At 39.2% G+C, this 144,179-nt stretch overlaps 2 protein-coding genes across 2 annotated transcripts; one reads left to right on the top strand and one right to left on the bottom strand.

The window, feature by feature from the left end:
* The first annotated feature begins 43,715 nt into the window (after positions 1 to 43,715).
* LOC100711140 (polypeptide N-acetylgalactosaminyltransferase 10) lies at positions 43,716 to 135,871 on the top strand. The gene is made up of 14 exons (XM_003453950.5): positions 43,716 to 43,965; positions 68,864 to 68,966; positions 73,788 to 73,926; positions 78,678 to 78,844; positions 108,473 to 108,658; positions 112,340 to 112,523; positions 120,234 to 120,351; positions 128,141 to 128,248; positions 130,083 to 130,304; positions 131,931 to 132,047; positions 133,081 to 133,230; positions 133,679 to 133,913; positions 134,786 to 134,991; positions 135,073 to 135,871. Exons 1-12 carry the CDS (start codon positions 43,822 to 43,824, stop codon positions 133,841 to 133,843), a joined length of 1,803 nt encoding a protein of 600 aa, XP_003453998.1. The 5' UTR covers positions 43,716 to 43,821; the 3' UTR covers positions 133,844 to 133,913; positions 134,786 to 134,991; positions 135,073 to 135,871.
* On the bottom strand, positions 103,368 to 104,415 carry LOC112847994 (uncharacterized). Its single transcript, XM_025910678.1, has 3 exons — positions 104,304 to 104,415; positions 104,154 to 104,243; positions 103,368 to 104,120 (listed from the first exon to the last, which is right to left on the bottom strand). Exons 1-3 carry the CDS (start codon positions 104,307 to 104,309, stop codon positions 103,512 to 103,514), a joined length of 705 nt encoding a protein of 234 aa, XP_025766463.1. The 5' UTR covers positions 104,310 to 104,415; the 3' UTR covers positions 103,368 to 103,511.
* Positions 135,872 to 144,179: the final 8,308 nt, after the last annotated feature.

Here is a 144,179-nt window from a genome sequence, read left to right as displayed (position 1 = left end):
TAGTATTGATTTTAAGATTTTACTGATCACTTTTAAAGCTTTCCTGGATCTAGCCCCAAGCTACATAGCACAAAGACTGAATCCATTGAGCCGGCTTCATCCTTAGAACCTCAGCTGAGGCCCTTGTGACTGTTTCAAAGTTGAGACTTAAATCTGAAGGTGGCCGCACTTTTGCCATCAGGGCCCTCAACTTTAGAACAAGTTGCCTGAGGTCATCAAGCTCACAGAATCAGTGACTTGCTTTAAATTTCTTCTCACAGCACAGTTTCATAGGCTCGTGGAAGATTTTTCCCTTCTGGTTTTTGTCTGCCAGTAGTAATTATTATCGCCTGCTTCTTTCTTTCACTGATATATTAAAACTTTAGTTTCATTTTTTTCCCCTTTGGGTAAATGCACAAAAACACTGAGAAACCTTGGCGTCTAGCTGCTAGCTGATTTCTAGGATATATACATTTTTGTATTGCATTTACTTAGTAATGCAAAGAAAATGTAAATAGCTGTATTTGTACATTTCTTTGTTTTTGAATGCCAGTGCAGTAGTCCTGCAGTAGTTGATGAATGTGCCTGGCAGAATGTTGGTACAGCTGACTGTTAAGTTTGAAGATACATTGCCGAATCCTGAATACAACCAATCAGAACAGCATAATGCCGATACAGTGTGAGTCATCTTTGAAGGCGTGTTGCTGTTGTAATAGGAGCAACACATAATGAAATCTTAATGTTAGGTACAGTTATAATGAATTTCAGTGTAGCGTTTCAGTATGTCATCATCTTGAATCATATCGTGGTTTTTCTAATAATTTCAATAATTTAAAACTAAACTGAAAACATGTACGTACACCGACTATCTACTATCTACAGGACTTTAGCAGTATTAAAGTTTAGTTTGACTGCAGACAGTTGAAGGCAGCGTCAACCCTGCAGTGAGAAAAATAACAACAACCATATACAGTTGCATCCAACCTGTTGAAGGCTCTGCTGCTTAACTGCACACAAATAAGAGCATCTGACAGATTGCATCTGTAACATCCATCAGGAAAATAACACCACAGTGCCAGTAAACACAGCCTGAAAGCATGCCATTATCCTCTGATATTTTGTTTTTTTAGCTGTGAAAAGACAAGAGTTCAAGACAAGTGATTTAATTCAAAACAGCGCAGGAGCTAAAAACAGAACGTGATTGACACACATGGCCATACAGTAAGACAAGACTCACAAGATACACAAGCATCCATATGATCAAAATGAAATGTTCTCTGCTGCGGCTGAGCAGATGTTTGTCTCACAACCTATCTCCTGAATTAGTTACCACCCATTTCCTTCTTCTGTCATCTTCATCTTTTTTCTCCATCTTTTCCTGGCTCACTACATTTGCTTTTGCCATCATTTTGCACTTTTAGTCTCCTTCGTTTTTATTGCATTTTTTATGTGTACATACAGGGAGTGCAGAATTATTAGGCAAATGAGTATTTTGTCCACATCATCCTCTTCATGCATGTTGTCTTACTCCAAGCTGTATAGGCTCGAAAGCCTTCTACCAATTAAGCATATTAGGTGATGTGCATCTCTGTAATGAGAAGGGGTGTGGTCTAATGACATCAACACCCTATATCAGGTGTGCATAATTATTAGGCAACTTCCTTTCCTTTGGCAAAATGGGTCAAAAGAAGGACTTGACAGGCTCAGAAAAGTCAAAAATAGTGAGATATCTTGCAGAGGGATGCAGCAGTCTTAAAATTGCAAAGCTTCTGAAGTGTGATCATCGAACAATCAAGCGTTTCATTCAAAATAGTCAACAGGGTCGCAAGAAGCGTGTGGAAAAACCAAGGCGCAAAATAACTGCCCATGAACTGAGAAAAGTCAAGCGTGCAGCTGCCAAGATGCCACTTGCCACCAGTTTGGCCATATTTCAGAGCTGCAACATCACTGGAGTGCCCAAAAGCACAAGGTGTGCAATACTCAGAGACATGGCCAAGGTAAGAAAGGCTGAAAGACGACCACCACTGAACAAGACACACAAGCTGAAACGTCAAGACTGGGCCAAGAAATATCTCAAGACTGATTTTTCTAAGGTTTTATGGACTGATGAAATGAGAGTGAGTCTTGATGGGCCAGATGGATGGGCCCGTGGCTGGATTGGTAAAGGGCAGAGAGCTCCAGTCCGACTCAGACGCCAGCAAGGTGGAGGTGGAGTACTGGTTTGGGCTGGTATCATCAAAGATGAGCTTGTGGGGCCTTTTCGGGTTGAGGATGGAGTCAAGCTCAACTCCCAGTCCTACTGCCAGTTTCTGGAAGACACCTTCTTCAAGCAGTGGTACAGGAAGAAGTCTGCATCCTTCAAGAAAAACATGATTTTCATGCAGGACAGTGCTCCATCACACGCGTCCAAGTACTCCACAGCGTGGCTGGCAAGAAAGGGTATAAAAGAAGAAAAACTAATGACATGGCCTCCTTGTTCACCTGATCTGAACCCCATTGAGAACCTGTGGTCCATCATCAAATGTGAGATTTACAAGGAGGGAAAACAGTACACCTCTCTGAACAGTGTCTGGGAGGCTGTGGTTGCTGCTGCACGCAATGTTGATGGTGAACAGATCAAAACACTGACAGGATCCATGGATACACAAATGTTGTCCAGTTATGAAATGTCCTGCTGTGGAACATAGTCTTGTGACTGACTGGACAGAAGCTGCAAAGCCCATAAGAATAAGGTCAGACTCTTCAGTTTAGTAAGAAAACACTGACAGGTTGTAGAGTGCAGCAAATATTTTAAATTAAAAATAGAATAATTCTTCAAATTTTTATGCAAATGTAAACAATTCAACAAATTTGAAGCTTTAAAAACAATCAGTTGCTTTTTCCAGTGGGAAAAAATCAGGAAGTGGTTGCAAATGAGTTTTCATGTGATGTCATGCACGTGTTGCTCAAGAGCTGTCCACCATTCAGCACATGATACCGCTACCAGTTATTAGGTAAAAATGTGGATTCTTCCTCTGGTTGGCTGTGGGTGGTGGAGGTTTCTGGCTCCTGCTGGGTGAAATTGGATGCAAAGAAGGCGCTTGCTTCGGTTGCTTGCAGATTTACAGATCGTCAGTACTCCAAAGTACTAGCTGAGCAGTAGTAGTAAAAGTAGTAAGCTTTTACTTTGAAGGAAGATGGTAAATTGGTTTCCACAATTTTTAAAGACAAGTCAGTCATTCAAACTACAACCATAGCAATATGCTAGCTACCAAAATAACCACAAGGAAATTTTTCTTAACTGTAGACCTGGGTGACAGACTTTCGGAGTCATTTTTCCAGTGCCTGCAATCATCCTCCAGCAAATACTCACAAATGGTTGGTGAATACTCATTTTTCCCTTGTGACTGGTGGCTGCCAGATGGTCACACACACCATGGCCGATGTGACTGGGGCAGTATTCACTCGACCCTATATTGTCACCATGACTGCCACATGCCCATAATAGTGGACAAGCTAACATCACATGGTTACTGGTCACGTGTCTGCAAAACCTTAATCGCCCAGGCCTAAGGCTTGGCTGACATTGGTAGCAACATGTTGCTAAGGCACATATGGGGGCCAAAATGGTGATGTTGGAGAACATAATGGCACTGGGTGTTGTCGGTGCATTTCTCCCCCACTTTCTGAGGATGATCACATAGTTTTAGCTATGAAGACTACCATTAGCAATATAGACATTTTGGCCTTTTTACGAAGTGAAAGACAAATGTGATGAAACATGTTATTTTTCTGTGTATACAAGAGATGGGCATAGCTACCATAAAAATAGTCATTGGTTTGTAGACTAGAATGTGGATCCTTTCACAGACTTATCTACAAACATGTTATATGTTATTTTCTATGTTATTCTGGCTTTACAGTTCTGTATTTTATATCTACAGATATGATAACACCGTGAAGTATTGCTGTGAAGTAAACACCTGCTGACTCACCGTTGTCGTTTGTTCTAAATTAAAAGGTCTGAGTAGCATTACCTAAATCCTCTGGTGCATTTGACTGATAGCAAATGATCTGACTTTAAATAACTTCTTCATTCAACTCAGACTGTGTTTCTTTATCAGTATCCAGACAAAGCAAGTGTAGAGTGAAAAAGAGTCATGAATGAACTCAACCAAGTGTAGAACATGCACTAGAAAACATGGGAACAATTTGTTTCTTAAATCAAATGTAACAAGAGCATTGGTTATATCTTATGCACATACTAGCATATCGAGCTCTCGGTATAATATATCACAGCACTGAAATATTTATGACTCGGAGGGAGCCATCCATTTTGCACTTTTAAACTATTTTTGTGGCTGTGTCTCCTGTGGAGATTTTTTTTTTTTTTTTTCCATTTTTCAGATTGCAAAAGAAGCTAAAAAGTCATGCATCACATCAGTGATTCTTTAAAGATTGAAAAAGAAAAAAAATCTGTGTGATTCTCAAAACTTTGAATATACTTTCATGCATGAAGATGATGACTTTTAAGAATGATTTTTCTGGGACTCTGAAAAATCCCCCAACTCCATTATTTCAATATGCATGCAGACTCAAAGGTGACTGTGAAGGCCACTCTGCATTTCCACAGTAGATGAGGGATTTGCTCACATCTCCTCGCCACCTCATTCTGTCTTTTAAAAAGCCATATATGCACAGCTGGAAAGGGGAGAGGACACATTGAGGATTCTATGAACTGATTCTTTCTCCTGTCAGCTCTGTATTTTCACCTCAACAAACGTACATCCACACAGTGCTGAGCTGAGAAGAAACGCCCATAGCAGTGATCCTAAAACCCTCTTCCCTCCCACTCTGTAACCAACCCTTTGCTGCTGAGTATGATACATACTGGATATGCTCCAGTGCCCTCTATTTCTTATTTCCACTCCCAGCCCTCCTGTTTCACTCCCTCTCTCTCTGCCCCCATGTCTCCCCTCTCCATCTGTTAGTCAGATGAAAAATTGGAGAAACATTGTTCTCACCATTTCCATAATCCAAAATAGACCTGGCCTACAAAAAGCCCCCATCTTCACCTTCTCAATGGAACTGAGCCAAGAATATCTCCTCTGGAAGGAAGGGAAAAAAACTGATTTCTCTCTAATGACATTTACTCACTGAAAGGGTGTTTAACAGTATGTGTTTGACTCATCAAGTAACAGCAGCAAACTTGACAATACAACCCAAAAAAATGTGCACAGGTTTTCAGCAACTCTATTCCAACTTATAAAACTGTATGACTGTAAGAAACAATGCCGCCCTATTTAATTAGCTGGCTGTATGATTATCCACCAAGGACCTCTTAATCACAAGGACAAGGCAGTGTCACAGCCCTCCAGTTTAATTCTTATAGTACTGAATTGGATTCCATTTCACAAAAAAATTCCTATTAGGCTGCACCAGAATTAGGGTAGTCTGTGTCAGCTGGTGACAATGTTTTCAATTAACCATAACAATGATATCCCCCCAACTAGATATGTATAACAGGCAGTTGGATTGTTTTCAGAAGCTCATTAAATCCATTCCTAATTGTGTCAGCAAAGGCAAACAGAAGAAAATGTAATCAATAATAATGATAATAAATGCTGGTACCAAACATTATGTTCGAGCTGAAAATATAAATGTAATCATCTTTAAAAGGAGTAAATAAATCCCTCTATTGTATATGTCTGAATTATATATATATATATATATATATATATATATATATATATATATATATATAGATAGATAGATAGATAGATAGATAGATAGATAGATAGATAGATAGATAGATATAGAGAGATATAGAAAAAAAAAAAAAACACCCAGCGCGCCCCTGCGGGCGGTTTATCCTTCAAGCTCGGGTCCTCTACCAGAGGCCTGGGAGCTTGAGGGTCCTGCGCAGTATCTTAGCTGTTCCCAGGACTGCGCTCTTCTGGACAGAGATCTCCGATGTTGTTCCCGGGATCTGCTGGAGCCACTCGCCTAGCTTGGGAGTCACCGCACCTAGTGCTCCGATTACCACGGGGACCACCGTCACCTTCACCCTCCACATCCTCTCGAGCTCTTCTCTGAGCCCTTGGTATTTCTCCAGCTTCTCGTGTTCCTTCTTCCTGATATTGCTGTCATTCGGAACTGCTACATCGATCACTACAGCCGTCTTCTTCTGTTTGTCTACCACCACTATGTCCGGTTGGTTAGCCACCACCATTTTGTCCGTCTGCATCTGGAAGTCCCACAGGATCTTAGCTCGGTCATTCTCCACCACCCTTGGGGGCATCTCCCATTTTGACCTCGGGACTTCCAGGTTATACTCGGCACAGATGTTCCTGTACACTATGCCGGCCACTTGGTTATGGCGCTCCATGTATGCCTTGCCTGCTAGCATTTTGCACCCTGCTGTTATGTGCTGGATTGTCTCTGGGGCATCTTTACACAGCCTGCACCTGGGGTCTTGCCTGGTGTGATAGACCCCAGCCTCTATGGATCTTGTACTCAGAGCTTGTTCTTGTGCTGCCATGATTAGTGCCTCTGTGCTGTCTTTCAGTCCAGCTTTGTCCAGCCACTGGTAGGATTTCTGTATATCAGCCACCTCCTCTATCTGCCGGTGGTACATACCGTGCAGGGGCCTGTCCTTCCATGATGGTTCCTCGCCTTCCTCCTCTTTCTTGGGTTTCTGCTGCCTGAGGTATTCACTGAGCACGCTGTCAGTTGGGGCCATCTTCGTGATGTATTCGTGGATGTTTCTTGTCTCATCCTGGACTGTGGTGCTGACACTCACCAGTCCCCGGCCCCCTTCCTTCCGCTTAGCGTACAACCTCAGGGTGCTAGACTTGGGGTGAAACCCTCCATGCATGGTAAGGAGCTTTCTTGTCTTGATGTCAGTGGCTTCTATCTCCTCCTTTGGCCAGCCTATTACCCCAGCAGGGTACCTGATCACGGGCAGGGCGTAGGTGTTGATGGCCCGGATCTTGTTCTTACCGTTCAGCTGACTCCTCAGGACTTGCCTGACCCTCTGCAGGTACTTGGTGGTTGCAGCTTTCCTAGCGGCCTCTTCATCGTTCCCATTCGCCTGTGGGATCCCCAGGTACTTGTAACTGTCCTCTATGTCTGCAATGTTGCCTTCTGGTAGTTCAATCCCCTCAGTTCTGACTACCTTCCCTCTCTTTGTTACCATCCGACTACACTTCTCCAGCCCGAGTGACATTCCAATGTCATTGCTGTATAGCCTGGTAGTGTGTATCAGTGAATCGATGTCTCGTTCACTCTTGGCATACAGCTTGATGTCATCCATGTACAGGAGGTGGCTGACAACCGCTCCGTTCCGTAGTCGGTATCCGTAGCCAGTCTTGTTAATGATCTCACTGAGGGGGTTCAGTAGAGATATAGATAGATATAGATATAGAGAGATATAGAGATATATATATATATAGAGATATATATATATATAGATATAGATATATATATATATCGATATAGATATATAGATGATATATATATAGATATATAGATGATATATATATAGATATATCTATCTATAACTCTATGTATCTATCTATCTGGTTGTTCTTTCTTTCTCTTCTCTGTCTGTGTGAGTGTTGTGGGTGGTGCTCATGGAAGCTGACCAATAGCTTTGAGCGATGGGTGTGGTCTCAGGAAACCCTAAGCAGGCACTGTTTAGTGATTATCATCTACAATCAACAGCATTTAAAACTGGCTTCCAACTCCAATCGTTGCCAGATTGTTATGTTAGTTTTAAGGCAGTGTAGTGACAGTCCTCTTACTGTGCCTCTACTTTGTCTCATTGTTGACCTTGTAATTATTTGCCTGTTGGAAAGCCTGCTGTGTACTTACCCACCTGGGCCTCACCCACTCTCACCCACCTGATTAGCTGAATATATACATTCTCTCAAGACTAATTAAAACTGCTAATCTTTTTGATCTTTTACTGCATTTTGGTCCTTCAAGTAAGCCTCAATACCACAGACTAAAAGAAGGACAACTTGTACATAAAAGAAGGACAACTTGACATCATCCAATATTTTTCGGATTCCAGACTTTGAGGCCTCTGTGTATTCGTTGCTACCATTTTGGGGGTTTTGTTTGGAGCTAGAAGTGTGAAAGTGGCATGAAGCACTAGGTTAACAGACTGCTTATTTGTAAGCTAACATACAAAATAGAATTTAATTCCACAAAACTGAGTAGGGACTAATCCACTTTTGAGGCATAGACTAAATAAAAGATGGACACAGTCGCTCAGATAACACACACTGTTCAATGATGTCAGCTGATGGATCCTCACTTCTTGCTCTCATTATCTTGGTGTTTTGCAACTGGATGGGTTGGATCTGAGGGTGAACTGGCTAATATAACTCTAAATAATTCCCTTGTGTGACAAAACAAAATTCTTAATTTATTATAAAAATCCCCTACAAGCAATTGTGCCCATAAACTCAAAGTGTTTCCTAAGGTCACAGACAAAAGTAACTGATGAAAGATTTTTTTTTTCCATATTCTATATAATTGGAAGTTATCTTGCAGCCACAAGAGGGTCCCCTGGTAGCCATTAAAAAACATCCACTTTCACAAAAGCCTAAATTTTCAGACTCCACAGCTACTTCAGTCTTTTAAATTGTATATCATTCAGAGCCTGCCACTAGTGACTATCTGAGAAGCTCCACTCGTCTGCACTTTTTGTCTTAATTTTCAGGCTGTTTGAAACTGTAACAAAAGTCAAATAAGAGGATGAAAGAGGGAAGTGACAGGGCTCTAAGGCAGGAGCTTGGTTAGATGAAAGCACTACAAAGGTTAGGATAGGCTAGGCTAGTTAGCAAAGGTTGTTTGGTTTAAAACATCCCTCTTTTATTAACCCTTTAAGTTAAAGAATTATGCTTAAGGGTGCTCAGAACATTTAAATGTGAAACCAGAGAGTCATAAACTCTAAAGGACACCTTTTGTGTATCTTTTAGATGTTGCTGGTTTTGATAAACACAGCATTTTTTTATTTTACACTCTGAGAACCGGCTGTTAGACCAAAGACTGAAACGACTTTCCGTCTTTTTTTTTTTTTTCTTCAGATGCGTTAGTTATGTACCAGATTTCTGTCTGCAGGGCCGCAGAGTTTTAATGTGAAGTGAAGGTCGTTCTGTCGGTCCAGAGCTGAGCCTTGTGCTGTTTTAAAAGAATTAAGATCTATCAGTACAACTCGGATGGGTTTTGCTGTAGAATAGAGGTTATTTTGTGGTTTCTAAATAGGTTTGCTGAGTAATGAAGGTCATTCTGTATCTTCTCTGTGAAAGGCATGGAATTTTATCTCTGAATTGCAAATGGGAATGACTGTGGAATTAAGGTCACCCTGGGGGTCCATAATAACGTGCTGTAATGTTAAAATGAATTGAACACTTTTCTCAAGGACCCAGATTATTTATTTATTTTAAATAGAAATGTTCTAAAATGTGCCATTCACTTTTTTATTGTGTGTGCATATTACTCTGCTAATGTCAGCATTGATTTACAATGAAATCTTGAGAAATGGGTATCGGCATGTAAAAAATGTATCACTGAAATCCTACATGTTAATTAGTCAAGTGGACAAGTTCGTGACGAAGCTTTGGTTTGATTCAGTGGCTGATTTCTTCTGTGGCACAAAGCAGGCTGTGAATGTAATTTCTAATCTCATTATAAAGCAGCTCAGCTTTTTCAACAGGATTCAAAGGAGATTTTAAAACTCCCATAATTGTGATATTTTTTTTTTTTTTTTTTTCTGTCTGCCTGGCAAATTGCTGTAGAGTATTGATTTTTTTTGATGACAGTCACTCACTGTCATCATTAGCTTAGGCAGGCATGTAGAGTTACATAATGGGGGCTCAAAACGAATACTTTGTTTGTGTAGCCCAATCCTTAGAAATGTATGAAAAATTAAAATCTGAATTAGCTTCTACATGATTTGGTTAAAATAATACCATTTAAGGCAGTATTAACAAATAGCACACAAGCACGACTTTCCCCACTGCCTTGCTGAATTCACACTGCAATTAATGATCTGGGCCAGCTACACTTCAGTTTCACTCCTCTGTCAAGTGCGAACTTGGTCTTTATTTTGTGCATTTTGTGGCTTAATTGGAGAATCGGTGACACATTGTGGAAAGCATGTTGTTAAGACATTAACAAATATATTAAAGGACAGAGGCAGCTGTGTTTGAGGAAGCAGAGAGCCGTGCTCACATCGTGCTGATGCCACATATGCAGTGTGCCCAAGGACAAGTCATCTATACCTGTAATGTAGAAGTGGCAAAAACTGCAGTTCCTCTGGATGCCACTTGAGGCTTTCTACAAATTTAAGTCTATCCCAAAAGTCTCCACATAGACGCTCATGTTAAAATGGCTAACTTGACAGCATTAAAATCATATTTTTAACTTAGTTTAAACACTGGATTGAGTCTCTATTGATGGTCGCCACCTAAACAACTCTGTGATTTTAAAACTCATCCAAATGGATATTTTAGCTGAGTGTTTTGTTCAATTAAATGACCAACGTTATGGCTGTGAGGTGCAGACTATCCAAGGGGTTTGTCCTTCAGTTTTACTGAGACAGCTTCTGCAATTAAAATAAAAACAGCATGAAGATGGCCAAAAGGCTAACACTAAATCTTTAAAATGAGGACTCAAGAAATGATGTCATACTGGCTACATCCACATAGTGGATGAACTGGGAACCAGTTAAAATAAGGTCCTTTATAAATAAGGAGAGTTTTGGACAGAGAATCATGCAAAGCTACTCTAATAGTCCCACAAACATTCTAAAAAGGATAATCGAATAGATGGATGAAAACTGAGCCTTGAACCGAGGTCACCTCTCCATTACAGAGCAGATTTTAAAAATTGCATTTCAATGCTGGAAGCAAAACTGGGGGTTTCATTTCTTTAAAAAATAAAAAGACACAGTAAACTACAACAAGCTGATGCTGGCAGCTTACTATGGATCTACCAATCACAGGCGAAGCACAGGATTAAATGAGGAAACTGAATACTCAGCAGTACATTGCTTTTGTGTCCATCAGTTAAATGAAGCTTTTTACATGGCAGCAAACATCAGCCTGAAAATAGCAGCCACTTAAACACTGCAATCTGATGGCTCTAAAAAGATATCTCCATTCCATTATAGCAATGACCAGCTGACATACACACCCACTCATACATCTCTCTATGATGGTCCAATTAAAGTAATGCTTTCTGGCGTAAAGTGCTGCCATTGCTAGATTGGAAAATGAAACAATAAAAGAAAAATAACGTTTTTCTGTGTCCTACAAACAAATCTTTGCTTGGCTCTAAATAGTCAGTGCTCAGCCAAGTACTTGTTGACTGGATGTGAATGTGAAGCTTGAAGGCCAGTGTAAAATATAAAGAACTTGAAAAAACAAATCCACTGGCTTGTAACATTTACAGGCTAGCTTTTCAGCTCCAAAAAAACTTAATGGACAATAAATTATTGGACAAATGTTGACTTCGCCTGTCGCAGCCCGCAGACAGGCTGCTGAACCTTGGTTGAAGCATCAGAGGGACCTTAATCAGATGTCTTAGCAAAAAGAATCTCACGTTTAACATTTCGGGGATATTTAGAAACAGTAGCAATGTTTAGACACTTTTTAAAGTTTACCTGAAATGTAGTTTTTAAAGTTTGAACTGTTTCTGTTCCTCAACATTAAATTCTGATGTTTGGAACCAGTATACTGGTCATACTGGTTTTATATGGCATTTAAATGTGTTTTCCAACTCTGACAAATGCTGGGAAAAAAACAAGCAAAATTAAGAATTTTATCCCACTCCTATGTAATTCAGTGGCCTGTAACCCAGAAAATAGTCAACAACAATCAAACGACCACGTTTAAGCAAGCAGTTGACGGCAGTGGGAATGAAAAACTCCCTTTTAATAAAACTAATAATTGATTTAAATTTTGTTTAGTTTTTTGATGCCTCATTATGTCCTGGATTTCTTCTTCTGCAATTACAGCGATTAAAAATCAACAAGAGCTGATCTACATGTTGTCGGTCAGAAGAAACAGGCTAACAAAGTCCCTTAACTAATACAAGATAAATCTGAGGAAATTAAAAACAAATAGAATAGAAATTGCAGTTTGCCAGCTCTCTCTCCTTCTATAGCACAGAAGCAGAGAGAAGTGGCAAGTGTGAATGGAGCAGGGACTGTTATATTGCTGTCTGCGTGGAATGCATGCCCTTGTACTTCCTGACTCAGTGTAGAAACTATGCTGTTGACTAAATACAAAGCTAAGACATGCAATAATATTACTACCTCACAGGCTCGTGGTTTTATTTGAACTAAAAAGTTTCTCACAGCTCACTCTTTTCTTTATTGTCATCAGTAGCAACCACTGAAGCTGAACAATAAACCAAGCACCAACTATGACAAATAAAAATAAATGTTAAGATAAATTTAAAAATGAATTTCAGTCCCGATAAATACCACAGTTAACAAATGTCCAAATGTTTTTTGTTGTTGGTTTTTTTTGCGCACTTTTTTGCACACTTTCAGCATAAATGTAACAAAAAAATTGCAATAATTGTTTAGGAATTGGAGACATTTGTATACATAGCCATAGTCCTGTCAATTAAAATGACCATAAAGCTAGAAAGCTAGTTTGTCAAGCAATAAACAAAAGCTTTGGTCATGGCTGACAGAGTCTGCAGGCTACATGTGAGAATCCTTTTACATTTTTCTTATGGTGACCACCTTGCATAACAACTGTTGTGCTGGTTCCAGCGTGAGGCCCAGTAATTTTTTAGGTGCTGTTCTTGTGCCTGCTGGTCTTTATTGGTAAAAATATGTGGAACATGTGAGGTAAGAGTGAGGCATTTGAGACCTTTCAGCAGTCTTGATTGTTCTCCCTTCATCATCTGCAGCTAGCAACCAGTGAAGATATACACAGAACTAATTTTCTTGCTGATGTAGTGTTCTGTATACTATGTTATCACAATTAATTAGACAATACAGCAGTGACTGCTCAGCATGTTGCAGACTTAAATGTATCAAATAAACATTTGCATCAATCCAGGTCTATGGAGACAACCTTGTTGTTTACAGCCTCCATATCAATGCATAATTACAAATTCACAATGCAGTTTTTGCTGATGCAACACCAACCCCATCACTATCTGTCAATTACCTCCACACTTTTACTTATTTCTTCCCCTAGTGGTTGTCGGCTGCGATTCACATCTTTTCTTTCAGAGCTCCTCTGGCCCTTGTCATTTATTCTCTAATCTCTCCATCCAGGAGCACCTTGGTCTGCCTCCATATGGCAGAGAGCTGAGGTGGCAGCTGGCCCTTCATCACAGCACAGGACCGTGCTAGTATCAGACAGGCTATACACTACCACACAACAGGACACACTCAAATATACATGAAACTACAGTACAAACAGCAGCAGCACCTAAATTTCTGCAAGCAGTTTACACGTTGTGTGACAAACACAATCTAATATGTGCATGGAAGCTGAACTAAAATGGATTGTCAGAAATTTGGCAGAAGGTAGATGTGTGCATAATGCACACAAAAGGAATAAGCTATAAACACCGTCTAGTTACAGTCTGGGCTGCCTTCACAGATTGGTCAATAAGTTAAGTAAATGTTGCTGCAATTAAGATCTGAGTCAACAGGAGAGACTCTAAAGAGACACCTGGGTACATTCTGACCACAAAAGCCTGAATTTATCCACAATTTGAAATCTGCCATCATAGTTTTTTTTCCACAACTCCGTCACTCTCTTCCATCAAAGGTTTATTTTTGCATTTTATTGAAGAGGGTACAGCTGTGGAAGTAAAGTGTCTTCTATGGTTCCTCCATCTGTCATGCTGAACGGCTCCACATTGTTCATTCAAAGTGATGCAGTGCTCTTCATGTTGGGTTTGAAGTTGTTTTTCTCTTGTTCCTTCAAAATGTGTTGGAAATTCTGCAAGGGGACACAAATTTAAAAACACAGCTGGCACTGTGAATAATGACAGTGCGCTCTCATCGTCAGTCACAAGGTAATAAAACCTGTCTAAGCACTTCTAAAGGTCACCAAAGATTGGCTGGCAACCGTCAGATGCAGACTTTAGACAGGTAAAGACTGGTTGGCTCCCAATTTTCTAGTGTTTGTGCTGAGTCAAGATGTAGCCTTTTATTTAATGGACAAATTATTGACTATATATAAAAGATAGAACCTCTACAGGTCTGAAAAGTTCAGCCAATACCAAGTGCCTTGGAAATTCATTCCTTTTAATGGCTGGCAGGATGTGACTCTGCCTGTGAGTCCTGGGTTTAGAAAAGAAGACCATTTATATTGTCTGTAATAGACTAGCAACCTATCAGAGTGTATCTGCATGTTTCTCAGTTGTGATGTTTCTGAAGTGGATGGACGGATGAATGGACTGACTCTACGACACAGAGACCTGCTTCTGTCATGTTTTATGACCTCAAACACTTTCCTGAGAGACATGGTTTGATGTCTCATTTATTACAACATAATGTTTATTTTGTGAATGATGTAGTGTAAAATAGATCATAAAACATATCCTTTAGCAAAATTCTTTGCCTATCGTGTCTAATTTTTAAAAAGTGGCAAGAACCAAAATGCTTATTTTGAGTCCAAAAGCCAATGGGTGGCATGTTGGGAGCTACATCCATCTTTTATCTAGACTATATGGGACAAATATGACTCCATTCATCATAATTAAATATGATGAATGGAGTCAATATAGTTATCTAGGACTTTGACGGAGAGCCAACCAGCTTATTTCCCAGAATATCAAAATGTTTAACTGGGGATGCAATGCTTCTTTTAGTCACTATATGTGCTTGACCCAATACATCAACAGAAAAGAAACTAAAAGCTCCACATTTTCAAGAAAGGGGAGAAATAATTATAGTTTATGAAACAATTACAATGGGTTTATAAACCATATATACACCATATATATTTATTTTTTGCAAACAAGCCGAACTTTATTAGTTTGAACACGACTATTAAATGTCTTCAATAAATGTCGTCAAAGCTGTTAACTGTTTTCATGTCCACAGCTTTTTGTAAAATATTTACTTCAAAGCATTAACCCACATTTGCCATGAATCCAACCTGGTCTGGGCTTGTCACATTGTGTTGCTTTGTATAACCTATAAGGGCCAGAATTGAATCATCCTGCAGTCTAATTTGTTATCAATTACTTGAATCTGTCTGGTCCTGTTCAGATTCATTGGTAATGTTACATCTGACAGTGAAAGCAAATCTGTTCAAGGAGTCAATACAGCTTAAAGGCTAAAATGGAACAAGATGGGACTGAAGACACACACTATAAGGGTAGCCCATCAATTAGGTCCAATAATCTACTGTATTATCAATAAGTTGACTGGTGATTGGCATGAGACATTTTTTTTCTGTACTGTGCAATGAATAAATTCAGAGTAAAGGGGAAGGGCAAAAAATGACTGTGATTTCCACCTTAACACAAGGTGGTTTTCCCGTATAAGCTGATTTCAGTGTTTTTGGCCGTTTTGGCACAAGATGTCAACACAACCCTGACATAATTTATTATTTCTAATCCTAACAAGTCATTTTTTTTCCTGCTGGTCAGTTTGGTGGAGGTTTCATAGCTTTGCAATAAAAAATAAATGCCTGCCACTGCTCTAAATGAAGATGATGAAAGGTTCAAGCAGTTGATTCTCAAACAACCAAAAGAGTTGGCTGGGAGGCGCTAAAACAGTAGAGCTGAGGCAGGCTTGAAAGTGAAGGGACATTTTTTAAATTGGGTATCCCTTACTCTGAAGCCTGCGTCATGTAATACTGCTATTCTGGCATTTAATGCTGGTGTTGCAGAAAACAAAAAGATGAGCCCTTGCCAGTGGTGGCTTGAAGCAGAAGTATTGTAAACAGAGCGATAACAGTGCTGTTTTGAAGTGTGACAAAGTCCATATTAGGAGGCAGGCAGAAGTCCAGAGTTTGTCAGGCAGGAGACCATCATCGATGTGAGGGGTGCACATCCTAGCACAAGGGGTTTTGTTTTGTGCCACAGGAGATAATTGGAGGGTAACTGGCTGCATGAGCTGCACATGGCCCCGGTGAGCTGGGCTATAAACACTCCCTTCCTCTTGAAGAACAGCTCTCAGACTGGCTTAGGTACAGTAAGCTCTTTGGTTGTGTTTTATCACATGCAGACACTGCCAGTCATCCACATACTTCACAGTGTTGACTCTTGTTCAGCATTTGTTTGTTTGTTTGTTTTTTAATCTAAAAGGTAAATAGTAAATACATTCATCTATCAAGTTACCACCTTGTCACGTCTCCCACTCCTTGTAGCAATCTTTAAGCCTGCTGTGATGAATGGGGGCCTGTCTGGGATTTGATACCTGGACCTCTTTCCTCTCAGTGTTTTTCACTTTGTTTCACCTGATGATTGGTTTTCACTTGAATTTAAATTTTGCTTTCATTCACCAAAACTATTAAATTTACATTTGTCTCTGGGACAAATGATCATAATTGGGTTAAAATATGCTACTTCATGAAATGAATGCTGCACCCGCCTACAATTACCAACTGAGATGCCAAGCAGCATTTAAGAAACATTGATATGTGAGGAAACAATAACACTGATGCCAAAATGCCAACTTGTGATATTTCTTATAGCTTTTCATTTCTCCGAGATAATAGCAAGCAATATTTGACAACCTGGAAATAACAACATGCTGAGTTGCCATAATGAACGACTAATTTCCTATTTCACAGTCAAGTGCATATCCTTTTTTCTACCATTCTGTTGTTGTATGGTATTAGACACTATTAGCTATTGTGTCTGATAAGTTATAGCTTATATTACCAAGGGCAGAACACATGAGGTGGGTCTAAACAAAATAAAAAAGCTAACTTTAATCAGTGCTACTGAAAACCTACAAGAAAACCAAGGTAATGCAATGGTCATAAAGAGGAATCCCAAACAGAAAATCAGACATGAGTTACGTAAGACCAAGACAATCTGACAAATACAAAGGGAGAAGAAAACTATATACACACAGGCTTGGGTAAATGGAAAATAAGACAAGTGAAAACCTTCAGGGAAGAACAGAAAACAAAATTTTAGCCTGCGTAACCCAAAGTTTTGACGAATAGTTGTATACTGTAGGATTTTAATTAGACTCACATCTTATTGAATTTAAATCAACCTTGAAAAAGGTTTGTTTGTTTTTTAACTCAGGAAAATAAAGGCAGCATTTTAAAAATGATCAACATTGGTCAATGCAGTTGTTCTTTGAAATGTCATTCCACTGACTGCAGCACTGAAGCAAGAAACTCACTTTACTATGTATGCAAAAATGTAAATGCATAGACGGAGGCACACATGCATATATGTTTTACTTTACAAACACATCTAGTCATGTTTGAAATCACATCACTGAAAAATACAGAGGAACACACATGGAAAAGACATTGTGAAAATACTTCTGATAGAGCAGCAGGGATTCTTGTGTCTGTGGCACGAATTCCAGAAAGTAATTTTCAGCCCCTTCTCCACATGCACATGAAAGCCACTGGAATAAGAAGCTAAATCGTTCCTTGCTAATCAATATGGAAACGATCACTTTGCTCATTTTTCATGAGAAAAAGTCACAAAGGAAATAGAGGCAGAGAGAAGAAGGCGGAATGGGAGAATTCCCTTATTCATGAACTCATTCTGACCATATCTTCCCTCGCTTGAGCACTTCATATCTCTGCCCTAATGTGGTTTCATGCAGATGGGGATCTAAAGCTGTTAAATGCAAAAGAAGCTCCACGAGAGAAAAAAGATAGTATGAGTTTCATTCTCATGCTCAATCAAAAGAAGAGGAGGAATTAGGAGCGCCTGTAAAGACGTCAATTCAAGTAAAAAAGAAGATATGATGAGAATTTTGCCAGATGGAATGGAATATATGTTTGCCTATGTATATCACTATTTAGTGCCCCGAAAACACAGAGACAGTAAGTGGGTAAATGCACTGTTAGTAGAAATTTTACAAACAAGCAGTCAATAAATACAAATGTAAATAATACAAAAATAAATATATTAGCTAAATATGATTTACATTTAAAAGATAGCACAGATGTTATGAGCTGAATGGCTGTTATTGGTTGTTATCAGTGACATACATAGTATCGCCGGGTCGCTCTTCTATACCTTCTTGCTCACTCAGTAAGCCATTATTGCTATCCCGTCTCACCCCAACCAGTCACAGAAAATGGCCGCCCCTCCCTGAGCCTGGTTCTGCCGGAGGTTTCTTCCTGTTAAAAGGGAGTTTTTCATTCCCACTGTTGCCAAAGTGCTTGCTCATAGGGGGTCATATAATTGTTGTTGTTGTTTTTCTCTGTGTGCATTATTGCAGAGTCTACCTTAAAATATAAAGCACCATGAGGCGACTGATGTTGTGATTTGGCGCTGTATAAATAAAATTGAACTGAATTGAATTATCGTCCACTGTTATCGTCATCATCACCATCATCTTTATTTATAAAGCACTTTAAAACAACCACACCTGATGCAAACTAGTGTATATTAGAACTAAATGATAAAATTACATAAGATATAAATAAAAACCAAATAAAATAAAGTAAAATAATTAATTCATTCATAAAAAGGTGAAATACCTCGGTCACTTTATTACTGAGGAAATGAATGATGATGATGACATTTACAGACAACGATGTAAGCTCTATGTGCAGGCAAATACTATTGCACGCAAATTCAGCTTTTGTTCACTTCCAGTTAAAGTGGCTTTGTTTAAAGCGTATTGCACACCGCTATATACTGCCCCCTTGTGGTCATCCTACAAACAATGTAGCATGCAGAAGCTGCATGTTGCATATAATGATGCGATGAGAATCCTTTGCAGGCTACCTAGAAGTGGTAGTGCCAGTCAGATGTTTGTAGCTGTGGGTGTTTGGACTTTTAAAGCACTTTTAAGAAAGTTAATGTACAATTTTAGAGAACGACTGGATGGTTCGAGTAACAGTATAATTTTAGAGCTCACAGATCCGACAGTGAGTGGTTCCCGTTACTCATCCAGTCTGAGAAAGCACTGGTTAAAGTGTTTGTGTATTTATTGATTTATTTTAAGTAATTGTGTTTTATGTATATTATGGTTTTATATTTTTACAAATTTTTACAAATGCTTTATTTTTTACTAATGTTTTATATACTTATTTATCTACATATAGATATATATGTGTGTGTGTGTTTCTGTCTTGTTTTTATGGACATGAAGTCTGCCAATAAAGATTGAATTGAATTGAATTGAATTAATAATTAAGTTAATTACAAGAAAAGCGAAGTCTCACTGAGGCTAAAAGCCTAAGAATAAAAATGGGTTTTACGGCATGTTTTAAAAGTGGACAATGAAGGGGCCTCTCTAACGTGCAAGGGCAAGTTATTCCACTATTTAGGAGCCACAGCAGAAAATGCCGTGTCCCCTCTGAGCTTCCTCCTGGATCTCAGTACTTCCAGGAGCAGCTGGTCAGCTGACCTAACAGACCGACAGAGTGTTTAGGGATGAAGAAGCTCAGAGAAGTAAGGCAGGGCAAGATTGTGAAAGCATTTAAAAACAAGAGGTAACAGGTGTATTTTGTTTTCATTTATTTTCCTAAACTCAACAAAGTACTTCACCTAACCAGTAATGCTTTAAACACCAGAATACATTGTACAGTACTATTTCCACTCAGCAGGGTGACACAGAGTCCATTTAATCATTATATAATGTACTTCTAGTAGGTGGAGGCGGCCACCAACTGTTGATATGTATGGGATTGAAAATGGCTAGTAACAGCCAGGCGGTGGTTAAAAGCATGTGAAATCGATGAGAAACAGTCACGATGCCATTGCTGAATCTCGCATGAGTTATAGCTTTTAAACATGTCATTTAATTGGCTTGTCTCTCTCCCTGAGCGTGCGAGCCTGTCAGTGCTTGTGTCACATGCCCAGTGAGGGTTCGCATTATGTGTACCTCCACCTGTCAATGAATCAATGAAAGATCTGTTGCCCTATACCGCAGCTGTTTTTTAAAATATGTTGACAGCCGGAGAGCGAACACAGCCACATGCCAGAGAGCTGCACTGCAAATCACAGTCACTCTGGGCTTTAAAATGAAGCTGGTAACTTGTCGAGCTTATGAAAGTATAACAATACAAGAAGCAGCACCATCTCTTACACACTGAATAATCAATTATGTGTTGTAGAATTTACTGTGGGATAAAAAAGAAATCTATTGAGTCTATTATTTTTTAAACCCAGATTTTCTCACCTGCAAGTGGTGATGAATAAAGGTTTGATAATGCTCTTTTATTCATTCGCAAAGAGCTCTTCATGATCTGTTAGTGAAGCGCATGAGGTGTGCACACTGTCTAAAGTGAGTAATACGGTGTTATTCATGACTGAAAAGTCAATTTTTGGTTTGATAATTAATTATCTTGATTCTTAAATGTCCAACACTTCATTTACCTCATTTCGCTGTAGGCAGGTACACTGGCTCCTCCATCTATTTAAAGGGCATTTGGCTGATTTTACACATCAGTTTACACATAACCTGTGAAGTCTTATCTTTAAACCTATTTCATAGATATTTTAGTTCTATGTTATTTGTTTGCTGTGCAGCACAGGGCGATGTCTGGGATGTTTAAATGTGCTGTATGCAGTTTCAGCAAGAGAAAGTTAAACCCTTAGAATGGAAGGAGAAAGGACTATCAGGATGTAATAAATATATTTCACAAAAACAGATCAGATCACTAACTGGTGTTAAAACTAGCCAAATACAGCCTCAGATGAACAACAACACATGCAGTATCACACCATCAGGACAGAGAACAGAAGAAAAGTCTGCTAACATCCGAAGATTGGGATGGGAGAACTATCCCCGAAGGCTAAAACTTAAAAAAAAAAAAAATGTACTAAGCCTTTCCTGAGAAAATTCAGGCTATGTTGAAGAATAAAGATGGTCATATCAAATATTGATTTTCATCCTCATTAGAAATGTGAAATCTCCTTTTGTGCCTTATTTACTGATTTCAGTGTATGCTTGCACATGTTTCAATAAATCACTTCAACTGTTTCCAATTTTCATAGCACAAAAGATGAATGATATAAAAAAATGATGGGTACTTTGAACAGTACTGTATGTGGATGTCAGTTTATTGATTATCACCACCTTACTTGGCGTGGAAAATGTCTTAATTAAGTTGACATGGCATTAATAGTTGCTGTCAGGAGGACGTATCACAGAGAACAGGGAGTCAGTGGATTGTCACAATGTGTTCATTTATTTCGAAAACCAAAGCAGGGTTTTATCAAGGTGCACCATTTTTAATTTGGCAGAACTCAAAGATGACCTGGAACCTCCACCTAGAAGGTTCCAGGTCATCTTTGAGTCAAGCAATACCACCTCCACCAAAACTTCTTGCACTTTTTAGCCTCGGTATCTTTTCAGTCAGAGTTTCAATTAAGTATTAATTTCATCTAAATGCCATACGGCTCATCTCATCATTCACTCACTCTCTCTCACACACACACACACACACACACACACTATAACTTAAATTAACATGACATCTTCAGCTCGGTAAAATTCAAATTTCCTCCTGCCCCAGGGGCAGTGCACAATGTTTCCCCCCAGACTGCTGATGTCAGGCCTGTTCAAAATTTGGTGCCCACAAATATAAATATTCTTTTATGTATATGGTGAGGTAATATCATAAACAGCCAATCAATCATCGTTCAACAGCAATAAATGTGCAAATAAAGAACCATGCAATGGTTAATATCTGTGCATCCATTGTGTTTGAAGGTCGACTTAATCTAAAGCGTTAGAACTGTGTGCATCTTTCCATCTTAGCGAATTTCCATCTTATAGAAATTCACAGTTCTGGCACTATATGCCAGTCCCAGGCACGGGTTTCTTCAGATGATTAAAGTATTAAGGTAGCACTGGGAAGAAAAAAACTTAGGAAATGAAAGACAAAGCGAATGATCGACAGAAGAATGGGAGGCTTTTCAAGGGTGTTTGGAGTGCAGCAAAGTAGACATATTTGTTTGGCTGTATGATCAACACTCAATGTGGTTCATGAAGAATTAGAAGGAGACAAACAAAGGAGACAGAGATGAACAAACAGAGGGAGAGAGACAGCCTTCCAAACACAGTGAGATCAAAGTATTAGAGCTGCACGGTTGAAATTGCACTTTTTTTTCCTGTGGTTATAATTTTGAAAATGGGGATGCGTGGCTGAAGTGCATTGTGAGAATTTACAGCACAGAGAAAAAGAGCTGCAAAAAGTCAGTGAAGAACCACGTTGCTGAATGTAGGCACTCTCACTTTTGTTCCTAATGGAGGAAGATGAAATCGTTCACATCAAACTCTAGGTCCTCTATTGTCAAAGGTGAAACTCAAGCCCCCATAATGGGAGCATCACTTTCAGTGGTGCCTGTATTATGGAGTAAAAAGCAGGAAAAGCTCTCAGTGTAATTGTGAGGCTGTTTCACTGAAAAGCTCCAAGAGACAATAGTAAAAGAAGCATCTGTTTGATGGTTGCACTGATACTCTTATTTCACAGCCCATGCATTACTATGAGCCATAAAGCAGATAGTTCAATTCAAGCACTACAATCAATGATGCTTTCTACAACATTCAACATTCAAACGCTAAACCAAAAGTAACAATGCTCACTTCGAGAGAAACAACTTCTTGTAGATGTTTTGCACAATTATTCACCAATCGCTGGGATCACCACAACGTTCTTTCATTTGGAGCATCTTTGAAGGCTACTTTGCAAGTACTGCCCTTTTTTTAAACCCCTTCAGAACTTTTCAATAGGATTCCATTTTTTTTTCTCCTTCTTGTTGAGGCCAAGGGTGCAGCTGTGGCTTGGGAGAGCGAGAGGGTTCACTATGATTCCTGCCCACGTGTTGAAGTGTCCTTGGTAAAGATACAGAGCCCAAAAAAGTACCAGTGTTGTGTAATCAGCGTGTGTGTGTGCGTATGTGTGTGTGTGTGTGTGTGTGACTGTGTTTACATTACTTTGTGGGGACCAAACACTGGAAGTTTATTATGCTTGTGGGGCCAACAGCCCTTATGGGGACAAAATCCCGGTCCCCACGAGTTTGAAAACATTTTTCAGACTCAAAATGTGGTTTTAGTTTCAGGGTTACAATTAGGTTAAGGTTAGGTTTAGGCTAAGGGTTAGGGTTAGGCCTTCAATTTTGATGTTTAGGGTTAGGGTAAGTGGCTAGAGAAAGCATTATGTCAATTAGATGTCCCCACAAAGATATGAAAACACGCGCGCGCGTGTGTGTGTGTGTGTGTGTGTGTGTGTGTGTGTGTGTGTGTGTGTGTGTGTGTGTGTGTGTGTGTGTGTGTGTGTGAGAGAGAGAGAGAGCAATGCTGTGAAGTGTGAATGGATGAATGTGGCATCTAGCATTCTGAGACCTCCGCAAAAATATTGAAATAAAATTTGGGATTTTTAAAAAAATAAAATAATAGTTCAGTTAGTATGTGCAAGCTGCCCAGTGCCTGAGGCAGAGACGCTCCTGAAGTTCTTCACTTTGGTCTTCGCCAAATGTTCCTCCTGTAACCGTGGCAACTCTTTGATTAGCATAACCACAGAATAAGGTATTATTCTAGAAGGTCTAATGTTTGCAGATATAGTCAATGAGAAATGAGTTTTTCCCTTTTTGATAACAACATTTGCAACAATAATAATAACAACAATAATAATTATTTGGACATCTTTTTTAAATCACTTCCCCACCGCATCTGTTTTTTGTTTGTTTCTTTTCTTAAGGTTCAGGAATGAAGACAACAGGCACTCTGGTAGCAAAGAGAATACCAGACAAGGGAGGTTTTAGGAGAACACAGTTATTTCAGCCCACCCAAACAGGGTGTCGTGTCCACCCAATTGAGAAAACTAAACATAAAAAAATCTCCCGGCTGGGCAGCCAGCCTACTCCCTCCTCTGGAGTATCCCGCCGCCCACCCTCTTACGTGATCAGAGGTACAAACACAAAGAGGTCCAAAACAGACTGTTGTGTGTCTGAGCGTGTGGAGGTGTTCTGCTATCAGCTCAGAGCAAGACCAGAAAAGCACAGACATATGGCTTGTAAAAAAATAAATAAATGCATTAAAAAAAAAAAATCACACACTTAAACGTCTAACCTCATTACATTCTCCTGTACTTTTATGTAAGCAATGTTTTTTCTGTAACAATATGAAAATGAGCTTTTCTAACGAGAGCCTTGATTTTCCCTCATGGAGAGATGCTTATGTTTCTATGTGAACTGGAGGGTGAATATAAAATTTAAACATTGACTATCACCTTGCTTTTGCTGCAGCTGTAGTAGCATTGATGAAAGCAGTATTTGCAAGAATTTTGACAGAAAAGGCTGAAAAGGCTTTGTTCTGAGGGTTTAAAGAGACTGCCTCTCAGTGTGTATATTAACCATGTTATTCTTTTAAAGAATCAGTGTGAGCCCTGCCCACCTATTTTTTTTTCTGGTTGACTATAGTAGACAGGAACCAGCCCTGATCCTCAATGTCAGAGGTTCCACCTGTCACTGCCTAAGGGGGCTAGCTTTAGTGTCTTTAGCTGAGAATTCAGCTTCTGATTTTGAGCTTCTGAAGCTGTGATTAATATATGTACACTGAGCCAAAAACAATGCACACTATCATTTCAGTGATCAGCCATGACACCAGAAAGCAGATTTAGTTAAATCAAATACCCACTAGCACAAAAAATATCATCATCCCCTCAGTGGGCCTGCACCTAGACCAGAAAACATAGCGCCAGAGCGAAGGACTAAATCACTGGATTCCTGGGACTTATCGAAGATTCTTCGTGCTTCACACATTTCTGTTTTTCTCCCATCACCTATCCTACCATTTACATTCGCTTTTAGGATAGGGTCTAAAGACACATCGGGCTCTCACCTATCTACAAGAACAAAGTGTACTTTGCTGTAGATGACAAAGGTGGAAGTGTGAAAACAAGAAAAGATTATTTCTAAGACAAACAAATGACAGGTACATGAATGCATGCTGAGAGGGAAATAAGAGCTGGGCAGGCCAAGTGACAGGAGATTGTCTCCTTTTACGCAGGTTTATAAATGTGGGAATAACTGGCAGCAGGAGGCAGGAGCGTCTTTGCAAAAGTACTCGCCGTACTCAGTCCTTAGAAATAATGATTTGGAATAAAAAGGTCACACGTTCTGATAATAAGTGATTGCAATTTTTTTTTAATGAATCGGTGAAACAACATAAAAAAGCTGGAAAAGAGAAGATTCAAACACACAATGATGTAAAACAGCAAACAGACAAACCAAAAAGAAAAAAAAAACTATTTGGCAAAAAAGAAGCTGCAAATACTGGAATACATTAATATAGAAATACATAAACATTGGACAATACTGCATGGTGAGAGAACCACTTTATGACTGGGTTGGAGTCCAGATGTGACACACAGGAGAGCCCCAAAAAACAACTACAGGCGACAGAAGTGTGAGAATGGGAACAAGAGAAGCTACAGTTGATGATCTCTCCTCTGATCCCACAGCTGGCATTGAACAGAAGCTACTGGGAGAGACAGATATATGACTGCCTGGCAGAATCTGTGATATTTCCAAAGAAGGTAGGAGAACTACAGCCAGAGCTATAAATAAGGGTATATAAACAAACACAGAGAGTTAATGTGATGTAAGGGATGTAAGTGATGAGAGACCAGAGAATATAGAGGGCACCGGTTCAGGAGCAGCTCTAGGAAGGAAACAACCTCATCTTTTTGTTGTCTGCTAGTTACACCATGAGCCTGAGGAAACACACATAGCAGATAATTATTTTAACACAAAGAGAGCAGACTCCATTATTGTCAACACAGAAGGATCCCTGCATGGAAAATGTTTAATTTGGCTGCCACACGCCGCTGAACAAAAGTGATAATGTTTTAATAAAACAAAAAGTCCAGCTGGAAGATTTTTAGTGCCTAAATGAATCAGTTAAAGCAACAAATTTGTTTTTTATAGAATTCAATGCAATCAAAGAGTTGTGGCATAATTTAATGGTGTAGGACATTTTATTGCACTTCCCATCAATCTGCTTCTGTACAGTGGTCATATTCATTCATGAACGCATGTCAGTGAAATTGATTTTACGCACGTCATCAGTGACATACCCTATGGGTTATCAGGTGTTTTGGGTCTTTTCAACATCACACACCTGGTCAGGTAAGCCAGCTTGGGGTGATTAGTCACTAGATTGTTTCTAGATAGCTTGTTTGTGTGGTCCACCAGTTGCGCTTTTTAGTCCTAGTCATGTTCATCTTGATGCCTCCCCAGCTATATCAGTGATGTACCTGATGGATCTCTTGCAATATATTCCTCTAATCCTCCGTAACCTGAGGGCCTGGTAGAGTGACAGGTTGGAAAAACCTCAGCAACCAAAATCAGTGGGGTAACAATTGGTCTTCCATCTCGTTAATGGCCAGTATCTCCTCAAGTGCTTCTCCCATCCAGTTTTCCCAGGATGCACTCACTTCCACCAGGACCACCTGCCTGGAAGTTTGACACTAGAACCATGTCAGGCCTGAGGGTAGCCTTGCTATGGTGTCCTCAGATCGACCTTCAGCTGTCAGTCCTGTGCTGTTCCCAGAAGCCTCTGTAGGGTTTGTGTCTCATTGCATCTTCTCCCCAGCCTTGATTAAAGCAGCATTGCTGCATTTGCAATAACTCTCAGCACCTGGTAGTGGCACCACCAATAACAAAACTCTTCTACTGCTTTTTGAGCAATAGCTTAAGATCCTCTTCCCTGGCACAGCAGGCCTGTGGGGTTTCATTAAGATTAAGAAAATCTGGGGAAATCTCTATACACAGAACATGAGGCTGAAACCTGATATCAAACAGCTGCAATCTTTGGGACCCCACAACCTCCACGAAATCACAGCATGGTTTTCAAAACTGCTTTTGAAAATAACTGGCAGAAGTTGCTTTTAAAAACCAGTGGCAGAGGATCCACAAATATAAGTTAAAACTTGGCGATGCATTTAAGGAAAAACAAAGTGCAAACACCTTGAAGATGAACTAAAACGAAGTAGAAAACTGATCTGTTGTCTGCCCAATCCTCTGACTTGGTACCAACTCACAGTTCAGAAACTAGCATCTATGAGGGTATTAGAGGTCTATGTCACATTACATAACATGGAGAACTTGATCCATCTGCTCTGACTCCAAAGAGGCACAGATATGAGTGAGAAAAAAAAGCACATTACACGCCATTACATTACATGCACATCCACGCCAAATAATGGGGCAGGTACTGGGCCAGAAAATTAACAGCTCACACACTGAGAACTGCAATTTTACCTTTTTATTGCATTTTGGTAGTTCCACGTTCCTGCATTTTTCAAACTAAGTGTTGATACTGTACTTAGCGACTCATATGGGAAGCTTAAACAGATGATGGAGTTTTAAATATCATGAACCTGAAATTAGAAATCACTTTTTAAAGATAGCAATGCAAAATAGAATTAAAAAGCAAAACATGTAGAAAAATGCAATATTGACTGGCGTGGACAACAACACTAGAACTCTGTAGAAGGTTTTTACAGAAATACCTTTTGCTTGTTACAGCATGACAACAGTACTTCATTACATTCTGCATGTATACCAGCAGCATGGTACCAAGTGATAAACTGGCCTGCCTTATATCAGGCCAGAATAGGAAAACATTTGGCCTTCAACTCTTACAGAGTGAAAAAAGTGGTGATGCAATCCCGTTGAAATCATACACCTGCCCCAACTTTTTTGAAAGCTTTGGATCAAGTTCAAAATCACAGTTGTAAAATAATATAAATACAATTCATGCTTCAAAATCTGACATGTTGTCTTTTTACAATTTTCTATTAAATCTGTTTAAATAATTTGCCAATTATTCTGGCAGTATTTCATTGTTGCACAGCATCAAGGCAGTTTGGGAAATCTGATTTGCAAATGGTTATAGACTTTGTTACACACTATATACACAGTATATTTCTTTGCACTTGTTTCAGTTTAAGATCTTGTGGATGACTTTGTCCCTTCCCTCCTAGTTCTGGTGTAAAGGACAGATAGTTTCAAACTAAATAGTATATTTTAAAGTATGTATAGGTTTTATGGCTTCCTCTGTGGAGAGATTCTTCTTCCTAATGTCTTCTGAGCTTCCCCACATGACAGATTGCTGCACTGTGCAGATTTCGCTGGGGAAGCTGTGCAATTATATAGAAAGCATCAGATGAGAATAGTAAAGTGGAACCATAAAACAATTCTGCTTCAGTTCTACTCTTCCGCTCAGCATACCAGTAGTGCCTGATATTATTTCACCAGTCTTGCCATGTGCAACGGTAATTTCTCTAGTGAATTACCACTTCTTGACCTTTCACGGCATTAAGAAAGGGCACTTTCATAAATTGTGTATGGAGTATTCCATCCAGCCTCTTTATCACTGATAGAAAAAAAGCAAAGGCAGCAAGACAGTTTTAGTCTGAGAATTTTGCTCTGGTCATGTAGGCAATATTAATGATTAAATCCAATCTTTCTTTTTTTCCCCTTTAATGTGCTTACAACAAATGGCAATACAATATTTACAATAGCACCACTGACATTCATTAGTTGTGTTTACATGGATGAAATACATTTTGTTTAAAGGAAATGTTATCAGTTCTTCAAATCCTGCTGACTCAGGTGCTATATATTATTAATTATTTTAAATAATCAAAACTCCTATGCTGCTCAAATTTTAGCCAACTTATAATGTTTCTTTGGGTTTGACTTGTGTAGAAATGACATTGTGTTAACGGTTAACCAACAGTCTGACTGACCGAGTTGGAGCCACAAGACTCGGAAACACAAGGGGTAAACTAAAAGTGGTTTAATTTAACTTAAACTGGTAAACTAATGTGAACCAGAAAACTTGGAAAACCCAAATCTATGACTCTTCAGTTAAACCATACTGCAAGGGCGAACACAACCATGAGGGGCAATGTGACAGAGGATAAAGGGAAACTCAGACAAAATATACACACCAGGTAATTAGGGCGAGAGGACACACCAGGGAACACAGCTGAACAGAATCAGACTAACAACAAGAGGGGAGGCAAGAGTAAACATGGTACATATGAGATGAGGGACTATCAAAATGAAACAGGAAGTGACAAACATGAAGACCGGAACTAAAAAAAAATGTGAACTTGACACATGTCAGGAAATAAACAAATATTGAGACATGACTGACTGGGCAGACAGATGGGAACACATAAGATGACAAATAAAGATTACATGACCTAATGAGTAACACGGACAGGAAATAAAAGAATCAAACACAATCAAACAAGAAAAGATGAAGCACAAATATAAATAATACACTCTCTCAGGTCTCCCTTGTAAATAGTCCCTCTTGTAAATGAGACATAGACTCTCAATGGGACTGCTTGTGTATATATAAAGGTAAAAAAAACAAAAACAAAACAGAAATATGAGAAAAACCCCAAACATTCCCATAACTGATAACCCTGGTTCAAGGAGCCAGGCACCTTACTTGATAATTATTGCTTTGCACCTTTGCTTGAAAATAAGCTAACAGTCAATGGAGCATTCTAGCAGCTGCTGATTAATGGACAGTCTCACTATTTGTGTCTCTTATTTTTTATTGCCTTTTGTATATTTATATGTGCTGTTCTATGTTTTTTAAGGAGCAAAGCTCAGGGGATACCTTTTTTTTCTGATGATTCAGGAAATTGGGCCGAAGGATGAGACAAAATCAAACTCCAGGATTTGGAGATGGTTTAAAAGCCCAAAGGTGATCATACTGGGGGGAAAGCAGAGAGGTGGGAGTGGCAGGTCTAAAATGGCAACAGAGTTAGTACAAACTAAAAACCAGCAATAAACAACTTAAACATAAAAAATCACAAAGAAAGAACAATACAGTATCCACATCTGAACCAAAGAGTAAAACAGTGAAATGTGGATTATTAAATATTAGGTCTCTCTCCTCCAAGTCTCTGTTAGTACATGACTTAATAATTGATCAACAAATCGATTTACTCTGCCTTACAGAAACCTGGTTGCAGCAGGATGAGTATGTTAGTTTAAATGAATCAACACCCCCGAGTCATTCTAACTACCAGAAATCCCGAAGCACAGGCCGAGGGGGCGGTGTGGCAGCAATTTTTCACACCAGCCTATTAATTAACGAAAGACCAAGACAGACTTTTAATTCATTTGAAAGCCTGATGCTTAGCCTCGTCCACCCCAGCTGTAAAACTCAGAAACCAGTCTTACTTGTTATCATCTATCGTCCACCTGGGCCTTACACAGAGTTTCTCTCTGATTTCTCAGACTTTTTATCTGATTTAGTGCTCAGCTCAGATAAAATAATTATTGTGGGTGATTTTAACATCCATGTAGATGCTAAAAATGACAGCCTCAACATCGCATTTAATCTGTTACTAGACTCAATTGGCTTCTCTCAAAATGTAAAAGAACCCACCCACCACTTTAATCACACTCTAGATCTTGTTTTAACATATGGCATAGAAACTGAATATTTAACAGTGTTTCCTGAAAACCCTCTGCTGTCTGATCATTTCCTGATAACATTTACATTTACAATAATTGATTACACAGCAGTGGAGAGTAGACTTTATCAAAGTAGATGTCTTTCTGAAAGTGCTGTAACTAAGTTTAAGAATATAATCCACCCACTGTTATCATCTTCAATGCCCTGTACCAACATAGAGCAGAGCAGCTATCTGAACGCTACTCCAACAGAGGTCGATTATCTTGTTAATAATTTTACCTCCTCACTACGTACGACTCTGGATACTGTAGCTCCTGTGAAAACTAAGGCCTCAAATCCAAAGTCCCTGACTCCGTGGTATAATTCTCAAACACGTAGCCTAAAGCAGATAACTCGTAAGCTGGAGAGGAAATGGCGTGTCACAAATTTAGAGGATCATCATTTAGCCTGGAGAAATAGTTTGCTGCTTTATAAGAAAGCCCTCCGCAAAGCCAGAACATCTTACTATTCGTCACTGATTGAAGAAAATAAGAACAACCCCAGGTTTCTCTTCAGCACTGTAGCCAGGCTGACAAAAAGTCAGAGCTCTACTGAGCCAACCATCCCTTTAACGTTAACTAGTAATGACTTCATGAACTTCTTCACAAATAAAATTTTTATCATTAGAGAAAAAATTACCAATAATCATCCCACAGATGTAATATTATCTACATCTACTCTTAGTACCATCGATGTTAAGTTAGACTCTTTTTCTCCAATTGATCTTTCTGAGTTAACTTCAATAATTAATTCCTCCAAACCATCAACGTGTCTTTTAGACCCCATTCCTACAAAACTGCTCAAAGAAGTCCTGCCATTAATTAATTCTTCGATCTTAAATATGATCAACCTATCTCTAATAATCGGCTATGTACCACAGGCCTTCAAGCTGGCTGTAGTTAAACCTTTACTTAAAAAGCCATCTCTAGACCCAGCTGTCTTAGCTAATTATAGGCCAATCTCCAACCTTCCTTTCATATCAAAAATCCTTGAAAGAGTAGTTGTCAAACAGCTAACAGATCATCTGCAGAGGAATGGCTTATTTGAAGAGTTTCAGTCAGGTTTCAGAGCTCATCACAGCACAGAAACAGCTTTAGTGAAGGTTACAAATGATCTTCTTATGGCCTCTGACAGTGGACTCATCTCTGTGCTTGTCCTGCTAGACCTCAGTGCTGCGTTCGATACTGTTGACCATAATATCCTATTAGAGCGATTAGAACATGCTGTAGGTATTACAGGTACTGCACTGCAGTGGTTTGTATCATATCTATCTAATAGACTCCAGTTTGTACATGTAAATGGAGAGTCCTCTTCAGACACTAAGGTCAATTATGGTGTTCCACAGGGTTCAGTGCTAGGACCAATTCTATTTACATTATACATGCTTCCCCTAGGCAACATCATTAGAAGACATAGCATAAATTTTCACTGCTATGCAGATGACACGCAGCTCTATCTATCCATGAAGCCAGGTAACACACACCAATTAGTTAAACTGCAGGAATGTCTTAAAGACATAAAGACCTGGATGGCCGCTAACTTTCTGCTTCTTAATTCAGATAAAACTGAGGTTATTGTACTCGGCCCTGAAAATCTTAGAAATATGGTATCTAAGCAGATTCTTACTCTGGATGGCATTACCTTGGCCTCCAGTAACACTGTGAGAAACCTTGGAGTCATTTTTGACCAGGACATGTCCTTCAATGCACATATTAAACAAATATGTAAGACTGCTTTCTTCCATTTGCGCAACATCTCTAAAATTAGAAATATCCTGTCTCAGAGTGATGCTGAAAAACTAGTTCATGCATTTATTACTTCCAGGCTGGACTACTGTAATTCACTATTATCAGGAAGTCCTAAAAACTCGCTGAGAAGCCTTCAGCTAATCCAAAATGCTGCAGCAAGAGTACTGACAGGGACTAGAAAGAGAGAGCATATTTCTCCTGTTTTGGCTTCCCTTCATTGGCTTCCTGTTAAATCCAGAATTGATTTCAAAATCCTGCTCCTCACATACAAGGTCTTAAATAATCAGGCCCCATCTTATCTTAATGACCTTGTAGTACCATATCACCCTATTAGAGCACTTCGCTCTTGCACTGCAGGCCTACTTGTTGTTCCTAGAGTATTTAAAAGTAGAATGGGAGGCAGAGCCTTCAGTTTTCAGGCCCCTCTTCTGTGGAACCAACTTCCAGTTTGGATTCGGGAGACAGACACTATCTCTACTTTCAAGATTAGGCTTAAAACTTTCCTTTTTGCTAAAGCATATAGTTAGGGCTGGACCAGGTGACCCTGAATCCTCCCTTAGTTATGCTGCAATAGACGTAGGCTGCCGGGGATTCCCATGATGCATTGAGTTTTTCCCTTCCAGTCACCTTTCTCACTCACTATGTGCTAATAGACCTCTCTGCATCGAATCATATCTGTTATTAATCTCTGTCTCTCTTCCACAGCATGTCTTTCATCCTGTTTTCCTTCTTTCACCCCAACCGGTCGCAGCAGATGGCCGCCCCTCCCTGAGCCTGGTTCTGCCGGAGGTTTCTTCCTGTTAAAAGGGAGTTTTTCCTTCCCACTGTCGCCAAAGTGCTTGCTCATAGGGGGTCATATGATTGTTGGGTTTTTCTCTGTATTTATTATTGTGCTATCTACTGTACAATATAAAGCGCCTTGAGGCGACTTTTGTTGTGATTTGGCGCTATATAAATAAAATTGAATTGAATTGAATTGAATTGAATGGTTAATAGACCAATAGAGTTTGATTGAATGGACGGAATGGAATGGAATAGTGGCAGTTTTCATGGCACTCATGGGTGCTTGATGTCCTCCTACATCTATATCCTACATCAGTCCTGCCTCTAACCACTTTGGTGCCCTAGGCAAGATTTTAGGTGCCCCCCATTGCAAGAGAAATAAATTCCTCTGCCCATTTACATACACTCACACAAGAAACTGAATAGCTTTGCCTTTGACATTTTCTACACTGTACATGTATAAAATACAATGGATTTTGCTTCTGATATGAAAGCTAGATTTGATTCAAATCCATGTCATTGCAGTGAAATGCTGATTAGCAGAATGCAAAATGCAGTGAAATGCAGTATTGACATTCATGATGTGCACTTTAACAGTGATTTAAAGTTTGACGCTATAAACACACAACTAGGCTAACAACTATGATGCATAAAGGGGTAGAAAAGGAATGGCACTGTGACTGACTGTTACAGGAAGGCAAACATTAGCTAACCAGATGGCAATAAAAATATAGATAAATATAACAAATGTAATACCTGCTGCCGATACGTGCTACTGTGTCTTTGTGCATTTGTCTGTTTTTAAGGAGGTTTGCTGAAAGTTTTGATTCCATCGATTTCAAGCTGAGCTGGCAGATGAGCTGCAGTCGCACCTAAATTTGTAATAGCTTAATTTTCAATAGCTTTTATTTACTATTATTATTATGTAAGCTATCTTACTTTTTGGTGCTTAAATCTAACAAAAGAGCAGGTTTTAAAATGAACAGTGAAAATAAATAAATAAATAATAGTTCTATATTAGAACCGTTACATTATAAATGAGAGCTATTTTCTTGACTGCTTGTCCAATTCAGGGTTGGATAAATGATGCGATCACAGTGGGGAACGCTGGAGCCTCTCTAACCAGTCTACCACAGTGTCCTTTAACATCTAGGCATTAAAATTTAAATTCAAACATTAAATTTCCTGAGCACTTCAGGGTTTTAAGACTTGGTGGTGGTACAGTATGTGGTCCCACGGTTCTGATTTGACCGATGGCTCATCATCAACTCTTAAACTGAAGGTTGTGACGCTTTCCATCTATAAAGCAAAATAATCTTGGCAGTCACTAAAAAGTTGATGTAGTCAAGTAACAATGACAATTAAAAACTGCAGGGATGCAACAATTATAGAACTAATATGTTTTACCCTGTGGACTAATGTAGCTATTACACATCTTAATGTGAGACTGGCTTGCCTGCAGACATTGTAAACAGCTGACAATAGGATGCACTTTGCAGACTGGAGACAGTGAGGTAGTAAAGCTGATGACTCATTACCTAAAAAAAGCAGTTTTTGAATCACTTGTATCACTCAACAACCTTATCGAATCCCTGCAGATAGTGTGCATTGCAGTTGTTATATTTTACAAGTCGGGGAGGGAAAGAGAGGGAGCGAGTGAATGGATCATCTTTAATTTTCCCCAGGTAGGATTTCAGTTTCTCGCTTACAGAAAGGTGAGATGGTACTTTAGCTAAAGCTGCTGAAGCAGAAATAATTGCCTACATTTATCTGTTTTTGTCTCCCGGAGAACAGCGCCAGCAGTAATGCTCGGCTAATCACTGTTGGGCTCGAGTAAAAACAGCACTGTCAATTCCAAAGGCAGACACAAAAACAGTACGCACATGGCACAAGAAGCAGCATTCATCATTTGAAACAATGTGGTTCGATAGCTGTATTAATGACCTAACACACATGCATACACACAGCTACTATAGAAAAGATGTCCGGGGGAGTTTGTTTTGTCAACAGTGTGTGCCCTTATGTTTTATATTTGTGCTACGACTTTGTCAAAAGTAACCACCTATTCATTTGTTTTGCAGGTCATGAAACAAGGTTCTTTACACTCTAACTGAATAGAATGAAACAAAGCAATAGTATAGGTATGAAATCTATGTAAAAAGCTATAATGTGTGTGTGAAATGTTTGTAGCTCTGAAGGTCAAACACTCTGCATCATTGGAATCCCACAATTTCACAAAGATACACTAATCTAATAGGACGTATAAACTATAAAAATATAACCTGATGGATGCAATGTGCATGAAATAGAATTAAAAACACACGCTGCCAAGCCGCATTATAATGTAATGTTTTTTTTAACGTCTTGCATTCTGTTTTTTGTAATCATTAAATATGAAAAGACAAACTGTCCTTGATTCATGTGTATGGATCGTGATAATGGAGTTCAAACCAGATGCTGTTGATGGATCTTACTGTCCATGACTACTACATGACTACTACTACAAGTACTTTAAATCTCATAAGAGGAAGGTGTATTTTAACAAACACAGCCTCTGTGGTTTTTTTGGTTTTTGTTTTTTTTTTTACTGGTAAAAATGTTTTCTGTCCTCCTTCATTTTACCAACTGTGGGTCAGATATGGCTTGTGAAAACAAAAGTATCCATCCATCCATCCATCCATCCATCCATCCTACCTTCCTTCCTTCCTTCCTTCCTTCCTTCCTTCCTTCATTTGCCTATCCTTGTCAGATACAACCTCAGGAGGTAGAACAGGTCATCTACTAATTGGAAGGTTGGTGGTTCAATATCTTCTTCCGCTTACTTCTCACCCTATCTCTAAAGCTGGACATAAACTGTGCCATTTTTGGCTCATTTTGAGACCATTTTTCACTTGTGCGACCATTTTGGGGATCGGCCCGAGTTTCGCCTTAATTGTGTGTCGTGCATAGGGATGGGTATCGTTTAGGTTTTATCCGATACCAGTACCAAACCGGTACTTTTGAAACGGTGCTGGTGCTTAAACGGTGCTCGAACCAGTGCTTAAAGAATGAAGAACACACACTTTGTCCAAAAACCTCTCATGTTTAGCTGCTTTTTTGTAAAAAGATAACAATGTTAGCCTTTTCTGCAGCTATAGGGGATTTATGGTATCACTCTTGGCTGGAAGCAGTGCTTAATCAATGGAAAAAAAACACCAACTTTGTCCAAAAACCTCTCATGTTTAACTGTTTTCCACTTTTTCTTTGGTCATTTTAGCCTTTTTGGCCAGGGTGAAGGGAGTATCTGCCATCAAACAAGAAGACAGCCGCATGTAACTACGACGGTGTTTGCTAGTTCACCTTACATGCATTAATTTAATAACGTGGTTGGCGTACTCAATGTAAATTACACACGGACAACATGAAGCTACTCACGCAGAGGAGAACGGCTGCTGCTGCCATCATCATCCGTCATCATTTCTGCTACGCTGACAGGGCTAGGGGCCAGGACTCTCCTCTTCGGGTTCTTGGGGGATGTTGCTAACTCCGGGTCCGATAACAGGCACCACACCCGCAGTAGATGTGCTCGATGTGAGGTCTCGGAGCAAGCTATCAAATACGGTACATTTCTCGGCTTTTAAAAAAACGCTATGTGTCGCCAGGTGTTTCAGATTTGAGGAGTTACCTCCTTTGCACAGTATCACCTTAAAGCACTTGTTGCAGGCTGCTGAGTTTGTATCTTTTGCTGTGAAGTACAGCCAGACTTTTGACCATTTCGCCTTGGGCATTTTTAATCTGTAGCTCTGCTCTAAAAGAACGTACGTACCTGGCCCCGCCTACTACGCTTGCAAAGGTAAAATGATTGGCTAGAACCCAAAGTGTATGACATCTCAGTAAAAAAAAGCACCGAAATAAAGCACCGAAATGTGCGCTACTTTTCGGTCTGGTTACTACCGTTTATGTCAGAATACCAGTACCCATCCCTAGTTGTGCATCGTGTAGTATACATGGGGCAATGAGAGAGGGAGAGAGGGGGAGAGCGGGAGACAGATTTTGTGCTACAAGCTTCATGTTATCACTTCATGTCATGGACATGGTGAGCACTCAGGTCACATCAGAGCATTGGGACGTATAGTGTGAGAACATGCATCGTGACCTACGAACGTCTAACCCCTGAAATTCAGTCGTACAGTTTGAGCAGGAGCTGAATAATGCAACTGAAAAAAATCACACAGTGTATGCCCGCTTTTCATTAGGCCAGCCCCCCATCAGAGGAAGCTCATTTCCGCCACTTGTTTCTGCAATCTCATTCTTTTGGTTACTACTCACAGCTCGTGACGATAGGTGAAAAAAAGTATATAGAACAGATTTTTCTTTTGAGAAAAAAAAAGAGAGAAACGTGGGGTTAAACAGAGGAAACAGCGTAGAGACATTCACTTTCATCTTCCCTCCAGTGTCTTTATAGTCTTCTCCTTCATGCTGGATGAGACTCACTACTCAATCAAATTAGAAATGACAACCGTGAAAGGTTACACAACTTTCCTGTGGAAATTCTGTCACAGACCAAATCCTGTAATTTTGGCAAGACCAAGATCACATACAGATCAATGAGTTAAATCATCAGCTACCACAAAATCCCACTAAAGGTTAACTGGATTCAAATGGAGCTTAAGACTCAAATGTCACCCAAAACTGAGCAGCTGAGGAAGACTTCACTTTATGTGCTGTAAATGTAGTCTTTCATGAAACATAGTTGCTATTTTAATGAACTACAGTGACTGAAAAAAAAAACTACAGTATACAAAGACTGTATACAAAAGATCCCAATGGGATGCAACTCATTTGTTTTCGAAACTTTGTTTGGAAACCTCAACTTTAGCATTTAGGTCCTTGACATCTTTATTACTATCATTATTGTTATTTATTTATTTTTTTTAGTTTAATTGGCTGTCAGTTAATGCAATCCAGCTTAGGCACAAAAATAGGCCTTCAGATCAGTCAGGCACCCTTTCCGTTGGGTTTCTAGAGGGAAATGTGTATTCCCCAACACCTGACAAGGGTGAGGTTCCTGTTTGTTGCCACTTAAAATCAGTCACAAACAGGATGCTGCACCAAAAACCTCCCTGCGATTGCTTTGGTCAATAGCAGATTTTGCTTGCCTGTATATTGCATGGAAGACACTCATTTGTCTGCAAACAGTCGCAAACTAGTGGCTCTAGTGGAAAACGTGTAATGCAAACTGGAATTGGAGAATATTTACCTTCCAAAGTAAAAACTGTGTCATAACACAGCAACCAATCATAAATAATTTGCACTTTTCACACTTTCACCACTAATCAGTCAGTAGTTATAAATTTACAGTCTTCCATGCAAACTACTGGTGACCCTGACAACCTGAAAGCAATTAAAGCATTTGCAATGTAGGTTGTTGCGACAACATTAAATACATGTTTGTCACCAACTTCACCTACTCCAGAAAACACTCATCAGCTGGTCAGGAAATGCACACTGGAGTGAGTGGGGCTGTGGTTACCAAGATTAGTTAATCTTTAAAGCTGCATTGCACAGACCAGATACTTCTAATTAGCTTAGAATATGATGATGATTAAAATACCAGAAGTATGTGACTATCCAACAAGATTGTCCAAGAGATGTGTGCTTTGAAATGTACTTCTTGGGCAGTCTGTAGTAAAATTCAGCAGAGACTGAGCCACATTATTATTTGTCAGGCAATTGAAAAGCAAACTGCCAAAAAACGCCAACGCCACAAGCGATGACGATGCACCTGATAACGCGCCCCTTTAATCATGTGTAAAATTTCAAAGAAATAGTTTTATAAAATATATTTGTCATAGAGACTTTTTTTAAATCCCAGGCAATAAATATTTGTTTTTCTTCTAAAGGTTTATCATGGGAGTCAACAGCAAACAATGCACCTTTAAAGTCAGCCTTAAGTGGCCATTTGACGAACTGCACTTTTGTTTTTTAGCAATTTCGGTTTGGCTTTATTTGGTTACAGTAAATGACTGCCAGCTCTATTTGTCAATAAAAACATATAATCTTATGTGTAGCTTCTGAAAACTACACCAACAGTTTCTTTTATCTTGTTTACTACACTGCTGTGATAATATTTTAACTCACTTTAACAATACTATTAGTGAGGAATTGTGGGGAGAATTTCCTATACTTTGACAGCAAGGTGGAAGAGTGTAGTGGCATTTTGTAATTGAGACTTTTGTTTGTTGTTGCAATGGGGAAAAAAAAAATCTAGCTGAAAATGTTCTGTTTATTTGACCCATGGGTTCGGATTTCATGGCTCAGTTCCTTGGAAAAGAATGATGCATCGGTAATTGCTTATCAAGGAAGTCATGGCCCAGCCCTTTCTGAATGGGCCTTGTTAATGGCTTTCAGCAAGGAAGAGTCAATCAGTGGTGTGCCATTAGAGGATAATAATACCCCCATTTCCTCTGCTTTGATGCTCTCCAAATTACCTTGATTTTTTCCCCCAACCTCTTTCAAATCCACACTGAGAGAGTGACATGAGCAGGAGGGGTTATTAAGCCTAAATCCCCACCACATTGAGAGGTTGCAAGGTTCATCCATAATTCATGCAGGAAGACGGAGAACAGATTGAATTGTCACAACTCCGGCCAGTACAGATGGAGAGAACAAGAGAGGAATGAGCTGTTCTCCTTTTTTTCAGCGTCCAGATCAGGAATACAAAGGACGGGATTAGCGGGCGGAGAGGGTTGAACTCCTGGGTTCAAGTCCACTCTGTTAAACAATGTAGCTAATCTTCATTTAACTTAAATTCGCTCTTTCCAGTCTGTGTATGCTCTGCCTATGCCTGTCAAATTTGGGGGTTATAGGAGATTACAGTGGCTTAGAAATGAGGATTTGTTCATCGTGTGTGTCAGAGGTTAAAAAAGGGAGCATCAGCTGATGTTTGAAATAAGAAGAGATCAGTTTAAGGTCAAGAAGAGGTGATCAAAATTTCAGTCACAAACTTGAGTGTTTATCAACTGAAAAACAAACCACTCTCACTTCTGTACTGACCAATTTTTTTCACTGTTCAGCTGAGTTGGGTCGAGAGGCTTTAGTTCACTAACTATTGTACAATTGTACGTGGTTAGAAAACAAACCAGGACAAACATGGGGGGGGGCACATATGCAGAAGTCTTTTTTTCATTCCTTGCTCTGATCGGTCACCATCGTATGCATTTGAAATAAATAATGCATAAATAAATAAACATGACAGTAAGGGACTGTCAACAAAGTGCATTCTTTCTAATGGCTAGCAGCTGGCGACTCATCTGACTGCTTAAGGACATCAAATTCTATTTTATCAGTCCAAATCTCACATGAAGCATTTGCCATCTCAAGTCAAGGTGTGAGAAATCAATCTGTGATGGCTACTGTATGCATCTTTTACATACAGTCTATGGTCACGTGAACTAAAATGTATAAAACAGACTGGTTCTTATATAGTGCCCTTCTAATCTAGCTGAGCACTCAAAGGACTCTATAGCCTACACCATGCCTCATTCACACACAAGCACATTTTTCAATGCTCAATTCACACTCCGATGGATGGGATTAGTATCTTGCCCAAGGATATTTAGCATGCACACTGGAGCAGCCAGGGATCAAAACACCAGCTTTCCAATTAGTAGAGGACCTCCTGAGCTACAGCCACCCAAAAATGATGCTTGAGTGTTTTTAAAAATTACTTAAAAATCAGTACATTTAATTACTTATGCATTTATTGTATACTATATGCAGTGGAAGCTGTTGATTGAATAGGATCTGACTTAAGTGGAAACAGAAAAAAATCAGCTTAACAATAAAATGCTGACCAACAGAAATGTTGTGAAGAGGGAGAAAAAAAAGTCAAAGCAGATACCATGAAACATATAAAAAGAGCAGACATGTAGCTTCTAATTGCAAGCACAATGTGGAGCTACACTGGCCAAATAGTTACATTAAGACCCCCTAATTTGCTATCTACACAGTGAAGTTTATGGTCATAGATGGTTACTGAAGTAATATGTCCACAGTGTATGAACATGAAAAGGTAACCCTCTATTACTTTTGTAATACTCTAATGGCTAAAAGTGTCTAGCCCTTTAAAGCCCAGCGTATCGTATTTGATACATGTGTTTTTTGTGAGTTTTTGTGACTTCTGCATTGCTTTTTACCCTTTAAAAAATTATGTAGATTGCATGACACCTTTTTAATAACTAAATTGCAAAAATATGGCTTATGTAGCAATTGTGATACAAATTAAAACTCATATATGCAGATTAAAATTTGATGTATTATTATATATTTTGTCTAAAGGTTCAACAAAAACTCCATTATCAAGAAATTAAGGATTTCTGGCAGTTATTTTATGGTTCAGGTTTCAAAGGGCTAAAGAAGATTGTAAAATACAGGCAATGTGCTCTCATTTTAGTTTGATTAGACCAAAACAGTTAAATATGGGATCATACAGGATATTTGATAAATACAGAGTGTCAAGATCTCATCACATCTCATCTAATTTCATCTCATGCGGCTTCATAAAGTGATCTGGGATCATGTTTCTTGATTGTGGTTGCTGTAATTGGTAAAAAAAAAAAAAAAAAAAAAGTCCTGCTGCACCTTCTGCATGACTTCAACTAGAATAGCCTGGTGGAATGTCTCATTACCATGCCAGGCTTGATGATCATTTGTGTTAATTAATGAAAATTGATGAGGGAGTGACATGTTCATAGTGCATTAATTATGTACATTGACTTCCTCTGTCTGCAAATGCAGCACTAAGAAAAAAGGATAAATGGAAGAAAGAATAAGAGAAGAGATGCAAAGGAAATTACTGAAATAGCAGCAGCCCTGTGTTTCTATTGTTTGATTGATAGAATTAACATGACTTTAAAATGACAAAAACACAGTACATGTTGGAAAGCAGAAGCAAGTAAAAATGATACCATGAAATAGTGTAACAGTGTAACATGAAGTCACCCTACGTGTTAACACTATGCATTTCTTTTTCCTTTTCATCTGCCATTTCACACTTTTACGAAACCATGAACATGACCTGAACCCTGCCCCAGGCTTTAGTCATTTTCTATGTAATACATGACATGTGAACATGAAATATGCCTGAAGTGACTTTCTATTTATAGCCACTCCAGTGATATAGAATAAAAAAAAAAATCCTTCACTACTGTCAGTACTGGTCTTTAGTTTCCATTTTCTTTGAAGAACATCCTAACATGAGTCTTAAAGGCTGTGCTCCCCTTTTAGTGTGACTTTCCAGTGTATTTGCTGGGTGAATTCAGCAGGCTGGACATAAGAGGGTCACTGTGAGAAAAAGAAGCTGCTGCGTTTATCAAAAAGAAGAATTGAAATGGCTGTTAATGTTTTATTTTTTGTTTTATGTTTTATTGCATACCTAATTATTAAAACACAGTCAAACATGAGCAACTGGGGTTTCCCACCAAGCAGTGGTTAATAAAGTGTAGCATGTTTTAGAGATGAGCAGGAAACCACTGGAAAATCGCTAATTAGACTTTCAAAACAAAAGCATCAATCCAGTCAATAAGAATTAAGCTAATTGTTTACTGCTCTGCTACATTCAGATCTACTGTATGGAAAATACCTACTGACTCCGATTGCTGTACTTCTGTTAACCTTGATGACCAATTAAATATAATACTCATAAACTTAAAAATGAAATACAAAGAAAATATTTCTACATATCTCATTAAAAATGCAGCGATTCATAAAGATTGCAGAGTCTGGACGAAATGTCAGAAGAAAGCTTAGTCGATTGGGGCATTCAGAAATGCAAGGTGGAACATTTTCTGTGTGACTTCCTGCTGTGTAATTCTACACCGCACACAGAGAGTGTTCACACTGTGCAATTTGGTGGATTTTTTTTTCAACACCAGTCAAGCCCCTATTTTTCAGCTTGCAGGAACAATTGTCCAAAAGAAGAAAAAAAAAAAGTCCAAAAAATAAATAAAAAGATGAAACTTTTGAGGCAGTAAACGTTTCCTCAAGCTGCTCTAGCATCTATGTTTTTCCACTAAAAAGTATGACTTTTGTAGAGAAAAATAACATTTGTGCTCAAGCTTGAATGACTCCTGACATAAATATTCATTAAATGTCAGGTCATATTCACATCTACTGCTTACAAACTAAAGATGTGATTTGGCTTCAATGTCAGATATAAAATGCCTGTGTCCACGTTTCACACAGGAAACTACAAAAGCACAAGAACCCGTCTACATGACCGTTTTCAGATCCCAGAATGTGACCTTTAATGTAGTGCTGTGAGTGCATCTTTGAGAGATGGAATGAACTGGAAAGAGAAATATAGCATTCTGACGCTGAACTCTTGAAAGTGGTTTGACTTTCAAGACAGAGTATAATAAAAGAGAAGGGATTCATTTAACACAGGCTTCAAATACCACCATTCGTCGCTCTTTGAAAGTTAGCTTTTGTCGTTCGACCAAAGTGAAAGCGTTTCGTAAGTCGTGGGCTTTTATTTTGAAACTCTTACCCGGATGTCCCGGCTGGTGGGGTATTAGAGTTAGCTTAAAAGCAGCTCGCTCCTCGAGTCAGAGCGAAAGTTGTCTCCGCTTGGAAAAGTGGTTAGACGGGACCCTGCTGTTCGCACTGCCGTTACCTCGCGCGCTTTCTCCCGCAGAGATGAGGCGGAAGGAGAAGAGGCTGCTGCAGTTCGCCGGGCTGCTCATAGCGGCTTTGTTATTCCTCCCTAACGTCGGGTTGTGGTCTTTGTACAGGGACCGAGTGTTTGACAACTCTCTTAACACAGTGGATGCACCGATACAGGTAAGAGAAGCTCGGCTTTAACGCTCCCCGTGTCACGCAAGGGTGCTGGGACTTCAAAAGCAGTCTTAAAAAACATACATGCATCGTGTTTCCTCACACTGTGTCCGCTAGTTCTCGGTTTAAAAGACAAGCAGAGAGACGGTATAGCTTCGGTTCATTCTCGTTGAGACTTGGACATCTGAAACAAAGACCACACTCTCATACAGGAGACTTTTAAACTACAGAAAACACATACGAATTCACTTCAAGTAAGGAAAATCTGTAATGCAATCTTCCATATATGTTGAAAAATCAGGATCAGATTCAGGATAATGAAGTGAGACGTGAAATTGCCCAACACAGTGTAGCACAGTGTTGCTTAAGGTAGCCGTCATTTACTCAAAAGAGTAAGACGTGCGGTAGAATTTGAAGAGGAGTGAGATTACAAAGCAACCCTATCCTTACTTTAAAGCCTTGTAAAGTGTGGACAGAGTGTAATTTCAGTGGGCTGGTTGAGAACGGGAAATCTGGAACAGAGAAAATGTTCATATAGGCGACTTTAAAAGTGGGCAATATGAAAAACAAACTCCTAGAAAACTATTGAGAATATCCATAAGACACATTCTTTTGCCACTATCTAAAAAAAAAAAACAGAGTAAAGAATCCCAGGTGTTCCCAGGTTCAGCACCATGGAGAGCGTACAAGCGTTGCTCAGGTTCAGCACCATGGACAGAGCCAAGGCACCTAAAAGATCGCAAGACAAAGTTTGTTGGGTGACAGGACGATTTCAGCACTATTGCTTTATTTCAACACGTAAAACAATGAGATGTGCAACAGCCTGGCATTCAAAGTTAATCATCTTCACTGTGTGGTTATTGATTTCTTCTGTGCTTAGCTTGGTTTAGTGTAGTGGAACAGAGTTTTCTTTATGATGAACAAATGTAGATGCTTTCATTGTGGGATTATACGTGCTTCAGCATGAGCTTCCTGGCAGTCAGATTTGAATCCCTCATCACTGATTAATATTAAGAGGAACTGATTTGTTGGATTGTCATATGAAGAACAATAAGGAGCATCTACCAGATCGTAAAATTATATTTATGACTATTCTTTTTGAGTGGCAGTATGAAAGTGCTTTGTCTTTTAAAACCATGATGATCCTGGTTGGTGTAGTGTCTGTACTGTACTCTATTTAAAAGAAAACAACATGGCATGCATTATTATTATTTTAAGGCTTCGACACCTGAGAGGCTGTGTACAAAAAATAAAATAATAGGGGTGTGTGGCTGGCGTGAGGCATCTGCTTGCCCTTTCAGGCACTTCCATTACAATTCAGCATTGTTGTAAAGTTATAAACATGGAGGATGTTGTAAATTTAAAAACTGTTTTTCACTCCTACTTGGCATTGAGGTGCCTTTATTTGACAATCGTATGTAGAAGGCATGTATTGAGTGAAGAGCACAGCAACACTGGCTTCCTGCCCGTCAGTCATTGGCAAACGCTTCGATGCGCCTCACCTCTAATAAGAGACAAGACGAATGTTTATGCAGCAAGCTTCCAGTAGTGTCAAGGAGGTTCTCTTTTTCTTTCCTGTGAATTATAAAATGACAACAGAGGAAGGCTGCTAATGCTCATACTGCTGACAGGCTTTTGGAATTTAAAATCAGTCCATTGACATTTTGGCTTTTCTCTTGGTTGGTAGTCCTTTAAGTGAGAAGAAGTGACTGTCATTAAAAAAAAAGCTTCAATGTTGCAAATTCGTTTAAAACTTTTTCATTGTATTTGGACTCAACATATCCAGCATCTCTCTACATAATACGTTCACAAAACCATTCATTCCTTCTGCATGTGTGAGAAGAAAAGCCACATGTTCAGCATCAAATTCATACTGATTTCAAAATCCCCTGAGTGATGAAGATATGGCAGCTCAGTTTCTCTAAGGGATTAAACGGCACTCAAAACCATGAAGTAAACATTACCACATAAGCATGCTTTATGTGTAGATTTGTGGATTGCCAGCCTGCGTTAATGTTTTTTATGTTTTTGCATTCAGTCATCAGTGTAAGGTTCCCAATCTCGGCTCTCCTGTTATTGATGCTTGCATTGATTTCTCTGTTCCATTCCCACTGTTGCAGCGGAGTAGATGAGAGCCAGTGATTAGAATTGATCATCAACTGCCTGACGTATTCAGTTCCCTTTTACTGAACAGAGAAATCTACCTCTTTGGCTGTAGCCGGTGCCAATTATAAAAATTTGAAGTTCATATAGTGGCTTTAAAACTGAGCAAGTTCCCTTTCACATTAAAACCACTTGTTTACTGTCTGGCTCTAAGAATGATTTGGCCTGTCTGAATATTTTCCCCTTCATAACAACTCTGACTGGTGCAAATTTTTAACTCATCCACCTGGATGCTGCAGTGCGGGCTGTGGCTCATTTTACCAACAGCCGTCCCGGTACAATAGAATGGTAAATGGCCTGTATTTGTATAGCGCTTTCTAGTCCCTAAGGACCCCAAAGCGCTTTACACAACCTGTCATCCACCCATTCACACACTGGTGATGGCAAGCTACATTGTAGCCACAGCCACCCTGGGGCGCACTGACAGAGGCGAGGCTGCCGGACACTGGCGCCACCGGGCCCTCTGACCACCACCAGTAGGCAACGGGTGAAGTGTCTTGCCCAAGGACACAACGACCGAGACTGTCCAAGCCGGGGCTCGAACCGGCAACCTTCCGATTACAAGGCAAACTCCCAACTCTTGAGCCATGATCGCCCCTTGGTGTGTATGTGTGAGTTTGGTGATGGAGTTCTTATTATGTATGAATTATTAACTTTTTTTATGAATTATTTGTCCATTTTTAATATGTTTTTTGGACAACAGATGGAAATTAGCCTTCGGCTATAATCTGGTATGTTTACATTCATGCAATTTCTTTTTTTACATGTATGCACTGTCCCAAATAAATTAAATAAATTAAACACATTAGTGAATAAACTGGATATTACTGCCACGTCTGTGCTGTTGGTACCTGTTGAAGCCTTTTAATGGACTTATCTGTCTAATATTATAGTCAAAGAAATCTGAGCTTAAGTCTTACTCAGTGAAAATTTAGTCTTAGTAGATGCAGCATGACTTTTGTCTTCACAAAGCTAACATTTCAGGGGCAAAAATGCTGATTCAAAACTAGGGGGTGATGTCACAGTGGCTCAGTCCATTTTATATACAGTAGTGTCTATGACAAAAAGGCTTCCCATCTATTTTTCAATTTAACAGCTAAACAGTAGGGAAATATTAGTGACAGTGAAGATTAAAATAATAATAATGATACAATTTATAACTCTGAATTTTAGACATTAAAGTTGTACATTTATGAAAAGAGTTACTTAAGAAAGAAAAACTGAGTTTTTATATTTTTCATCCAAGGATCCACACACTGAACTCATTAAGCGGTCACTGGGAGGTTACTGAGTAAAAGCTGTTTTTACCAAGTGCCAGACCTCTAATTCAATAAGGAGAGATCACTTGGAAGAATTGAACATTATTTATCGAGATAGAGGAATTAATGTATTTGGCGATTAGACTCCAATGACCCATGTTGGAAGAGTGAAAGCAGCCCTGAATGCAGGATACCATGGAGGTGGATAATAATAATTCACTGAAATTATCAAAGACAACAAAAAGCACTACAGGACAATGGCAGGATATCCAGAATGAAGGTAATCAGGATACTAACAAACCCTAAAAAACAGAATGGGAACACAAGGAAAATAGCAGAGAGCACAGGAAAGCAAACAGGTGATAGCAAACAGGTGATAGCTACAAGGGGAGAGGAAAGAACCTTTCGTGCTTCTACACATAATGGCAATACAAAATGAAACCTATTAAGATCACACTTTCGGTACACAAATATCAATACTGTACTTTCTTAATCATGTTTTGCATAAAAAAAGGAGAAAAAATGGTTAAAAAAATGTGTTAAGTAGAAATCAAACAAATGCTCGAGGTAAAACTTAGGACATCTAATGAAAACATATGCAACTAAGTAAGCAACAAGTTAATGGGGAATATTTGTGCATTAATATAGTGTGTTTCCAATTTTTATGTAATTTAGATATATGAATCTCTTTGTGGTGGTGTTTGGCAAAATGTATTTCCTTTGTAAAAAAGCTGAAGTAAGTTTTCTTGATGCAAAACAAATTTCATTTCATATCATGCTGAGAGAACATCTAACATCAGAACACTAATGCTTTCTGATTTACTCACTTGTGCTGTGTTCATGTCATGTGGGATTGAAGTTAGAGATGGAAAAGCTTGTCATTTGCCACTAAGATGAGTTTACAACATCAGGAAACTTAAGAGGCTTGTGCAGTTGTGGATTTGGTAGTGTGAATGTTAAACAACACTCTGAGTACGCAGAGAGCCACATAAAGTTTTAATTTTGCATTTAATTCCCTTGATCAGGGATTTTAGTTAATGTGAGGTGTCTAATTGTTTTTCTTTTTATGCATTTGATATATTGGAGCTAGCAGAAAAATCTGAGTCATCGAACACGCTCGCTGTTGTGAATTAGGAAGCCAGTTTACTCCCACTTGACATAAAGTGCCATTATTTCAGTATCATGTGTACTGAAAGGCATGCACTGAGTGAAAAGGAGGGAGACAAACAGGTTAGGCTGCCAGCACATCATTAGCCAATGCTAACATTTATCTTATTTTAACCTCTAATGGCACAGAAACTCCTTTACACTGTTGGAAACCGGCTGCAGACATTCATCTTGTCTTCTGTTTGTTTCTTGTAAACTTTTAATAGCTAAAGACAAATGGAACAAAAAACAAATAAGGGCAAAAGGAAGGAACAATATGTGTGTCCGTGCTCGGCGTCTGAGTGCTCCCTGTGGGCTGTTATGGCTTCACTGAAGTAGATAAAAATCAATACTCTAATCCCATTCAGGCTTTTCCCACATAAGTCTTGTTAGAGACGTTTGTAGCTGATATTTTCTTCCCCTTGTTGGTTTCTGTCTGCTTCACTTGTAGACAACACATCGCTTAAACCATCAGAATGAGATCAGAGTGTATTCAATACAAACAGGGTGAGCCACAGTCTCATTCATAACCAATCTGTCCTACTGATGTATTAGATATAACAGAATATAAATGAACAACATTCACATTTATTGTTTTTTTTAGATGGATTTACCCAGGGAGCAGGACAAGAAGGCTTTTCTGCTGCTATGTCCTCATTTGCATTCATTTGCACTTTTTCATATCCACATCACTGCGATTAGCCCTTGGGCACTTTAGCGTGTGCAATTTAAACTTTGCATTTCTGCTTGACCCTCAGTCATGAAACCATAAAGAGTAACAAAATATCATTTGGGAATTCTCAAACCACTCCCAGGACCTCAGACTCATCTCCACAATTTATGTGTAGATTCAGTCACATTTGATTTACACTGAACAGAAAATTACTGACATGCTTACTCTGTGTGATAAAATTGGGTCCTGTTGTGGCTTCCTTCTTCCCATATTTTTATCTCTTAGTCAGTTTTTAACCTCTCAAACACTAGCTTATTATTCGAAATTTCCACTTGAAAATATCCCAGAATTTTGTCAATAACAACTGAAAGTAAAAATGTAAGGTCAAAAATGGACAACCTTGGGCTCTGTTGCTGAAAGACACTTGGGCAAGCCGAGGCACACTGATGTGATTTAACCTAAAAATTCTCAACACTGTGAAAACACTGTGAAAACTCTGAAAACATTTTTTTGCGATAAGTTGTTTTTTATTCCCTCTAGATTTGGTTCTCATTGCAGTAATATGTAGCCTGTTTGGGCAATTTGCCATGCTTTGTACTTGACATGCTTTGCCGCTTGTCACAGAGGTGTATTCATACCAATCACGGTCTGTACCCAGAACAAGGGTCTTTTTTTATTATCTTTATTTGCTAGTTCAGTAGTGAAAAGTGGGCAGGAAAGAGGGGAAGAGAGAGCGGGAGAGGGCATGTAGCAAAGGCCTGCTACAGTTCAGCCATGTAACATGTGGTCACCTGCTTGACCAGTGACCTAAACTGACACCTGAGAACCTGAGTGGTTTTCAAAGAGAATGAGGCAAACTCTCCAAACTGGGATGTAAGCAATATGTTTAAATGCAATATGAATGCTGTGTGAATGAATGCTCTGAACCGTCAGCCCTACTTTCACCGAGCGCTGAATGAGACTAATCACTTAACACGACTGAAAGCTTTGGCTGCACCTGTTGTTCCGCACTTCAGTACTTTGTCTATGGTTTGTTGCTTAGTGTTGAATTTCCATTTTATTACTATACTGAAAAAGTTTTATTCTGAAAAGAAACAAAAAATCCACTGTTTGATTTAAAAACAAAATGGCCTTGACATAACTGTACTCACCAGTGTGGCTAAATGCCTTTCAGCAGCACAGTGACAGCTCTTTCTATTAAACCAATTGATTTGCTCCTCTTAACCATACCGAGCATTGATCGCTGTAGTAAAGGAAGGAACAACCTGTCTCTGTGTTCTCTGCTCAAAAAAGAGAACCCAGCATGACTGTGGCCCTGCAAATCAGGCTAAGTCGATGCTTTCGATGGGGCAGATAGAGAGCATGTGGGATTAGGGAAGCCAGTGCAAGTCACATCTGTTTCTTTAGTTAGAGGCAGCAAAGCTGAAAGGCAACAAGCAAAGCAAAGTTACTCATCTGTAGTCCGAGTTCTGCTGACAGAGGGATATATGGGGTGGAACGGAGGACTGCAGGGCTGCCACTGCAGCTGATGGTTATCTAACATTGAACTTCATTACCAAAGACAAAGAAGTTGAGTTTGTTGTGGCCTTTATAACTGAACCTGAGCTCAGTCATTACTGCAGATGTGCTGTGCATCCATGAAAACATTTCTTTTCTTTATCAGTTCAACACTTTACATATTTCAGGAAAGTTGATGCATGTGTCATTCCTTATTTATTGCTGAATTATTGCTTGTTTCCTCTGTTACGTGAAACATCACAGTTTCCAGTTTGTAGTGAGAACAGGGAGTTACGGTCTCACCTCAGTGATTATTTAAGCTTTAGTGTAGTGAAAATCCTTCAGTTGTAGTTGAACATTCATTTGTTTTCTCACCTGGAGGTAAACCTGCTCTCCATTTTAGTGGACTTCTAAAGCTTAGCACTGGTCTGTGCTCGGGGGCTGATATTGGGCCTTTCTGCCAGCTTTGCCTCTGGCTATAGACGCGACAGGAAGCTGCTCTTTGAGCTTGCAGCACCAGAAATCCTGTGCGGTGACCATTAAGTACTGCTTCTCTGCTGCTTTCCTCTCCCTCAGGCATTTTAATAAGGAGCTTATATGAACAGCTGATGTGAATTTACACAACAACCAGTGAAGGCTGCCATCCCAGCATTGCCATATCCCAGCATATTATGCAGGGTGTGTTGTGGTATTTTTCTTGTATATTTTGAAAAACTAAAGAGTTTTAAAATAACCCAAGCCAATGGAAATAAATACAGTTTAGTTCATCCTGTTAAAAATAACAAACAACATTAAATTATCTTTTATTCTCTTTACCTTATATCATCCTGAGATGATGTTTGTTGTGATTTGGATTTCTATAAATAAAACTGAATTGATTACTCATTGAATTACTTTCAACCACTGTTTTTTAAAGTAGGCGTTAGCATTGCCATCCCACAACAACAAGGTCGAGGGTTTGAATCCAGAGCGGGCTAGTGGATTCCTTTTTGTGTATAGTTTATACATTCTTTCTGTGCCTGTATGGGTTCTCTATAGCAGGGCTCGCAAAATCGCTAGCCCGACATCCCGGGGCTAGCGATATCTCCGGTCGGGCGACCAAAATCTATCTCAGCCCCGCCCGTCGGGCTATATGATATAGAGAGCCCTGTATAATTATGTCTCATGTTAGGCCTCAGTTACACAGCCCTAGATGGCCTGCAGGTAATCTCTGATTGCTAGGGAAAAATGTGTCTAATCCTTGGTGAGTGATTGGTGGCTGTCCCTGAGTGGAACTGGTTACAAAAAGGGTGCTAGATCAAAAATGTTGTTGTGACGTTGTCGCTAGCAGATTGTCAAAGTCACCTGTGGTTTGCATTGAATTTGGTGAAACTTGAAAAAGTGTGATGCAAACTGAGAAGAGAACATTTACCTTCAGAGTAATAGTGGTACCTTTTTGGTTCTAGTAGTAAGCCACCACTTTTACTTTGAAGGTGAACAGACTCCATTTGAGTTGCACTCTTCAGTTTCACTAGCATTTAGCAAGTAGTTGGTGATTGGTTGCAATGTTAGGCCTCAGTTACACAGGCGTAGATGGCCTGCTGGTAATCTCTGGTTGCTAGGGAAAAATGTGTCTAATCCTTGGTGAGTGATTGGTGGCTGTCCCTGGTAGATATGGACCGATCCGATATTACGTATTGGTATTGGTCCGATACTGACCTAAATTACTGGATCGGATATCGGCGAGAAATAAAAAATGTAATCCGATCCATTAAATATTAAAAAAAACACCTCACAAAACTTGCGACATGGCGTAACTCGGCTCATAACCGTAGCACGTCGGAGCAGTATGCATCACGTGATTGAGCGGCTGTGTGTATTTGTAGCCTCGCTACAAAACCAGCATTTCATCTCCGAGGAAGTTATCCCAGAGAGAAGTAAAGCAAGTGTGTAAGTTCATCTCTGAATGTTTATAAAGCATTCCCACGTTAAGCTTAACAACCGATATATGGAGCGAGTGCCTCTTCTCCCTCACCTTCCTGCTCCTACTTCAATCGTAAAACTGCTTAATGATCAGCTGATCGGCTTTTCTGTCGCGAGTCCGTCTCTCTTCTTTGTTTTTGGTCCACTTTGCACCAGAAAGAGGAAACCAGCGGCTGAACAACAGCAGCACGTTTAAGCTTGATAAGCTGTTGTTAGAATTTAATTAATATTACTTTCTAGACCAGGATCCTTTTCTACGCAGCTGACGGCTGGTAACTGTGCAGGGGCGGATCTAGCAAAGTTTAGCCAGGGGGGCCGATAGGGCATTAACAGGGAAAAGGGGGCACAAAGACATACTTTTCTTTCTTATTCTCATTTAAAATGTCTAGCTTTTAATAAATAATTGTCTGAATCTTACACTCAAAGTTTTAATCTGATGTAAAATGTATAGAAGTCCATTACTGTATATAGTAACTGTTAAGTCTAATATACCCTAGTAAGCTATAGTACTTTTTCCTTTGGGAAAGTACCATCTGTGCAGTCTGCAATTCTGTTGAAGAAAGATGTTGAATCTATTTAATTATTCTTGAAAAATAATTTATTTCTGTGCATTTTTTTTCACACTGCATCAAATTAAAGTTGATTACATCGATTAAGCATCATGAGGTGGAGGGTGGGGGGGTGGTTCTCTATTTTTTTTTTGCTGGGAGTTTGCAACCCTATTAATTAGGTTGCTTAATATTTCTGCTAAGTACTCTTTAAAATACCAGAATAGGGAGGATGAAGTAGGTTTAAGTTTATTAGATTGATCAGTATTGCTGAACTATGAAATATTTTGGGTGCAGTGTATTTTTTACATACAGGTATAACAGCTTTAGTGTTGTTGTTTATTTAAACTTGAGTATGAACTTATACAAAATGCAGCAAGATATTAAAAAAAAACAGTTTTATTGATTAAAAAACACACTATATCGGATTCATATCGGTATCGGCAGATATCCAAATTTATGATATCGGTATCGGACATAAAAAAGTGGTATCGTGCCATCTCTAGTCCCTTGGTGGAACTGGTTACAAAAAGGGTGCTAGATCAAAAATGTTGTTGTGACGTTGTCGCTAGCAGATTGTCAAAGTCACCTGTGGTTTGCATTGAATTTGGTGAAAATTGAAAAAGTGTGATGCAAACTGGGAAGAGAACATTTACCTTCAGAGTAATAGTGGTACCTTTTTGGTTCTAGTAGTAAGCCACCACTTTTACTTTGAAGGTGAACAGACTCCATTTGAGTTGCACTCTTCAGTTTCACTAGCATTTAGCAAGTAGTTGGTGATTGGTAGCAGTGAAGTTATTGTCCATACAAACTTGTATCAACTGACGCAATCTGATAGTAACCAAATCAATAACAAGCGACATTTTGGTGCATTACCATATTACCTCTTTGCAGTCAGTTTCATCTAGTGACAGCAAGGAACCTCCCACGACAACTCGCCAGCCAGTTAGGCAATGAGAACATTTTTTTTCACCAACAGTTGGTTACCAGTGAGTAACTGACTTGTGTGACTGGATCTTTAGCAATTGATTTCACAGCCACTGTTCATAAACTCTAGCACCCCGTCATAACCAGTTGTGGAATATTAATTTTTCCCTGGCGTCTGGTGTTTACCAGGTTCATAGGTTAACTAGTGGTTTTAAATTGGTTGTAGGTATAAATGTGAGTGTGAATGACTGTATGTTTCTATGTGTTAGCGTTGGTTTCAGCTCTGCTACCCTGCAGCCCTGAAAGGGCCAAACGGCTAAGAAAAAATGACAAGAATGCAAACCACCAGACTGAAGTCCCTTTAATACAATAGAAGCTCAGTTAGAGTGACTTGTCTAGCTCAGTTCAGTGGATGGCAGCTGCTGTAATGCATCTTGGTTTGTTTAGATTTTTACTGATTCTGAAGTCAAAGAGCCAAAAAAAACCTGCAGCGTTGATTTGGCCCAGAGTTCCATGTGCTTACAGCAGAGTGGAAGCAAGCACTGGAACAAGCAAATGCCTTTTAGCAGTAGTGTATGCATAAAATATATTACCTTGTTCAGTAGTATTAAGAGCAGTTTAAAATCAGATATCCCAAATGTTTACCAGCTGGATCTGCCAGCAGCTTACATTAACATCCTTTAAGCTGTGTGGGGAAAACACTGCATTCAGCTCTTTGGTGTTATCAGAACTGTTTTAAACTGTTTCTTAATGATGACTATGGAAGTTCTTTTTCTGTGTACAAATATCCATCTGACTTTGTATCTTAGTTTGAATCTCCTAGTGTGTCCTTTTTTCTCTTCTTTGTTGCATTGTAATATGAAACATGAGCCGATACAAACTCTACACACTGAAATAAGACAAGTAGTAGACAATACAGGAAGACCCCTGTGGTGGTTGAAAATTTAATTCTACAAGGAGTCTGTTGGTTTAAGGCATTCTAACAGCCTACAGTATGTCCATTTAGCCACGATAATATTTGTGAGATCAGGCTAACTGTTCTTTGCAAACAAAACCACTGACTGAAGCACTTTTTGAAAGAGTAAAGTAAGTCCCTGCCAATTTTTCCATGTTACTTTTGGGAAAAACAAACCTTTGTCTACATTCCACATATCTTCATCTTTGATTTCTCTCTGATTTGACCAAAGAAGGGAGCAAGAGCCTTTATCTGGTCTTCATGTTGCTTTGTGGGAGCAGCAGGCGGTCCAAAAAAATTCTGTAAGACCAGTGTTTGTGCCGTAATCCATCAATATCTGAGCAGAAAGTCTGAAACCACAGGAAGCAGAGAACTCCATGAGTCCTGGCCTCTCTGTGGTCCTCTGCCTGCTCTCTCCATCTCAGCAGGACTTTGGATAATGACTCCTTTTGGGAGATAATGGACTGTGCCGTGGCCTTGCTGAGCTCCTCTGCAAGGGGAGTTTGGAGTGCCTCGCTGCAGGGACCACTGTTGGGAGGTCCTCTGCCTCAAGCTCATGTCTAGCTCAGATGAGACAGAGAGCAGAAGCCTAGAGGGATTTGTATGTGAGTCACAATGAGGTTAATCAGCCAGAAGCATAGTCTAGATCTTTTGCAACTTACCTGAAATAGCAGAGTACGATTTTGTAACTGTGGCTCTCATGACTCAAGTAACATAACAGTATTACTCAGTGGATACCTGAAGTGTTGCTAAAAGTGTTGTTTAAAGGCTGTGAGTTTTGTAGAGTGTGTTAGCTGGCAAAGAAAAAAAAAAAAGCACAAAAATACTTTATACACAGAATCATGACCCATTAACTACTTCTGATTGTACAATTGTATGATTGTTAGGTGGAAATGGATTTTGAAGTGAACAGAGAAGTTGCGCTTTCTTAGAAGATGGAAAAAGGGATTTTGACCCTCTAGCTCAGATCAACTTGTCTGTCAAGTGGCTAAATATGGTGGAGGAGAAGAAGAGGGTAAAGCAAAACAGGAAAAGCAGGTAATTGTATCACATGAGGGGAGTATTGACCTCGCAGAATGAATTGCCAGCACTGTTCTTATCAGATGCACTGCTCAGCTGGTAATACTTTCTTTTTCTTCATGCCAGACAAAAGCAGTCCAATAGCATTTATCTGTCTTTCATTGTTCCCACTGACTCTTTGTTTAGAACAGATCAGAAAGTGGTAGAAAATCAGCAAACCATCTGTTTTCAAGTTGGGGAAGAGAAAATTTTTTGAGCAAGTCCAACAGCCTCTGGTACTGATGGTGATCTTGAGCCATCATCTTGTGAAAAAGGAAGCATAAAGCTTATAATAAAACTAGGAACCACTTTTGATATTTATAATCTTTATTACTAGAGGGACATGAAAATATCTGAAAGTCTGAATATAGCCTGAAGTTTGTGTCACTGGAGGAGGCCATTTTTCCCCGAACTCAAAGGTTTAACCCCAGTTAAACATAGAAGTGTTCACACGATTGTACTAAAGTCTTTCTGACTCGTATTTTTCTTTCTTTCTTTTTTTAACTTTTCCACAAAAACTGAAAATGGTAACAATATGAACAATATGAATTGCCCTTTGGGAGGAAGTCGGTTATATTTTTTGGATAAATAGCAACTATAGCATCAAAACACTCATCTCGCACCTAATATTTGCTGCTTACAAAGTATTTTGTTTGTGGCTAGACATTATTCAAGTTTATAATTTCTTAATATTCCACAAAACTGTATGCATTTGTGACAGAGAACAAAGATGGAGGAAGCTGGTTCTGAGTCATTCAAACACACAGCCACAGAGTTAAATGTCTCTGATGGTGAAGTCAGACAAAAACTCACTTCCCTTCCATTTCTATGTTTAGCGGGGCTGGACATATCCGCTTGGAGTTGTATATTGATTTGCCTCCTTCCTGTGCTTTTTGTGCAGCTGGGTTTGATCACAGAGCTCTCCAGTGTCTAGCCAGAGGTAGGAAGGTGAGACTGAGGTCTCGCTCAGGAACTGCTTGGTTATGTTCTTGTTTTATGTAATAACAAAATAACCAGCTGCAGTAAGACCCTAAAGCTATACTTTTTGATACTGGTTTCTCCTAAACATAGAAGTCATTATGTTGTCTTTTACAACTTAGATGTATTATATGTATGTTTGCCTTGCTAACCAATTTAAACAATAAAGCACAACACATATCTCCAAAACTAAGGAACGCTATCATGAAGTATGAAATATATTTCAGAATGCTTGTTCAGGACTAATACATCCACTATGGGAACCAGACTGTGAATATTTAAGGGTAAATAATTTAAAATAGGTGGCTGTTAGGCTTTGGAAGACTTACCTCCAGTAAACTAGACTATGTTTCTCTTGACTGAATGCCTATCATCTGTTAACTTCTGGTACTGTCACCATATATCTGGGCTAAGTCTTCATGTTCTGTGTGCTGATCATTGTTGACTAATATATAACTTAAATTAAAAAAAGTAAAATCATTATCAGATTATATGGATTAGTTTTGAGTTTGCATCTCAACACTTTTATTCATTTATTCCCGCTCAGGCTGACCTTCCAATATTTAACCAAGCTCACAGCTTTCAATACCAAAAATCTTACCCTTTCCTGCAGATTCGGTTTCAGTAGACAGGTTCTTTATGTTCTTACACAGATCTCTGTAGTGATGTAGTGTGTCTGTCTGACTAACACAATGATTAGTTATCATCCTACAACACTGGCCAGCAGTAGTGATTCCAAGGATAGCAGTGGTGATGATGGTGAGCTTCTGCCCTGGACATCCAACTTTAGGTCCATTTATTTTCACCACAAATTAATATTTAAAGCAAACTTGGAAAGATGAGAGAAACAGTTAACAGCCAGAGAAGCAGTTTTCAATCAAATTAGGGAATGAAATTAACTTAAATGGGTAATAAAATCTGCCAGCTGCAGCTACGATTTCAAAATGTGTTGTTTGTTCTGAAAAGCTGTCCGATATAATCTGTTGGAAATTATTTATCTGGAGTTCAGGGAGATATTGCCAATTCTTAACAAGGTCTAACTGCTAAGCTCTTAAAAAGACAACAGAAACAGTGGTTTTAAGATAGTGGTGTTGATACTGGATTTTTTTTTTTTTTTTATTACTCTTAAGGGTAGGAGTATAACCCAGTTGTGGGGGGGGTGTTATACTTCCTGGACAGTTCACCAGTCTTTTGGCTAACACATAGACACAGACAGCAAACCTGTGTTTGTGTTCAAACCTATGGTGAGTTTAGAATCACTAGTAATTCCGGCCCCTATGTATGTCTTTGGACTGTGTCAGGAAGCCAGAGAACCCACGCAGACACAGGGAGAACATGGAAACTCCACAAAGAGAGACTCTAGTAACGCATCTGGACTGTCACTGTCAAGATGTCACATGTTCTGCAAAGACTCACCTTAAGCATGCTTTCTGAAGGTGCTTTATATTCTTCTGATGAAGTTGTGCTGCACAGGGCTGGAACATTTCTCCAGAGAAATACGTGACAGAACAAAATGCCACTGATGCTCTGAAGTGAGGTCGCAAGTACTTACTAAACTTTCTATTAAAACACAGTGAAAAACTTTGCGAATCAAAAGGTCTGGCACAAGAGATTTGAATGTCAAGGTTCATTTTATTATTTTTTTTATCAGCTATAATGGTTGTTGCTCTGAATGCTGTCTTCCTCGAGAGCACCCGGGTAGGTCTCATCTGAATAAATTTCACTGGTGTTGTTTGTATTACTGTCAGTATGCCAGTTTCTATATCAGTACGTATTCTGGGCTGTTATGTTGTATGACTGCAGAGGAGAGAGTAAAACTAATGTCAGCACTGTTTCTTGGCAAAAATGGACATGAAATCAAAACATTGTACCAATTTTGCATTTTCATTTTTTAAAGGGCAAATACAAAGCACCCTGTTGTTTACGTTATAATGTGATATTGGCTCTCTCACCAGAACGCTGTCAAGAAAACCAGAACGGCTTGACTGTACGGAGTCTTGTGTTGTACGCGTGATGGTTAGTTTAAATAAATCCTGATTTAAAAACATATAAAAAGTATGTATACTATGACTGTTTCAATTTAGTTTCTCTCTCCTTGAGTGGAAATTTGCTTCTGTTGGGTGTCATGTTGGTCATTTGGGAGAAAAAAAAAGAAAAATCCATATACATTTATGTATATTTATGTCATAGGGCACATCAGCCCATTAGTAATGGTGAACTCAAACATGAGACCCAAAGAGACTGGATTATCAGTTTAAAAAGAGGATTCTGAGGTCACTCTGGGTAGCTGGTCTGACTCTGGAAGAAAGGAGAGAGCTATTAGTCCAAGAAGTCCAAACAGGGAGATTCTACAAGGAAAGTCCAGTTGGTGAGTGAGAGTTTGTACCAAAGGAGATTACCTGAGCGAGAAGCCACTGGCTTGTTTTTCCACACGTTAGCATAGAATAGAATACAATAACCCTTTAATTGTCCCACAAGGGGAAATTTGCTTATAACGGCAGCAAAAAGACATATACAAACAGAACAGAACACAGGATATAGAACAGAAGCACACAAAATGTTTACATATTTACATCATGGACAATAGTTACCAAAACAGTACTGTACAGTTATTAAAATTAAAGTAGAGATAAGTGGCAAACCCAGGTTGTAGTGTCCAAACAGAGGAGGATACTGAAAGATGGTAAATGGTAAATGGCCTGTATTTATATAGCGCTTTTCTAGTCCCTAAGGACCCCAAAGCGCTTTACATATCCAGTCATTCACCCATTCACACACACATTCACACACTGGTGATGGCAAGCTACGTTGTAGCCACAGCCACCCTGGGGCGCACTGACAGAGGCGAGATGTTTAAATAGTAAGAATATTTAGAATAGCTTGAAAAGTACAGATTGTGCATTAGTATATATAAACTAAGAAAAGTAATGCGCAGGTTATAACAGCAGTAGTTGTTCAGAGTGCATTAGAGGGTCAGCATAATCCATGTTTCAGCCACAGGAGCTCACACGAGAAATAGAGGAAGTACGGTGTACATTTTAGGACATCGTCAGGTCTCAGGAAAAAAGTTGTCAGGTATCAGACTCACATGGAAAAATGTCAAAGACACAGGCGTTAACGCAGGCAGTTAGAACGTTCACAGAGAAATATAAAGCTCAGCTCCTCCTGGACTCAGGCAGAAACTGCACAATGATAACAAACCAGTGCAGGACTATGAGAGTTTTTTTTTTTTTTTTTTACATAAAGCAACCAGTGATGAGAAAAGGTTGGGACATGTCTAAAGTTGTTCTGCTGCATCCATCAAATGGACTTTGTTCTAAGGAGCTGGCAGGTTAAAGGCAGTTTCCTTTCTGGTTTGAGTTGAACTGTTGTGTTCTGACATGCACCCCCACTGGGTAATGTCTAAATAAGTGCAAGGCTGCACTGCATGTGTGGAAATGACTTAACTGTGTTTAGGAAGCATACAGCATAGTGCTGTATGTAAGCGATAAATGATGAACCGAGCATTGCAGTAGGTGAAATGGTTTTCTTTCTTCCCCTCGCTTGACTAAAATGCGAATTTTAGTCTAAAAAGAACAGTTCTTTTTACTTAGCTATGTGTTAGTGCTATGGTTAATCCAATGGTCAATCCTGCACCTTGAATAATTATGTGGTAGAAAGTGCAGAAAAGTATTTGTGCCAGTGTGAGACCTCATCTTTGTGATAATAGCCATCAGAAACAGTAGCAGCAGCACACACAGCAGGGAGGCAGCGAAAACTCAGAGAAGAATAAAGACAGCTGTGTTTACTGTTTTTCTTTTTGAACAGAGCTACTTATAGTTGCTTGTATGAGATGGCTACAGTCGATGCGTTTGATACTACAAAATACAGGTGCCCAGCAGTGTTGAATCACTCTGTTATTTCAAATTCAACCCCACCCGCCTTGTCAGTTGAACTGAATCTTTTTCAACTGTTGGCGTGGGCAAGCAAAGGTCAGAAATCCCTGTGGGTTGTGTTTAGTTACTTAGCAGCAGGTGAGGCGCTGTGAGACACAAGAGGGTTGTTGGTTGGGTTTACTTGAATCTTTAGAAAACGGCTACATGTCTGATTTCGGTGGATTGTGACTGGATGTTGTGTTGTAATAAATATAAGGATAAAAAAAATGTAATTTAGGGTTGAGTAGAGCTCAGAAACTGGTTGGTTTTGGTGAAGAAGGGTTTAATTGTGTAATTGTCAATAAAAATATTCATGATACAACAAGTATTTTTACCCTATTCTATCAGAATATTATATATAATTATAAATTGTGACTTAATTGTTTTTAATTGAATTTTAATTGTAAAGATTAATGTACTTTGCTATTGTAGAATGATACAACATATATATAATTGTAGCATGTTGCATTTGTTGTACAACCTTCAGCTGTAATTGTTTGGCAAAGAGGATCCAAATGTGAGTCTCGCTGGTAGCATTAACAAATCACTTTTATTAAGGCTGATTTCAGAAAAAAGGCAATAAAATCCAAAAACCAACGGAGAAAATCGGGGCTTACACACATACTGAAGGCTAATCATAGGAATCAGGGAAATGCTGGGAAAACAAGATACACGTGACACTAATTAAGGATGAAGAAAAAGTAAAACTAAATGCACAACACTGGAGATGGAAAGCTAGAAAATAAATCAGCAAGTAACTCAACAGGGACACATCTAACACAGAGATGGACACTTGACAACAAGAAACAAGAAGACTCTAAGGAGGCTAACGTAATAAACAGTGTTGGTCAAGTTACTTGAAAAAAGTAATCAGTTACTAATTACTTCCCCCCAAAAGTAATCCCGTTACTTTACTGATTACTTGTTTTCAAAAGTAATTAATTACTTAGTTACTTTTTAAAAACACGATTTGCAACCTGAATAGGTGATAAAGCGATAGATCTTTCAGCCCAATTCTACTTTTTCTGCATAATTCATCATACAAAATGTAATCAAATGGAAATGTCTCTTTTTAAAACTTGTTTTATTAGTTTTAATCTTTTAACTTTATGCATCAAGCAAAAATTTTATTATATGCAACATTCTCTGACTGGAAGAAATTTGTTTAACATTTAAACCTATTTTCTGCACATTCCAGCACATAAAATAAAATATTTTTTTGTGTTTACACTCACTCTTTCAAATAGATGCAAGTAAAACACAGCAGAAAATAAATAAAATCAAAGACTAGCGGTCCTGTTGCTCTATTTTCACCTGTAAAGCAGGACTGGGGTAGGCGGAGGTTTACCCTGGTGCAGGTGTGCTGCAGCGGTCAGTGGAAGAATCCGCAAGTTTCTCTGTGAATTTCACATTACAGTCGTAGCGCATTCGGTGCTTGCTTGGAAGTTTAGGGGTTTTTTCACTGTAAAAAGAAGTTTTCTTCCCACGCACAACGGACACTAATGTTTTTGTCACTTTTTATGGATTCAAACTCAAAATAAGGTCAGTACTTCCACGCTTTAAACGCTGCATGCTACACTCTGTCCGCACTCGATATATTATGATCTGCAGACAGCTGTTGTCACGAACGTCGCACTCGCTTACGTCACTGTCATGAGACATTCTTGCAAAAAATCACGGTTTTAGTAACGCAGTAACGCAGCTTTCCTACGGGAAAGTAACGGTAATCTAATTACCGTTTTTGCAATGGTAATCCCTTACATTACTCGTTACTTGAAAAAAGTAATCAGATTACAGTAACGCGTTACAAGTAACGCGTTACTGCCCATCTCTGGTAATAAATACCAGAACATCAGTGAACTGAAAAAAACCCCTAAACAACAGAACTCAGAATGTAAAAATAACTACAATGAATCTCCAACAGTAGTCAAAACCAAAACAGGAAGGAGGAAAGTTGAAGTAGCAGATTCAGAGAGTTGACTCAGCCACGGGACAGTGCAGACGAGCAGTTCAAGGTGTCAACCAGGGGGACAGGAAGAGGAGGGGATCGACCTATATGAAGGGCAGAGTAGAGGGACAGTTCAAGGGCGTCGACCTGGGGGCAAAGTAGGGCGACAGAATTTCTCAGGATGCTGCACTGGCATAGGTCAGTGGCAGTGGCAGGGACCCTCCGGATGTTTAACAGCCAAAGTGACAAAGCAGATAGGCCGATGATGATAAAGTTGGAGATCTTAAGGCAGCTTGGTCGGAGGCTCTCGGCACTCAGGCTTGGATGACATTGGATGCCCCAGACTGAATGGGATAGCAGCAGTCCAGTGTTACCGACAAAGGATAGAAGAGTCCATGAAAGCAACACGGTACCCTCTGGCTCAAGCAAATGGGGACCCTTGAATGACTTACTTTTTGAAACACCAACTCAGAAAATTCAGATTTAATAGGTGGCTTTATACTCTACTGCTGCCTGCCTTTTCTTATTTTGGTTCCTGCATTTGGGTCCTTTTCTCTGAAGTGTTAGAATTTATCCATCATGAATATGTTTTGTATAGTAGCTTTAAACCTTACTAAAAGAGGTTTCATGAAAGCACATGATTTCTTTCTACCAGTATACACCCACCAACTGTATCACTACATATATCGCCTCTTGATGGCATGATAGAATCTAAACAGTAATGGTTCCCCTTTTCTCTGACCTGTAATGTTCAGTAGCTGCACGGTCCCTTTGCCAGATATACAGCAGACAGTAGGAAGAAAAAGAGTGGACTAAGCTGTCACGATGCGTGGTGCCGAGAGAACCCAAAAGCAAGATGCAGAAACAACAGGACTTTATTTAGGTTAATACAGAAAGTTAAAATGAGGATATATTAACAGATTGTGACAAAGCAAAGACTGCAAACACTATGAGAACTGATGGCTAACAGGCGAGGAATAAGATGCAGGTGGAAGTAATTAAACAGGTGAAAACAATCAAGAAATCAAGGACAGACAGGAAGTAAAACTGACATGAAATTTCCCCTTGTGGGACTAATAAAGGTATATCTATCAATCAATCAATCAATCAATCAATCAATCAAATGGTATTTAAAGTAAAGCTGCAAAAACCAAAAAAAATAAAAAATGCACAACACAGGAAAAAGAAGACGTCACAGTCACAGACACTGACAGAAATAAACTCAAGACAACAGAATTCAAAACTCTAACACTAAAAATATTTAAACAAGAATAAAAACTCACTAATATAAAACAAGAATTAGAAGTGAACCGGTATAACAAGAACTGAAGCTTAATATACTAGGATTAAAATGAATGCAGGAAAGCAGGAACTTAACAAACATCAAAACTGAAACATGAAATCAACAGTAAAACCAATTAGAGATCAAAACTTATTAACAGACAGTTCCAAAATATGATTGTGACCTTGTCATTAGTAGGTTACATGCATATTACCACAGGCCAGAGAAAAAAAAAATCCCTACAAACTATCAGGGGAAATTTATTTTAATGCAGTTGACTTCTAACGGTACATTATTTTCACTTTCTGGCTCGTCTCCAGCAACTCAACCAAGAATATTCGGTACTCATTGCAGTCTGCTATTTGCAGCTGGGTGGGTGCATCATCATCATCATCATCATCATCATCATCATCATCATCATCATCATCATTTACAGAATGATGGTGATTTCCAACTGAACCATATTCAATTGAAATGAAATAAATTGAAATGTATGCACCTTTATTGTGGGAAGGCAATGGATATTCCACTAGAAAGCTGGGTTAATGTGGTGTCCAGTTCCATTTCCTGCATAATGGTGTTGAGTGATTACGACAGCTTTTCTGGGATTTAAATTCCCTCGGCTGTTTGTTCTTTGCGTGGTCCTCTGCATCTGCTTCTGGAGTGTGCGAGTGCAGGTGTGAGAAAACGGTAGATATGGGAAGGGATGGAACTAGAAGAAATAGATTTTCTTTTTTTTTTTTCCTTTTTAAATTCCTTTCTGTCTTTTTGCTTATCTCAATCAGCTTCTCACCCACATCTTGTCTCTTATTTTGTATGTGTTTATGTGGTGTGCCTGGGCTGAGGCTGAGAAAAACAGCATAACACCTAAGCAAAGTCACACCAAGATTCTCGCAGAGACTCAGATTACAAAAGTTTCTCATTCTCCTTGTCTTGTTTTTCAAGGTCTTGTTAGAGCAGAAAGCCCCAGTGGAATATCACGCCGACGTGTGCTGAAATTTTAATCAAAAGGAAATGGGGCAGCGCAGTGTCGCTTCCTTTCAGTGGGAAACACACAGATGGACTCTAACTGCATGTCAGGTCCTGGCACGACACACCAGGAGGAAATATGAACCAAAAAGGAGGAATGAGGATGGAATTTGAGACAATTAGAAAAGTTAAAGTGAGGTTTTAAAGTGTGCTCCAACATTAACTTCAGCTGGAAGGTGGCGATGGTGTCTTTAATGGTGTCTTTAATTCAATAATCTCATTGCACAAACAATCAGGTTTTTCAACAGTGAATCCACCAGACTCTGCCAGATTCAGCTATGACTAAGAGCATCTTCATTAGCGTCATGATTTGGACCTATATTTTCATCACAAGTATAAAATTTAAGAGAGAATACAGTTCACTGGGAACTATCGTGCTTCAAATATTTACTCTGCCTCAAATAATGCTTGAAGGACGTTGTGGTAGACTTTTAAGATGCCAGCTTTATATTGCAGTGTTTAACAGTAGCTCCAGTAGTTTTCTTTGGTTTTGCATGTTTCTCTTTAGCTCATAATTCTTCAATTTGTCTGTATTATTGGTGGTTTGCCGGATTCTGGCTTTAGCAGCATGTTGCACTTTGCCTGCAACTTGCAGTTCTATTTGCATTCACACTTAAATCTCAGCTATACATTCATTGAATGCTTAATTAGGAATTGCAGATGGGTTGGTCACATCTCATAATGTGCAGTCTGATATAACATTGCTGCAAACCACACCCTCAATAAAAAAGACTAAGGAAACAGTTATTAATGGATATTAATAAAAAATGAATACCTCTCTGACAGTGTCACTAAAAACCATAGTTTATTATCATTGTAAAAGCATATGAAATGGCTGAGCTGTTGCATTAAATTGAAGCTTTTCACTCATTTAATTTTATAATTGAAAAGTTCGGCTGTCAAGTCTGTACACAAATAAAGGAATTGGTAACCTTGCAGTCGATATTTAGTCTCGTGGATCTAATGTATAAGACCCCTTCTTGTGTATTTCACAGTATTTTCACTCCCACTCATAATTCCTTTAATTTCTTGAGAAAAAGTTGAGATTAGTCACTCGTCATTAGTGTATAAACTCTGATAAAATGACGAGTTGGAAGAGACAGACACCTCTCACTAATGCCATAACCTTATGCGACTAGCTCAGCTGCCAACGGACACCTTGTGGGTGAATGACTCATGCGACCAGCTTTGAGAAAACAGCCCTAATTGATGCTCGAGGAAAGAGAACAGTTGAAAACAGTTAACTTGAAAACCTTCCCTGAGGTTTTTCCACCTGTCATCACCACAAGTTGGAGAACTTCAGTGACAGTCAATGATAAATAAACAGCTTTTATGCAGTGCTTTTCTAGTCTAATCGTCCACTCAATGTTCATAACACTACAAGCCATATTTAGATGGAAATTCATACACTCAATTCATACAATATTGCATTGAGGGCAGTCTTTAGCTTTCAGTACCTTGGCCAAGGACACTTTGATATGCAAGCTGTAGAAGCCAGGACTCAAACCACTGGCCTTTCAATTAGTAAACGACCCAATTTTTCCCCTGTGTCACAGCCGGCCAAGTTCAACTCCTAATCAGGTTCCCAGGGCCAAGAGCATGAATCATAATGATTTTGGTACACTCAAACAAATCTGTTGTTGGATGAACACAATTTAATCATGCACCTATTTCCACGTGATTTAACCAAGTACAATAACTCATTTTTGACCATGTCAAACCAACACATTTGGCATTTGGTGGTTTAATGTAATCAGATTATGTTGGATCAACGTAGTATACTTACATTGACTTGAAGTGATTTATTGAAGCATGTAGAGTGAAATTTGTTTTAATTCATTCTACACAAGTTAAAAACTTTAGGAAAACACAATGAAATCTTGTTGTTTGAATAACTACTTTGTTAATCAAGGCAATTACTGCTAGTCTTGCTTAATGAACCAATATGGGGGTTGATGATTTCATAGAGACAAACAACCATTTGCACTTAGGTTAATTGGTGATTCTAAATTACCCATAACTCTAATTACACACTGCAAACCAGCCAGCTTAGGGATTTGAACCCAGGACCTTCTTGCTGTGAGGCAACAGCACTAACCAGCACACCACCAAGCTGTCAATCCAGGCTTAACAAAACTAGGAAAGCTATGATTACAAGGCTTGATGCAGAATATTCTGTACGTTTTTGTCCTTGACAGGTTAAACCACAATAAATAGCGATAGCATACACGTGGTGTGGGTGTAGTTGTCTGCCTCTTAAAACTCCAGTGATTTTCCTGCAGTTTGACATCTAATGTGATCTTGTGAATTTCGTGAGTCCAGGCGACTAACCACTCTTACTAGATTGTATCATGTCGTCTCAACAAGAACAAATTAAGTTGCTGAATTTCATGCAGATGCTACATGATTTAATTACATTCACCATAGAAACATGAAATTATTTAGTTCAAATTACAGGTTTGAATATTGTACATGTAACAACACCCCAATTTCATTTTTTTGAGTGTAACTGTAATTTTTTTCTTAGCAATCTGACTCTGGCATTAAGGATGATCAAAAATGTATTTGGAGTCAGAGAGTCATATTTAGTCATGACCTTTGAAATCATCTGAGCTTTTGCCTAAATTGGTCCATCCACTGTGATTACATACTTTAAAATGATGATTAAAATGATGTTGTAAAATTACATACTATATTACATTTTGGGATAAATTATTTAAGTATACTTACTGAAAGACAGAGGATATTGGCTGATTGGGGGAAAAAAAGAACAGCTGTACATTCATCATCGTTGTTTGTCTGACTCTGCTGTGGTATCAGCTAACAGCCTGGTTAATAATACTCCATGCAGTCAGACTTATCATTTGTATTAACAACAATTCACTAATTGCATCCTCCCACGGAGCTAATTGATTAACCATTGTGCTGTGATCCCGTAATATCTCGAGACACTGAGAAGTCATTTCTAAAGTGGGAAGAATTTTGTAAATGGCTGTTTTTGCATTTTAATTCTGTGTAGAGAATAATGGCTTATGGTGATAAGACTGTGTGTGTGTGTGTGTGTGTGTGTGTGTGATGACGGGAAAACTGAATGTCATTTTCTCTGTGTCATACAAATAAAAGCAACCCCCCCTGTTTTTATAAAGCCCCAGCTGTCAGCAGCACGCTTTAGGAAGGAAAGACAACAGGAAGACTGGAGAGATAAAAACCATGAATTAATCATATATTGTATTTAAGCAGTTTTTGATACCAATATTACTGTTTAACATCCAATACAGTGAACATCCTTTCCACTCTTCCTCTAATCTCAGTTACACTGCATCTGTATTTAAGAAAGCACTCGGTTTTCTACGGAAACATATCAAGATAATGACAAAAACAATATATTTCAGCAGGCTTTCTTGAATGACGTTCATTTGGAATACTTGTGTAATGATTTTGAGGAAAGATCCAACATTGGAGCCATTTGTATGTGATAAAAACTTGACATCCACATAGTAAGTTTAGCTGAAAAGTTGTGACGCAAGTCCTTTAAAGGCTTTTATGTTTTCTGTGCCACTGCAGTGGTTGAACCAGCTGCGTAAGGTCACTCAGGTGGGACTCGACGGTGTGCGGCGGATCGACTGGCACGACTACGAGGCAATAAGGAGAGATGCTGCACGCATGGGTAGGTACAAACGTTTTGCTGATGCTGCTGTTTTTCAGAACATCTGCTCTGTTTTTGCAGAAAGCCACACACACGTACACTAAAGCACTACAGTTGTGCTGCTTTTCTCTTAATTCCCTCTAAGTGGATTTCTCACTTATTCTCAGAACCAGTGCGAATCAATGCTCTAAGTGCTGTTCTGAGTTCATTATTAAACACAGTTAATCTTGTACAACAACACCTTGAGTGGGAAACATAGGTTATCATCCCTTTTGAAATCTTTTTATAGAATTACATCGTAGTTATTATGGAAGAAAATCAGTTGTTTGAGCCTTGTTTGAACTACCACGCGAAAGGCACATAGAGAAATTAGAAACATGCAAAGTGAGTTCAGCTTTTTCAGGTACCCTTGGTTAAAGATTTAATGAGTCATTAATTTTCTCAATAGACAGTGATGCTCTTCAGCAGTTTGGAGAAAACAGGATTTATAATAAAGACAAATGTAAGCTAAGATCCTAACGTCTCGGATGCATCTGGTTAACCTTCAAACATCTAGTCTACAAGCTTAAAATTCATGCATGCCATTGTTGATAAGCCAAAGGTTCTAACGCTGAGGAAAATGCCTATACATTCTGCAGCTTTAATGAATAGAAAATCCTTGCACGTTCTTGTTTTTAAGGAAAGAATGACATAAAGGTCCAATTTGATGTATAATATGGGCATGAAAAGAAAAACGTGGGCGTTAGATCAGTTAAGTTCGTCCCTCAGAAAAGCACAGCATCCCTATTATCAAGTGTGTGTGATTTATTTGAGCTGGTTGGCCTACAGACATATGGTGCTTCAACTTACATTTTGATCAAGAAAAGATGAATTATATCAGCTTTTTTTTTCTTCAGTTTATGCAAAGTTCGGTATGAAATGAGCGGATGGCAGGCTAAGAAAGGTTAGCTGACATCATTCTTCCCATAAGGGCTTTTCAGTCCCTCCTGGAGGATGCTGAGATGCTCTCAGGCTAGATGAGATAAATAATCCCCTCGGTGAGTTCTGGGTCTACCTTAGAATTTCTCTCAGCTAGGTATCCCCTGAAAACCTTCACAGGAAGGTGCTCGGGAGGCACCGTGATTAGATTGGATCTCAGTTGTTTCAGGCTGAACCATCTTTACTCTCTCTTGGTGCCTGAACTCTTCACACTATTTCTAAGGCTTAGCCCAGATGTCCTAAAGAGGAATCTTGAGATCCTGGATATCATTGTTTTGGCCACTAACCATAGCTCATGACTACAGATGGTTAAAAGGTAGATTTGCAAAACAAAAGCTTTGCTTTTCAGCTCAACTCTCCCTTAATCTTAATGATCCACTACAGTGCCTACATCATTGCTGACACTGCATCTCATGCTCCACCTTCCCATGACTCTTGAACAAGACCAAAAGATCTTAAAGTCCTCGGATTTACTGTACCCTATGAAGAGATCCAACAGTTGATTTTTCAAACCTTTCATGCGCCTTGTTCGGCAAGCAACATCAATGAAACCCATGAATGTCCACTTCTTTTATAAGTGCACAATTTAGGAGGACACATTAAAGCTTCTTATACAACGGAAACCCTTCAGAGTGTTTGCAATCAATGCTTGATGTTATTTTATTCAAGTCACTCATTCACGCGCTTTTTTTTTTTTGCAATAAATGTACAGAAACGGCACAGAATATTTCAGATTCAACCCAGGATGTCTCATGTTGTGAGCATAATTAGTTGATTAGATAAATTCATTTGAAACACATAAAAAAAACCTACAAAAAAATAACAACGGGGACTAGGTGAGTCACCTCTTCCTTGTATGTAACTTGGCTGCTCATATGTAAATTCTCAATAAATAAAGACCAATATTAAAACAGAGAATAATGCACTTCTATTTTTTTCCATTTCTTTCTTCTTTTTGCTTCTCCTTAGCGCAGACCCATGATCAGCTGAGTGACTGTATTTGCTAACACAATGAAAATAATGAAAACGATAAATCTGAAGCCAGAAAAACCACACAAAACAAACCCCCCAAAAATATTAAAAAATAATTAGTTTCTGTGTGGTTTGTATTTGCCTGAGGAAGGCTAGAAATCCCAATTTTAAAGATCTTTCTAATAACCGGCAAAAGTACAGAATTAGGTAGAAGAGAGTTTATCGCTGAAATGAGCCATTAAAGTGAGGAGTTATTTTCCACAGTTGTTACCTTCAGGAATATAGACAGATCATTTCTGCCTAATGGAACAAGGCAGTTCAGTTTAATTTGTTGCTCTTCTCTGACTGTAGAGCCTCCATGCGCCTGTGTGTATATTTTTGGTGAGAGCATTGATAAGTGGCTAATGAAACAAGCAGCACAGTGTAATTTGATGCACTTTTGAAATGAGCTTAAGCTTCACAATGTTTGTGCATTGATAAGGATTACAGAACACGATTAGGCACACACGTATGTGTTCATGTCAAACATCTGAACTTTGTGCTGAATGTATGTATTATATAGTTACTGTACAAACACTGACTTGATGTGTCATACTCTAAACAATTAGCTGATTAGCTGATAGGTGATATTTTTTCCAGCTTGTTCCACCTTGTTAACACAACAGCTATGAACTAAATATATTCAAATTGAAGACTATACTGTGAGAAAAGTACGCAGAAAGCAAAAATATTGGTAGATAATTAAGTAATCATTAACTAATGCTTAACAGATGATTGCGTAATGCTTAATAGTGTGTACTTATTATAAAGTGTTACCAAAATATGAAATACTTTTTTTCTCATACTTTGGAAAAATTCTTTAAATTATAAACAATGAAATATGAGGAGAGTGTCCAAGTCTGGAAATGATTCAGCAAGTTAGAGTGGCATTTTCCTTGCAGACCCAAGTTAATGCTGACTAAATGTCTGCTACATGCTTCTTCACTCACTTCACTCAAGTTGCTAACATCATCAATACGAATAATTAGCCACTCAATATTAAGGAAAAGTAAAACAGAACAAATGGCATCCCCATTTCTACCATTTAATTGAATTTAAATGAATTTAAATTGAATTGAAGCAATCCAAACTCCTTGCTCTCTAAACAACTTTAGCTAAAAGTATTTTCTCAAACTTGACGAGGAGTAGATGGAAAGCCTAATGCAATCTGACTGTAGATACAGTTGGATCTCAGTGGATTTCTGCTGAATATGATGCTTTCTCAGGCTGAATATGTATTATTATTTTTTCCTGTTTGACTTTCGTGCCGATGTTCTCTTTCTTCTCTTGTTTACTTTGCAAACTTTATACCTTGGGCATATAATATGGCGAATATGATATAGTAAACCTTATCACTGCTATGCAGATGACATTCAGTTATACTGTACACCTCTTTATGTTTGTATGGCGGATCATTTCTACAGTTTTATTTAGGTAGTCCTGTCACTTTAGTCCCCAACATGCAAGAAAGTCTTTTCTGCAGAAAGACACAAATAAACTCTGCAGAATATTTCTCATGTGTGTGCTTTTGGTTTGTTTGTTTTTAATTATGCAGGATTGCTGAGCCTGGTTTCAGTATATTTCAGGCCAAGATGAATACAATGATTATGCTTACCATTTATTTATATTTTGACGACCGTAATTCTGAATTCATTTTTTTTAAATGTAGCTGCTAGGTTCTTTGTGTGGACTTAAGCTTTAGCACATCTTGCTGTCTTTTAAAACTGATTCCCATCAATTTTAAAAATGTAGTTCAAGTTTTAATACTTCACAAAGTGTTAAAAACACTGTAATATCAGACATGAAGGTAAAAGCAATCTACTTTCTTTAATACACAAATATATATTTGTTTGTCCCAGTTGTCCAACAGCCTAAATCAGCGGTCCCCAACCTCTTTTGCGCCACGGACCGGTTTATGCCCGACAATATTTTCACGGACCGGCAATAAGGTGTCGCGGATAAATACAACAAAATAAAACTAGTACCGGTACCGAAAAAAACAAGATTTATTCATAACACACATGAAAAGACCCAGGAAAACCGAGTTAACGATAAAAACGATAACAAAATAACGCTGAAAACCGATAAAAACCCTGAAAACCATACATTTCACACCTGAGCCTCAACTCTCGCGGCCCGGTACCAAACAACTCACGGACCGGTACCGGTCCGAGGCCCGGGGGTTGGGGACCGCTGGCCTAAATGATAACACTGACATAGACAGACATTATTGTTACAAGGTGGAAAATCGAGTGTTGAAAAAAAATACAAGTGTGGTATATTTTTATGTTATTCAAATGACTTGAATACTTAAGAAACAGGGAAAGAAACTCCTTTAAAGCCAAAGTAATCATAACCCAATATTTTCCAGAGTTGCGTACCTATATTCATATACACTTATCGATCTTAATCCTATAGTGATGTATATTCTTTAAACATAAACTATAACAACTTAAATTGTGGAAGTGCTTAAATGACCACTTTAGGCTAGCTTTAAAAGCAAGTCTGATCTTAGAGAACCATATATTAAAATGCTGAACTTGAAAGCAGAAATAAACATGTTTAGTTAGAACTTAAAAAAAAAGGTGGATTTGATTGTTAGAAAAATCTCCCCTTTTTATGTCAACTGTGCAGGATATTTTAAAAATAACTTATCCTTTAAAATGAAAAGTTATGACTTGGACATGGACACTTCGAGTGACAGGTATGTGGTGAATTGGTTGCTAACTGTTTGAGAGGTTTCATGTTCAAGGTACCGAGTTGGACCTCTCTTCTGTGTTTGTGCCGTTTCTGTCTTTAATGCGTTTTTTTTTATTGTCTTTATTTTTTGACCTATACATGTGTGTTTGATAGGTAATGGTGAGCAGGGGAAGCCGTTCCCTCTGACAGAAAATGATCGAGTCGACCAAGCCTACAGGGAAAACGGCTTCAACATTTATGTCAGTGACCGAATCTCTCTCAACCGCTCTCTCCCCGACATCCGCCATGAAAAGTGAGTTGTGTGTCTGTGTGTGTCTGTGTGCACTTCAGGTAAATGGATGCACTCCAAAGCCAGAAATCTAATCTTCTGAGTTTTTATTGAATACTTTGGATTTCTGATGTAGTCATCCTCTCCATTCAAATGTTGTTTTTCCATGAATGTCCATTTCTTTTAGACCGGGTTCTGAAAATAAGAAAAAACAAGCGATATTTTATTTTAGAATTGAAGGCTAAATTGTTCAGAGTTAAATCAGCATGTGTGCCCTCATTACTCACCTTGTGGGCCTTTTGTATCAAATCTACAATGAAACTTTTGAAAATGAAGACCAATTTTGAACGTAATATGGTTTTCCTCCACTTTTATAATGCCTTCAAGTCCAAGAGTAGCCTGAAAATGATTGTGTGTTACGAACATGCATGTCTACGATTAGATATGACAGATGCCACTGCATGGATTATTTCAACTGGTGCCTCACCAGAAGTGTTTATAAGAAGCCAACATTTTGACCTATTTAATAAAGCCCAAAGAATCAATTCATCTTCTCAGGAACAGCAGGTCACAGGGAGCATGTTTGGTTTAGTGTTCGTCAGGGATTACTTCTGGGGCTTTGGTACACCAGGAAAAAAGTGGAATTAAAAAAAGAGAGAAAGAAACAAGAACCTGTCCAGACTCCTGTGAACTGTGTGCTTCCTTCAAGCACAGACTGGCATTGTGAAAGACCTTTAATCACAGCTTTGCTTTTGCCTGACGAGAACTTTCCACTGACTCTTGACCCTTCCTCCTCCTTCATGTGGAAAGCAGCTTTGAAAGGAAGCTTTCAAAGCTGCTTTCCACAAGGACTGTTTCTTTCTTTTAGTGTTTGTAGAAGCCGTTCTTTCCTTGACCTTCCACATCTCTTGTGATGACCTGTGTTTGCCTGCTTATACTAAATGTGAATCTAACATCACAAAACATCCCTGCATAGTAAGCTCATTTCTTATTCAAGTGTGCACTTTATTTCCAAATCCAACTGGTGTGGATCTACATTCAAAGAGAGAATGAGTCAAGGTACACCTTACACAGGTACTTATTCTGTAGTCTGAGCGACCACATTTAGTCTGATGCTATTCACACTTACTTTCATACCTATGAACACTCTTTTCCTATTTGAAATCACTATGTTTGAAGTGTGTTTAGATTTAGGAAGGTCATAAAAACTTCAGGTGTTTACATGACAGCTGCTGCAGTCATCCTTGTTTAGTGAGGCTGGAATTGAATTATTAGCATGGTAATATCTTAAATGAAGGAGTGTCGTTGATGACTAGTGTTGCTCCACCTGGCTGCCATCATTCATCACTCCTGTGTGACCAATCAGACAGACACACCTGTACCCAACCCCTCCACCTGGTCTGCCCTATAGGCACCATCTGCCTCTTAGTGACTGGCATGTTGTCACTGCCCCAGAGTCACCCAGTTGGAGACCTGAGACTGACACATTCGATTTCTGCACACTGAAAAGATTTAATTGAAGCACACACTTGCTCCATCCCCTTGTAGAATTGGACAAGGTTTGTTAAGATTCATCGGCCAGCTGCCTGTCGATCAGTCAGCCTGCCTGTCTCCCAGTGTTCTTATTTGAATGAATAACACGCAGGCTGATGTTCAACACAGACATTGATCGACTGACACAGTTCACTACACACTTACACTTTCTCTCTGTCAGAGCAGGAATATAACTGTCCTCTTATGATTAACACCTCTGCAGGGGTCCTGCCTCTTGCTGCGATGCTAATGCACAAGATGGTAGCTGCAGCCCATCATCAGAGCACATGTTGCCGGCTGATAACTGCTCTAAGTTCAACTGTCCCTGATACAGGAGGAACGTGTCGGTGACATTCCTGACACGAGTAATTAAGTCTGTATTTAGCAGCATATCTGAAGGTCTTTGATTTAGAAAATGTCACAAAGCTGTCATCCTAGCCCCAGTTTATTCTCTTTGATCACATAACTACCTTGGAACACATGACAACCATGTAAACATACATGATGAGAACAAATTTGTAACCTTTTTTATGCAACTCTCAATTAAGCATAAGATCAGTTGCTTTAAGTATAAAGCTTCAAAAACAGTTGATTTAAAATGCAATTTTAAAACATATCATGATAATAAATGTGAATAAATTAATATAACACTACAATCTGTAAAGTCCACAATACCTCCCTGAAGACCAACAGCAGACCAACATTTCTATGTTTGTAAATTTGAGCAGATGAAAGAAGCTCTTATTGGATGGATGAAGTTTAACAGTAGAGACATGATATTTACGTTGAAGTTTCTTTGTCAAAAAAAAGAAGTGGAACACAAAATAAACATGTGAATCATTTTCAGTATAGTCAGATTCGCTCAGCCAGTCACTTTTGTGAGGCTCCGGCTTCATCACAATCAATTAGATGTTTCAACTCTAACTTAAAGAGTTCCTGTCACAGTGCCTAACTGTTGTACTTCTTGGTCACTGCTTGGTATGTTGAAGGAAAGGTTTCTAGTTCTTAATGCTTCTGTTTCATTGACTAAACAAGGCTGGTAAAAATAACTAACAGGGAGTGGAAGACAGCCTTGTTTTTCCCTATTCATACTGTGTTCCACACGATATGACATTAGGTCTTTTGTTTCCCTTTTCTTTCACAGACTAAAACCTGTTAAACTCAGCAGTTAAAGTATTCCAAAGGAAAGAAAAATCCCAATTAAGATTAGTTTTGTAACAATATAGACTGATGTCTCATTTTTCTGTTAAATGTAAAAGAATTTAGACACTTTTATTTCACTTCAATCTTTGATTAAATAGTGCTGAAAGTTCTACAGTGTGTTTGATAAGGCCAAAGCCTATTAACATCCCATTAGTGATCATGATCATGACCATAACAACTAATTTGTCTTTGAAAGCATGAGAAGGACTTGTTTGATAGTCCTCACTGGATTGACTAATACTTCAAACAATGAGAAAGCCTAAGGAACTCAGAGAAGATCTAAGAAGGAGAATTATGAATTTACACGCGGTTGGAAGGTCTTTTCGAGTCTTTTAAACAACTGCTGATTCCAAGCTCATCAGTTCAAGCAACTGATGAGTACAGGTTACAGGTTATTTGGATGTGTCACTACTTTGAGTCTGGGAAGTCTTCCAGAACTCAGCAAACTGTCACCCTCAGATAAAAGCAAATTGGTTAGGATGTTCAAGAACAACCCAGGAACCACCAAAGCTCGAGCCTACGCTAAGCTGGAAGGCGCTGAAACAATATCCACAATTAAGCAAGTTTTAGACCACCATGGACTGAGAGAGTGCAGACCAAGAAAGAAAATTTTCAATTTCACTTTTATTTATACTTCGCCAAAACACAACATCAGTCACCTCAAGGTAGACCCTACCTTACAATAGTACATACACAGAAAAACCCAACAATCATATGACCATCTATGAGCAAGAACTTTGGTGACAGTGAGAAGGAAAAACTCCCTTTTAACAGGAAAGGAAGACAGACAGTAAACTCAACACCTTCAAGCTTGACTGAAATGTCCAGCTTCCCACATTAACAAGCCAAATGCCTCCTGAAGAAGAGGTTTACAGTCATGAGATGAGATAAAGATTAAGCTATTTAGCCCCAGTGAGAAGCTGTTTGGAGGAGTAAATGTGAGGCTTTCAAACCTAAGAGCACTGTAACAGCTGTCAAGCATGGTGGTGATAGCATGATGCTAAGGGGCTCTTTTTAGCTGCCAGTAGTGCTGAAGGTGCATTGAAGGTAGTCCTTCATTATTCCATTTAGTGCAAATTCTTCAGCTTGACCTCCAGTTAACAGAGCCCTTACACACATCAAAGCAGGCTAACATTATGCTTCTAGAATGGTCTTCTCAAAGCTCTAACCTCAATCTTATTGAAAATTTGTGGATCGCAATTAAAAGTTGGGTAGGTTCCAGCAAACTAACAAATTTAAATGATCTCTACCAATTCTGAAAAGAAGAGTGGCCAAATATTCAGACAGAATTATGCCAGCTTGTTGATGGATAGCAAAAATGTCTGGTTTTGGACAAAACTTGCTTGCTTACTACGGGACATTCAACCATAAAAGAGGTCTCGGATATTGTTCCTGGGATCTGCTGGAGCCACTCGCCTAGCTTTGCGGTCACTGCATCAAGTGCTTTGATTACCACTGGGACCACGGTTACCTTCACCCTCCACATCTTCTCGAGCTCTTCTCTGAGCCCTTGGTACTTCTCTAGTTTTTTGTGTTCCTTCTTCCTAAAGTTGCTGTCATTCAGTATTGCTACGTCTATCACTGTGGCTGTCTTCGTCTGCTTGTCCACCACTACTATGTCTACTAGTGTATTGGAAAGCAGTCCTTGAAATTGTTTTCTGTTGTTCTTTGTTTTCCTTTTTACTAAGAGATGAACAAATGCAATTGTCTCTGTAATAGCAGATGATAGAAAGGGAATTGAATTGAGCTTTCAGAGAAAATTGCACCTGTATTTCAGTGAAATGAGTAGAGCTGCCATCTGCTCACCATGCCCATACACATTCATTTGAGTGCTGATGTATACATGTTGTTTGTGACCTGAGATGTACTGAAGAGACAAGTGTGCAAAAAAAAGAAAAAAACCCCCAGAATGATTCCAGGCTGTATGCGGGATATGAATAAGATGCTATTGTCCTTTCTTGAATATGCTGTGTTTATATATCTATTTGCAAATGTGCTACATGTATTTCTATTTTGTCTGTGTACGTGCGTGTGTCTAGCTGTAGACAGAAGCTGTATGCAGAAAAGCTTCCCAACACCAGTATCATCATCCCTTTCCACAATGAGGGCTGGTCATCTCTGCTAAGGACTGTTCACAGTGTGCTCAACCGCTCTCCTTCGCGGCTCATCACAGAGGTCATACTGGTGGATGATTTCAGTGACAAAGGTACAGTGAGAGCTTCTCTAAACTCTGAAAGGTTACAAAGAACACTAAACTGTAAAAGCCAGATATACAGTGCTGTGGAAAAGGATTTGTTCTTTTTCTGACCTGGTTTCTTACATATTTGTCACACTTAAATGTTTCAGATCATCAATCAAATGTAATACTACACAAAGATAACTTGCCCTGCGACAGATTGGACACCTGTGGAATGATAACACGAGTAAATATATATAAATGCAGTATTTTAATGAAGATTTCATTTTTTTTTTTTTTTTTTTTAGGGAAAAAAGCTCTAGAAACCTGCCTGGTGCCACATGGAAAAAATAATAGAAAACCTGGCAATATTTCTAGAACTGAAGAGAAAAATCTGTCTATGAAAAGATGTCTGTAAAAGTTGCTAATCTGGTAAAAAGCCTACCCTCAATCTTACTTGCCTGCATGGGAATGAAACATGGAACTTGGGAGTTTACATACAATCTTTCACCTTTTTAACACATGAATGGGAGGATCGAGTCGAGATGTTGTCCCCAGTTCCCTTTTCTAGACTATGTGTAACACAAAACAAGCCGTCCTTTTCAGATACTTTCTTATAACTATTCTGTATTCTCGGTCAGAGTGTGCACACCAACTGGCCTTGCACACCAGTTGGTGTCTTGGTGCACACCAAGGCCACATGATAAAGATGATAAAGCAGATGATAAATATGCTGGTTAGATGAGAAGGTTAGAGATCACGATATCGTACAAACTTTGCAACTGTCTGAAATTTTATGTTCTCACATCTTTCTCAGGTAATAACCTGAAAATTTTAAGGCTGCAAAGCAGCTTCCTTGAGCAAGACACTCCATCTTAAAGGTCAACCCAACAGTGTTTCGGTATTTGTTCTACCGTCATAACTCTACCTCAGTTGTGCCTTGATATAGTTCCCAGCAATCACCGAATAGTGCCTGTTCCTAATGAAAATAGGTTCACCCGTACAACATAAGGTTAACACATGATTGTGATTACATTCTTATAGAATGTCTTCATTTAAAATTATAATTGGCATAGGATTAGCAGTATACATTTGGCTTTGAATGTTTCTTCAACAGCTATTTGCGGTAAATGTGTTCCGCTTATCATCGCATAGATTAAGGTGTCTGTGTGTGTGTATGTGTGCGTATTTCTGTGTGTTACTTTCCTCTCACTCTTTCATCAGGCCTTTTAAAGTGTTTAACTCCTTGTTAATTAGCGCTCTTTGTCACGGTCCTTCGTCGAAGGATGTGTTTACCTCTCGTCTCCACGGTAATGAGATGTTCTGCTGCCTCAGACTCATTTAAAGGTTACCACCCATCAGAGCTCCGAGACTAAACCCTCTTCCTGGTGATGCCAAGTGGTGTGGAAACAATAACAATTTCAATGTTCACGTTTCTGGACACTTAAGTCATTTCAATCAAAGGTGTTGCTGTGCTCAAATATTTGTATAGGTAAATTAAATGTTGAGTGGATTTCAAGCCTTCGAGTTTTCTAAAAGATGACACATAATTAGAACCATTCAAAATCATCAGTAGTCCTAATTTCAGTTTGGCAGGAACATGTTTTTTTAAACAAAATCAAGATGTCCTTATAAATAATGCAACACTCATATTTGTGATTGCATAATTGCGCTGTTTCCTTGTAACCTAAGAAGCCAGAGCAGCTGAACATCCAAAAAGCAAACAGAAAATGGAATCGCTCCATGTTCAGGTTCAAGCTACCCACAAGACCCTCCACGAGGTCCTCTGTCAAGGCCCCGTGTTTTTTTTTGTTTGTTTGTTTGTTTTTAATGATGGATAGATGGATCAGTATCCATTTGTTTTGATAAATGTTGAAGTTGTGTTCCAAAACATATATGGCTAAACAATAAAAACCATACTGGTGTTTCGTTGTGGTACCGCTATTCGGGAAAAAAAAGATATGATAAGATTTTTTTTTTTTTTTGAATTGGTGAAGCAGGACATTAAAAGACTGTCTCTTAGAAGCCCTTCTAAATTGGTTTTTAATTTAAAATTGACTTATAACAATCCAGTGAAGTAAACTTTGAAGTAAAAGACATAATAGATATATACAAAAAATAGTATAGCTAAGACCTTAAATGCGTTCTATATCATTCCCCTCACACAACCTGACAGGTGGGAAGCAAAAAAATTTAGTTTTGTGAAGGGAAAAAAAAAATGGGATGGGTGTGAGTGCTCATGTCATCAGGATTGATGGGAAAACATTACACAGCCACAGGGAAGGGTTTTAACCTCTGCAGACCGTCTGCTCTGACGTTCCTTCTAACCACTACTGTCATTTGATAAGAAATGAGTTTGGCAGCAATTAAGGCTTAAGAGGCATGAGGCCAAAGTGAACTTCAGTTGCTTCAGGTTTCTGGTTGAGTAGTGTTACAATGTCAAAGAGAGTAATCCTGGACAGATTCTGTGCACACACAAAACGGTGCCAAGCTTTGAACCCTCGTATAAAAAAAAAAAAAAATATGGAGAGGAGGAAGAGGAAAAGTCATTTAGTGTGAAGTAAGTGTGGTTCAGACCTATAAGGTAGTTATTAATTTCTGGTTCACACATTAATTTTATGAAGCTGAAAAATAACTCTAAGAATAGAGAAAATGGAGCATAAATCAATATTACCCACGTCAGGTGTTTTGTAATCGCATGAATGTCAATTGATTATTGTTGAAGTGAGTATCAAGTAGGTTTGAGGATTTGTGTGGTAAACATGTGGTAAACAGAGCAGGCTGTACCTGCTGCGGAGACTCAGGTCGTTTGGAGTGGAGGGCCCACTCCTGAAGACCTTCTATGACTCTCTGGTGGCCTCTGCCATCTTTTACGGTGTGGTCTGCTGGGGCGGCAACATCTCTGCTGGGGACAGGAAGAGACTGAACAGGCTGATCCGAAGGGCCAGCTCTGTTCTAGGATGCCCTCTGGACCCAGTGGAGGTGGTGAGTGACAGGAGAATGGTGGCTAAGCTGTCATTCCTGTTGGACAACATCTCCCACCCCATGCATGAGACTCTGACAGCACTGAGCAGCTCCTTCAGTGGCAGGCTGCGGCACCCACGGTGTGGGATGGAGAGATTTCGCAGGTCTTTCCTCCCCACTGCTGTCAGACTCCACAACAAAGACTTTAACTGATCAAACACACACATCCACAAATGTGCAATAATACTAATGTGCAATAATCCTTTCTGGCATCGTTGTATTTTTACTCAGTTGTATATAGCATTTGTACTCTATTTTTATCTCATTGTATATTTTATTCTATTTTATTCTACTGTATATAGTATTTTATTTTATTCTATTCTGTACAGTTGTGTACTGTATTTATTCTTATTTTATTTTATTCTAATTTTTCCTTTACACTGTCCACTTCCTGCTGTGACAAAACAAATTTCCCACGTGTGGGACTAATAAAGGTTATCTTATCTTATCTTATCATGGCACTTAAAAATAAGAGGACGTGTTCCTAAAGAAGGCACAAACAAAATAAATATATAAAAAATGAAAAGTGTGAGCAAAATCAAAATCCGGGGTGTGATGCCCGTTCACATCAAACTCCCCAGGCAAGGTTTGCTCATTTTAAACCTCAACAAAAATTAAACTGTATTTGTCCCCCCGAAAAATTAAAATCAATGTGTGCAGTTAGTGTAATACTGATTACATTGGTTTAATTGTGAGATCCAGATCTTAGACATGTGTACTGTACTAATAAGATAGATTTAGATGAAAAGCACCTGGAGGCAACTATAAAGCAAACCCTCTGTGGTTTTATCTTTATTTTCTAGATTCAGTATCTGTCACTTTTTATATGCTTTTTTTTATTCACCAACTTAAGTGTGGTAAAATTAAAAAAGCAATTATTGAACAAGGTTAAAATGATGTTCAAATCCTTCTCATCACGTTTGGGTCATAGGCTACAACAACACACACATGCATAATTTCTGATTTTGTTGAGTGGGAGGAAAGGATGTGGAACTCCAATCACCAATTTTTATCTAAATGAAGGAATAAAACAGTTCAGCTCTGTCCACTTGTTGGTTAACAATGATAATTTTAGTAATAATACACATTTAAAAATAATCATAACAATTCTCTAAAAACTGAAACTATTTTTGGTAGCAGTTCATGAAAATTAGGTTGAGCTACTTTAAGGGTTTTTAGCCAGTTTACTGGGGTCATATGTAGCACAAGTATGACTTTAAGACACGTAGAAAGGCAAACTTAACTCATCCTTATAACTTCTTTTTTGGCTTTATGAGGGCTTCCTGTTTTGAAAATTGATAGGAAATACAATGGGATCTAATTCTCATTCACCAAATAGTAGCCAATCAGTCTGCATGAAGGTATAAAATACACACTCACAAACAGATGGTATGAAACCCTCCAGGTGAGTTCTGTTGATGCCGAGTTACCTCTCTATGATTAACGGCAGCTACAGAGCCTACAGTCATACTAATGTGGTTACTTCAGTCTGTACCAGAATTTCTTGCAACAGTTATCCTGAGGCAAATTAAAACATGAGGAGGCAGTTATTTTTAACACTTTGAAGTTTGCCTGCAAGGTGTGTAAGATTACACATGTTGTAATTATAGAAATGACCCCCAGTTTGTATTAACGCAATCATTAAAGGATCTCCCTCAGCCTTATTTTCCACATGAGATTATTGCTGTCTTATCAGTCTGCTGCAGATGTTTGTAGTTGTTTACAGTCTTCCAAGTCCCTTTTGCATTGACCAGTTTTCAAATATGAGTGGTAAGCTCATATTTTATATATGTATATAATTTAAAGAAACTAGAAGTAAAAGGTAAAAGAATACATGGTCATATAGAAAGAAATCCGGCAAAGACCTGATACAGGACCTGAGAGATGCATCTGGCCCTTCAGATGACCCATCTACTTGTTGCAGAAGCCTCATCAGAAATGGTCTCAGTGAAAGGCTGAGGTATGCCATATTACACAAGAATTAGACTGAAAATCAGTGGCAACAGGGTTTATGGAATAATGAATCCAAATTTGAAATTGAATTTTGTTAGGAGAGAGGTACAACCGCGTCCACAGCACAGGTTGTAATATGATTTGTGGCTGCATTTAGACCAGTTGTTTTTGGGGATCAAAATGGAACTATGAATGCAGAAAAGTATCGTTTGCTTTTGCATTTGATTGGCATCTGATTGGTAACACCATTTTTTTTTTTTCCAGCACAAAAATACACACTGTCATTCATGGATTGGCCTCCCCAGAGCCCAGAATTTAACATTATTGAAGCAATGTGGGATCATTAAAACAAAAGGCAGCCAATATCCAAAGAAGAGCTTTGGAATGTCTTTCAAAGCATGGAGAACTATTCCTGAAGACTACCTACACCAAAAAAGGTTTGCCTAAGAGAGTTCAGGCTGTGTCAATAACCAAAGTTTCACACAACAAATCTTGACTTTCAACCTAGTCAGAATAGCCATTTCTTAGAGCTGGTTCCATAGGAATAAAGCTGGGTAGTTGAAGGTTCTATTTTCAGTTTTACTTTTGAGTAGTTCCCAGTAGTCCAGTTCCTTGGAATTGTGAGCCTGCTTGCCTATCAATCTCACTTATTGGTTCTTGCACTTGGGCTACAATCAGCTGATTTCAGTTTGTGTATCAGGGGAGGAAAATCCAGTTGTTAAATGAAGACATAAAATCCCTGCTTCTGGGGCCAAACTACACTTCATTCATTAAGGATTAAGGATGTTGTCTTTTTAACGTGTTTTAACGCTTGTATCTTGTTCTATTTAATCTGAACAAGCCCCTAAAAGTAGTCAGTGGTCACTGTTGGCCTCTCTGGGTTTTTATTATCACTATTCATTTGGAGGACATTTTAAAGCCCAGTTTTTAAAACCTTACTGTAACTACAATGTAACTACAGCCCATCTGCTCATGGTTTGCCAGACACCAAATATTTGAACGGGTCAGAAAGGAATCACTCTGAGGCTAGCAATGATTTGAATGGATGCATGAAGCTGAGGATCAGGAGTTTTTCATAGCATGTAATTCAAACCATGCAGCAGTATATTAATGACTAACCTTGTATTGTGGATGGACTATTTCAGTTGTTCTTCTGACTGAAGTTTGGTGCGTTTTCAGCATCTTTTTTCTCCCATGTGATCCATGCAATTGCATTTAATCACAGCGCAAAAAAGTTAGCGTTCATCCTCCAGCTTCACTATGCTAATGTGTTTATTATATTATCCTAACTCTGTAGCTAGCCACCACTTTACAGACCATTATATACTGACCAGCCTAACTTCAGTAACCCTACAAACATCACTGCTGCTTAGTTTTCTATCTTCATTCATGTCCAAAGTGATAGCAGAGCTGTACGTTTTAGTTTTCACAAATCCCTCAGTCAGAAGTTGTATATCATCTTTAGATGGAAACTAATGAGCTAAGTTGTTAAACTTCATAAATTTTCATGGATGCCTGGATGTTAAAATTTTATTGTTACATTTGGTAGAGCAACCACAGTGATCAATATATTAAAGATGAAAGAATTTAGAGGGTTTTTTCTCTCTCTCAGGGATGCCGTAGTGTTTGAGTTTGGGAATTGAAGAGGAGTTTGGACCCAGAAATGATGTTAGACTTAAGTGGCGGACAGCGTGGAGATCCACATTACTTTTATTTTTATTGCACAAAAAGAACAGAATGCAAAGTGCATCCAGGACAGAAACAGTAGCACAAGAGTTAGAGTTCCCTGTAAGCACCATCACAAACAGCATGCTAAGGTAGCTAGAAAGCATGCTAATGCTAAGCTAGCCAGGAACCCAGAGTGACAAAGTTGAGTGAATGCTGAGAGAAGCCCAGCAGCCAGACCCTGAACTTCACCAAGTAACAAACTGATGAGCAGTCAGGCTGCAGGCTCCATTTCTACCTGTTCATGTTTCTATAGTAGAATCACTGTGGCGATCGCTTTGAAGTCTCTTTATTCTGGTTTTCATCTTTGCTTTGTGCTGTCGGTTTTGTGTAATACAGAAACTGAGAAAAATCATATATGTGTCCTCATTAGGATAAGGATTTTTACTGCTGTGTAGGACTATAGCCTATAGGTTTATATTGTTAAATGGTAAATATAAGGCAGTTGGTTGAGGTCATTTTACAGAGTAAGTAATTTAGTGAATAGTATGAATTAGTTTCTCCTGAGAGTAATTAAATAACCAAATGTATTACTTTTAAAACAAGTGTTCTGAGTAATATATGTAATAATTACTTTTTTAAGTAATGATATTGGGACAACATTTTGCTATGAGGCACTACAAGATATGACAGGGCCTCATCATTCACCAGTTTCATTTTTAATTCTGTCTTTTATAGTAGATAGAGGCTAACATAGAACAAATATAATCTCATTCCAGGCTCAGTATTCTCATTCCAGCATTTTTGGGAAAACTGATAAACTGCAATAGTCCACCCTAATCTAATCACTAAACAGCATCTGACATCAAAATAGCTTATGGACTATTAACACTGTTAAAATCAGTTTGTGATTTTTTTCCATTTAGAATTGTAAAGAATAAAAGAAGACCTCCAAGCAACTCTCATGAGTTGTGCACTAACGCCAGCATTAGCTGCCATCTGTTTCATGGCACAATAACTTCTTTTTGTCAGGTGGCATTTATGTTGGAGAGGTATCATAGCAACAAGAGCTCCAGTGGTATGGTTAGAAATTGGGTGTGAGGGTGAAGAAATGCACCATTTCACTTTTTTGAAACTGCCAAAACTTAACTGGCTTCCAAGGAAATGGTAAATTTCCATGAAATAACCCCCTGCTATCAAATAGCAGTGAAAACATCAAGAGGCAGCACCTTCATTTTCTTTTTATTCATTTAATTTCCGCCCTGAAGCAGATTTTGCGCTAAAGCATATGTTCCCTCCCTTGTATATGGCCTTACCCATTGTGAGGGAGCCAACCTCCAGTCTCTCCTCTCTTGAATTTCTTTAGTTTGAGTTTTTTATGTATCTATTCTTTTTATAGTTCTTCAGATTTCAGTTGAAGACAGGGCAAAAATGACCCCCCCCCCCGCAAATCAGCATCTGCCTCTGTCAACCTCGCAGTGTTACCAGTCCAGCATAAGTCCAGCAGTCAGATTTTAGGAAAGCAGCTCAACCATTATGCTGACCTACAGCCGGTGAATGTTTTGTGATGAGGGCTGACAAGGTCACTTTTTCATCTCCTTATTTTCACTCTTGCCTTCACCTTATTTCTTCGTCTTTCTATGTTGTACAGTATGAAGATTTAAAGAAATATGAAACTTTACTGATATGATTTTACTGTGGATTATTCTGGTAGGAAGTTAAATCCCAATTTATAGTTGTAATTGTATAAAATGTGACTAAAATTTAAAAACATCCAGTAATTTGCAAAGCACATAAATATTCAGGCCCTCAGTCGGCACTGATTTTTGGGGTATTTTTGTTTGTCTTTAGTATAAGCTTTGGTTATTGCATCAGGACAATGCTAATCCACAGAAATACCAGACTACAACAGAACACAAAAACTCGCCTAGAATAGGTCCACATGTGGCTCGTGTCTGGGATTAAGTAACCACACCCAAGTAACCAAAGGGTGGTGGCTAAGGAAAAAAGCTAATCAACAAAAAAAGTCCATATAGTTAAAATATCATTAGAAGTACTGAGTCAGATGGATTCTGACATGATAATTTCAACATTGGAAATCGATTCAATTCTCCAACTGTAACAAAGTTCAACAGTTTCCCCTCTGCTGTGTAAAGATGGTTTCACTCAGCAAAAGGTTGAATATGTCGCTTGCAGCTTAGCATTTGCGGTTGAGCATGAGCGATGAATGCTGCTGGTGGAGCCCAAGTCATTTCACGGATTTATGGCCAGACATGGCAGGGAAAGTAGCTGTAACTTGTCTCTCTCTCTCTTTCTCACACAAACACACACACACACACACACACACACACACACACACACACACACACACACACACACACACACACACACACAAGCAGAGAAGAACAGAGAGTTGCCTCCGTTCTCCTCGGATCAAGGAAGAGAATCTATGGGAGACAAAGAGGGGAAATGCATGTACAGTATGTCTGCTGTATGTAAGCATTACAATGTAGAGCTGTTAGATCAAATCAACAAAGCTCCTAAATCTGTCTTTATATCCAACTGTAGTCGCCATTACAGCCTAAGGGTTAAACCCCACCTCTGCTTTTCATCATTGGACTCATCGTTTGGCTTTCTAAAACGACAGATTCCATTTGTTAAGGCTAGGTTCTGTTTTTATGTTTGTTTTTTGTAAGTGAAGCAAAAATTATATCTCTTTATAATTTGCATAGTCATTTTTGAAAGCATAATTACTTCAGTCAGAAATAACAGGCCCAAGACGTTTCAAATCATTAGAGAGGTGAAATGACACTTTTGTGGAGAGTTCATCAGATATACAGGAGACATCTATCTTCAGATACACATAGATGTTTGATAAATATAAATGCAGACTATATCGATCACCTTTACACATGCCACGCTGTTCTGATTAAGAGGATGTGCATCAATGCAAGTTATTATCTGACAGCATTTCAATAGGAGAGACTATTTGAAAGTAAATAGCAAATTTTATTCAAAATATCCGTCAATATAACATTTCAGTAGGTGACTGGAATCTGATGTGATGTGACATTTTAGAACAGAATCCCGTTTGAAGGCAGGAGGTGTGACCAAAGGGAAATTGGATGGGACGCCCCTGACAGCCTGTGTGATGTTTAGTTGGAGATGAGGAGGGTTGTATGACAGACAACCTGTAAGGAAAGGGCTAATTGGCTCACAAGGAGAGGTGACATACAATGTTGAATGACTAGACTTGATAGCATGGAAATTGGGAATAACAATAACAATGTATCCACAAATGTAACTCACATCTCCAAGAGGAATGAAGATGGAATATGAGAAAACAACTCCTTCTTCTTGCATTTGTGTAAAAAACTACCTGAATTACATTCCATGTAACTGAGTTTGCCCATCAATGGTCATGTTTACATATTAATGTTTAAGAAACTGATCTCACATGCCATTGTTTGTCAGTGGTTCTAGTTTCAGTTTATAGCTTTTCAGTTTTTAGTTACAGAGTACCGTAATGTCCATAATATCATTGAAAAAACAGAGTTGAGGAACTTTTGGTAATTTTCAATGGCGCCACTGGTTCATGAGTTACACTATTTTGACCTAAAACCAACCAACCAATCGGTTATAATGGGTTAATAAACTTTGAATGTTCATTTGTAGCAGAGGAGTGTGTCCTTGTACTAAAACCTCAACCCAACTCCACCTACGTAGACAAAGTTGAAGCGGAACTTTTCAGAATGCTGACTGAATTTGTTGACGCATTGTAAAGTATTATGCATTCATCTCCTTTGGTCATGTCACAGTGCAGTTTCAAAGGAGCTAAGTTTCCAGGATTTGCTTTGCTATTGTGTTGAATATGGTTGTAACTTTTCTTTGATTGCCATATTGTAGAATATTCATGATGGAAAAAAAAAGTCTCAGTATTTAACTTCCAGAGTGTTTTCCTTTATCTAACACTACCTCCAATAATACGATAAAAGAACTGTCACAATAAAAATCCCTAATGTACAACCTTTTTTTTTTTTTTTTTTTTTAAATTTGAAAGCAACAACTGTTACAACCTTGAAAGAATTGCGTTTAGAGTTTAGTCATCTGCTTGTTCTCCTATTTTTCGATTACTACTGACTGGAAAAAACAGATGTAGTAGAAAACTTTTCATGTCATTCTAGCAACTACCTTGGGTAAACTACTTCAAGAGAATCTTGGCATGTTTTGATAGGTCTCCCACTGTTGGTGCAAAAATAATCTCTATGGTCAAAGAGAAAAAGCAGCTTCGAATTATTAAATGAAATTATTATAAGAGAGAGTAATGGCTGTCAAAGAAACCTGAATAAAAACCTATCTGAAAACTTTCTAAGCGTGATTATGAGTGAAAAATACAGAAGATACAACCTAGCCTTGAATTTCCTTTCAGCAAAACTGCGTCATCGCTCTACCCCCTTGATCCATGGCTACCTGGAAGCTCTTTCTGATGCTCTGTTGAAATCCTAATAGCTGACTTTCTGAGCAGTCCGCTCATGTCCTGCAAGCTTTAGACTGTAGAGAGAGCGGCCTGCAAAGCCTCTGCAGTCTACTTCCACTGGATGGCAACATCTTTGCCAACATTGTCTTGGCAAAAAGCCTCTGGTACTTGTCCAGCTTCCTCTCAAAAACCTCAGCTATACAATCTTCCTTGGACACAGTCACTTTTATCAGGGCATGCTGTTTGAAGCCACTAACAAAGTTACAATGTCTGGTTGCAGTGATGTTGATGTGATATGTGGGAGATACACAAGTTGTTTGGTCTCTGTCACTTTCTGCAATTCCTTTGTAGTGGAAAGAAAACCAGTGGCAGCTCAAGATTGGAGTTCCAGTTTCTCCTGCCTTGACTAATATTACCTACTTTATAGGGAGACAGCCATATTATTATGGCTGAGGAGAGTCTCAGCAATTGCCTTTAGCATCTGGTGATGGTGCAACCGGTAGTGACCCTCCCCTAGGGCCTCTTGGCAGCTGGTCAGGATGTGCTTGAGTGGACAGGAAAGTGTTTCAGTCAAGGTTTGTAGGGCAAGGTAAGATGTCATCTACAGCTTGGATTAAGAATTTAATGCACTGGGACTCTGCTCACCAGATATCTTTTCACATTCTATTGCATTCGTCCATCTCATCCAAGCTCCCTGCTGCTTCAGGACTGATTTAGACTTCTGCAGTGAAACTTTATAAAAATCTTTTTAATCTAACTAAAGCGACCAATGTCGTTGCCAGCATTTATGCTTGTGTATGAAACATTATGTGTTAATTACCTTGTCGTTATGTCCCCAGTATTAAATATATGGTGTCAGCCATGAAAGAAAGAGATACAATGCTGGGACATAGATCCCCGTCTTTGTTGTGGTCATTTTTTATTTCCTTTTAGCAGCAAACATATTTGACCCTCAAGCTTTTCCTTTTCTTTATACATTCCCTCATGCCCATTCCAATACTTTTCAGTCTCCCTCCAGGAATTTGCTGACATCTGTGAGTCCTTATTTTGAGGCAATGATTACTACTCTCTCACTGATCTCGCTGTGGAGAAGCTGCTGGAAATACATAGGAATATACAGTACTCAACAGAACAGGTCATTGTGGGCTGTGCTGACATCTCGACATATGTAATTACATTTCTTTTGGCACACATTAGCTCGTGGTGTAGATTGCATCATAGGGTTTCAGAGAAGTTTGTCATTAGAGGAAAACAGGAAACCTGAAAAAGAGTGGTATACACTAACCTGTACCTATGGCATAGATTTAGCACAGAAATAAATAAAGTAAATATCCCATGTCATGCCTGCCATCCTGTTGGTCCCATTGACTTTAATGTTGTGTGACTTAATGTATATTTAAAGTCTAAACTTGGGGGCAAACAAAAAGAGTTTTTAAGCCTTACGTCAGGTGTGTGTCAAAATATAGCGGGGCAGACAAGACTAGATATACAGAAAGGCCTGATTGTTGATCTGGCACAGGTGAACAGTTTGGGAACTGACAAGGCAAGAAGACAAAGACCATGCAGGAAGTGACAGATGCACATGAAGACCGCAGATTAACAGAGGAATACAGGACGCATGATTAAAAAAGAGAACATGAAGCAGCAGATGAATATGCATAAAAGTGAAGAACTGAAATCCCAGTGCAAGTACACTTTAATTTTTGGTAGAGTCACTTTTTTTTGCTGCTTTATCAGGTTTGACTGACGATTCAACACATGCAGGTTTTTTTTGTGTGACAATGAAAATGAAGTTAGAAAATTTTGACTGATGAAATGCTTGTTTGTTGTCATCAGGAGTCTGTTCTGTAATTTCTTCAGCTCTCTTATTAATACTCTGTTGCTTTTGTCAGTGACATTGATTTTTTTTCCGAATGAAAATGACTTGTGTCTCAGAATTACAGCCAGAAACAAACCCCGAGTTCTATTCAGTGGTATCACAATCACACTGCACATCAGCTACTCTGTGATGGAGACCTGCCATTGGCAGATTGATCGTCCAATTACTTCCCCACTTTCTACTCCTTGATGGGATCAATTGAGCAAATCACTGCAATACTTCATTTCAAATAAGGAGTGGCCTGTACTCTGTAACTATGCAGAGTGACTTTTGATCCATCTCCAGTCAGATGTTGAGGCGGTCTGGCAGTCACACAGCACGGCTCCCACAGCAGGCAACAGTACAACCTCCAACCTGCAGCAACTGTTGAGCTGACCACAAGAAGCCTGCTGCTAATTTTGCAGAAATATGTCACTGACAGATTTTGATTGTGTTGCGATGCAAAATGATTCCAAAATTTGCCAGTGTGGTTTCACAGTCCTGCCAGTCTCAGCTGCTTGTTGAATGAAACCAGAAACATTTTTGCACCTGCCCAGTTGCTCTTGTTGTCAAGATAAAGCAGTAAATAAAAGAAGGCCCATTTTTCTGCCGGCTGGAATGATCACAACAAGATAGAATCTGATGCCGTTTCATGTTGGTTATTTTAATACTGTGAGTCCAGCCAAAGAAAAATGTGACACTAATAGAGTCTGAGTGCTGAAATCTGTTTGTCAGATTTACGCCATGTCTCAGTTTTTCCTCTATCTTTATTTGTTTTCGTTATAAAATTCAACAGCCTTTCAAATGTGTTTTCTTGTGATTTGATTTATTTATGTGGATTTCATTTTTTTTCTTGCTTTATAAGAACGTTCTGGTGGTGGATGGGTTCCCTCAATACTTGTGTTTTGGGTTTTTTTTGTGTGTATTTGGATATTTTGTTGACATGGTTGGTTATTAATATTGCAAGCTATTAAACATGGCGCAGAACAACAAACAAGAACCAACTCGGGCTAAAATGAACGGGACCATTTTCAAAAACATACAGAATTTCTAACATTGTTTCTTTTCAGCAAGTCGACTTAAAATCAGAAAAATAATAACATGTAGCTGCTCTTCAAAGTTTTTATAGCCCAGATTAGCATTTTGCTAATTGTAGTTCAATTCAGGTCAGTTATTTATATAGCGCCAAATCACAACAACAGGTGCCTCAAGGTGCTTCATAATGTAAGGTAACGATCCTACTGTAATACAGAAAAAACCCCAACAAACAAATGACTCCCTTTGAACAAATGCTTTGGCGAAAGTGGAAAGGAAAAACTCCCTTTTAACAGGAAGCAACATGAGGCAGAAGCAGGCTCAGGGAGGGGCGTCCATCTGCCACGACTGGTTAGGGGTGAGGGGAGGAAAGTGTAGTGAAAGTAAGTTATCCTCTGTGCAATAAGTCAGTCTCATTATGGTATGGCTATTAGATTACAAGATAAATCAGCACTTACTTTGATTATATAATGTTTGAAAGTCGTCATTCTGCTCAGTCAGTTTAATGGTAATCCATCTATTTGGATCTATTATCCATCTATCTATTTGACTTTCACTTGGGCACGTTACAGATGAGCCTACAGATGGTAGGCTGTAAAAAGTCCACCCAATCAAAAGTTTTAAACTTTCCTTTTTTCCTGTGGACCTTATTTCTATTTTCTCGAGGTCAAAAATTGTAATTGTGATTATTTTCTTGGGTCTTGATTATTTGCACTAGATTCCAAAGCAATATGTCCTGGAGTTTTTAAGACATTTGAGGTGCTTATTATTGACAGACAGACTGACTCATGCACCTTCTGACCCACTGACATTTTTTGGCTATATAAAGAGAGACAGATACAGTATATAGATTTAGCTATAGATATTATATAAACATTAGTGAATACACAATCAGTTACAATTTTGGAACAGGTTAGTTAGATTTGTTGTTTTGGCTGCCTGAGAAAGCTACTGTCAGCAGTGTCGAGCTACAGTCTTATCAACACTAGCAGCCTCACCATCATGATGGAGCAGTGGGAAGAGGAAGCAATGGTGATGAAGAGATAGGAGATGATTTGTGGGACAGGCAGCGATGGGGGGTGACTAAAAGGGGAGAAAGAGGAGGCATTGCAGAAACACAGAACAGATTTTGCCATGTTTATTCATTCAAGTCAGTTTGTGTTTGTGTGTGTGTGTGTGTGTGTGTGTGTGTGTGTGTGTGAATGAGGGTGAAGGGAGATAATGAGGTAATGGCGCTCAGTGAAGTGTGACGGAGAGACGCGGGAGAGAGTGATATGAAGAGGGAGGTTGAGAGGGAGACAGACGACAGAGGACAAAAGCAGCTAATTGAGTGTTGCCATTTAGAGATGTGGAGCCATCACTGGGAGCTGATCGATTCAAATGTCTTTCTGAAGAGGAGATAACCAGATGAGTCACACTTACTGTGTGAAGACAAAATAAACGAATTATACTGTAGCGCTGCTATTGTATACAGTGGCCTCTGCATTAAGTTATAAAGTTAAGTTTTAAAGCAGCATACCATATTCACTTCTTTTTAAGCCAACCTTTAGTGCCTTCCTTTCTTTGCTGCTGATTGAGTAAGTGATATGTTCTTCCTATAACTAAATTGAGCTCTTCTAAAAACTCCATAACTCTAGGCATTTGACACAAGTACAGAAACATAATTTCCATCATTACAAAGCAATGGTGAGGGATATTTGCCTTCATGATAAATTTTTTTGCAATTCTGAGATTGCTAGGGTCAGTAAATTATGCAAGATTGTTGTTTGACAATTGTTGAGCAGATGTTAGAAGATCTGTGTAGGTGGAAAACCTACATAAGCCATAAGGCTTTAATACACAAAGTATTATTATTAAAAAAAAAATGGTAAATGGCCTGTATTTATATAGCGCTTTTCTAGTCCCTAAGGACCCCAAAGCGCTTTACATATCCAGTCATTCACACACTGGTGATGGCAAGCTACGCTGTAGCCACAGGCACCTTGGGGCACACTGACAGAGGCGAGGCTGCCGGACACTGGCGCTACCGGGCCCTCTGACCACCACCAGTAGGCAACGGGTGAAGTGTCTTGCCCAAGGACACAACGACCGAGACTGTCCGAGCCGGGGCTCGAACCTGCAACCTTCCGATTACAAGGCGAACTCCCAACTCTTGAGCCACGTTCGCCACAATAATATTATTATTATTATTATTATTATTATTATTATTATTATTATTATTATTATTATTATTATTATTATTATTATTATTATTATTATTATTATTATTATTATTAGTAGTAGTAGTAGTAGTAGTAGTAGTAGTAGTAGTATTAAACTTTCAGGTACACAAGGATCTCTTTTATTACTTTTGCATGATTCTTTTTTCAGTCGTTATCATCCATAATTTTTCTTACTGACAAATCTCTCAGTCTTTTCAATCTTTCAGTTAGGTTGTGCTTTGAAAAGGAAAAAAAGAAAAAGAAAAAACTGAATTTGTTGTGTTTCTCTGTTTTAGTTTTGATCTTAGATAAAAAATTTTTTTAAAAACTACACATCACAGTGAGTAATTTGTATACTTTTTTTCGTACTGATTTCTGACAGTTACGGTGTTGTCAATGTACTTTACAGCCGTTCGTGCACTTCGATGGCATACCTGTGGCATGAGTAAACTGTTTTTGTAAGGACTTGAAGGACACTGTTCTGCAATGGAAAACAGGCTGGTTCTGAGCTCCTTTGTGATTTCATGCCGCTGTGGCATCTAAACTATGAATTCCTAAAGAAATAAAAAATGTTCTCAAAATACATTGTTATTATCTCACAGTCCCAGGTACCGTTTAAAAGCTCGGTTATTGTCTGTGTGAACCTCTATTACGTTATTTTATTCTTTCCTGACTCTGTGCTGATTTAATCTGTTTCTTTCCTGATTGCAGTGTGATAGTGATCAGGATAGTGTGACAGTGGGATGGTGTGATTATGCTCTAAGATCACTGATTTTAATGAAGATTGAAATTGTATTTGGTAGAAAAAGGAACTTTAAAAAAAACACACTTACATCTATAACTTGTTCCCGATGCATTGTCCTATTCTGACTTGTTAAAGGGTTATGCCACTGACGTAAAACATGTGGTTTCTTGATCAGGGCCCTTTGGCATCACATGTAAAGGCACTGAATACCTCTGAAAATAATTTTCAATGTGCAAAGTTTACATTGTGAAAAAACTTAATGTCGGCAAGCTGTTGGTGCCAAGCAGCAAAATGTGAAACTAAAATGTGACTGAAAACAAAGTGCAAAAGCACAAAGCTCGCAAATGAGACAAAATCTGTGCTCCCCTGCCTGTGAAATCTTTTACTTGCAACCAAACTTCTGCCATCTAATAAGGACTATCCATCCATCCATCCATCTGTCATCATCCATTTGAATATCGACTGCTAGCTTTTTCTGTAGCCAGTGTGTCAGGACCTCAATGAAAAGAGGACAGCTTGTGCAGATGTGTCTCATGTCATCAGGCCAGACCAAGCTCCTTGCTATATAAAATAAATAAATTAATAATTGTATTCCGATTAGTTTGTCTACATTGATCTACTTTCTTTGAAAGCAGTGATTGCTGCCAACAGCTGGTTTTCAGTTAGAATTTCTTTGCTCGTTGTTACTGGTAACAGAGGCTTCTTCAAATTTCTTAAAGGCATACACCACCAATTTAGCATTGCAGCAAAGGTTGAAATCCCAGTAGACAGTTTAAGTCTTTCAAACTTCCTGCAGCAGAACAAGAGGTGTTGTTTTATTCATTCAGTGCATTTTCCTGACTTACTTTTCTCACTTCAGCCCCAGCCAATGCTGACTCAAGTGAAATTACTTAAGGAAATTCATCAGGCTTTCCTCGGAGTAAAACAGAATGTGAAATTACATGCAGATCAGCGAAACACTGGCAGCAAACTTGACATCATTTGTTTGCTGTGCACCTCCTCGTGCTTCCTGTCCCTAACAGAGTGGCAAACACTGACCTACAATATGCGCAGCCACTCCCTTGAGAATAATTTATTTCATGAGAGCTGCAGAAATTCCAGAAATCATGGAAAGAAAATTGACAGAGTGTGATGGAGTTCACAAGGGCACTGGAATATTTTGCTGGGGGAATAAACAAGCAGCTCCAGTCTTTGGTGGTGTGCCAGCGCTTCTAGGGATTAATCCACCACCCCGAAAACAGCTCAGTGTGCCATGTTGGACCTGCTGTGTTTCAGCATTAATTGATTTTTTTTTAAAAATCCATTAGAGAGGATGTTGCTTGTGTGTGGACTGCAGTGTAGTGTGTTTGACTTTGAGCTCATAGGCCCTACGACTTAAAGCCTGATCTCTCTTTGGTGTATGTTTTTGTTTGTTTGTTTGTTTTTTAAAAATATGTATTTGCATAAAACATTATGTAACCAAGAACGTTGTTTTTCTTGTTTTTTTTTATGTTTCATTTCGTGTTAATATCCTTTAAAAACAATGAATGCAGCCTTCTGGAATTTAAACTAACCCATATCTATAGATCAGACAACACTAGTGAGTAATTGTAATTTCTGGGATGTCAGTTTAGTAATTTTAAAGATTAGTGAATTTACAGACGTTATAGAAGAATTCAGCAAAGTGACAGATTTATGGGCTATGATTTTATTTAATGTAAGATATTTTAATAATAACATTACAGCTAATATATTCAAAGGATAATGCAAATGACTCACTAGTCTTATGAAGAGGCTCCACTTGGTCAGTGTAGTTTTAGTTCATGAACCAAAGTAAGACAAAAATAATCCACAAATTTATTTTGACACACATGACATTTTAATTGTGTGTCATCACTGAGACAAAGGTACGGTGGCTCTGAGAGGTCAAATGTACCTCAGGGTAAAAAAATGCCAGCAGATTCTAGAAAAGCACACAAAACAAAAACAAAATTTAAAAAAAAAAGTTCACAACAAAATTAAATAAATACAAAATAAAGAGAAAGCTCACAAAACACAAGAGAAATCTTCAATGGGGAAAAAATAATGTGACAGAGCAGCTGCAGAAGTGATAAGCTAATCGTAAACGGCTGTTAGCAAACATGCGTCTACCATATTATATAAATCATGGAAATAAAACACACATTAGCTTTATCTTTTCACCGGTAAATCCTCGGCTTCTTTGAAGTGACATGTTTTGGCACTTCCACAGTTGTTTCGTGACGTTATTGTCTCCCCGAAAAACTCTGCTCTTTTTTGTGCGTTTCCAGCATTTTTTCATATGCTGGTGTTTTCTTAAGGTGCAGTGCGTTTGACCTCTCAGGGCCACCATACGAAAGCCTGAGGGCTGCTGTCATGTCTTTCAACTTCTAAGCACATAGTCATGTTTGAGTTTGGCCCCATGTGAGATGATAAAAGATGGCGGGAAAACTCCAGGACTGTTCATGTAAAATGTGAGTGACAGACTCCAGGGAGGTAAACTAACAGAAATGGATGGATGATATCACGAGAGTTCAGGTGGAATCCACTCTGTACCAAATAAATAGGCTGGACTCCTATCACCAGCCTGCTGTATGATGAGTGATTCATGCCTCTGCTGTATACACTGTGAAAGGGCCCCAACGCCTCAGCCTTCCAGTTTCCTCTGCTTCACATTCTAATAAAGACTAATGTGTTTGCCGACATCAGCTCACTCTCATTAGAGTGATTAATTGCCTCCTTGGTTATGGTAAACAGTACGAGCTGTATCACAATTTATTGAGGGAAAATTAACCAATCATAATTAAATGCTCTGATCTGTCTTCCTCACCTCTCCCTATACAAGCTCTCTTCACACACGGGGTGAGTGTTCTTTGATTAATTTTGCCTCGGTTCCTGTCATTGGAAGGATGATGTAAACGTTACTTTGAGCGGGGTGAGTGTTCATAAAGAGCAAGAGTCACCCTTTTAATGGTCAGTAGTTAATGGGTTGATTTATTGCATGAGCATAAAGTGAGGAGACTCTGCTTTTTCCTCTCAGTTTGTTGCTGACCTTACAGAGACCTTCCGTCCTTGTTGCAATGTCACATTTTACAGAGTGTAGGTCAGCTGCTGTGTAACATGGGCTGAAAGTAATGATCTTCGCTGCAGTCCAATGGAAGGCAGGAAGGGGAAACAAAAAATATGGAAAGTCTCGAAATGAAATTCAAGGAAGGGCAAGAGAACTAATTTCGGATTAGTTTTTGATGGAATGATAAAAAGTAAGTCTTCAAATAGCAACATCAGTGTGAGCAAAACATATGAAGTAAATGTACAAAATACCCGAGCATGTATGCATCAGATTACTTTGATCCATTTGTATTAAAGATGGAATAAATGTATTTAATCAGTTGTCCAGTCAATAGTTGACTGCATAATCTCTAGTTGTCATTGGTTACAGTGCAAGGAGGATTTGCTGATGTAGAACATAAAGGCATTGACTTTATACAGCCATAGTTACCCATTAGCTTGTGAAGCTCTCCAGTGAAGCCTTAATGTTGGACCTAAATGTTGGTTTTTTATCACTCAGAAGTGACCATTCTCTGAATGTCACTTTACTAGACTTGACTTACTTTTGGAGCCAACCTCAAGTGAGGGCTGCAGTTTTTCATTTGCTAATAGCATTTAGCTGTTTAAATAAGTATCACAGTACTCATCATTCATCATTCATGTAGTAAACAGTGGCTATATAAATCAGTGCAAAGACTGGCATGAATGGAAAGAAATCCTCCATCTCATATATTTTCACCGTTTTATATTTTTTTAAAAACCCTATGACTGTCTGAGAAGAAATACAGTTTCTGTACGTGAGAAGAAAATCCTATCTGTGTTTATTGCTGTGATTTGCTGCTTTTCCATCCGTCCATCCATTTTTTAGCTGCTCTCCCCTTGGCCACCACCACTGGTGGGCGGGGGTGACACCGAGGTGTGCCCAGGGCCTAAGAGGTACCCAGGTGATATCCTAATTAGATGCCCGAACCACCTGACTCAAATGTTCTCCTCCGAGCTCTTTACCTCACTTATCCAGATGACCAACCACCATTTGGATTAGGCTCATTTCCACCACTGTCACGTTACCACCACAATCTCATTCTTTTGGTCACTACCCAGAGCTTGTGATGATAGGTGAGGGTAGGAGCATAGATCTAGTAAATCAACAGCCTCACTTTGACACTCAGCTCTCTCTTTGCCACAAATGACCAGTACAATGTCTGCATCAGTGCTGATGGAAATACCAATTCATCTGTCAACCTCCCGCTCCACTTTCCCTGCTGCTGTTCCAAAGTACTTCATCTTCTGGAAATAAAACAAAACAAAGATAAATAAATAAAATCCTGGAATATAAGTTGGGAGAATGAGAATTGGGTAGAGATGTTTTTATTTACCAATTTATAGTCTTCTTAATTTCTGATCAAAGTTTAACTCTTCTTTCTTAACCTTTCTTCATATTGAAAATATAAAACCATCTGCAGTCATTCTTCCTTCCACTGCAGGTCATCTTCATGTATTTAAAAAAGGCAGCAGGCAGAGCAATTTTATATTTCTCTTCCTCTCCATCAAAGTCAGCTCAGTAGGATTTCTGTATTTGGCATGAAAGCAAAGAGTTTCTAAAGTATGACGTTAAAAGGTCAGCGTTTCAGCTACTCTTAGTCTATCTTCCTTCTTCTTTAGACAGGCAGTATTGTGACTGTTTGTAAAGAAGCTGTCAAAATCATATGTCATGTTTTCAGTACTTCAAGAAGGTTTTCTATTCAAACCACTGGGCTTCTGCTCTTATCCTCAAGAATGATCACCTAGCATTAAAACCTGACGTTAAGGGAGTGTGTATAAATAGCATAGTTTGTGTTTAATGTCTATGTGTTTTAGGCTTTTTGAATGTGAAAAGGTTAGGATTGGGGATAAGGTCATGGTCAGGGCATCTCATGGTGTGAAATGCCAGCCTCTTTCAGGGTATCAAATACTGCTTTTTAGTATTAGTAATGGCATAAATCTAGTGCATCATGGGACCGACAGAAACCTTGTTAAGAGTTGATGCCATATCTGCAGTGTTTAATGCTATGAAAGGGTGTATTTTAACCCAAACTACACTCTCATCCCAAACCTAACAGACTAGTTTATGGTGCTTCAACCTAACAAAACAGTTTTAGTGCCTAAACCGAAGACAAAGGAAATTAACAAATAGGCCTCAAAGCGTCATCTTCTTCTAGCTGACGATGTGTGGCTAACACAACTGCTGTCTCTTGAGCTTCAAATTCCAGTCTTCAGTGAGGCTGGCTCTTTCCTACGCATTTTATGCTCATCTTTTACCAACAGAATCTGACAGAGCATAGGTGTTTGATGTCCAGCCAATTGGAAATGAACTGTGATTCTTTATGTCATAAAATTGCATGAAAAGAACCTAAATTCAGATTTGTTAAACAAAAAGGCAGCTTTATTGGCAGAAGGCCCACAACAAGTCTGTACAAAAAATCCAAACAAAATCAGCAAAACATTTCCAGGTAGGAATATATTCCATGCTCCGGATAACTCAAAACTCAGATGTCAGAATTTAAGAGTGTCGCTTCTCGAGCCCAAGTTAGATCCTTCCAGATAAAGTGAGGAAAACGTTTTTCGCACTTGAAAACATCACTGGATAGAGCGTGGTCAGTGCAAATACACAACAGTACAGATTAAAGGTTTCACAAATTATTTGCATTCAGGGCCGCCATCTTGGATCTGTGCTATCATGAGTGTGCATGTATCAACCATGCATGCAGCCTGTTACAGTTGCTCCTGCTTTTCTCTTCACTTTAACTTTTCCTTACTCATTTCTTGCCCTTTACTTTTTTCTTAGAGTTCGTCTGTTTAATAGCTTTCCTTTCAATCATGTGGATTGAGAGAGTTTTTGTTCTACATAATTTCCTTAAGGATTAATAAAGTATTCTGATTCTGATTCTGATTGGTGTCATGGTTCTGGGTCGGTGACCCAGTGTTTTTGATTTTGTACTCTTATTTTTGATATTATGAATTATGACAGTTTGTTTTGGTTTCCCAAGTGTTCATTCTGTGCTCCCTCTGTTTTCCGTCGTCCCTGCCTGTGTATCCCCTCTAGTGTGGTCAGGTCCCTGTGTGAAGCCCGCGTCTCGGAGTCTGTGTCCTTGCGTGTGTGTGTGTGTGTGTGTTTCCTGTTTTATTTTGAAGGTCCGTGTCTTATGTGAAGGTGTCCTGCTTTGCTTCCCTGTCTCGTCAGTCCTGATTTCTCCCAGCTGTGCCCTCCTTCTGTGTCTCATTCCCCTCGTTACTTCCCAGTGTATTTAAACACTGTGTTTCTCTGAGTCTGTGTCGCGTCGTCCCTCAAGCTGTGTGTTTCCTCTTGTGCCTCCCTGTCAAATGTAAGTTTATATTTCCCAGTTTAGTTTTGTATGCTTTCCCCCTGCCAGCAAATAAAGCTGAGTTTTGAGTTCATCCTTCGAGTCTGAGTGTCTGCACCTTGGGTCCTACTCCTGCCTGCCACACAGCGTTTCATGACAGAACGACGCGACCAGACATGGACCCAGCAGCACTCAACCCACCAGAAGAACTGCGTCAAGACATTATTTACTCTGTGGAGAGACTCCTTAGACTCTGGTTAGAACATGAGGGGAAGGAGCTCCATTTCGCTTTGGAAACTAAGCTACAGAGATTGATTTCTGGTCTCCCTTGGCTTCTCGGTGCGCTCCACCCGCTCGAACAGGATTTTATCCTCAATGAGCTCCACATTCATTCCCCAGCTGCTACAACTCACCTGCCCGACAGGCCGGACGTGGAGCTGCCCGGCCCATTGGAGTCATCATCAAAAAGGAAGCGGCGATCACGCCGCCGACGTCCATCACCACAGCCAGACCCCGTGACCTCTGAGTCGCCAGCTGTGGTAAAAGAAAGAGACAATATTCAAGAGTTTCCTGAATTTGGGACTGTTCATTCTGGAACCATTTGTTTTCACTCAGCTGCCCAGCCTCCCGTAGCTCACTCAGCTGCCCAGCCTCCCGTAGCTCACTCAGCTGCCCAGCCTCCCGTAGCTCACTCAGCTGCCCAGCCTCCCGTAGCTCACTCAGCTGCCCAGCCTCCCGTAGCTCACTCAGCTGCCCAGCCTTCTGTAGCTCCATTTTCACCTCAGCTATCGCTCCAGCCATTAATTCAGTATGTTCTTCAGCCTCCTTCAGTTCGGCCTGCCACTGAGTTGCCCTTAGCCCCATCATCCACACTACCACCTGCTTCTCTTCCACCACAATCATCACTACACTCAGCCGTCCAGGCTACCACTCAGTCAGTCATTCACTCTATAGCCCTGCCATTAATGCACTCTGTCGCTGAGCCATTAGCCGCCGGGCCCGCAGCCAATTCAGCCACCCTTCCACCCGTTGCACCTCAACCACAACCGTCACTGCAGTCTCCGGCAGTTCAGCCTTCCCCAGTGCAGTCTTCCACTCAACCACCAGCTCCACTTTCTCCCCAACCGTCACTACTACCTCTAGCTCAGTCTCCTGTACAGTCGCCTCCAGTTCGGTTCCCTGAGCAGTCACCCCTAGTTCATTCCCCTGTGAAGCCATCAACTCCACCACCCACTCCTCTTTCACCACCACCAGTAGCTCAGCTCGCACCTGACCCATTGGCCCAGTTCTCCGTAGCAGTTCAGTTTTCTGGCCAGCGTAACATTGAGCCAGGGGTCCCAATTCCCTCTGGCTCTACATCAGCTCCTGCTGGAAGCTCTGATGAGCCCATCCAGTACTCCGCGGCTCCCATGCCGCCACCTGCCTTCTCCGCTGGAGGGTCCGAGGGGCCCGTCCAGCCGCCTGTCCCCGCTGGAGGGTCCGAGGGGCCCGTCCAGCCGTCTGTCTCTGCTGGAGGGTCCGAGGGGCCCGTCCAGCCATCCTCAGCCTCCATGTCCGCAGCAGCCTCCGAGTCTTCGTCCTCATCAGCTGCATCGCCCACGCCGTCGCCTGCAGCGCCGCCGTCTCCGGCAGCGCCACAGTCTCCGGCTTCCATGCCGTCGCCTTCAGCCTCATCTTCGCCTGGTCCAGCCTTCGAGCCTTCAGCCTCGCCGCCCACGCCTGGTCCAGCCTTCGAGCCTTCAGCCTCGCCGCCCACGCCTGGTCCAGCCTTCGAGCCTTCAGCCTCGCCGCCCACGCCTGGTCCAGCCTTCGAGCCTTCAGCCTCGCCGCCCGGTCCAGCCTTCGTGCCTTCAGCCTCGCCGCCCGGTCCAGCCTCTGCTTCGGCTTCAACGTCGCCCGGTCCAGCCTCTGCTTCGGCTTCAACGTCGCCCGGTCCAGCCTCTGCTTCGGCTTCAACGTCGCCCGGTCCAGCCTCTGCTTCGACTTCAACGTCACCTGGTCCTGTGGCTGCCACGCCCCCGTCTGTTCCTGCCTCATCAGCTGGAGGGCCCGAGGAGCCCGTCCAGCCACCTGCTGCAGCCTCACCTGCATCGGCTCCGGCTTCGCCTGGCGCAGCCTCTGCATCAGCCTCTGCATCAGCCTCACCTGCATCGGCTTCGGCTTCGCCTGGCGCAGCCTCTATCTTGCCTGGAGCTGCGGGGGCCTCGCCGTTCTCAGGTCACCAACTGCCGCCTCGGCGTCGCCGGCCGCTTTCCAGGCCTCTGAGTCGGCATTGGGGGCGATCGCGGCTCAAGAGTTGGGAGTTCGCCTTGTAATCGGAAGGTTGCCGGTTCGAGCCCCAGCTTGGACAGTCTCGGTTGTTGTGTCCTTGGGCAAGACACTTCACCCGTTGCCTACTGGTGGTGGTCAGAGGGCCCGGTGGCGCCAGTGTCCGGCAGCCTCGCCTCTGTCAGTGCGCCCCAGGGTGGCTGTGGCTACAATGTAGCTTGCCATCACCAGTGTGTGAATGTGTGTGTGAATGGGTGGATGACTGGATATGTAAAGCGCTTTGGTGTCCTTAGGGACTATTAAAAAGCGCTATATAAATACAGGCCATTTACCATTTACCATGGCCGTCGAGGGCGGCCCCCCGAACTGCTTCCACGTCGCCGCCGTCGCCGTCCGCACAGCCGGCCCCCCGAACTGCTTCCACGTCGCCGCCGTCGCCGTCCGCACGGCCGGCCCCCCGAACTGCTTCCACGTCGCCGCCGTTGCTGTCCGCACGGTCGGCCCCCTGAGCTGCTTCTACGTCATCGCGGCCGTTGGTTTCTGCACTCCTGACCGGCTCTGTCGCCTGTGCCACCCACCTGGTCGGCCCCCCGACCGTTTGACTTATGAACTTTTGTGCCGGCGACCTCCGGGTCGGCCCCCTGAACTGTTTTTCTGTTGCCGCCGTTGCCGTCCGCACGGTGGGGCCCCTGACTTCCTGCTGAACTGTTCTTTGTGCGCCAGTGTTTTTTGTGCGCGTGTCGTTTTTGGGCTCCTGGTGCTCCTGTTTTGTTTCGCTTCGGGCCCTCCTTCCTGGGCCCCCGCCGCCCGCCCTGGTCGGGTTGTTTTCTGTTTTTGGTCGTTTTTGTTTTCTTGTGTTGGGCTGTCTGGGGCCAGCCCTTGTGGGGGGGGGGTACTGTCATGGTTCTGGGTCGGTGACCCAGTGTTTTTGATTTTGTACTCTTATTTTTGATATTATGAATTATGACAGTTTGTTTTGGTTTCCCAAGTGTTCATTCTGTGCTCCCTCTGTTTTCCGTCGTCCCTGCCTGTGTATCCCCTCTAGTGTGGTCAGGTCCCTGTGTGAAGCCCGCGTCTCGGAGTCTGTGTCCTTGCGTGTGTGTGTGTGTGTGTGTGTGTGTGTGTGTGTGTGTGTGTGTGTGTGTGTGTGTGTGTTTCCTGTTTTATTTTGAAGGTCCGTGTCTTATGTGAAGGTGTCCTGCTTTGCTTCCCTGTCTCGTCAGTCCTGATTTCTCCCAGCTGTGCCCTCCTTCTGTGTCTCATTCCCCTCGTTACTTCCCAGTGTATTTAAACACTGTGTTTCTCTGAGTCTGTGTCGCGTCGTCCCTCAAGCTGTGTGTTTCCTTGTGTGCCTCCCTGTCAAATGTAAGTTTATATTTCCCAGTTTAGTTTTGTATGCTTTCCCCCTGCCAGCAAATAAAGCTGAGTTTTGAGTTCATCCTTCGAGTCTGAGTGTCTGCACCTTGGGTCCTACTCCTGCCTGCCACACAGCGTTTCATGACAATTGGATTGTTAACTCTTGGTTGGGTGGGAAATCTTGGAACTCAGAAATTCCAACTTCCTAGTTATTCAGGAAAGTGAAAACTACAAAGGACACTCACAGAGACACACCGAGGCCCAATCAGGGAAATGAGACATGGGAACACACCACAGACACAATCCAAGAGGAGAAAGTAAAACTGAATACAAAGCACACGAGCCAAATTAGTACCAAAAGAAAAACAGGAAATAGCTTATGCAAAGGTTAGATATACAACTACACACAGCAGCTTTACACTAAAGAAATGGAAATTCAAAAACTCAAAATATTAACATAAGTAAGAGAAACGCTCTAAATAATCACAAAAATACCAAATCACAAAGAATGAAGTGTTTCCATAAATTAATCCATGATATCAGTTGGGTAAAATAGATCATTCTAATCTGTTCACATATTTTGCCCTGTGATGAAGGAAATGCTGTGTATAAAAAAACAAAAAACATTATTACATACTTGTAATGCTCTGGATTGTCAAAATGTTGCCATTTATTGTGCTTGTTATGCAAACAAGAGCCCATGCCACCTACACAGACAATCAAACTAATAATATAAAATGTCTCACATTTTAGGTTAGATTTGTTAAAGGCCTTTAAATTTTATATGAAAAGCATTAAAATGTAACAAGGAAAAATATAAAAAAAAGACTTCTCTCTTTAGGGAGACCATTATACCAGCTCATTTCAATGAATAATGGTACTCACACCTAACTATGCATTTACAGATCATTGACTTGATTACAATGATAGACTGAATTTTCACAGTCAGAAATTTTCAGCAGTCTTTTTAGCAAATTGCAGATTGTTCTGCAAAAAATGTGTGACACATCTTAATCTAACCAAATGTCAGGGTATAATGTGCTAGAGCTTTCATTCGCTTGTTACATTTTAGTTATAAAGAACTATTCTTTGAGAAACTTTGTCGCGAGAATGAGCAAATATTTGTAACAAATGGAAAGAATACATCTTTATATTCATATATTTATAGCAATATGTGCAAGCAATTGTCCAAATGAGATCTTAACAAGGAGATTTTCACATTTCATTGTTTGTGCATCTCCTGGCAGCCGGTTTTGAACGCCGTCTGATCTTGCTCATTAAATGGATTCCTAGAGTTGTTGTTTTGTCTATTTCCTGAACTGAGATTACCTTCACTCATATTTGCAGACATTTGTCCTACATAAGTAAAACATCACAGCCCTACAGCTCGTCAGTCTGATTCATTGCTCCTGTGGTTAAATGTTCTGTCTGTAATTTCTGCATTTAAAATGGCAAAATCCCACAGGCAGAAAACTGAAGCACAGAACAGATTTTTTTTCTTCTTTTTGAAGGTTTGTGAAGTAGACACAGTGAGTGAACAGTAAAACTTTCCTGTCCCAAAACTTTCTTTTGGTACCTCTGCAAAAAAACAGCTGTTGTATAAACTGCTTATTGTGTGCAGAATAGCACTGGGTTGGAGTGTATCCCGGTTACCGGCATGGAGCATGGGCAGGAGGGAAGGTAAACTCAGTAGGTCGCCAGTCTTTGTGTTACGTGCCAGTTCTTGATTCAAGGAGAACCAAAATGCAAAGACAGAACTGCACAGACAGGTTGAACAAACAAAAAAGGGAAACTAACTGGAGCTGGTGAAAGGTAGCAGAGGCAAATCCATGGCTGCTGATTCTACCAGAGTAATTCAGATAAAAATAAAAGAGGACATGCAGGAAGGTCAGCAGTTGAACTGACAAAGGACAGAAGGGAGTGACAGGATCTTACTGTCTGAGTGGGTGAGGAAGGACAGGTCGAATCAATTAGGACTGAGCACACAACCGCAGGAGCTGGAAAACAAAGACAGCAAAGATGCACAATGAGGTGAAAAAGTGAGAAGTGACAGAAAAAGAAAAATCACAAGACTGGTACACACACATTCACACATTTATTCACGCAAATACAGAGAAGATGTAACACCAATGGATGGACCAAGGAAAAACTAAAAACACTGAAATGTTGTTACTGGTAATACACACAGCCCAACTCTTTCACACTAAAGAAATGCATTGAGAGATTTCTTTGTCTGCATTGTGGACATGTGTCCCTATTTAAATTTCTACTCCTAACAAAATGATCAATGCTATTTATTTTAGTGCTGAAAGAACACTTGCAATAGAAAACAAAGGACAGTGTTGTGCTGAAAACTAAATGCTCAAGCATATGCATGAGCTTCTTACACAATGCATGGTGACGAATGATTTTGTTGTTGAGCTTGATCGATCTGAAGGTAAAGTACGAAAAGAATGAAAATAATTACAGCATGTACGGTTTGTTACAGTCTTCAAATGGCACTAAAATATTGTATTTAGACAACTGAAAATATGAGTGTCTTTCCTTTCTTGGTACTGATCAAAAAAATTACGACGTATTGATAGCAAAAAGTAGTTGATTGGTTTTAAAAGACACTAAAAGTGATAAAGAATTTACTGAAGCACAGTGGTCCTTTACCTCAAATCATCCCTACCTTCCTCTCTTTGCAGAGCACCTAAAGGTGGCACTGGAGGAGTACATGAAACGAATGCCCAAGGTTCGCATCTTGAGGACGAAGAAGAGGGAGGGGCTGATCAGAACTCGTCTTCTTGGTGCCGCTGCTGCCAAGGGGGAAGTCATCACCTTCCTGGACTCACACTGCGAAGCTAATGTCAACTGGCTGCCTCCACTGCTGGGTGAGAAACATGCTTACACACATCCATCCAGCAATCACTGAGGTGCCGATGACATATCTCCCATCCAAAAATCGGTACGTGGTCTTATACCAAAATTTGCAAGCCAGATAGGGTGTTATTTCCACAGCCAATAGCAATTCAGTCTGACGGCTTCCTTCAAAATACGACTTCACACCACATTGTTGTAATAAAAATAGGAAATGCATGTGATTGTGATCACATAGTTATGATAGAGCTGCCATGATATAGGGTTCTAAGGATAAACATTATGTTTAAAATGAGTTCATGTATACATAAAATGTATACACATGTATACACAAACCTTCAAAAAGAAGAAAAAAAATCTGTTCTGTGCTTCAGTTTTCTGTCTGTGGGATTTTGCCATTTTAAATGCAGAAATCATAAACTCTGCAGTGCCTATGTAGAGTTTCAGACTCACTTAATAGTTTATCCAGGTTTGTTCCCTTTCACATTTCCAGTAACTAATATTCTGCTGCCTCAGCTACTTTCTTTATGGTTGACTAAAGTAAGGTGACTACCAATGAGGGGATTCACTTTTCTGTTGGCACATTTTTTTTCAACATACTGAGACTCATCTCCCACAGCAGTGCCACTGAAAACTGAGACACCACACAGGTGCAGTTGGACTGTTGTTAAATGATGAATTGGAGATGACTGAGAAATAAATTCATGGTTTAATCACCAAGTTTTTGTCCGATCTTGCTGTCTCATGATTCACTGTTAAACTGCACTACTGGGTCCTCACCGTGACTCAGAGCTGTGTCCACAGTTTGTAGCCTAATGATATTTTGTGTACAAGCTAAGTACAGCACATATCATTATGGTAATAGTGTTTACTTCATATGTCAGCTGTATCCACCAGCTTCTTGCACACTCCCAGTTCACATTGCCCTCTTGAACCATTAAAATATCAAAAATCCAAGGATGAATTTCCACATTTTCTACAGAGATTTATTATTATAAATTCTTTTGGCCACAATAATAACATTTACTGAATTAAACAAAAAGAACATGTTTACAGACGTTCTGGCAAACAACTTTTCTTTAAGTAGAAAGACGTCCAACAGAAAACCAGTCCAGGCAACATATTAGATGTCATTCAGCATTTGAATATTGGCTGAATGTTTAAATGTAGCACTGTGATTTTCCTGTTAAATTACTGCCAATTGTGACAAAAAAAACAAAAATGTCCTGAAATTTCTGTTTTTCAAAACTTTTCACTTTAAGAAATTGCCCCAAATTATCACTTAATTTCCAAAAGAACATTTCAACCATTTTGACAGTTTAATTTTCAAATATTTTCAAATTACTTTACTTTTACAAATATTAAAATTTTCTTAACAAATAACTTTGAACGTTTTAAAAGTGCCTCACTTTTGCAACAAAAAAGACAAATCTAAAAATGTCAAAATCTGACAAATGTCAATTTCCAGATTTCATCACTTTTTGAAAATGTGATCACTCCCAAGGTCACGGAGCACAGGAATGTACAAAGTCCTGTTACTGCTGCCAAATTGCTTTCACTAAGAGAGAGCCAATCATTCTCAAACACAGAAAATATATGCGCGCACACACACACACACACACACACACACACACACACACACACACACACACGCGCGCGCACTAACACACACTAACACTATCCCCGCTGTGAGACTGAGTGCTTCCTCTTCTGGCTGATGTACTTGCTCACTACCTCATTCTCACTTTATCAATTACCTCTTTCCATTAAGGACCCATGTTCAACTCGGTTTCCCAGCATGGCGCCATTCCCAGTTGGAACCATTTCACAGCAAACCTTATGACCCATGTTACCTCTCTGTCAAGCTGTTTACACATCAAGCGGGAATAGGACGTGTGTCTGCCAGTGCGTAACATAAACAAGCAGCCATGTTCATTACAGCCCACTGTGGCACTTTGATTGTTGTCAGGAGTGAAAGAGTTAGGACTGGAGGCTGTGGAAAAGTGAACATACTGTAGTTGCACTGCAGGTTTGCATTAGGTGCAGCAGTATCATTACTTTGAATTGGCAATAATGAATACACATATTGATATGATACATGATTTTTCATCTGAAAGAGGAGCAGAAACTATAAATATTTTTTGTATTTTAATAATTGTTGAATCCAAATATAAAGTTATATTGTTTGCTGTAAAAAATTCAAACTCAGTTATAAAGCTGCATTTTTAAAAACTACATCTATGGTGGACAATTTTCCTATCCCCTTCTGGATCATCGAAGACCTTAACTTATGGAGTGCTGTTGCCAAGAATCAGTTCTGAGCTGTATCCAAATGTAAATGTTCTGTGGAAGTCAGTAAAAGGAAGAAAACATACACTCACAGTCATATGGCAGCAACTCAGTGCATTAGGCATGTAGACATGGACAAGAAGACCTGCTGAAGTTCAAACCAAGCATCAGAATGGAAAAGAAAGTTAATCTGACTTGGCGTAGTTGTTGATGTCAGACAAGCTGAGGATTCAGTATTGTCTATAGAGAACATACCAGGGTATGCAGAAGAGTATCTCTATTCTATTCTGTTCAATTTAGTTTTATTTATGCAGCGCCAAATCACAACAACAGTCACCTTAAGGCGCTTTATATTGTAAGGTAGACTCTACAATAATACATGCATCTCTGAATGTGCGACGTGTCAAACCTTGAAATGGGCTACAGCAGCAGAAGACTGCACCAGGCGCCCTTCCTCTCAGCCAAGAACAGGAAAGAGAGGCTACAGTCCACATGGGCTCACCCAAACTAGATATCAGAAGACTGGAAAAATGTCACCTACTCTGATAAGTGATCGCACCTTACCTGAATATTGTTGCTTATTATTGTCTGTCCCTTTATGACCACATTGTACTCATCTTCTGCTGGCTCCTTCCAGCAAGATAACACACCATGTCACAAAGCTCAAATCATCTCAGATTGGTTTCTTGAGCATAACAGTGTTCAAAATTCACTCTACTACTATGCTATGAAGAATTAAGATGGTTATGAAAGCAAAAGGAGGTCCAAGCCAGTAAAGTAGCCAGTGAGTTTAGATACAAACAAAGGAGAGAAAAAGGGGGATAGAGAGGTTATGACCAAAGGATGAATCACTAAACAAAAACTAAATATGATAACATAAACAGAGGACCAAACAAAACAAGGGTTAACCAAGACTGAGTGTCATTTATTATTGTCCACATTACAACTTTTCTGCTGTTCCTTGCGGTTTGCCAGCATGCTACACAGAACTTCAACTTCAAGAGGTGTTACTCTTATTCACTTATTGTGTTAAAACTTTACTGTAAATATACTATTAGAGCAGAAACTGGCGCATCAGCTTTAAATTAAATTTGTAAGCCTGAATAAAAATGTAAAAAAGGAATTTATCTTAAGCACGCAGTGGATAGGACAGGAGACAGCATTTCATCAATTGTGAATCCATTGCCACTGAGTGACCTCCATCAACAAACAGACATCTCTCATTTAGTGACTGTCGATCTGAGTCTGACGCGTGTCAAAAGCACAGTAGAAAAGGGGCATTGTACACAAGCCAACAAGCACATACATAAAGTACACACATACAGCAAACAAACACGTAACTTGTCTTATTTATTTTTTTATTTAACTCAACATTATTCAAAAGTCTCTCTCTGTGTATCTCACAGACCGAATTGCCCAGAACAGGAAGGCTATTGTATGTCCAATGATTGATGTCATCGACCACGACAACTTTGGCTATGACACGCAGGCAGGGGACGCCATGCGAGGGGCGTTTGACTGGGAAATGTACTACAAACGGATTCCAATCCCTCCAGAGATGCAGAGGGATGACCCCAGTGAACCCTTTGAGTGAGTAACGCAAGTTTAAAAGTAGTGCACTTTAAATCTAATCAGTGATTTAAAGCTTTCCATCCACAGCATACCTATTTCATTTAAATATGCGTTAAGATTTTGAAGGATTTTATTTAAATGACCTAAATGATGAATGATAATTGAAGTCCACTCCTCTAAAATGCTTTTATTGAGCATAATCTTCTCGTTATCCAGGCTGAGCTGTTGAAAGTCTCTTTCTAATGACGGCGTATGTCGTACTTTGTCTTGTGAGTAAAGATGATGTTGGTTTGTGAGGCTTATTTTCTCCCTACTCTGGTGTAAGTGAGTTGCCAGGATCACACATTCAGTGGGCTGCCCAGACAGAAAGTAGACATGATATGGGGAGTGAATGTCTTTATAGAAATGATAATACTTTTAGCAGGATGCCTCCCATGTCCAAATTGATACTATTTTACTATATTGATAAGGATTTTGATACTTCCATTAAGAAGATGACTTTTGTTTGCTTTGTTTATAATTTTCATTTTTAAAGCGATATTTCGTGTGCAACAGACAATAATAAATATACAATAGGAGTATTTATTGACTTAAAAAAAGCTTTTGATACGATGCAACATTCTATTTTGATTTCTAAGCTTAATACTTATGGGGTGAGAGGAATTGCATTAAACTGGTTAAGTAGTTATCTAGAAAATAGGACCCAGTATGTGCATTATTTAGGCAATTCCTCTGAAAGACTGAAAATTGAATGTGGGGTTCCTCAAGGGTCTGTTTTGGGACCAAAACTTTTTAATTTATATATAAATGATATTTGTGATGTGTCCAAAATGTTAAATTTCGTTTTGTTTGCAGATGATACAAATTTTTATTGTGCTGGGGATAAATTGAAAGAATTGGCTGAATTAATGGTTTCTGAAATGGAAAAACTAAAAAAATGGTTTGATGTAAACAAATTATCTTTGAACTTGACAAAAACGAAATTTATGATTTTTGGAAATCGGGTAAAAGAGGATGAAGTAATTCTGTCCATTGATGGAGTTCCAATTGAGAGAGTTACTGAACTCCGTTTTTTGGGGGTAGTATTGGATGATAAATTAAAATGGAAATCTCATATTGAATATGTTAGAAAAAAGATGGTTAAAAATATTTATATTTTGGGTAATGTCAGAGATATACTAGATTATAAGGCAATGCGTATTTTATATTTCTCACTAATTTTCCCCTATCTCAGTTATTGTGCTGAGGTGTGGGGGAATACATATGCGACTTATATACATCCTCTATACTTGTTACAGAAGAAAGTGGTACGAATGGTTCATAATGTTAAATATAGAGAACATACAAATAATCTGTTTATAAAATCGAAATTGTTGAAATTTGAAGACTTAGTGAAATTACAGACATTATTATTCTTGTGCAAGGCAAAAAATAATAATTTACCTCTTAAGTTACCCCTCTGACCTGTCTTCCTACCCCTCTGACCTGTCTTCCCCATGTGATGTTTTGTGTAATGTATGTATGGTCGGAGGGTGAGATGGCGCCGCCATTGCGTGCAATAGGTCGGCAGCCTTATGAAATTTCCCCCTTGTGGGACTAATAAAGGTATATCAATCAATCAATCAATCAATCAAGTTACAAAGTTTGTTTGTATTGTGTTCAGGAAGTGGGGACAGTAGAAGGAAGTTTGACTTTAAGCATAAGTTTGCTAGAACCACACAAAGGCAAATGTGTCCAACAGTTAAAGGTATAAGAATATGGAATTCTCTTGAAGATAATCTCAAGAGCTGTACAAACATGCACCGTTTTAAAATGTGTTACATACTTAAAAGGATAACTCAATATGAAGAACATGAAAGTAATTAGGACTAAATGTGGAAGAAAACATTTTCATTGCCATTTAATGCTGTATATTGCTGATTATATTGATTTGTTGTTTAGTTTTGCATTGTTACATAAAGATACGTTAGAGGGTTTTCTGGGGGTTATTGGCGCCCTCGTGTAAAAATATTTGGATTGCAGATAGGGGGCAGGTGCTAATAAGAATTTATTCTTCTTCCTGCTCCTTTTCACCCATGGGTGCAGTGTTATGTTGATGGGAGGGGGGTTTTGTGTGTGGGAGGAGAGGCACTGTTGAACCATGTGTGAAATAAATAAAGAAATGAAATGAAATGAAATGAAATGAAATGAAAATACTGTAGTTCAAACAGTTACTTAAGATGCATTTACTCCTACTCCAGTAATGTTACTGTTGGGATTTTTAAAAAGAATTGCAGAATCAGGTATATATATTGGATGTTTCTTAAAGTAGAGATCAGCTCTTATTTTTTTTGTCTGCTTGAACATAAGTATTGATTACAGTAAAATATTTTTAACAAGGAATACTTTGGCCTACTAGCTCTTTGCTAAATTATGCTAGCTTAGCACAAGGCTAAGTTTATCAGATAAGCCAGTTTATGCAGAATATGAAAGTAACACAAATTACATCAAAGTTCTGTAATGCAAACTACCCCTAACTATGAACACATTCATTTTTGTAGTGAAAAACGTGTATAATTTTGTATACATTTTTAACACTGTAGAATGTAAATTGATTCCACTTTCTTTTTTTTTTTTCCTTTAACTAAAACTGGTCCGTGTATTAAGCCATGCTTATGAACAGTCTCTCCGCCTCCAGAGGTGGCCTAACGCAGTCTTTTTATGTATTTTATATGCTTGAGGTGTCTGTGTGGGGTTCTCAGTCATCCAGTCATTGTAGTTCTAAGCACTTAATCTGAAGGCAACCTGGAGCGAAAATAGAGGTTTGAATGTTAAGTAGATAGAGCTATGATGCCTGAGAACCTCCATCAGCCTGTAGAACTAAAATCTTTCAGATGAGAGGTGAAAAAACATCTTCATATTCATCCATCCATCATTTATCCGATTGGCTCTCTTTAAATATTGACAACATTTTTTCCCTTCTGTATTTAGTAGTGATATACAGACATTTGTGTCTTTTACATTTCTGCTCCCAAAATCTGTGCTCTCATACATCAGATGCTGCACTGCAAGTCAAACCCTCCCAATAAGCCACTTCACTGGTGCACTGCAGTGCTCATCTAACTATACGGATTATAGCAACAGATGAACTGAACCGTATGCTTAGTGGTTCTCTTATGTACGATCACACTGCTATAAAACAGCACTTCACAAGTGAGAACATCTAGAGACAGGTGCCAGATGCCCATTTGTGATGTTTTTCCCTTATGAATATGTATAATCTGTGTTTTGTAGGTTTGGGACACTTTAACAACAACAGGAAACAATTTCTGAGGCTTGAGGTTTTATGTTTTCGACTTGTCTGTCCCCTTCTCACGAAGTCCTCGAGGGAGCTTCTGCAAGTTTGGCTCAAAGTTTCACTTGGATGCAAGAATGAAGTGATTAGAATAACTAGAAGCATAACTAATAACTATTAGAATAACTGTGCTTAAATGTCAAAAAGTCAAGGTCATTGTGACCTCACAAAATACCGTTTTAGATGTTAAATATAACATGTTACACACATGCACTGACTTGCAAGTAAAATGCAATTTGACTGGTTGGCATACAGCAGCTTTTTGGTAATTCTGCTTTTATGACTGAAGCATAAAAAAAATCCACTGGTTTCCTCTGCTGAATGTTGCCATGTGATAGTGTGACAGTGTGAGATAGAAGAAAGACGTGTAGCTTATGGACAAGAAAGTATGAAAGTAAAGGGCAAAATCAGACTTTCTCCTGGCACAATGAACAATAATATAATTTCTGAGGATAATTGTGACAAGACAAAGTGCTGAAGTTTTTTACCGCAAGATGAGCTTTCTTAATTAAGACAGAAGCTTAAATTAGATTGGCAACTCCGTCTCAGCTCCTTTGCTTCACTTTGTCTCAGCTGTAATTAAGTCCTTACCCCCACAGTGTTCCACACTGACTGTGCTCATATTTACATTGATGTAGATTTAGACCAGTTGTTTGGAGCAACACTTTTTCAGGCAGTGATGTGTAATTTGAGGTTTTTTTCCTTCTTGCTCTGTCAGATCAAACAGAATGTCTTAAATCTTGATTGATGTAGGCGTAAAACAATGTGTAAATAACTATCTAAAACACCTTTTTTATTAATCCCTCTAATATAGTCAGTGTGTATTGGGCTAAAAAAGTATCATCAATCATCTGTGATATGATAAATCATGATATGCAAATCTGTGAGACTCGAGGCTGTTTAAAGGTCAAATATAAAGTAATGCAGAGAGAATCCAAACAATTTCCGCTTGACCAAACACTTAGTGTGAGGAGGCTGGGTCCGCGACTCAGCATTTTGAGTTTATTTTGTATTTTTGTGAAGTTCTTGCATTATTATTCTATTTAGGGTTTAGTTAAGTTTTGGTGTAGTTATGTTTCTTCTCTGTCTCCTTGTTTATGTGTCTTCTGTTTTCCGTGCAGTCTGTCATGTGTCTCATGTCTGCGTGTTCCGTGTTGTCAAGCTTGTCTTGTCTTGTCTACGTCCTTTTCTTGTTCCTGTTTTATTGTGTAGAGTCTGGTGTTCCATGTTTAGTGCGTTTAGTCGTACTTCATCTGTGGCATTCAGGCTCATTTGTCCCCGGGTGTTTTCACTTCCCTCATTATCCTCCTGTGTATTTAAGGCCCCTGTCTCCCTCTGTTCAGTGTCAGGTTGTCTGTTTAACTGTTCACATGTCTATGGCTTTCTTGTGTCTTCATGCTCCTGCTCAAGTTCATGTTTGTGCTCTTGGTATGCCCCTGTTCAGGTTTATGTTTATGTATTTGCCATAGTTTTCATGTTTAGCTCTAGGTTTTTCCAGTTTAGTTTAGCTTTTGGTCTTTGCCTAAGTTTGCTATTGTCCTTTTGATTTCTAGGTTATACTACCAGCCTAAATAAACAGCTCACCTTTTGTTACCCTTTAGTTTTGTCTTCCATACGTCTGCTTTTGGAGCCGCTCCTCAAACACATTGGCCCACCTGGCCTTAAACACTTGGTGAACACGGGGAGGACAAACACCCATTTAATAGGAAGAAACCTCTGACAAAGCAAAACCTGACAAAACAGCAATTTAAAAATCTAGTTGATTGTTTTGGCCTGAACTAACATGACAAGAGGGGTTGACAGCATTGCAATAGACAACAAATGTCCCAGGACCCATCATTTACTGCAAAAAAGTGAGTGTGCAGGGACAGTTTCCAAGCAAAGTATTCTTATGCTGATAGGTTTATGTGATTAAAACAATAAAAGGCAAATTTAGAGACCCAAGAGGCATACCAGTGTTCTATAGGAAGCATCAAGTGACCTTGATGTGCTGGCCAAAGTAAGGATGGACCGAGTAAACCACCAAGTTTTCAGTATTTCATTTAATATTGCTGTCATTGAGAAAGTAAATTGGAAAATCTGTTAATTTTATTACACTGCACTTAGACATTTGTTTATCATTTGTGCGCATTGTGGAGCTGTGAGTGCTAATTTAGGGTTGCATCAGATAGCGTGCCCCACAGAGGGCACAGGAAGCATAAATGTTTTCATCACGCCAAATGGTTTTTATTTTAATTTTAAAAAATGAAGGACCGTAAACAAGCTGCACGGGTGTTAGAGGCAAACCCGACACAGTGTGCCCAGAGTAATTATGATGTGTTAAAGACATTAAACAGTGTTGGAGAGGAGTACAGAGATTTCTGTAATCACTGCTTATTCATTCATTTAATTATTTTCACCCTTGAAAAGGGAAAACTGCAGAAACCTGGCTGTTATCACCAAGGGACTCATATCTGTGCTCACTGCTCACGAGGCGTGAGAAGCCCTACAGTGTTTCTCACTGCTGACAGTACAGTAGCTGCACTGTTTGCCTTTAATTGATCCTCCTCAGGGACGACTTTGGCAAGAGCAGACTACCTGCTGGCTCACTCACCTCCGATTTCCACCTGATGAAAAGCTTGTAGCTATGACAACCTGCGTGTACCTGCGAGTGTGTGTGCTGTGATATTTCTGCAGTGAAGTGGACCGCATCTCGTTTGGGGGATAGAAAGATGAGAATGATGCGCTTCAGTGTTTGATTTAGTGCTGCATCATTTGGGGTCAGGTGTTGAGTGGAAAGTTGGGGGTTAAAGATCGGATCTAGTTGGTGAAGTTCTTCACAAGAAATCTGACGTACTCTTGTGTTTGTGTGCGCACCTGCTGCCCCAGTTTTTGTGCCTCAGGTGTGCAGCAGCAACAATCATGTACAGCAGCCACATAACAGCTAACAAGCCTCGCGCTTAGCAGCACAGATCTTGACACAGCAGACAGAAGCCACAGTGCTCTATAGTGGGTTAATTGGTTTTGTACTGTGCAGAGCATCTTCATTATCTGGTGAGAAATGGGAACCACTAGGAATACATGCACTGTGACTTACTGTCTGTATTCCTCTGAATATTCTCACTCGTTTTATTTTTGCTTCCAAAAGGCATTTACCATTTAAAGCAATGACCAGCTTAGATTTTTTTTTTTTCAAGGTCACAAAAACAGACTTTATGTGATTTTGGTCCAAGCACTGGGAGAGCTGTTTCAAAACTGTCATTTTCTCCTTTGTAAAATATTCTGTTAGCAGGTGGATGGTGAGCTTCGAGCCATTATACTTCTAACAGTTCCATTTCCGGTGTATAATTTGTTGACTAAGTTGCTTAGGTTTGCATTAAAAAATCTTGTGTAAATGTCAGAGTTCATGATTCCCATGAATACATACATACCAACACCACTGCAAGAAAAGCAGCTGTAGATTTTGCTCTAAGGATGGCCTGAAGGGTGACGGAGGGAGTCAGTCTGGTTGAAAACCTTCTCCAGACTCCACAAGAAAACTTCTAATGCCACATTCAAGCATGTTAAATTTCCTTTACATGTCCATTGCAAATTTAATTCACTATCAAGGTAGATGCTGAACTTCATTCATATTAGAAGGATACAGGTTTTCCCATACAATCAGCTCTTTTTTTTTTCTTCCAAAGCATGTAGTTTTATTTTTTAAAAAGTGTTATTTTGTACCAGTTAAAGATGGAGCTGGTAGATTTTTGTTGAGAGTGGGTTAGGGTTAGGACAGGAATAGAAATGAGTGTATCAGAGCAACAGCTCTGGTTGTGAACTTTGGAGACAACGTTAGTGAGGTGAAGCTGAGTTGGTCTGGACATGTGCAGAGGAGGGATAGTGGATGTAATGCATAGAGGATGTTGAATATGGACCTGCTAGGCACGGAGAAGGTTTATGGATATATTCCTTTTCAACCTGTATGTTTTATAACCATACCTGGACTTGTAGGTACAGTAAATATGCAAGAATTGTTCCAGTATAAGGGTATGTGACTCTTTATGGCTGTTACTATTAAATAGAGCATTGACACGTGTAATACACGTCTTTTAACCTTGTAATTTTACTCAACAAAGCTGCCCTAACTGACCTTAAGTACCATACTAACCTACACATTATTCATGAAACGGGTCTGAAGTAGTGCTGTATTTATATGCACTGATGATAACATGTTTGTCCTTTTGAATAAATCCACACTTCAAATCACACAAAAGGTAGGGCTGTTAGATTTTTCTGTTTAGATGTTGTCCTTGGCAGGTTTGATATTACTGTGATGCTTCTACTCTTTATGGATATGTAAGGGTTTTAAGTAAAAGCTGTTGCACAAAATGCAACGCAAGCAGTGACTGAGTGTGTTACATTGGGTCTTTTAGGTCACCAGTGATGGCAGGTGGACTGTTTGCTGTGGATAGAAAATGGTTCTGGGAGCTGGGAGGATACGACACTGGTCTGGAGATCTGGGGAGGAGAGCAGTATGAGATCTCCTTTAAGGTAAATATGTATAGATAATATTATCCATTATATCATGTTTTTGCCATTAAATTGAGGATGTGAAGCCAGATTATATTCTTGCCTTTAACCTGTTTGTTAATGGTTCTGTATGGAGCCACTCTGCCATGGTTTTAGCCTTTCATGATTACATCAGTTCAAAAAAAAAAAAAAAATTAAGTAAAAGATTGCCTGGAAATTAAAGGTGTTCCCAGACAATATTATAATCCTTTCATTTCCCTCCAGCAAATCTATGAATTACTCAACTTTTTTTTTTTTTCAAAAGGACCAAGGGAGTTGTTTTTGTTCTGGCTTTGGGAGTCAAGCTGAGAGTGTATTTCTAATGTTTCCCTTTAACTCTATTAGTATTTCCTTCAGGCCACGCTTCAGCCACATCTTAACAAGCTCAGACAGCACTGAAAACGCTCGTAATGCCCATTTACTTTTATGTCTACTTTAGCGTCAACGTTGTTGACAGAGGGGGGTAGTGAAGGTGGTAGCAAGATGTCCAAGGGAGTGTTCTTCTCTTCTCACCAAACATTTCTGTGATCAGATTCATAGCAGAAGAAGACAGAAACACAGAAAATCCCTTTGTGTTTCTCAGAATTAGATAGAACAAATAGTTGTACATACATTTATAACATCAGTATGTTTCTCACACCACCTCAGTGAATCACTACACCAGTCCAGCCATAATTATCATTATTGTTATTATTATTAAAGCTTAAAGTTTGCATTATTAGAGGTATGGTCACTGGGACCGATGAGTTGGTGCAAAGCACAGACTGTAGCCTATAAAAGATGTGTCCTGTGTTTGGAGGCTTTCATTTAGCTGTGTATCACTGCCAACTTGGTTGTTTTGGAAACAGAAGTAAAGTGAGCTTTACGATGGTGGTGGTGGTGAAGATGAAGACTGAGGCTTGGGCGGAGCTCTGACTGAGGTCCCTGTGAGGTGGAGATGGGTTGCATGAATGACAGTTTGAAAGGGAGAAAGAAATGAGCACAGGCAGAGGCTGATTGGCTCAAGGGCAAGGAGATGATTGGACTAGAGTAATGATGACTGTATTGAGATTGACAGCGTGGGAAAGTGGTAGTGATGTAATGAACAGAAAGCAGCTTAACACCCAGGAAAGCAGGCAGATGACTGATTAGGGATCTTCCTTAGTGAATTTACGCATAAGCTTCATTTAGTATCACAGTAAGTTCAGACCACGGCAAGTTGAGCCACTCAAGTGAAAGGGAGCTACTTTCGGCTGCCCCTTTAGACACAAGGGATCACCACAGCGGGTAGCTTTTTTGATTTGTCCCATCTTGATGCAACCCCAAAGGTATTTGTGTCTCCTCCTGGGATCATATCATATTATGCTTTTGACTACATCTGCATCTGATTAAGCTTAGCACAAAAGTAAGGACATTTGTTTTTGGTTGATTAACGCCAGTCTAATTATCCTTAAATGGTACCTCATTTGGAAAATTGCATTTGTGGGTTGAGAAGCAGCGTTGAGTACGTGGTTTGCACCCATGAAAAACTTCAAATCAAAGATTCTACTATTGACTCCTGTTGGGTGTCATTTACTGGATTGGATTATTGAACTCTTAAGAAACAAGACATACTAGCAATTTAAAAATGTTTTCATTCATTTATTCACTCAGTAGCATCTGGAAGAATCATACACAGCCACAACAGCTTGGCACTTCGTCCTCATGCTGGTCACAGATTGCTTTTGTCAGCATTTCTCACAAGTCCGCCAATGTTGTCGTGTGAGTCACAGAATAAGCTGTTTGGCAAAGAAGTTTTTTATGTGTGCAACCCACATTCTCAACTCTGCTGCTCAACCCACAAATACATTTTCATTACCACTGGTATAAGATTAAAAGCACTGTTACTACAAAGAAATAATCAACCAAACACATATTTCCTTCCTTTTTGTGCTGTTTATATCCTCATAATTTTTAAAAATAACACTGAGCCACTGTATAGTTTCTATGAAAGGTGAAAGCATCTACAAAATCCTCAACACTGTGTGTAACGGGCTGTAAACATGCTTTTTTAATCTTGATTGAGTTGGGTGTAGTACCTTGGCAGTCTGAAATGGGGAGACTTACCTGCTTTTGGAGCCAGCTGTAAATGGCCATGTCAGACAATGATTTTTTTTAGCGCTTCTGTGCTGGCTTTATCTTTCAACTAAAGGTTTACTGGTTAGTATTAGATTATAGCAATGCGCTCATTTGTCAAAGTTTTGTGGTTTCTGACTCCAAAAAAACAATGATAAGAACAGCCGTCTGGGGTCTAAAGCTTTAAAATTTCTAGAAACCAATGGGTGAAATCACAGTCGGTATATAAAGTTATGAATATAAGAGAAGGAATTTGCCCAATGCTTACCATAAATGACAACACTATACAAAATAAGAAGATGAAGAAAAGGAAAACTGATGTATGGATGTCTGGGTGGAAATAAAATCGGTTTCTGAATGACTGATTAATTCCAAAAACCAAGGTCACCTATACCTGGATACCCATACGTCATGATGCAAAAGTATAATCCGTTTTAAAACTGTAATATGATGGATTGTACTGCAGTTGAGTGTCTTTAGGTCTGAACAAAAGGTGAGGATTAGAAGCTGGGCATGTGAAACAAATGATAGGCCTAGACTAATGGCATCAATGGCCCAGGGCTGAGCCTGGTGAGAACAGCTTTTATGTTTTAATACAGTTTTGAAGTTTTCTGTCTAATTTAAGTAATCATTAAGATAATACCCTTTACCAAGGTTATTATTTTGGTCAAGATTATCACTATTAATTTTTCCTATTAGCGCACGCCTTGCTGTGCCTCTTAAGTCTACTTTATATGCTCAGATATTCAATTTGGTTTCCTTTTTATTAAGATCCCCATTAGCTGATATAGTGCAGACAGCCAGTCTCCTGAGGTGAGAAGATTAACAGGCTCTCATACTAATCCTTACAACCAAACTGCTGCTCCCACAGACAGCCGGGCCCTGCTTGCATGTGAAACACAATTACTTTACTCAGTGGTACAGTTAATCTAAAGCTCCATCCTGGTGACAGCGGTGTGGGAACACCAAGCATTTCCAGCTCACACACCAAGATAATGTCAGAACATAAAGGCCCAAAGAGCAGAAGCAATGTGACCTCACAGGGAGGGTGAGAGGGACAGTGCAGGCATAAAACCGACTGTGGAGTCTTTATATTGCTTCGGACGAGCTATATTTATGCAAACATTTGGAGACAGAGCTGCTCTGGAGGCAGAAATAATTAAACCTCCATGGATGGAGCCAGAAAAAGGGTATTTGTTCAAAGAAAACATTTGCCAACTTCCAAATAGTTGGCAGGGTAAAACTTTTCTAAAAACATAAATTGAAAAAAAAAAAGTTTAAAGAATGTTATTTCATATTTATGGATTTAGCACTGGATAGACATAGACAGCTACAGACAAACTTTCCTACCCTTGCCTGTGATAAAATCATCTTATTGAAAGAATAAAAAGTACACTGGCTTTCTGGTTCTTGTTTCCACGGCAACATCATCAAATAATATGTCTTTGCTCTTAAATATCATGTTTGATGTGGATTTTTTCCCCTTCCTGCTTATTATAGATTTTTTTTTTTATATTGGCCTTTGGTCAATTAAATTTACTTGTAAAATCACAGTAAAAGTCAACTCAAGGGATGAGACCTATAATATAGACAGAAATATAACTCATCCCTTTGAGGAAACTCGTGGTGATAGATAGAAATAAAATAATAAACAGGGCAAAACTCAGACTTTGGAACAGAGAAAACACACAGCTAATGGATGGAGAGTAAGAGAAAGGGAGTGATGGAGAAGCACTCAGGATGCCCTGTATCAATCAGGGTCTGAGGCCTACAATGTAATGGTTCAGGTTACCCTGATCCAACCTCTAGTTGGTTGAAGAATAATGTCAAAAGTTGATGTTCTGTTTTGTCTGCTCACTGTGAGGTTTTCAGGATAAGATTGGGCAGATTTAACTTGATTCTGGTTTTGACAGGAAGCTTGTGTTGGAGAAATAGCTCTCTTTCTAGGTCTTCTTAAGACTCTTGCTGCAGCGTTTTGGATCAAGTGAAGGCATTTCAGAGTGCTTTTAGGAGAAGCAGATTACAGTAGTACCGATGCTTGAACTAGTTTTTCAGCATTACCCTGAGACAGGATGCTCCCATTTTTATAATGCTGTGCAGGTTAAAAAAAAACAAAAAACAAAGAAGCTGTGTGAGTTAAAGGACAAATCTCAGTCAAAGACTATTCCAAGGTTCCTCAGCATGCCAAGGTAATGCCATCCGGTGTAAATCCAGTCCAGGTGTCACGCCAGACTCATAAGGCATCTCATAAAACATCCTGTTGAAAGAAAACACTGCCACACACACACAGACACACACACACACACACACACACACACACACACACACACACACACAAACACAAACACACAAACACAAGGTCAGTCCATTCAGATTGTTGTTCTAATCCCAAAGCATTAAAATGCAATTGATGCTATTGTATACTGACTTTAGATTTAGTGCTGCGAGCATTTTGTTAGATCATTATTATTCATGCAGTGGAAGCAAAACACATGACCAGGCCACTGAAACACAGAAGAAAATCAAACTGTATGCATTCATGTTTTATTTATTCTTGGACACGAGTACAGACAGCTCGAGTTCTTGTTGCACTTTAAGTCAGTGCTGGATTTTTTTTTCTTGGAGCAACATATTTTATTTATGCATTTGGAGTGAATTCAGTGGTTCTGTAGTTTCTTTTCTTGAGCTGAGTTGTGAACACTCATGTGAGCAGGGAGACTCTGTACTAGAGTGACAGTGATGACAGCACAGGGTCATGAGAACTTCATGCCTGGACGATATATTAGCTTAATGTTACTTCGACCGTGAAACAAATTTTCACGTGACAAGCTCACACGCCTCATTAATAAAAGTAGAGCAGCTATAGAGAAACGTTAACTGGCCTGACAGCTCTTTTTCTTTTTAGATTTCTAGATACTCAGTGGTTTTGTCTTATTGTTTTGATGTAAGCTTAGTCTGCAAGTTCAATTAAAATTTGAGCTCCGAATGTGTTTAAAATTTGAACCTGACATAGAGAGGCAGAGTAGGTTTTATGTTTTGGCTTGAGCTTGACTGTTCATTCCTGCCCTTGGAAACGGCAGTTGGCAAAACAATTAAACATGTCAATGTTTAATGAACTTCTTCATAATGAAAAGCAAAATCTAACTTTCAAGCCATGCGTGCCAAAGTTTATGCTAACTGCTTTCAGAACCTGAAATATTTACCTTTTGTTGCCAACCAGGTTGTCAGTTTAATATTTGTACACTGTCAGAATAATTCAAAATATATCCATAATTCACTGGCACACATTAGTGTCTCATAAAGTTAAAAACCAACACAAACAGATTCATGTCTTTATGGCAATTACTACAGGATAGGTATTTATTCCACTTGTATTGCAAAACCAATATTAAAATTGCTAAAAGGAAAAAAAAAGTGTTGTTATGCAGTTGCTGCCAGAGCAGCCCATAGAAAATTATTCATCCAGTGGAAACCAAAATTTTTTAGTGTATTTTAATCACTAAAAATCCTTGAATAATAATATTTTATTATCAGACGTCTTTGAAGTTAAACACTAAACATTCCTTGAACATTGGGATTCAATTACCTGCTTTTACTTCGCATTGCCACCTGTAAATTCAATTAAATTTTATTTATATGGCTCCAAAACACAAGAACAGTTGCCTCAAGGCAGTTTATATTGCAAGGTAAAGACCGTATAGTAATACAACTGAAAACCTCAGAGTCACACAATCCCAAATGAACAGGCATGTGGCGACAGTGGGAAGGAAAAGCCCCCCTTTGACAGGAAGAAATCACCAGCAGGCTCAGGGAGGGGCAGCCATCTGCTGTGACCAGTTGTGGGTGAGGGGAGCGAGACAGGACAAAAAAAATTTAAAAAACTCATCAAAAATCATAAGGTGGGAGTGAGTTCACTTCAAAATCCACATTTTGAAATACGTTTTTCCTCATATAATCTAAAGTTTGTGTATGCTAGCTTATCGATTTTGGTTCTAGACCAGGTCATATGAAAAACTGTGCAACAATAAAAACATCTGGCCGAATCTCAGATTTGTACATGGTGCGTTGATCCACCAGCAAAGGTAATTCTATTTTGTTTTTTATGTTTTATTTTGATTTGCTTAAAGGTTTAGTTTTCACTTCCCCATAAGTTGCTGGCTAGGTTTAAGAAAAGATCAGCTTTTTGTTTATTACATAAATACCTTAGCAGCATTAACATTAACTTTGAAAAAAAGCCATTAAATAGTTCATTTAAATGTAACAGCAAGAGATTCTTTAGAAGCATCCATATGTGACATGTTGCTACTGAGACGTGTCTGAGTACTGCCATAACTCAGTGCCAAAGGACACTGCATATCTTTGAGATGCCAGTGGGTTTGATAAATTGACAGCACTTGATGACTTGGAAGGACAACTAGCTGTTATTTCAGTCTTTAGCATTTGAGATGCAATCTGCTCTACGTTCCTCTATAGTTTCAATGTTATCATCTCTGCAGGGTGGGAGCCACTGAGTCACACGTCTAAGGAAACTACGGAAAATAATGCTTTGAATGAACTGAGCCGATCTCTAACTGTAAACCTATTACTACACAGCAGTTCATATGTAGATGTGACAGCGATACAAAGGGTTTACCGCGATCCTTCAACGATTTAAAAAACTAAAATGTATGTCTCTATAACTAGAAGTGATGTATAAAACATGTTCTTTTCCTTCACTCATGTCTAAGTTCTCAAACTTTCCCCACCTTTACCCTGTTTAGTCTCATATTAACAGCCAAAGAGAGAGGCAGAGAGAAAGAGTAGTTTGGTGCTGCTGGTCCTGCAGAAAAGTCTGTATTCAAACTTTTGTTGATAGTATTTACTTATGTTTCAAATGAGCTTCTCATTTCCATTCATTTAGTTGTGCTAAAACAAAACCCATTTTTCCATCCCGCCTGTTGTCTTTAAGTCTTTCTTTTATTTCTCGCCCTTTTTCATAGCCTCCTTTTCTTCTCATGGTCTGTTTTCCTCATTGAAAGCCAAGTAAGCAAATCATCACGGTTGCCTTTATTATTGCTGGAGGATTAAAATGAAGACACACTGTTGAATGTCTCTGTTATGTCAGATAGACAGCTAAAAAGAAAAAGAAACAAAGATGATGCTTTAAAGGAAGGTTTGTTTTTCCTTCAAACAAACACTTCAGACAGAGGTACTTAAAAGCTATTAAAAAAAAGTAGCAAAAACCTTGTTTTCCTATAAAACGGCAGAAGTTTTAGTAAATCAGTTGTGTTTTTTGAATACCAACAATATTTTAATAGTATCGTAACATAAGTATTGTATCCGTGATTTATCAGAGAGACTTTTGCTCATCTGGTCCTCCTTCTTAGGTGAAGTCAGGTCACCATCTTGTCATAATTTGTTTTTTGTGCCCCCTGCCTCCTCTGCTCTGTCCTCTCATCTTTATTACACCTCCTCTCTCCTGTTGGTCTCCCAGGATTTATAAGCCTCTTCGAATCACTGTACCTTATTCCTCCTTCTGCTCAGCCATCAGTCTTCTGCTCATCTCTGTCGTCATCTCCTTCCTTCACCTTGCTTTACCTTTGTGCATCTCTTTGAATCTTAAAATGGACAAAGCTTCTAAAGACCATAAAGATTCATCAGATGAAAGCGTTCTTTCCCTCTCTTTGTGTCTCTGAAGCTGTGGATGTGTGGTGGTCGGATGGAGGACATCCCTTGCTCCAGGGTAGGACACATCTATAGGAAGTATGTCCCCTACAAAGTCCCTGGTGGGATCAGCTTGGCAAAGGTAATTCTTCTCACTATGTGCAGTGGATCAGTGATGGATTTTCTGCATACTGTAAAAGCATAATACACAGGCTCTAACATATATTCTGATACATTTAAGTCATAGGGCAACAATTATTGTATTCTGTAAACTAGTAGAGAACTAGTCAATAAGATAAAAAGCCTGATCAATTAAAGAAAATCCTTTTTCCATTCCAGGAGCTCTTTTTTCATTTTTTAAAAGACTAATAATTGTGATTTTTACTGAATTACAATAGTATATGGTAGTAATGCTATACTATAATATCCTAAGGAGTACTAGAAGGAGTATTCAGTCTGGATTATGGTCCATCCCGTCATGTGCTTGCTCACACTCACCACCCCCTACCCTTTAAAAAAATTCTTATTGTTGCCAGTAAGATTTTTAATAAGGAATGAATGATTAACCATCAATCAGCATGCTTCAAACAAAAGTAAAGATTTAGATAAACAGATTTTAGACACACTAGTGTTTTGTTGTATTCACACTCAGGGTTTAAAAGCAATACAGAAACATGATGTTTGGATCTCTGCTAATTATGACTTTATGTGGAAGATGGGATGTTTTTAGTAGATAGGTGCATGTGTAAGTGTGTATTCATAAAAGTACAAATACACATGCACAAGCACACACACTGTAGCAACATCTGTGCCTCTGAAGTCCACTGAGCAGTGAAGCTGAATGCATCAACTAGCCGTTAAATGAACCTTTAGCTAATTAAGCTCAATTAAACAAGTAAACAGAAACAGAAACATACATTAACCCTCCATGTAAACACATATGCTATACATTTGCATGCACACACACAGAGTGGTGCAGAATAACAAAGTGCAGGATTTGTATTTTCTGCATCCTCTGCTAAGTACACTACTCTTTCATCTCAGTGTACTTTACAGTCTGCTCAGCATTCACTCATAAAAGACCACCAGGCAAGAGGCAGCAATATGCAGTGTATCCACTATCTACAACTTATAGCCTTTGCAGGTGCTACTGTGAAGAATGAGCTTAAGTTCTTTGTTATTTTTTTTCCAGCACCTACACAGAATAGGAAATTGTCTAAAAGCGCTTAATCATCTGAGGTGTAGCCAAACACCATTTATTATGTATGCCTCTGCTCTCAGCCTGAAACATGGCTCGGTATAGCTCAGTGTGCAACTGAAAGTAACTGGCTTTGTTTTGTGTTTCTGAGGAACAGTCTCTAACTTAGCTTCATTGAAATGGTGATGTCCCTGAATCACCTGACCCTTTACATAAGCGCGGATATTTTTTAAAGTCTCTTTTTTCCCTGTTTGTTGAGGTTTCACTTCAGTCAAAGCTGAATCAAAGAGAGCACTCTATAGGTCAGTTGCAATGTATGTAGCCCAAATAAAATGGTCAATGGTGGAAAATGGCAACAATAAAGATGACGTTGTCTGGGCAGATTCCTAGAGACAAATACACAGTAAAAAAACATCATTCTAGGTAAACATAGTTCACATCAGTCCATGGCAGCTCTCCATGTAATTGGTCTCACTGTCAGGAACTAAAGGACCTACACTAGGGTACTTCTTTGCAGGTGGAAACACAGACAGCTGCAGAATCCATCGACACAACACATAGTTGATGCATTAAAGTATAAAGCCACAACAAACTGAAGAGAATGGGAATGTTAAAGTTTGCATTACTCATAAGTGGACCCTTAAACTGTTTTTATGACCCTCATTATTGATAATGTGTTAGAGGCTCCTATTGTATGAAATTTGAATTGTCTGCTAACACAAAATCTATTTTAAAGAATTAATCCAACCATGTGAAACTCTTTTTAACTTGATTTCAGAATCTAAAACGTGTAGCAGAAGTTTGGATGGACGAATATGCAGAGTATGTGTACCAGCGTCGACCTGAGTATCGGCACCTGTCTGCAGGTGACATGACAGCGCAGAAAGAGCTGAGGACCCGATTAAACTGTAAAAGCTTTAAGTGGTTCATGAATGAAGTGGCCTGGGATCTTCCCAAACACTATCCACCAGTAGAACCTCCTGCTGCTGCTTGGGGAGAGGTAAGAGCTGGATTAGTTCATGAAACTGCTTTCATATATGTAGAGAAATTAAATAAACAGACATTGATTGCATAGAGATACAAACTAAAAAAGAAATTAAAAAAACGCATCCGGAAAGGTTTTTGTGCGTACAATGAATATGGAATAGCTAAACTGAATACATCTCTGCAGTCAGATGTCATAATAAAAAATAATAAATAAATAAATTTTTCAAACATCTGTAAATCCAACTTTGTTTCCATTGTGTTTTCATAACTTCAGAGACTATAAAGGCATAGGGTATGTTTCGTGTTTGATTTTTCATTTAGAAATCCGGACAAGCCCCCATTTGTAACCGGCTGGCTCAAGTAACATGACTTCACACAGTCACCTTCAGCTGCACTGGGTCATACATGTGTAACATGCCTCACTTTTCTGACATCTGCTGCAAAATTCCCCATTTCTCCAATTGATGATGGCTGTTTTAATCCCCCTTTCAATAGCCAGGCATCTGCCTGTAGCCACAAAGGGGATATTTACTAATCACTCACCAGTTTTTGTACACAAACTATTTGCTGAAAGTAATTAGCTCAGAGCCTGGATCCTAAATTGTATTCTGCTGCTGTAAATAAATTCAAATGTATATATTATATAATACTGCTGCGTGTAGGTTCAATAAATCATTTAGTATCAGAAAACAGGCACTTAATGAGCATGTTTCAGTTGTGCTGTAGAGAACATTTTAGAGGCAAGATGAGTAATTACATCAAATCAAGGTGAAAATTATTACAAAATGTATGAAAATTTACTCGGCTTAATGAAACGGTAAAAGTATTTTTCCAGCTTTCTTTTGAAAATATCAGCAGCTTCTAGTTTCCCGTTTATTTTCTGGGAATCATGTTTCATGCCTAAGGCCTCTTTTGCTAACTCAATTCATGTAAAAAGTTTAGAATTAGTGTATTCACAATATTCAGATTCTACTTTTAATGTACCCAAACTGAAGCCACAGAATTAAAGCTGTTGGAAATATGAATAACTCTAGTTATCCTATCCTATGATCAGCCAAAACCAAAAAGACAGACTTAACCAAATTCTATAATTTCACTGTAAAATTGCATCATGAATGTATTATGTGAATGTAACAAGTTCACGAAAAAGTGGCTTAAGGCAGGAAAATAGTTTCTACTGGTTTCAACTTGTGTAATGTTTTGAGGGTTTTTTGATTTACGAAAAATGGATTACTGATGGGAATTGTTAAAAAGGTATAAAGGATTGAGCTTACGCGCTGAAGAGAGTTATACCAAAATTCTCAGTGGTATAAAAAAAACCAAGAAACAGTGCGTTATTGCAAACGTATTTCATCACTATTTTTTAGTATTTTTGTCCTCTATTCCAACAAGCTGCAACTCCTATCAGTGCGTGGTTACACTCCTGGAAGGCAAAAAAAAAATAAAATGCCTCTAAGCCTTTACACGTGAAGTGCACAAAAAAAAGATAAAACTGAAAAACTATTTGCTGACTACAGTCAGTGTATGGATTTACTTGTGTAGCACTTAGAGCAGAGATTATACTGTGTATTGTAATCTCAGCATGTTTATGGGCTTCTGGTTTATGTAAGTTTATCATATTTGTATGTGTGCTTTCCAGATACAGAATGTGGGCAGTGGAATGTGTATGGAGGTCAAACACTTTGTGTCAGGGAGTCCCATCCGCCTGGAGAACTGTGTGAAAGGCCGTGGTGAGGTGGGGTGGAGTCACGGACAGGTAAGAGCACCCTCTTAAATGAGCTTGTTGGGTTTTTTAGTTCCTATCCTAAAACCTCTGAGATGATGTGAAAAAAAAGCTTCTTTTTTTTTTTCAGGTAGACTATTTTCATTTGTTTTTACCAACAAGGTATATTAAGGAGAAAAAAAACTAAAAAGAGAGGCAGAAAGTGGACCTTTTTAATGCCATGCTCTTCATTTTAGCCAAACCATAATTGGGCAAAATTAAACAAACAGCAAATAAAAATGAAAATTAACAGGTGGAGAAAAGATGTCTGTATCAAATAATTCTGCAAAAGAAGGATCATTTGTCCCGTTATTTAAATTGTTATATTTGAATTAATTTTTTTTTTATTTTTCTGTACAAAATTAAGTCTAATCACTTAATTGAGATACATTTTAATGGTACTGTTACCTCATTCTAACTTTTGCAAAGTGATATGCTTACCTGTGGTGACTAAACGTGTACAGTCATCACATCCATAAACATCTGCAGGCTGTATGCACATGTTTTTGGATGACAAAACATTTTTTTGGTAATATCAAAAGTTAAATAAAAATAAAAACCGGATTTAATTCCAAATGTTGAACTTGGATTTGGTAGCAGATCATGGGAAATGAACTCTTAATGGGTGACACAGCAAAAACTTTAGTAATGAAAGGAGGTGTATCGTATGTGTACTGTAGATCTCAATTGATTAAGTCCACTGTGGTTTTTTACAGCATCACTACTAAAAAAACTGTATCATCATTCAAAACTTATGGACCTGAGTGTAAATGTAAACTCCAACTCTTTGGGGTATGACTACTGATTGAACAACGGTGTGGACAAACTACCGTATAGATCAAATATAGCCAAAATGCGTATTTTATTGGCTTTACTATCGCTACAACATGTAACACTGCAACACTATCATAATAACCCCAATTTGAACAAGAAAATCAATCTGACAGAAAAAAAAGTAGAAATTTTACGAAAACAAACTAAGGAAGGACAGTCAGATGCTGTTACAGCTCAGATGTGCTCCCTGCAGGTGTTAACATTTGGCTGGAGGGAGGATATCCGGGTGGGTGACCCCATGCATACAAGGAAGCTGTGCTTTGATGCCGTCTCCCACAGCAGCCCGGTCACCCTGTATGACTGTCACGGCATGAAGGGAAACCAGCTGTGGCGGTACAGACAGGTATGATGAACAGAAATAGAGACTGAAATTCTAGAGTTCACTGCTTGTAGAAAATGAGTGTATTTACTACTTCATCCTATTCAATGCTCTCCAACTGTCTTGGCTTTAAGAATTTTTTTTTAAGTCACTAAAGTAAAAATAAATAAAGACATAAAAATTGAAATGTCAAGTATTTCAGTGTGTGTGTGTGTAAAAAGGTCGATAGATACCTTAAATTTTGCAATAGCAAAGTGTAACATCCTGCTGGCAGTAATGCATACATATGCTATTTACAACAGGTTTAATTGTTGTGGAGAATAAGGCTTTAGTTATGCTATTGCTGTAAAATTTGTATTAACCAGTGAGTGTTGGATTTTTCCCTGTCTACAAATTCTTTAAAGAATGAAATAAATGTCATGCGAAAAAGTTAGCTTCCTGTATAATATGTATATGTTTATCTTTCCTCCAGGATAAGAGTCTGTATCATCCTGTCAGTAACAGCTGTATTGATAGCAGTCCGATTGAGCGGCGAGTCTTCATGAACACGTGTGACCCTGCCTCTCTCAGCCAGCAGTGGTTGTTTGAAAGAACCAATGCCACTGTGCTGGAGCACTTCAACCAGGGCACCAACTGAGCTTAATGAACAGTGAGATGACACGTCTTCCAAAAAGAACGATCATGACTCAATGGTCATCTTTGTTCAAGTAAGTCTTTTTTAGGGAAGAGACGTTTGAATTTTTTTTGAAATGGACAAATTACCAATTACTTTGCTTTTTAATTTGTTGCACTCTTACTCTAGTGTCCTGAAGCCTCATGGAATCATTGGTAGCACATTTTAGAGTTTGATTTTATGTTAAAAGTGGGCCTTGCCGGGCTGGCAAACATAAAACACCATACAGGGTTGCATGTGTTGCTCCCAGTACTTATGTTTGCAGTCAGCATAACCAGTGTAAGGCAACAGGGTCAAGGCTCACTACAGAAGGAAAACATGCCCTTAAATCATAAAGCCCTAGTCACACAGGACTTGCAGCACCTGGGCAACCGTCAGTCAGTAAGGAACCTGCGTTCCCCAACCAGTTTGCAAGTGGTTGCTGGCATTCACTAGTTGAAATTGGTTCCAAAAAGATATACAGTGCTGCACCGAAAATCTCCTTGCTATTGCTTTGTTCTCTAGCATAATACTGGTGTCTCATGTACTTTGCATGGAAGATGCAGAAAATTTCACGGTTAAACTGTAAAGTGTGCGAAGCCATTCACACTAAAAGTAAAAATTGTGACTTTTGACTTTGTGGCCTGTTCGTTAATGCTATGATTGATTTTAAAGAAGTTTACTCCTTTAAAAAAATATTTATATTTCATTTCGCCCAATGTGATGAACATTTACTGATGTAACTTCAATAATATTTAACAACGATGGAGAAACTAGACATGAAACCACCATTACAATTATCATTAATGTTTTGCTAGTTTCTTTAAACTTCCTTGAGGATTACCCAGTAAGCCTCTTAAATAGTGCTATAATGGTCTCAGAATTTATGCAACCTATATATCCTCCCTTTGTTTCAATGTTGTCAAGGTTTGAATGAAAGCTACACGTGAATAAGATGCAGCTTTCCAGACATACCCTGTGGTACAGTGATCTAGTGCAGTCCCTGAGAGCTGAAGAGCTGGTGGGACCACAAGCAGTGACATCCAGAATCCAATCATGAAGCGCAAGCTTGTCGTGGGAAAGGAGATAAAAGAAGGACATGCTTGCCTGAGCAACAGCACCTCAAACACTCAGTCAGTGCAAAGACACAGTTCATTTTAAAATGCCTATTATAAAATATGTGATTTTACTAACTGTATTCTGTTTACCATCAGGATGGGAGAATGATGGTGAGACCTGACTGCCTTGTGGAATCCCCGAAAACGTGGAGCTTTTAAAGACTGAAGACTTGGACCTCAAGAATGTATAGGAGGGAAAAACTTCCAAGGAAACACCTTCATTAGGCTGCAGTAAAAATACTGATAATACTGCCGATACTGCAGGATTTAATGGATGAGCTATCCAGTTTTTATTTCAGTTATTTATATGTTTTGGTCAATGCCATCTTTTTTTTCCACACAACTTGAGAAAATGAGGAGGGACAAAATCCTGCACAGTGTGTAGATTTACTAAAAATATACTTTTTTCAAAGGCACAAAGACTTTTAAAGTGAACTTTTTTGTATAATGTTATAAACCAACTAAATGTTAAGTGAACTTCATTTCAAGATGTATTTTGTGTTGTCTGGTAAATTACAGGTAACTACTTCTTTTTTAAAATTATATTTTCAATAAATGTTCTGCTATGCTAAACTACTACTGAGGCAAAGTTAAGCAGTTTTCTCATATATATTGATTAACAGTTGTAAACCAACAGATATTTATGCCATTTACAGAAGACACAAGTGAAGCCGCACATTGCTTGTTTGCATGTGTTAGCAATTCTCTGACAGCTAAAGGAATTCTCAGGGTACAGCCCTGTCTCCCAAAAGTTTCATTATCATTTTATTGTTGATTTCTAAACAAAATGCACAAAACCAGTGTGCACTCTTTCAATTCAATTCAATTTTATTTATATAGCGCCAAATCACAACAACAGTTGCCTCATGGTGCTTTATATTGTAAGGTAGGCCCTACAATAATACATACAGAGAAAAACCCACAACAATCATATGACCCCCTATGAGCAACCACTTTGGCGACAGTGGGAAAGAAAAACTCCCTTTTAACAGGAACAAACCTCCGGCAGAACCAGGCTCAGGGAGGGGCGACCATCTGCTGCAACCGTACAACCGGTCGCACAACCTCATTTTTTCATAAACACATCTACAGATCATTCAGCCTGAGAGGTCCAGAATTAGCAGCACAGTGGTTTACAGCATAAGATTCTGGGTTTGTACCTCTCTGCGTGGAGTTTGCATGATGTCCACATTCTTGCATAGATTTTTTTCCAGGAGCTCAAATCTCTTCAGATCTCTATCATCAAAAAATATGTTATTTTTAGTCGATAGTAAAAACTATCTTCATCTAGGAAACTCTTGCAAACTGGATTCAAAATCTCAGGATTTCAGGACTCTGGTGCACAGCCTGAGATCCTCATGCAAGGACCTGCTGACTGTTTTCACCTCATGCTTAGAGACTAAAAGGGACTCAGCAGTTGTGGAATGACCAGCCGAAGAACTCAAGCATGCTACATAGTTAGCTTTAAGAAATATTGTTATTTTTTAAAATATTTTTTTCTTAAGTACACAGTATTTTATTACTGACTTTGCACTTGTGTATCGCATGATTCTACTGTAAGTTTTATTACCCTCTGCTCTTTTTATAGTTTATCATCCGTGTTTTTATTGTGTATAAAGCTGTGAAATGGTTTTAATACGTGCTATACATAGTTGTCTTTCTTACTAAACTATTTTTAAAACTTAAATTGGAGCAAAGGTTTCAATTTTGTATTGCTTTTAAAAAAATATTTTACCGTTTCCACTAGTTTAATTTCACATAGTTCAAGTTGAAATAGCCAGTGTTGTAGCCACATTTTAGAGAACAAAGAAATGAAAGACATATATGCTGATTACTACTTTACTTGCAAATGTACCACATGAGAAATTGTATGCTGAGATGAGAAAGCTGTTTAGTTGTATAAGAGTGTCATTTTTAGAAGACAGGCCTGCAGGCAGAATATGTGCGTCAATAAAATGCGCATCAGTCAGTGGTGCCAATAAATGGTATGCAAAACAGGCAGAACAAACAACAGAAATCCATTCATGTAACTGAATAAAAATACAATGAACAGAAGAAAAAAAAAAATCAACTCAACACCAAGTACTGTGTTCAACCTGTTGGACGAATTCAAATACGTCCCAAAATAATCTGCATATATTGTTACACAAACCATATGACTGAAAGGAACAATCATAATTCAATTCAATTCAATTTTATTTATATAGCGCCAAATCACAACAAAAGTCGCCTCAAGGCGCTTTATATTGTACAATAGATCGCACAATAATAAATACAGAGAAAACCCCAACAATCATATCATATGACCCCCTATGAGCAAGCACTTTGGCAACAGTGGGAAGGAAAAACTCCCTTTTAACAGGAAGAAACCTCCGGCAGAACCAGGCTCAGGGAGGGGCGGCCATCTGCTGCGACCGGTTGGGGTGAAGAAGGAAAACAGGATGAAAGACATGCTGTGGAAGAGAGACAGAGATTAATAACAGATATGATTCGATGCAGAGAGGTCTATTAACACATAGTGAGTGGCTGGAAAGGAAAAACTCAATGCATCATGGAATCCCCGGCAGCCTATGTCTATTGCAGCATAACTAAGGGAGGATTCAGGGTCACCTGGTCCAGCCCTAACTATATGCTTTAGCAAAAAGGAAAGTTTTAAGCCTAATCTTGAAAGTAGAGATAGTGTCTGTCTCCCGAATCCAAACTGGAAGCTGGTTCCACAGAAGAGGGGCCTGAAAACTGAAGGCTCTCCCTCCTATTCTACTTTTAAATACTCTAGGAACAACAAGTAAGCCTGCAGAGCGAGAGCGAAGTGCTCTAGTAGGGTGATATGGTACCACAAGGTCATTAAGATAAGATGGGGCCTGATTATTTAAGACCTTGTACGTGAGGAGCAGGATTTTGAATTCAATTCTGGATTTAACAGGAAGCCAATGAAGGGAAGCCGAAACAGGAGAAATATGTTCTCTCTTCCTAGTCCCTGTCAGGACTCTTGCTGCAGCATTTTGGATTAGCTGAAGACTTTTCAGGGAGTTTTTAGGACATCCTGGTAATAAAGAATTACAGTAGTCCAGCCTGGAAGTAATGAAGGCATGAACTAGTTTTTCAGCATCTATTGGTATACTGAATCTATGTGGAAAACTAGTCATTTTTAATAGAGAGAATATGTTCCCCGCCACTCTAGAGTAACAGGCAACCTATGGATAACCTATGATCAGGCAGGTCCTTGACTCAGCACCTGTATATGTCTGCAAACATCTTATTGGAAATCTGATAAAACAGAGGTCACACAAACTCATCATCTCTGCTCAGTCTGGGGATAAAACCTGCACAGCAAGCTAACAATTATCTGCAAAGGACAGCAGCTGCTGAGGCCCAAAGTTCATTCGGCACTTTCACTTTTTTATTGACAGAGTGAGTCATCAACCTGAGTGGCAAATCCAATACCTGAGTATGGTTCTCGAGAAATTATTGGCTGTCTAATGCCATCAAGGTCAGACAAACAGTGGAAGCCACTGCAGAAATACCCCTAACCTGGAGATTTTTGCATGCAGTGAGGGTAGAGTAATATTGATGAGATGAAAATGAAACAGAAATGGGAGAATAAGTTAGGATGAATTATTAAACTTCTGGCATTGGCATGTACTTACTCTATCTTATCATGGAGAAAAAACAAAACAGTTTTACTTTATGAATACAGTCATGAATACGTATTTGTGCAGCTGTGGAATCGCATAAACAGTACAAGTATGAACAAATTCTTATATTTAGGCAGAAGAGTTGAAGACCCAGCTTCCAATAAACATATCATGGTCATCATTAGACATATGAAATACACATTTTTACACCAATTTAGAGCACACACATACTGTAGAGTCTAGCAGATGAATTCAGCTGTGATTAATCAGGGAAGTTTTATTAATAGAAGTTCATTGAAGATTCTGCTGCTACCAAAAAATATGACAAACATTAGTTTGTATACGGCCAATATTACTCAAAATTACTCAAAAGACAGTTGGGTGGCATTTTTCTTGATAGTTACGAATTGCTTCACAGAAGCCATGTTTTGAATTTTTTTTTTTTAAATATCAGATTTGTTAAAAGCATTAAAAAAAACTAAATACTGACCTTTGTTTACGAACCGAGACCCTGGAATAACCAGCACTCCATGCACCAATCTAAGTAAGCACCCAGGCATATGGGAGACTAACAAGTTCTATAAATCAGAACATGGCTATTTAAAGTTTAGTAAGATTTTAAGATCAATACAAAATGGAACAGGCAGCCAGTATAAATTTGCTGATAATGGAGTAATATGTTCATATTTCTCAGTACCAGTTCAAATCCAGGCAGCTGCACTCTGAATTAACAGGAGTCACTGAAGACCTGTGACTGATGCAATAATCAAGGCAAGTATTGTACTACAGGTGGACAATTTCATTTGAGAATTTATGACATTGAGTACTACTCTGGGATTGTGACTATTTCTGGATGTAATGTCGGACCAGTTTACTTGTCTTTTCTTTAATTGTTTTCTGATAGATTTTCATAGATTCCTTCAAAGTTGTGGGCATTGTTATGTTTTTTTGCTACTCTTCATTTACGTTACAGCATTTCTATTTTGTTTCACAGAGGTACAGTGTTAGGAAGGTTACCTTTAAAATGTATTCCATTACAGATTACAGAATACATGTCCCAACATGTATTTTGTAATGTATTCCATTACATTTCTCAATGAAAGTAACATATTCTGAATACTTTGGATTACTTTATATATTATCATGCTTTTTACAACTACATGAATGTACTATTGCTGTGTAATTTATTACTATTAGTGAAGGTTACTCGCCATACCAATACCAACTAGATGTTTAAATCTTAATATAAAATGAGTAACAGTAGGTGGACATTAGGTAAGGCTGCACTTTTTCCAGCGATCTCATATAGAAAACTATTCCGTGCGTATATAAAACAGGTCCGCGGCTCTGAACCGTAGTAAAGGGACCTCTGGCTGATACGTCGGGTTCGTGTCGGGCTCATAGCTGAAAACTAGCTTTACTTTGTTGTCTGGGTCAACTTTGCTAGCAAGAGGCATTGAAAGGCTGCTCCAACTTATTGTTTCAGAGGAAAACAGGAACACAGTGTACAGTCGAGTCTTAATAGCTTACTTACAACTGGGCTACACTGCCCATTCTTCAGGGCTATGCCTGTCCCCCAGGGATCAATAAAGTATTCTGATTCTGATTCTGATTCTGATTAAGACTCTGGCTATTGCCTCATTTTGAATAATTTTTTGAATAATAATTAAAAAAAAAAATTTTCTTCACATCATTATGTGGGCCGCAGGTAGAGGTGACATGGTCCGCGAGATTGAGACACGGGCATTAGAGCCTCTTAATGTGTGTTTTGTTTGGGTTTCCACCGGCGTGGAATTACCAAAAATAGAGAGGGGACAGCCTAACATATGAAACAGGAAAATACCGCCGTGTAATCCCTTTATTTCAACAAAGTAACTGTATTCTGAATACCACCTTTTTAAATGGTAACTGTAACGGAATACAGTTACTCATATTTTGTATTTTAAATACGTAACGCTGGTACATGTATTCCGTTACTCCCCAACACTGCAGAGGTAGTGGTATCATATCTTAGACTGAGTCAGAAGGGATATGTCTTTGAATTTGTCCTTTGTCTTTTTTCAATAATCAAAGTTAAATCTATATTGTTTTGCCATGTAATCATTCTAACCTTTACAAAATAGTGGACAAGCTCTTTGGTTTTGCAGTTCTCGTGCGAAAATAGCATTTGAAATACTTTTATTCCTTTTATTATCTTCAGAGGTGTTTGTAATGTCATCTGAAACATTGACATTACAAACTCTACTCAAATCTAGAAATCATCACAAGCAAATGGCAGATAATCTTCAATATTGTAATCGTTCTTGTAAGTTTACAACTACTTATTCTGGAGCTCCAAAAGTTGAATCTGTTCATCTGGACGTAGCGTTTGGTGGGAGAAACGTTTCGTCACTCATCCAAGTGACTTCTTCAGTCTCAGCTGACTGCAGGTTTCCCCAAACCTTATAAACAGTACATTTGCATAATGACTGAAACCAGCCCACTGAGGGAACAATGGGCTGTGAGTTCAGTTCCTTAATCATAATTATGCAAATTCCCATGACCATTGATCAACAATCACTGACCAAAACCCACTGATCAAAGAACACTGATCAATGGCCATGAGTACCATTCACAGAGAGTTGGGGAATGGCTGCAATCACAGCATTGTAAGATGGCGAAAGATGTACTCTTAGGCCCCCTCCTCGATTCAGAGATGGTCTTTCCCTTTTCACGTAAATGGCCTCCTTGACTCCGCGCTCAAACCAGCGTTCTTCCCTGTCCAGGATGTGTACATCCTCATCGTTGAAAGAGTGTCCACTGGCCTGTAGGTGTAAATAAACTGCAGAGTCCTGGCCTGATGAGGTTGCTCTTCTGTGTTGTGCCATCCGCTTCGCTAGAGGTTGTTTGGTTTCCCTGATGTATAAATCCTGGCAATCCTCCTGGCACTTAACAGCGTACACTATGTTACTCTGTTTGTGTCGGGGGACCCGATCCTTGGGGTGGACCAGTTTTTGGCGCAGCGTATTTTGGGGTTTAAAAGCCACAGAGACCCGGTGTTTAGAAAAAATGCGTCTCAACTGTTCCGATACTCCTGACACATATGGGATCACTACAGGTTTTCGCCTGGGCGGCGGTTGTCCTTCTCTCCTGGATTGGCTGGAGCTTTCTTTAGGTGCCTTCCCAGCTTTGACAAAAGTCCAGCTGGGATAACCACATTTACTCAGGGCCTTCTTGATGTGCTGTTCTTCTGCCTCCCTGACCGCTGTGTCAGTGGGGATGGTGTTCGCTCTGTGTTGTAGCGTCCTGATGACACCCAGTTTGTGCTCCAGTGGATGATGAGAGTCAAACCTTAGATACTGATCCGTATGCGTAGGTTTACGGTACACGTCAGCTTTTAGATGTCCCCCATTACTGATGGAAATCTCACAGTCTAAGAAGGCTAACCTGCCACTTTTCATATGCTCCCTGGTGAATTTGATGTGTTGGTCCACCGAGTTAATGTGATCCGTGAAATGTAGTACGTCCTGAGATTTGATTTTCACCCAGGTGTCATCCACATATCTGAACCAATGCCTTGGTGGTGTTCCAGGGTAGGATAGCAACGCCCTCTTTTCCACTTCTTCCATGTACAAATTGGCCACGATGGGTGAAACTGGGGAGCCCATGGCACACCCATGTTTCTGCCTGTAGAACTGACCCTTGTATGTGAAGTAGGTGGAATGAAGACACAGTTCCAAAAGCAAACACACTTGGTCGATGCCGAGAGTGGTCCTGTTGCTGAGGTTGGTGTCATCCTGTAATCTCTTACGGACTACCTCCAACGCTTCCGTGACTGGGATGCAAGTGAAGAGAGATGTAACGTCGTACGAGACCATGGTTTCATCTGCCTCCATAATGACATCTCTCACCTTCTCAACAAAATCCAGGGTGTTCTGGATGTGGTGTTCAGAGCTGCCCACCAGCGGGTTGAGGATCGAAGCCAGAAACTTGGAGATGTTATAGGTGACCGAGTTGATCATGCAGACAATTGGTCTTAAAGGTGCACCCTGCTTATGTATTTTCGGTAAACCATACAGACTTGGTGTAGACTCCCCTGGGTACAGCCTGTGGTATGAGGTCACAGCCCATTGTTCCCTCAGTGGGCTGGTTTCAGTCATTATGCAAATGTACTGTTTATAAGGTTTGGGGAAACCTGCAGTCAGCTGAGACTGAAGAAGTCACTTGGATGAGTGACGAAACGTTTCTCCCACCAAACGCTACGTCCAGATGAACAGATTCAACTTTTGGAGATTTACTTTCCTGGATGATTGAGAATGCATCAAGATACTTATTCTGGAGCTATAATGCACTCTTTTGAACCAGTAGCACATTCATCTTCACATTCACCTCTATCATATTATGACCCTGCAAACTGCTCTCACTGCTTTTTGATGATGTGTAATATGAATATTGCACAGCATGAAATGGAAAGATGCAAGCTAGAGACAAACCCTAAGACAAAAATATGATGAAAGAATAAAACCATTTTTCTCCTTTAGAGTCGAGATATATCTTGTCAATCTTGATAATATATTTGCAGAACTAGGTCAGGATGGAAAGCATTTATTTTGATGTGCATTAACCAGGGTAATAAATGTATTAATCACATGTAGGAGATAAAGCTTTTAGGGAGTCTTGAGTGAAACTTGCAATGATCCCTGACGAAATTGCAGTTTTACTCTGTGGGGAAACACTTCCGTCTAGTGTGACTGCACTATCCCAAATCTCCTCCTTGCCTATGATTTGCTCCGCGAGGGAGCTGTGGAAAGTGTGACAGACCAGTTCTGCTCATAGCTGAATAATTACAGCTAACTTGCTTCCCCACAGGGCTTTGCTGCTATTAATGGCCCCGCTGTCACACACAAATGGAAAGTCATGACTGTAGTGTCGTAGTGGCACCTTCAGGCCACCAGGGACCTGGTGGCGATGTTTTTGAGCCAAATCCTTCCACAAGCTTGACTGTTTAGAATACAAAAAATGAAAAAGATTGGTTTCATCCTTCAAGCGTTTTTAGGTGATGTGACACCGAATGAAAACAAACTGCTTGTTAATTGCATATTGACAGAGGATCTATTTTCAGCCGGATGTCACAAAGCCAAAACCAAGTTTATTTTATCTGCATGGGTGAATGAAACCCAGGATGTGTCTCTCACCAATAATCATAGAAATGTCTTGCGTGGCTTGGTGAACAATCAAAGGAACAGTCATTGGCAGAAACATTTAAAGTACGACTTTTGATATGATACAGTCAAGATTAGTGTGCAATATTTTTACATCTTCTTCATCATCATCACCTCTTCCAGGCAAAGCTTTTCTTTTTGTTTAGTTTTTTTTCCTCATCTGTCTGTCTGAAGCTCAGTCACTCACTTAAATGCCTGTTGTTATATTTTCATAAACCCCTTCAGCCTGGGTGAGTAAACTGCTGACTGAAGCTGTAGAGTAACAGCTTTTTGACAGCGACAAGCAGAAATTGCACTTTGTTGTACAACAGTCAGTTCCTTGCTGGTTGTTGGCGACACACATGCTGCCGCCACTTCCATCTTTTAA

This window comes from Oreochromis niloticus, linkage group LG10, assembly GCF_001858045.2.
Source record: "Oreochromis niloticus isolate F11D_XX linkage group LG10, O_niloticus_UMD_NMBU, whole genome shotgun sequence".
Classification (NCBI taxonomy): domain Eukaryota; kingdom Metazoa; phylum Chordata; class Actinopteri; order Cichliformes; family Cichlidae; genus Oreochromis; species Oreochromis niloticus.
This window is presented reverse-complemented; position numbering and strand designations above follow the sequence as displayed.

Bases quoted from the DNA above. Each gene is read 5' to 3' on its own strand.
- LOC100711140 (XM_003453950.5), top strand. From the start codon at position 43,822: ATGAGGCGGAAGGAGAAGAGGCTGCTGCAGTTCGCCGGGCTGCTCATA. The intron at 108,659-112,339 runs GTGAGAAACATG...TGTATCTCACAG, and splicing joins CTGGCTGCCTCCACTGCTGG to ACCGAATTGCCCAGAACAGG. The intron at 130,305-131,930 runs GTAAGAGCTGGA...TGTGCTTTCCAG, and splicing joins CTGCTGCTGCTTGGGGAGAG to ATACAGAATGTGGGCAGTGG.
- LOC112847994 (XM_025910678.1), bottom strand. The intron at 104,121-104,153 runs GTGACGTTGAAG...AGGCTGGACCGG, and splicing joins CGTGGCAGCCACAGGACCAG to GCGACGTTGAAGCCGAAGCA.